This window comes from Falco punctatus (genome assembly GCF_963210335.1).
Source record: "Falco punctatus genome assembly, chromosome: 6".
Taxonomy (NCBI): domain Eukaryota; kingdom Metazoa; phylum Chordata; class Aves; order Falconiformes; family Falconidae; genus Falco; species Falco punctatus.
In genome coordinates, this window is record NC_137585.1 from 15,788,976 (window position 1) to 15,924,053 (window position 135,078).

The 135,078-nt window shown below is 41.1% G+C and overlaps 1 protein-coding gene across 1 annotated transcript; it reads left to right on the forward strand.

Moving 5' to 3' along the window:
- Positions 1–3,305: 3,305 nt before the first annotated feature.
- Positions 3,306–113,328, forward strand: EFCAB6 (EF-hand calcium binding domain 6). Its single transcript, XM_080391614.1, is given in 41 exon segments — positions 3,306–7,528; positions 18,694–18,838; positions 20,156–20,293; positions 21,316–21,875; positions 35,603–35,661; positions 37,313–37,488; positions 40,155–40,206; positions 42,973–43,038; positions 49,126–49,281; positions 49,285–49,296; positions 52,107–52,169; positions 52,171–52,180; positions 52,183–52,223; positions 55,104–55,157; positions 56,024–56,221; positions 57,724–57,837; positions 62,215–62,376; positions 68,243–68,442; positions 69,355–69,418; positions 71,294–71,389; positions 71,391–71,411; positions 72,549–72,686; positions 75,009–75,095; positions 76,106–76,115; positions 76,118–76,223; positions 77,809–78,036; positions 86,926–87,081; positions 90,708–90,734; positions 90,736–90,823; positions 90,826–90,888; positions 90,892–90,906; positions 94,262–94,284; positions 94,286–94,465; positions 103,433–103,445; positions 103,753–103,935; positions 103,939–104,005; positions 109,678–109,699; positions 110,360–110,519; positions 110,523–110,779; positions 113,126–113,162; positions 113,166–113,328. Coding segments are annotated over 41 exon segments (4,653 nt in total). The 5' UTR covers positions 3,306–7,218; the 3' UTR covers positions 113,262–113,328.
- Positions 113,329–135,078: the final 21,750 nt, after the last annotated feature.

The window sequence follows — 135,078 nt, forward strand, 5'->3', positions numbered from 1 at the left end:
GGCAAGGGGCTGCCCCTTGCCAGATACAGCTGCTTCCCACCAGCTCCAACAGACCCACTGCAGGGCAAGGCGAGCCCATCAGCTGGGGCACATCTGTGAAAGCATCTTTAAGAAAGGGTTAAAAAAAAACCAACAAAAAAGTGCACCACAGCTCTGTTAGAGAGAGAGAGAAGGGAAGAGAAGAAGTGTGAGAAACTGTCCTGCAGATACCAAAGTCGGAGAAGGAGATGTTCCAAGCAGCAGAGCGGAGTTGCCTGCAGCCCCTGGAGGAGGTCATGGTGAAGCAGGTATTTCACTGCAGCCCATGAAGAGAAACATGCCAGAGCAGATATCTACACTGCAGCCCACAGAGAACTCCGTATCAGAGCAGGTGGGCATGCGCTGAAGGAAGCTGCAGCCTGTGGAGAGCCCATGCTGGAACAGGCTCCCAGCAGGAGCTGTGGCCTGTGGAGAGGAGCTCACGCAGGTGCAGTTTGTGAAGGACCGCAGCCAGCAGTCCTTCTGACTGGCCCAGACTGGAGCAGGGGAAAAGTGCGAGGAAGAAGGAGTGGCAGAGAGGAGCTGTTACGGACTGACTGCAACCCACCATCCCCACCCCCCTGTGCTGCTCCAGGGAGGGGAATAGAAGAGCTGGGAGTGAAGGAGTGAAGTTGAACCTGGGAAGAAGGGGAGGGTGGCAGGAAGGTGTTCTAGTTTTTTTGTCTTTGTTTCTCACCATCCTATTCTATTTTTAATTGGCAACAAATTAAATTAATGTTCCCCAAATCAAGTCTATCTTGCCTGTGATGATAATTGGTGAGTGATTTTTCATGTCTTTATCTCAACCTGTGAGCTTTTCCACATTGTTACCACCCCCTGTTCTGTTGAGGAGAGGGAATAAGAGAGCAGATGTGTGGGCATCTGGCAGCCAGTCTAGGTCAACCTACCACACCATGGAAGCCTCTGGTAGCCCATTTCAGATCATGCAGGAACTTAGTCTGATGTGGCTCTGCTGCCGGTTGTTCGCTATAACCCCATCATGAGAACAACAAATTGTGTTAGAGCCATAAACTGTTCACCCTTCATCTGCATGGGGGATTTCATAGCTTTAATTGTTCCCTGACAATTGCAGAGACTGGCATTCTTTCAAGGGGAATAAAATGAAATAAAGGACAAGGTTACAGTGATCCTTTTACTTTAGGTTACATAAAATAGAATGTATTAGGCTTTAAAGAAAAAGAGCTAAGAGAAAATGAAGGTGAGACTTGCTATCTGTTTTGCCAAACACAATACAAAATCGTGAAGCTTTCAGATATATTCAGATATATATAAATAGAAAAAGAATTCTATTCTAAAGCTTTATTTATTCTTCCAAGAAAAGAAAACGATGTAGTCCCATGGTTCTGACTGAAACACTGTAAGACATCCTCATTATTCTGTTAGAAACCGCCTTCTACATTTCTATCTAAACTGGCCAGAAATATGTTTATACCATTTGCAAGAACATCCATCTTGTAACTACAGTGAAACACGCCTCAGATGCAAGAACTTGGTATATAGACACTTGGGAAACTCTTATCAATTAAATTATTGAAATGAGAAGAAATGAGGGGCAAATCCCTTAGTGGCTATAAATGCTGTAATTCTTCTGAAGATGGGAAAGCAAGCAGAGCTGTTCTGATTTATGGTAACTGAGGATCTTGCCCTCATACTAGTAGTAGTGTACTTAAAAATATAAGCAATGGATCTGATTTATGACTTTTTATGCACCAGCGTGAATTCCAAGTGAAATATAAATCAGGAGCTATTCAGTGCAGGTAAGTTATTCTTGATACAGGCACTGATATTTTGCAGGTGTAAATGCAGTGTAAGTGGAAAGAGAACCAGGCTCAGTATCTGATGAAAGTTCAAATTTGATTATATGAGTAATCTTTGACTTTCAGTGTATGGACTTGTTATGGACTATGGACTATTTCTGCAGGGTCTGTGAGAGGTAGCTAAGAAAGGCAAGCTGACTGTTAATAGACCAGATGCACATACATTTCTACCAGAAAATGTCTAGAGTCCACAAAAATACCAGTTGCACTTGGTTTTAATGAGTACTTCAGAGCTCCAACCCAATTTTCTGAAGTCAAAGAAAGCTTTGCTAATGAAGTCATCATCAGCAGGATGTGCTTCTACTTACCATACTGTTTTTGTAGCCTAGCTAACAAGCCGCATAGCTGTTGCTGCCTTAGATGTTGCAATGGTCCTTTTGCCAACAAATTGATTTAAGTATGTCTGCTGAACCTGTAAAAAGGGTATAGTAGTAGTGAAAGGTCTGTGAATTTCCCTCTGGCTTGGGCATGATACAAATAGCTGGCACAAACCCCCAGTACCTGGGATAAAGCTTGGTGGTGCCTGAGGAGGCAACAGCAGAATCGGCTTGCGTTTGTTTGTTTCAAATACACTTATTGTCTGCCTGTATTTATGATAAGGTAGATCTTGCAGCCAGAACCCATTCATTTGAGCTCTTGGCCTCTGAGAAATGGACCCTCCCTGTTTATGGTTTCTAGAGAGCCAAACTTGCATGGTTGCCACTGCAAGTGTTTCAGCCAAGTGACTGTAGTAATGGTGATGCTTAGCCATGCATCAGATGAAAAAGAAAAGGTTGTTTTCCACCTGAGTGGTGGAGAAAGAATGCTTGGAGGCTAATTTCTTTTAATGGATGACTACAGAGCTAGGACATCTGCCAGGGGTTACTGCTGTAGAAGGGCTATGCTAGTAAGTTAAGTGTGCTTGTCACTGTTTCTTGGCACTGAGGCCAACTGGCATGGCGTAGCCCATGTCCAGACTGTTAAACACTTCCCAGCCTTTGAAACAGGATGGCTGCATGCAGACTGCCCATTGGGAATGGTTCCTGACCAAGCTAACTCCTGAAATGCACCCAAGAAGCTGCTTGACTCAAGCTTGCGTCAAAACCCAGTCAGAGATTATTCTAACAATTTGAGCATACAGAGGATGAAGATGCAGTGCAGTACCCAGCAACTGCTTAATTTGCCGTGTGTTAAACAGCGAGGATGTTCTGCTCAGATCTACTTAATTTCGGTTTGATAACATGAAGATGGCTTAAGTTATCAGAAAGGTGGTGTTCTCCCCTTCCTGCCCTGCGTTCTCCCTAGTAGTCCAAAGCACTGAGCTAGGTAATGACAACTCTGAGTGTTTGAACTATGGTGGGTTTGTTTATTCATTTTGGATGGGCTTGGTTTGGGGCTTTTTTTTTGTGGGGGGAAGATGAAGAAGGGCTTTTCTATCTGTGTAAAATGCTGCACAGTGCTGCAAGTGAGTCTTGCTCTTGTCCTGCTGTTTTTCACTTGGCCCTGCAATGTCTGCTTTATTTTACTTCTCAACTCCCTTTACAGAGAATTGACTGAACCTCCTTATATAGCTTTTGTCATTTGTTCATAGCATGCTGGATTTTCAGAAGGCTACAGAACTCATAGAATTCCCTGTGCTAACATTTGCTTTCTATACTGTGGTAATTGAATGGCAGGAGCACAGTGCAATTGATTGGCACGTGTCAGAGAGAAGAGGAAATGCATTCTACTATCTGACTGCCGCGCAGTCTGGGGAGAAACCAAATTTCTAATTATGTTTGTAATAGAGGAAACAGGGCCTTTTAAAATCTTTCCTTTGAAGTGTCTGATTGGGTTAACTACCTAAGTATCCACAGAATTACCCTGTGATCCCGTGCATAAGACTGCCAATATTTGAAAGTATTTTTGTGACTAATGACTGTAAAATGGCATGGAAGAGATCGGGTGATAGTACCATCGCCTGGATCACCCTTACTTTATTAGCACTCAAAACACGTTCCACATGGGCAAAGACAAATGCCCTATCAGACCTGAATAAGGCCCAGGGTGGCATCTCCCATCGGTTCGAGTGGTAGAGCATAGTCGGCTCTCAGCATTCCTACCGGGAGCTCACATGGTGGCGTTTGCAGTCGCAGGCGCTGTTCAAGCTGTATGGTTGCACAGAGCAGATGCAGACCATTTAACATTGCCTAGCAGGTCACCAGTGAGCCACACTTATGGAACTGTTGCATATGCCATGCAACACTATCTTTGTCTGATTGTTATTTTCCCAGTTAGCTCTTCTGTTTACACTTACAGTATAGTTTGCCTCAGATTTCCTGGTGCAGAAAATTAATAATAGCTCTTCATAAAACAGACTAATTAGTGTAATGAGCTGGTGTCTGGTACATGTATTTTTCTCCTGCAAAAGCCTAAAAGTCTAAACAAACAACTAAGCAACTGTACTGTTTAATAAAATAGCAGGCTTTTTTAACTAAAAGGTTGTGTTTTAAAAGATTTTTAGAGTACTTTAATGTGCATAGCCTTCAGATAATGGCCAAAAACATTTCCAGAGATAATTCCGTGTTATTTGGTAGAGGAGTTAGTCTATCACTCTAGTCTACTCTGAACTACATATCTGAAAGTGCTGACATAAAAGATAGTATCCAGCACAACCACAGAAATTGTGAACTCCGCTCATCTGGCCACTGTTAGTGAGCAAGAGTTATCTAATTCAATATTTTTACCAGCAAATTAGATCTCATATCAAGAAATCAGTTTTTGTCTTTCTTGTTGCTGTTTGCCAGCCACGCTGCTTCTTTTTGTGTCTCATATTCTAGCATATTTTTGTAGTCCTGTTTTAAATCCAGGGGAGACCATCGCTAAAGTGACAACTGCAGAAGAAGGGTGCCTTGCACCCCTCCTCTCAAGGCATGACATTTACCCCAGGACCTCATTCTACACAAAACTGAGCATAATTGCGTGACAGCAGGCAGCGCTCAAATCAACCGCAGATTTGTACTGAACTCTAGGCGTTTGCAGTCTTGGGACTTTAAGTCAAAATCCTTCTATTGCTCAGAGGACGAGTACTGTGTAACTTGTAGGTGGCATCATCTTCTGAATTCTTTCTGTCTGTCCTGGTTTCAGCTGGGATGGAGTTAACTTTCTTCTTAGTAGTTAGTACAGTGCTGTGTTTTGGCTCTGATGTGAGAACAATGTTGATAACTGCAATGATGTTTTTAGTTGTTGCTGGGTGATGTTTATACTAAATCAAGGACTTTTCAGTTCCTTGGGCCCTGCCAGCAAGAGGGCTGGAGAGGCACTGGGAATTGGGAGGGGACGCAGCCAGGACAGGTGACCCAAATTAGCCAAAGAGGTATTCCATACCATATGACGTCATGCTGAGTATATAAACTGGGGGAAAAAGAAGGAAGGTGGGACATTTGTCATTATGGGATTTGTCTTCCCGAGTAACCGTTACGTGTGATGGAGCCCTGCATCCCTGGGGATGGCCGAACACCTGCCTGCCCATGGGAAGTGGTGAATGAATTCCTTGCTTTGCTTTGCTTGCGTGCACAACTTTTGCTTTAACTATTAAATTGTTCTTATCTCAACCCTTGAGTGTAATATTCCTTTCTGATCCTCCTTCCCATCTCTCTGGGTGAGGGAAAGTGAGCAAGCGGCTGCGTGGTGCTGGGTTTCTGGCCAGGGTTAAACCACAACACTGTCCTATTGCTTTCTTGGGGTTCAGTGGTGCCTTTCAATGTAGCGAGCTGTAGCAGGCAAGAAGCCCTTGCACTATTAAGGATTTGGGGTCTATTTCCCTTGATACTTGGAGAGAAGTCATCTGTCACAGATACACCATGTTTGCTGGATCCTGTGGACATGAACAAAATCAGTGTAGTTCTACTAATGGAGAAAGGGTGGAAGAGGGAGCCACGGCCCTTCTCACCCAACTCTTGTTCCTCCTGCTTGCATATGAGGAAACAAGGTCTTCCTTCCCTTCTCTGAAGTCCACTGGAACTTGAGAGATGGCCTTCTTGGGGCTACTGTCTCACTTATGTTCTGAAGTCACTACAAGATCACTGGTTCCAATTATAACACATTACCAGATTTGATATACATCTTATCCTTTGGGAGCTCATTTGAAATGATTTACCAGGGAAAGCTCATTTTCTGGAGCACTAAGATTTATAGTTTGTTCCAATCAAGTAAGAATTTGCTGTTAATCCCAATGTGGACATTCCTCTTGCAAGTAATTTTTAATTATTATCATGCGAGGCTTCCTCCATCATGGTTCCTGTCACTTTTTCTCTTCTCCCTGCCATGTAGGTTTAGATTTAGGGTCAGATTCATTGTAGGAGTAAGCTGTGAGCTCTATTGATTTCACCAAAGCTGTATCCAGCTGTGAATTTGAATGCTTTCTTTTGTCAGAATGGCTTGAAGTTGAAATGAAATGTGCAAGGCATCCATGATTGTATACTTTCATTGTAAGGAAGAGATGAGCATAAGAAAAAATTTGGCTCTCATAAAACTGCAGCAAAGCTGTAAATAACAAAAAGCTGTATTTTGCCATCTTGTTTTTTGTAAACAAAGCTGCTTCTGAAGGCAGTTACATTTTGTTTAAGAGCAGATCCTAGATTAAAGTTTGGAAAAAATGCCTATGAACTAGCCCCAGTGTTCAGACTTGTGTACAAAACCTCCTTTGATTCAAGTAGAAAGTAATTAAATGCTCATAACTGTTGCTGAATTTGGCTCATTATGAATCCAAAAGAAACATCAGGCCAAATCTTTTGGTCTGTGTTTAGTTCTTATTCAAGTCTAATGAGAGTCAGAGGTGTCTTAAGTAATATAAGACATCGCTGTACACTACATCGCACTGTCAGGGACTTCCACTCTCCATTGCTGGTGATATTTTTAGTGGGAAAGGGGCTGGCATGTGCAAAAATACTTACCAGCTATAGACTCCATATACAGACAGTGAACATTGACCCCACTACTTCTTGGTATCTCTAACCAAAGCTCAATAACTAAAAAAAGTCTCTAAATTTTACAGGGCAAAGAGATCCTCTCTGTAGTTTGAAGTGGGAGGTCTGCTGTGATAGAACACATCTATCCATTGTAGCTTTATTTTATTTATTGTTTTTTAACTTTTAGATCTTAAGTGTGTATTCCAACTTGCTGTTTTGGCTGTAGTAGCAGAAAGAGAAACCCTAGAATCTTTTATTTGAATACTTACCATTGTGTTTGGTTATTTATTGCTTTCAAATCAGTGGACAAGCAATAACCAATTTACTTGAATATTTTTGGGAATGAACTGATCTGTATTGAATTCTGAGAAAAAATATGTGATTTTGCCAGACTTAGGCATAGCTGTAAAATATATTAGGCATCAGATACTCCTATGAGCTCTGTCCCAGATCCCGCATTACTCTCCTGGGACATTGGGCAGATCTTGCTTCAAAAGACAGCTGAAAAAGATGAGCTGAAAAAAGCATTTCAGGTGCTTGATGTTGGTCAGACCCTGAGAGTCACAAAGGGTGGATTCAGGGGAGTGATTGAAATCTTTCATCTAATAGAAGCTGAATTTGATGCTGTGCTGGCAGAGGTATGCTACGTCATTGCTGTTCATAATCATTTAGAAGTTGTTTCTATTTATGTCAAGAGTAAAATTTCAATGGGAGCAGGTTCCAGACCAATATTATCAAAAAGATGCTAGACATGGTCAAAACCTTCTGTTCAAGTGAAAGTCGTAGAAAACTTGCAAAAGTAAAGAGCTAAATTTGACGGTTTAGATGTCTATATAAGGATTTTGTCTGTGTAGTGTGTCTCACTGTTTGAAAGAGTTGCCATTTACTAGCAGTTTTTTAGATTAAAACAAAAAGATCTGACAGCTTCAATTCATATACATGGTGGTGTTATAAATATGCATACATTAGATTGTGAACTCTGAGTTAGAGATCAGCTGGTTTTTGTCTGCCTGGGGAGTTTCTCAGCTCACTTTTGGTATTTGCTACCTTATAAACCATCGTCAGATTGGACTTAAAGGAACATAGGGTGTTTACATGACATCAAGACTGACATTTACCAAAACTAAGGGAGGATTCTGACGTGCAGCCTGCACCGGCATTATTGTACACTTAAATTTCTGTCCTGAAAGTGTAGGTGGCTAAGTTTTATATATATATATATTATTTTTTTTCTAATGTACTTGAGTCTTGTTTGCCTGTTTAATTTGGGTGAGCCTATCTGTTACATTTGCATTTTAAACTGTAACGAGTTAAGCCCATTTCAGCTACGATTGCTGTTAAATTCTTTGCTAATACTGAAGTATCATTAGGGGGACACATGAAGTAGTCTTTTGGAACAAGAGAAGGATGCATCAGAGAATGAATATACTTTCATATATATGTGTGAGAGATCATAGAGCTAGAGAGTTGAGAAATCTTTATCTTGCAGGATGGAAAGACATGTAGGTTGTAACTTTTTTGGGGAGGGATTTACCAGATATTAAATTAATGTTCTGCTTAATTCTAGACAAGTTGTTGAGAGTACACAAAACAAACCCAAAATTATAAGAGAAATCCGTTTTTGCTGTTTAAGAGAAGAATAAGTAATGCAAATGAAGTATTTAAAAAAATCTGGTATCACTCTAGGACTTATCCATGTATATCGAAATACAGATCCCAAATATTGACACAGTTACTGGGCCATATCTTGACTTCCTGTCAAAGTTCACTAAAATTGCCAGAAGTACCAACGTGCTCAGAAGGTAAGTGTTCCCTCTTATGTAGTCAAATTGCTCCTAAATTGTAGGCAGTCATGAATCACTTGTGAATTACCTAGCTCTCAAGGCAGAATCTAGCTGCTAATGTGAGCTTCTAGTGACATAGAGATACAATATGCTTTCTTCTAAAATTGCTTTTTCTGTATGTGTAATTGGCATAGTTGCCATAGGAATGTTACCTGATTGGCAAAGGGAAGGGAATGGTCTGCTAAGCCACCGCTCTGCTACTGGAAAAATACGAACTTTGAAGACTAGTCAGTCTGTTCTCTAAGTTAACAATGAAAGTTGTTGTGTATGAAAGAAATTATAACTGATTGTTGAATAGGGATTTGAAAACATGCCACTTGGCTTGACATGTCTTTAAGTGAAACACAGAAGCTAAGCCAAGGGACACAGTAATGGGAAAGTTATAATGTTTCAGGATTCAATCCTTTAGGATTAAATAAATTGCATTCATCTTGGTTTCCAGTGCAGGTTAATTTTTCAAAAGTAAAGTTGAGAAGACACCAGCTGTGTGTGAACTGGGATTGATTTGGATTCTTACCTTCAGTGAAGTAAAATGGAAAATAGAGCCATACTCTATGTAAAAATAATAATAATATCTACATACATACACACATACAACCCCCCACAGCTGCCCCCCCCCCCCCCCCAATCTGTGCTCTCACAGTAGCTTTCTTAGTGGAGCACTAAATATTTTTCACACCACACACCTTCCCCACCCCCCCACCCCCCCGCCCAATAAAATATAAAGGGTGAAATTCAGCAGGGAAATTCCTTTTCCTGCAGTTTGTCCTGTGGGTTTGTATGATCTGGCCTTCAATAAAGAGTTGCCTCAAAAAATATTCTGTAAATTCCAGACCAAGTTTGTTCCCAGCAAGTGCAAAGCTAAGAAAACTCCCAGACAAAGAGAGAATGAGGGAGTGTAATACTGAGGATACAAAAATGGGATTAGGACTTTGAAAGGAAGCAGGAGGAAGAAGAGGAGCAGCAAAAGAAAAGAAGAAAAAGGGAGGCACCTAAGCCACTTTCTCCCAGAGAGACAGGGGAGCTTAAAAAATTCTAATTAATTAGTGAAAACTAATTAAATAACAAATGAGCGATCTTTCCTGGAATAAAAGGTTAATCTTTTCTTTATTACATGCAATATAATAAAATGGTAAAGCGTTTTGTTTGCTTGGGGTTGGATTTTCTTCCAGCGTTCAAAGAGAATATATAAAACGTTACTCTTGATTTCCTTTTAAACTCACTAAAATGTGGAAAGTAAGCACCGCGCTTAGACCGTGCTGTCCTTTGGCCGGCTGGTTTGTTGGAGAACTTGTCGGAGAGCATCTGCGATTACAGGAGCAGAATCGCCGGTGGGTCGGTCGGAGCTGCCGGGCACCGGCGGTGTGACTGCACCACGGGAGGGCAGTGCAGGTGCTGTTTTCTGGCAGGTTCGGTGGGAGGCATTGTCAGAGCTACTTTCCCTCTGTAAAACTCGAGCAATTCCACTAAATTCAGAGGCTGAAACGATGGCAGAGCTTGGCTTCTAAGACTTGATCCCACAAATACAGCTATGAATAAAATTGCACAAAGCTTTTCAGAAGCAGTAAGTTAAGGCTGAAAGCAGAGAAGGATGTGCAGAGTGGAATTTGGCACCTGCAGAAACCACTAGTGAAAGTAAACTTGTCCAGCAGACTGACAATGACTGAATAGCTGAAAATGACCTGCTCTGGTGCTTGATGCAAGACAATAGGATAAAGAAACAAAAGTAAAAGCGAGGCAATGTTTTCAAATTTTAAAAATAATTTTAGAAGTTACCGGCGACAAACGCATCTCAGATTTGTGCTGGGGGAGAAGGGGACGAGGAGACATGCCTGTTGTTCTCTGGAGAGTATCTGATAGGAGCAGAGGAGGGGGGACTACTCTGCCATCCCAAGGGCCAGATCAAGTTGCTAGCATCCCTTTGTATCCCTTATGGCAACCAAAAAAAAAAAATCCTTCAAGAAAAAATATTTTACACTAGCAGTCATCATGGTTGCGGCAGAGGAGCAGCTGTTACATTTCTGTTCTGCTCAGAGATCCAGGTCTGTGATGGTTTTCTCTAAAAGCAGTGCAGGGCTGTGAAGATTAGCCACAGTGAAGGCAGGAGCAAGCCACCTTCTTGCATTTGTAGTTGTTCAGATGCTAAAACAAGACTCTCCCATTGATGTCCTTACAGTGGTCTTCAATGGTACTGTGATGCACTTGTGGTGTCTGTTCATCAATGCACTTGTGTTTTATGTAAATCTAATCTTTTTTATATTTATTTTCAGATTGAACAATGATCCATGGTTACATTTTTGTATGCATGCAAAAACAAATTAGCCACAGTTGCCAACCAATGACATGAAGTTAGCTGGAATCCCTGCTCAGGAAGAAAGTATGTTGACCAGGGTGGTAACAGAAACCACAGGCTGGGGTAGTAATTCATTTCAGGTAAGTAGAAGATGCTCTTAATGTACTGATATCACTTTAGTAACATGTTTAAAAGGATGTTGCGCTGTTGCATCATGAATATCTGGTCATACTTGTATGCTTAGGATTTTTTTGTTGTTTCGCTTTTTTTTAATTAAGCTGAAGTATTAAGCAGTATTTTGAAAGCCTCTCTAATCCACAATGTGAATCACTTATAGCATCAAAACCATAAGCACTCTTCTCTTTCAAGCAGTCTTGCAACAAATCTCTGATGTAGGACTGGCACAGTCCCACTGTGATTTTACTTCTTAGTTACTAGATGCCTTGTGGCTTGAGTAACAATACTTACTTAAGAAACTAGACTCTGCAAGGCAGTACAATTTCTGTAATGGTTTAGTCCTTTGCAAGACTGGTGTAAAACATTCTGTCACATCAGAAGGATGGTATTTTAAGCATTTTGTTCTCTTTTTATTTAGAAGTATCCAGATACCTGAGAGCTCAGTCTACTTAAATCTCTGCACGATTTTTTTTTTTTAATTAGAGGAGGAAGTGGTGGTGTGAGTCTGGGAAACCTGGATTTTTATTGTTTTATTTTTGCACAAAGTGAGCCATGAAAATTTGTTTATAAACATCATGATACTTTATTATATTTGGGCATTTGCAAGTTAACCTAATGTCATATATCATGGCTAATAGTAGTTATTATTTACAAGGACACAGAAGAGTATTCCATGCCTTCTAGAGTACTGTGTGACAGTCTGTTGGCTCTACCCTAAGACTTTTCATAGAAGAAGAAATACATTAAACATAACCTGATATAAATTCCAAGGAAAATCCAACCTCCTGCTGTGCTTGGCATGGGCTTGGCCTGTAATTTGGGAGGGGGAAATAAAATCTTTCTGATTTCACAGCTGTTATTGCACCTCAGGGCTGCAGTAGTATTTGCAACGCATTTGCTTCCCTTCCACTGAGTAGGACATCTGAATATATCCTCACTCTAGTCTGAATAAAATATTAACATATCGCAAGGCTGTTAGGACAGATTGTATCCAAGACAATCTTTTCTCGCTGTAGAAAAGCCTATCAATCATGACTCGGTATAGTTGTTATTAATGTCATAGCTTTTATTCATTTGGCTATATGCAACTAACTGAAGAGTAGCATTTATGTTTTCGTGTTAAGCATTTCCTATCACAAAAGAAATGGCTGTAATATCTTCTTATTAGAGAATTTATAAATTGAAGATATCCTCCAAAGTCCTAATTAGAGGTATATTTAATTTACAAGGTTCTTTGTTATTTTTTAACAGCATTGTGAAATAGAGCTGTTATGTATATTTTATTATATTAACAGAAAAAAAAATCATTAACTTAAGGCAAGGTTACTGCTGCATATATATCCCAGGAACAATTCAGTTAAAGAAGCATTGCAAGATACATAAGTGCATGATGTACACAGATAATTATTCAGATACGCTTAAGAGTTCATACATTCTTTTAAATATTTATCTGCAATATTGCAATGGCTATTCCCAAGCCAAACCTTATTCTGCTTCAGTTTGGATGCACATGATCAGTCAAGGATACACTTATATTCGTGACTCTGATTGGGTTTTGAATTTGTATGTGCATGTTTGGGGAAAAAAAAAAAAAAAGAAAAAGTTCCTAATGTCCTCAGTATAATATGGAATAAAATTTTTCTCCTTGTATAGGCAGAAAGCCACATTTGGACCACCAAACACACATAGCTGTATTTAGACAACATAACTACTATAAAGCCCAAGATCAATGTGGTGGGTTGACCCTGGCTGGACACCAGGTGCCTTAAAGCTGCTTTATCACTACCCTCTTCATCTGGACAGGGGAGAAAAAAATATAATGAAAGGCTCATGGGTCAAGATAAGGACAGGGAGAGATCACTCCGAAATGACCATCACGGGCAAAAGAGACTTGACTTGGGGGAATTAGCTTAATTTATTACCAATCAAATCAGAGCAGGATAATGAGAAATAAAAACTAAAGCTTAAACCACCTTCCCTCCACCCCCCCCTTCTTCCTGGGCTTAACTTCACTCTCAATTTCTCTACCTCCTCCCCCATGAGTGGCGCAGAATGGGGGTTACGGTCAGTTCATCACGTTATCTCTGCCGCCCCTTCCTCCTCAGGGGGAGGACTCCTCACACACTTCCCCTGCTCTAGTGTGGGTCCCTTCCACTGGGTGCCATCCTTCAGGAACAGGCTGCTCCAGTGTGAGTCCCCCACAGGGGTCACAACTCCTGCCAGCGAACCTGCTTCAGCGTGGGCTCCTCTTCCCACAGGTCCTGCCAGGAGCCTGCTCCAGTGCGGGCTTCCCACAGGGTCACAGCCTCCTTCGGGCATCCACCTGCTCCAGTGTGGGGTCCTCCATGGGCTGCAGGGGGTTATCTGCTCCACCATGGATCTCCACGGTCTGCAGGGGGACAGCCTGCCTCACCATGGTCTTCACCACAGTCTGCAGGCAAACCTCTACTCCAGCACCTGGAGCACCTCCTCCCTCCCCTCCTTCACTGACCTTGATGTCTGCAGGGCTGTTCCTCTCACATGTTCTCACTGCTCTCTCTGGCTGCAATTGTAGGCTTTTTACCTCCTTCATAAATACATTATCACAGAGGCACTACCGCTGTCGCTGATGGGCTCAGCCTTAGCCAGTGGCAGGTCCATCTTGGAGTTGGCTGGCACTGGCTCTGTCAGACATAGGGGAAGCTTCTAGCAGGTTCTTACAGAAGCCACCACTGTAGCTGCCCACCTGCCCTCCCAACCTGCCTCCCTGCTACCAAAACCTTGCCATGCAAACCCAATACAACTAAGGAAAGCAACAGGTGGTTCAGAGCATCATCTAGTCAGTGAAGAGACACAGGGGAACCAAGACCTGACAGGAGGCCTTGGATTTCTCATCACTGCCCTGCACTTAGAAACTCTAGCCATGCTGGCAGTTTACTTAACCAGGTGGTCCAGGGCTGAACTTGCCTCTCTTTATGAGACCAGTTATTTGTTGTATTTGTTGGAAGTGAGCCTTCCTGCCTTTGTAGTCATTCTTACTTGTTCAATAAAGTGTGGGTAATCTAGGAAGAGATTTTGAGCATTTCAAATGCCAGGGTAAAACTTTAAATTTAGTTTTGACTATAGAAGTCCTTCCATTGTTTCTAGCCAAATGTAATAATATGTTACTCCTGAAGGTCACTGTCTTGGGAAAAGCAGGTTTAAAGAAAAGATGAAAAAAACCCCACAACTGATCAAGAAAGAAAAGTAACAGCAAATTGTAGGAAAATGGCCACAATGTGTAGGATACACAGTGCTGCCTCCTAAGAAAAGAACAGCCTGGGAAGGTGGGCCAAATGCTGAAGGGAGGTGTGCCTGGGAATATAAATGGTGGCGCATGAAAGGGCTCTTTTCTGCTGACTCAGTGAGTGTTCAAGGTAGTAAGGCAGCAATGTTGTTGGGGTATTTATGCACTTCTTTATGTGCTGTGAGTAACAAGAACCAGAACTTTCATACCGTAACAGAAGCCCAGACTCTTCCATGCATCTGGCCAGCTGATGCCCTGGCTTTATGCTTCTGCCCTAGTGCAGCAGAGACCTATTCAATAGAAGGCAGCTTGTCTTCTAAGCATGCAAATCTGCCTTCTTTTTCTTTATAGACTGCAAATTCACTGATGTGGCTGCTAGGACTCCAAAAATAGGGACAGGATTTGTTTCCCAGTAATACTTGCAAAAGGACATGGTACTATAGAAAGGAGCCTCAACTTCAATGACACTGCATTCTTGAATGTTAAAAAAAAAAAAATTTGTTCAAGACAAGGTTGCAACCTGCAACAGTTTTTTTTTTAAATGACAATGAAAGGACTCTTCTGAAGTGAGTCAACCCCTCCAAATAGTAGTCTCCTTAAGAAAGGAATCCAGCAAGTATGAAAAAGAAAGAAATTCAGTTTGGTGGAGTGCAAAGATGGCTCTGTATTGCATGTGCACATCCATTTTGTATGGAGGTTTTTTACTCGTAGCTGGCTGGTGGGAGTGGGAATATTATGTTAGCTAAGTTCAGACCCCAACTGTTTCTCTTTAAAGATTACTGAAGTACTGGGATTGATTCACATTTACAATAAGGCTACTCATGTAAAGCAGAATGTAAAGAGGACTGAAAATTGATTTATTTTGTTTACTGATTGCACAAATTTCAAGGTCTCTGAAAATTGTTAATGGCTTGTAAAGGGCTATCAATATGAACAAGCATCAGGCCCATGTATCTTCCTTACTCCCCCTACTCTTATCTCCCCTCCCCCATTAATTTTTGATTTTATGTTTATGAGGATCTGAAAATAGTCTAATTCTTTTCTATCTGATTTGGGCCTATCTTTACCAGCTGGTAAATAGGAAATGTTCACTGTAGGAAGCCAATACTCTGCAGAGTGTAAACAGATGGAATCAATATAAAGTGACAAGTTAGACTGTGCTACTGAGAATACAGAGCCAAAACTAAGAGCATAACAGTCATGATACTTATTTTGTTCCAATTCATTTGGTACTGAATAGCACTTCATATATGCACAGCTGTGTCCTTCCGTTTTTTACTTTCTTTCTTCTGGTTTGATGATGACAATTTCAAAGAAAAACTTTAATTAAAGATTTTACACAGAATGGCCCAAAGTAGAATATAGGGAAAATGAGCACTGATGTGTTTATAGCAAGAGAAGAATATTTTTCAGGCATTTATTTTCTTTCTTTCTTTTTTTAACAAAACAAACAAAATCTGATGTATGTATCTCTCTGTGTGTAATATGCTAGATTGATAGATCTTTGCAGATTGCAATCTTTCATTTGGTCATGAGGTATATAACCATAGCTCTAAAAGCTTCCCCATCATCCTCTTTCTTCCCCTGGTACCTTTTACAGCAGGGTACCACGAATGGCAGGAAATCTAAGTGTACATCTCTGTATGGGTGTGCTGGCTGATGGGAAGGGGACAGTCAAGCAGAAAGACTGCTGCAGACTGCTGTCAGACTGTCTTGAGACAGACTGGAAGCCAAGTGGCTGAGGGTCTTCCTTTTCCTGCCCTGGCCAGCTTGCTGCACGTGCACCTCCTCCACTCTTGAGAAGGGTGTTTTGGAGACTGTGGATCTGATGCAGTCCCTTCAGGGATGGTTAGTGGGGTGGTAAGCTTCCAAGCTGTCCTGTGTTGCAGGGTTTGCCTTGAAAGCACATCTGAGCTCTAGTCCTTTTGCCAGAGAGAGTGCCAGGTGTTACAGCACGTGTTTTTCTTTACTAATTTATGCATTTTTGACACATTTTTCACAAAAATTGAAGAAGGCAGCATGTTTTACCACTCTGTCCTCAACTTATTCCTTGCAGCATATTTCTTAATGCTGCCATTAAAATTTTGTTATTTTGCTTTCTTGGCAAATAATAACCCCAGATTTCCCATATGTTGTTTATTAGGGTGACTGTATGGCTTTAATGAGGGGCAGCAACCACAAATTTGAACACAGATTTTGCTTCTGATCCTCATGTCAAGGGCAAGAAGCTTTTGTTTCCTGCAGAAGTAACACTGGATCTCTCCCAGTCTCCTCCATGCATATCTCACTGGATAGGCAAGCCATTGTATCACAGCTGTGCAGAACTTCTCTGCCTCCCTATCCAGCCATCCAGCTGCCATCTCTTGAAAGCACAATTCTTGTCCTGACTGTAATGGTTGGGGCCTGTTTGTTTCAGGGATTCCCTATAACCTCCTTCAGACTCATTCAGCATCAGAAAGGAGGTATATATTGTTGTAGGCAGAATTCAGGAGTTTGAGGTGGGTAATGGGAATGCGTGAAAGCCACTTTCCAGATCTCCTTTGCACCATTGCCAAATACCCTGGGCCACCAAGCAAGCTCCATAAAGACTGGGAGAGGGAAGCAATGCATGGCGCAGGTGGTACCTTAGAAGCCCAGATCCATGGGATGCACAGTTGCAGAGGAAAATGCCTCGATGTACAGTAACTGGCAATACTTGTGTGGGTAGCAAAATGAACTTCAGTGATTCGTAGCAGGAAATCATCTCACAGTGAGCTGCAGTCTGCATAAGGGAGTGTCTGGAAATTCCTCCTGTTGCGATGCCTGTAGAGGATGTGTTTTCAATGGATATCCTTTGTGCTTCTGAAGTATAAGAAAATATTTAAAATATTCGTTGTCTTCCTTCTTCCCAAGGGAACCCCAAGTGCTTTACATGCATAAATGCTGCTGAAATGCAGTCACTGCTGGGGTGGGGAGCAGCAGCCAGCTGGCATGTGTCAGTGACAACAAAGCACGTTATGCCAAAGACACAATGGCAAGGCCCTGTGGTTGCTCAAAGTTCTGTGATATCACTAATACTCCAGAGAACAAACAGGAACATTGCTTCTAGTGTCTCTGCTGAAAGATTCTGATAGCATAAACTGGTTGGTATGTAGCTTATCTAACCTGTAAGGACAAATGGTCGTATCAAGCTGGCAGAAAAATGTACCACTGGTGCCAGACACCACAGTATCCAAACATGTGCTTCACTCATTAAATAATACATTTCAGTTAAATCTGGTTATAGGGAGAAATTAATAAAGATTGCTGTTTTTCTTTCTCCATGAAAAGCTTGGAGTTGTGGTGGAAATGTTTTGGCAGTTGTGGCAAGGAAGAAAAATCCTTGCCTACTCTGGTGAATTCTAATCCTTTCTTTGAATCTGAATTTCCATTGATTTAGATCCATCACTATAGGAAAAGACTTTTTTAACAAACAAAAACTGTTTTTTCTTCTTCATGTCTTTAGCTACATAAAAAGCTTTATCTTCTTCCACCCTTTTTTGCCAGGAAGAGTTGCCAAGGACCAGTCATAGCTACTTACTTAGGGCAACCTTTGCTTACATCAGTGGATGGTTATAGCCACAAATAGGCTATTCACTCTGCATAATTGCTCCATCGTGGGAGTACCAGACCTGGAATCTCAACTCTTTTGATGAAAACAAACAAGATATGAAATCCTGGCTCCATTCAGTTTGTATGCTTACTTTAAGGTCCAAGTTGCTGAGATTTTTGACAGACTTGGAGAAGACGGTTGCAATTGCTAGAATGTTAATATATTTGTCAGTTTGTCCCAAGTATACATTTTCTTTCAGCACCTAAATTTTCTTGGTCTTTTAAAATTTTTTTAAGTGAAGAAAAAAAAGAGAATGCTTTGGTATATGTAGAACAAATAATTCACTGATATTCTGGACTTCATTGATACTTATTAAATGTATACCTGCCTTGATCTTTGATATTTGGTTTCCAGCAAATCTTAGGTTTCAGTTATTGAAGAAAGATCATCTTCTTCCTTCTGTTCAAAATATATGAATCACATCTGAAATACATTGCTTTGTCTAAAAGAGTTTTGAAGTTTACTAGTGCCATTTGAAGAGGAAATTGCCTTAGACATTGAGTAAATTCCAAATACTCATTTCTTGTGGAATGTTATTGTAACATTTTCTACTGTGCCAGGGAAGTTTGTCCTGTATTATCAAAATAGGTATAAAATGACATTTTGTATTATATGTTAGCCAAGATTTCCAGTGCTTGCATTTGTGTCAGTTGTGTCATTATTGGTTTCTTGTTCATTGAGATCATTGAATTCATTGTAACTTGCAGATTGCAAAGGAAGTGAAAAACATTGTTGGGTGCTGCAGACTTTTTGACTACAGCCACACAGGATGGATAAAGAGGCACACACTATGGCAAATTCTGGAGATCACCTGTTTTAGGATGAAGGACTTGGAATTCAAAAAGTGAGTAAAGAGACAGCCATGATTTTTCTGTGCAAGTAATAATAACAATTGGGCCTTTGTGGTCTTCTGAATGACAGTGGCTGGAGGCAGCTTGCAGCAGGCTAATTTGCCAGTTTATCTTCCGTATGCAAGTTGTGGCCTTCAGCCTTTCTCTGAATAAATGGATGCAATAGTATGCAAGGATAAATATGTTGGTAATTCATTCTAAAGGGATGAGTCCTGCATGAGAATTCATCCTATTCAGCTTGATTGTCAGGATGGGGGTTAAGATACTAAAGGGGCAATGTGAGACTCTACTTGCTTGCTGTCTCAGAGCATGATGTTGGGGATGGATGTCCTTGGCCTCAGACCCAGGACAGTGTTGAGGAGTCTACATGGAGATGCTAGTGTCCACTCCACAATGAAAGCTGAACAGAAGAGACAGTGAGAACCCCAGAGGCTCCTTCAGAGGAAGAAGAAGTGAAAGGATTTCCTTACTCCGTTTGTAAGAGGTGTTAGGATAGCCTGTTCCATTTCTTTGGCTGACATAGGATATACATAAGTCTTTCTGAAATATTGTTCAGAAGAACCAATATATTGAGAGAACAAAGTGTGTGTGCAGGACATACCTATGGGAGCCAGGACCTCCTCCTTTTCACAGCCAATTTGAAATTGTTGGCTTCTGAATAAGAAAGCAGCTCCCCACTCCTGCTGAGATCAGTGAGTGGAGAAAGCTGAGAGCTATTGCCTCTCACTGGATAAAAGACCTTGATAACCAGCTGACCACTGAAATATTGCTTTTGAAGAAGATAACAGCTCTCATCAACTCTGTTTCATGCTTTTGCTGAATTCCTGCAAGTGGTTTGGATATGGCTGGTTTTTTACCCATGGGGTAGAGGAATGCTGTTATTTGAAATAAAATGGTACCATGGTACATCTTCACATCCTGTGCAGCTTGAGGTGGTGAACACGGAGTTGTTGTATCATGGATACTATGGTCTGCTTCTTCTCCCTTTAGCATGGTTTTCATGTGAAGTGATACAGTGAAATGAAAACTCAGAGGCTGCCTCCCAAGTAGGGTGAAGCCAGAAAGCAAGGAGTGGCTTGATTCAGTGACCCAGTCACCTAGGTCTGGTTCACCAGGAACCTCAGAAGAAACGCTTAACCTTTTGGGGCTGTAGTTTGCACAGCTACATAAGGGAATAATAGTTGCTTACCTCAGAGGTACGATGTGAGCCTTGATTAATGTTTGTGTAGCATTTAGAAACTAGATTGCTCTGCTCTTTGATGGCATAGCAATGGCTAAATATTAATATTGTGACTCCATATTTGCTTCAGATATGATGGTTCCAGTGTCCCTACTAGTTTCTACTGGCAGAAGTTGCTCTCTCAGAGCATGGGTTTGGGGATGGGAAGCAGCGAGAGCTTTGACTGCATTAGGGGTTACAGGAAGAAGGATGGTCCAAGCATGATGGGGTAGGAGAGCAGATATCCAAGGAGTGTGTTCAATACTACCTTAGTATCTTTGCTGATGGGTTGCTGTGAAATTGTACTTATAAGGCAATATGATGGAAATGTTGAAAGAGATCAAGTGATGACTTGCCTGTGAATTGATGCCAATGACATGCAGGATCAGCTACAAACTGCCTTAAACTGACATGAATCCATTAGCCACAAAGGATAGTCCAAGGGTGATCAAAAGAGACTTCAGGGCCTTGGGATGGTTGGTAAGGGAATCTGGAGCACAGGTTATTTTTGCCTTTCTCCTTCCATTTGCAGGCAGTGACACTGGGAGAAACAGATACACCTTGTCTATCAATACATAGCTCCATGGCTGGTGTCACTGCCACAGTTTTGGTATTTTTGGTAACAGGATGGACTACGTGGCACCAGGCTTGTGGTTGTCAGATGGGATTCACCTTTCTCAAAGAGGGAAGGCTGTCTTTGCTTATGAGCTAGCAGGGCTCATTGATAGAGCTTTAAGCTAGACTTGAAGAGGGAGTGGGATAATATCAGGCTTGCCTGTGACAAGCTGTGGGATGGCATGCCAAGTTTAGAGAGATGGGGTGCTAGTGAAGGCCCTCAACCTGTTGGTCTGAGTCATGCTGGCTGCACTGGAGCATACTTGAGGTCTTACGGAGATGAGCCAGGGACTCCTGAGGTAACAGGAGCCAACAGAGAAACACCAGTGAAACACCTCAAAGGAATTAAAGGGTGTTCCTCTAAGAAGGTGACATGGCTGACAGCCCAGCTAAAGTGCCTCTACACCAATACACACAGCATGAGCAACAAACAGGAAGAGTTGGAAGCTGTCAAGCTGCTAGAAAGCTACAACCTAGTTGCTGTTACTGAAATTTGGTGGGACGAATCCCATGACTGGAGTGTGGCTATTGATGGCTACAGGTTGTTCAGATGGGACAAGCGAGGAAGGAGGGACAGAAGGTATTGCCTTCTATGTCACAAAATGGATAGTGCGTAAAGCTGTCTCTGAAGAACAGCCATGAGCATGTTGAAAGCTTATGGGTAAGAATTAGAGACCAAGACCACAAAGGGAAACTTGCAATTGATGTCTACTACAGGCTGCCTGATCATGGGGATCCCATTGATGAAGCCTTCTTACTCCAGCTACAGGAGTGGTCGCACTCGCAGGCTCTCATCCTGCTGGGGGACTTCAACTACCCTGATATCTGTTGGAAAAGTAGCACAGCAAGCTGTAGGCAATCCAGGAGACTCCTGCAACGCATTGAGGATAACTTCTTAAGCCAGGTAATAGACAGCCCTACCAGAGGGGATGTGATACTGGACCAGATGGTCACCAACGCAAGTGAGCTAATCAGTTATTCCAAGATTAGAGGCAGCCTGGGCTGCAGTGGTCATGTACTGGTGGAGTTGGCAGTCCTGGAGAATATGGGTCAAGCAAAGAGTAAAGTCAGGACTCAGAATTTTAGGAAAGCAAACTTCCAGTTCTTCAAGGAGTTAGTCAATAGCCCTCCCCACCCGATCCCCCTACCCCCACCCCGGAAACTGTCTTCAGGGACAAGGGAGAAGAACAAAGCTGGTAGATCTTTAAGGATGTTTTCCATAGAGCCCAAGAGCTCTCTATGCCCAGGTTAAGGAATCAGGAAAGGAAGGCAAGAGACTGGCATGGTTCAATTGAGACCTGCTGGTCAAACTAAAGGGCAAGAAATGCACAGGCAGTGAAAGCAGGCCAGGTATCCTGGGAAGAGTATAGGGATGCAGCCCAGTTGTGTAGGGATGGGGTCAGGAAGGCCAAGGTGTGGCTAGAGCTGAACTTGGCAAGCGACACAAAGCATAGTAAGAAGGGCTTCTACAGGTATGTCAGCCAGAAAAGGAAGGTCAACGAAAGTGTACCCCCCTTATGAGCAAAAATGGAAAACTGGTAACAATGGACAAGGAGAAGGCCATGGTATTCAACAGCTTTTTTGCCTCAGTCTTCACTGGCAATCTCTCTGCCCACACCTCTCAAGTGGATGGACTGCAGGATGGGGACTGGGGGAGAAAAGTCCCTCCCACTATAAAAGAAGATCAGGTTTGTGACCACCTGAGGAACCTGAATATACATAAATCTATGGGACCTGACAAGATGCATCCCAGAGTCCTGAGGGAATTGGCTGCTGTAGTTGCCAGGCCACTCTCAATGATATTTGAAAAGTCATGGCAATCAGGTGAAGTCCCTAGTGACTGGACAAAGAGAAACATCGCACCCATTTTTAAAAAAGATAGAAAGGAGGACCCTGGGAACAACTGACCTGTCAGCCTCATCGCTGTGCCTGGGAAGATCCTGGAACAGATCCTCTTAGAAACTATGCTAAGGCATATGGAGGACGAAGAAATTATTTAAGACAGCCAGCATGGCTTCACAAAAGGCAAGTCCTACCTGACCAAACTAGTGGCTGTCTATGATGGAGTGACTACATCAGTGGACAAGGTAAGAGATATGGATATCATCTATTTGGACTTCTGTAAGGCCTTTGACGTGGTCCCCCACAACATCCTTCTCTATAAATTGGAGAAATATGGTTTTGATGGGTGGACTGTTTGGTGCCTGAGGAATTGGTGGATGGTTGCATCCAGAGGTAATGGTCAATGACTCAATGTCCAGGTGGGAGACAAGACCACAAGTGGTGTCCCTCAGGGGTCTATATTGGAACCAGTACCGTTTAATATCTTTATCAATGACATAGACAGTGAGATTGAATGCACCCTCAGCAAGTTTGCAGGTGACACCAAGATGAGTGGTGTGGTTGACACACCTGAGGGACAGGGTTCCACCCAGAAGGACCTGGACAGGCTTGAGAAGTGGGGCCATGTGAACCTCATGAAGTTCAACAAGGCCAAGTGCAAGGTCCTGCACCTGGGTCAGGGCAACTCCCAGTATCAATACAGGCTGGGAGGTGAAGGGATTGAAAGCAGCTCTGCGGAGATGGACTTGCGGGTGCTGGTGGATGAAAAGCTGGACCTGAGCTGTTGCATGCCCAGAAGGCCAGCTGTATCCTGGTCTGCATCAAAAGAAGCATGTCCAGCAGGTCAAGAGGGGTGATTCAGTGCCTCTAGTCTGTGCTGGTGAGACCCCACGTGGAGTGCTGCATCCAGCTCTGGAGCCCTAAGCACAAGGAAGACATAGATCTGTTGGAGCAGGTCCAGAGGAGGGCCACAAAAATCAGAGGGGTGGAACACCTCTCCTATGAAGACAGACTGAGAGAGTTGGGGTTGTTCAGCCTGGAGAAGAGAAGGCTTCAGGGAGACCTTATTGTGGCTTTTCAATGCTGAAAGGGAGCTTATAAGAAAGATGGGGACAGACTTTTTAAAAAGGCCTGTTGCAATAGGACAAGGGGTAGCGGTTTTAAACTAGAAGAGGACAGATTTAGATTAGATAAAAGGAAGAATTTTTTTACAGTGAGGGTTGCCCAGGTTGGTAGATTGGAACAGGTTGCCCAGAGAGGTGGTAGATGACCCATCTCTGGAAGCATTCAAGGTCAGGTTGGACGGATCTCTGAGCAACCTGCTCTAGTTGAAGATGTCCCTGCTCATTGCAGGTGGGTTGAACTAGGTGACCTTTAAAGGTCCCTTCCAACCCAAACCATCCTATGATCCTACATGCTCTGTTTCCAAAGAATGTTCAGTGTATTATGATTTTGAATGACTTCTGTGGATTTTGGTGTCTATGAAATCCATCAGGAAATACCACTACAGGTACTATTTGCTGGATGGGGACCTAAAAGAAAATGAAGCAAACCAGGATGGTACTTTATTGCTTGACGATTTTTGTTTAGATTTTTTATTTGGATACTTTTTTCATTGTGAGAAACTTCCAAAATAATTTTTGTCAGTTCATATTGCCTGGCTACACTATTTCACTTTGTGTATTTTTTCTGGTTGGGATACTTTCCAGAATTAGATATCAACAAAACCAATTAAATAATTTGGTACAGGCAATTATAGAACAGAAGCAATATTCTTCTAAAGCAGGCAATCAAAAAGCCAAAATGATGCTTTATTTGACAATAAACCTTGTGTTTGGCATTGCAATCTGAAAGGTAATAAATCTATAAAAATGTTACTACATCTCTTAAATGCTGAATAATAAAAAAGAACACAAATTTTCATGTTGGGGGCTTAAAGCTCTAAAATGATAAAGTTTTATCGGAAAAAAATCTGAAGCTTAACGAATAAAAACAATGGTACCAAGTCACCTCTGTATGATACAACAGAATATCAGAAATAATACAGAGATAAAACGTGACATTTATTTTATTTTCTTACTGATGAAATATCACACAAACCACTTTTGAAGAAGCTTATTAAATTGGAGATTGTTTAAATATACCCAAATTATACCTCCATTTCTTATTATGGATGAACCTTAAAGCAACTGAAAGTTTATTCTCTTCTCAAACTACAAGTTGCAAGATAATGAATCTTAATAATGTGTTTAAGGAAGGATAGTAATGCCCTAGTCAAAGGACTAAAATGTTTGGGTTTTTTTGAAAGTGTGGGTCAAAATCACTTCTGTGCCTGGTAATTTTGCACTGATCCAATTAAACCTCAAGGACAACATAGAACAGAGAGTGTACTCTGCTTTTCTGTCTGCGCATTCATTATTATACACAACCTATATGTCTTGTAATCATCATGCCCTAAAAGAACATTGCCCAAGTGAGTTATTTAAGTCATGTTGACTGGGTTTATTTTGTCTGTGTCATAGGTGGTTGGGGAGGCATGGGCAACCCAAGAAATTTGAACCTAAATGCCCTCTGCTGTTTCAAGTGTATCCATGTCTCCCTCTAAATTCCTGACAAATTGGGCAAGCACAATACTTTTTTTTTTTTTTTTTTTTTTTGCATGTTGGGAACCTTATTGGGTCATTCAACTGTTCCAAAAATCTACATTGCTGACAGTAGCAGTAATGGCTGAGAAACTGGAAAAATCCAAAGGAAACAGTAAAAAATCTAACCAAAATGGGTCTCCCACAGAGTATTTAGGTTCTCCAAATCGCCATCCAGGAAATCCCTTGACAAAAATCAATAAACCCTGGGCTTCCAAGCTGGTTTTTTTTTAGCATGTTGAGGGCAATTAAGCAGGCAGGAGAAGTAAATGTTAACATCCTTTTCAGACTGTTTAGATGTATCTATCCACCTTTCTTCCCACTCAGCTCCCCTCCTCAGCCAAAAGATTGGAGCATCATATTCCAAACCCCTCAACCTAAAATCTTGGTTTCATTAGAAAGAAATTTTCTTCTATTTTGGAGATTCCTGGTGAGGTTTCTGTGTATCTAAAGAGCCTCTGCTTCAAAGCTGTGGTTGTTCTAGGGCATTGGACGCTCATCTAGCTGCTAGGCCACGTTTCTTTGATATGATTGTCTATCACATTTCTATGGACAGTGTATCTTTCATAGCATGGACCTGTGGCTGTAACGTTTAGAGAAAATGCATCTTACCTGATTAGGGCCTGAGCTCTTACTGTCCTTCAGGTTTCTAGTTCTGAATTACAGTATAATATAATCCACTTAAAATACTTCTTTCTGCATTGATCGAGGAGAAAAATCCCAAACCAGTACTGTTCTTTGGACCAAGTTCTGCTGCTACTGTTCTTTCTGCTGTCCCTTCACAGTGTGGTCTGAATTGATTCCTGCTGTTGGACTCTGCAGCTGTTTCTGATTCAAGCCAGAGCCTGCTGAATATTTGCCTTGGATTGATTAACAAATATTTTTCCCCATAATCCTGTTATAGTTGTTCTAGGACACAGTGTCGAGTCTCTCAATTAACTTTAATGGACTTTGGAACAGTCCTGTAATTATTAAGAGGGTTTTTTCTGTCGAGATCTTGATATAAGGCGCTGCCCATACATATCTTTTGGGCTGGGGACACTTACAATGTAGTCAGGGGAAAATACTCATTTTCAGAGATGTGTTTTGGATCCACAAACTCTGCCAGAGAGCCCTGTTTGTGCTCATAGCATTTCTTTCAGATAGGTCAGCCCAACTCCAGAGAGAAAGAGCAGTTGTATTACCTTGCCAAAAGGATATTAATTTTTTTCTGAAAAAAACCCAGGAGTCTAACAGTTCTGAAACCCAGTCTCTGCTAGGAAGTAATAAACCAATTTTTGGATGGACCTCCCATCTAAACGTTTCCTTGATTATGTGAAAAATATAACTCTTCTTAAGACCTGATGCCAGGACTTCAGCTTTTAGGCTTTCACAGTTGGGCAGCCTTGATCCATCTGGTCAGGAAAGCTATTCAGGTATTGCATCAGGGCTACATTCTCCAGTTTTGTGGGGAAACCCACCCACGAATATATATATCTACACCTATTTCGTTAACATCCCAATGATATCCAAAATCTTTTGCAGCCAGGTAATACAAACCTTCAATATTAGATAAATGACTGAAAACAGAAACAAAAACCATCTGACTTCATCCTATATGTGATAACTGGATTTAATTTAAAAATCAGAGAAAGAAAAGGGATATGGCAGTGATTTTTAAATATTGAACTTAAAAGCTTTTTCTTAAAAGTCACATGCTCAAGACAAAGCTGTCCCTAGGCACCTTTAATGTACTTATGTGGCAGTTATGCAGCAAATAAAGTTATTTTCTTTGGCAGTAGTTTCAGAGAAAATCTTCGCGTAAAGAATAATTTCTTTTCCTTGAACAATGGGATGGGTTCATAAAAAGTATAACGGGTACATTTGTTTGTTTTTCAGTTTTAACAATTAGGAGGTATTTGTATGTGTGTAAAAATAGAAAGTAGGAAAATAATGAATAGTTATAATTAGCATATTTTGATACTTAGGAAAACAGAAGCCATTTCTATGCTTATTAAATGTGCATTGTCAGCTTCAATTTTTTGAAAATAGCTTACTAAAAAAATAATTTCAGATGAAATGTTGCTTAAGGAATATATACTGAAATTAAACGTAAACTCAGACTTTAAAATGTGTAGAACAATATTTAGCTTTCTCGTGCTTAGAATCATAGGATGGTTTGGGTTGGAAGGGACCTTTAAAGGTCACCTAGTTCAACCCACCTGCAATAAGCAGGGACACCTTCAACTAGAGCAGGCTGCTCAGACACCCGTCCAACCTGGCCTTGAATGCTTCCAGAGATGGGTCATCTACCACCTCTCTGGGCAACCTGTTCCAATGACCAACCTGGGCAACCCTCACTGTAAAAAAATTCTTCCTTTTATCTAATCTAAATCTGTCCTCTTCTAGTTTAAAACTGCTACCCCTTGTCCTATTGCAACAGGCCTTATTAAAAAGTCTGTCCCCATCTTTCTTATAGGATCCACAAGATCTTATAAGCTTGTTAGTGTAACAGTCTTATCACACTAGCCCTTTAGATTTTAAGCAAAACTTGTGCAAAGGTCTCCCATTGTGGGTCTGGGTAGTCCAGCTGTATTCACGGCACTGATTCAAGGATATTATGGCTGAACAGGGCTGGATGCTTCAGCCTATCAGAGCTAAAACTACTGGTAAAGTTAATGTAGTTGGGATCCATGTGCTCTGAAAGACTGTGTGTTCGCAAGAACACGGCTTTAGAGAGGGTTTGAACCAGTGTCGCTTGAATGTAACAAACACTGTTTTCAACTGGTTTCAACTCAATCCTTCCATCTTGGGTGTGGAGAGGAAACAGTGGTCAAATATAAACAGGTGTTGAACATAAGCAGGTACTGGAATTTTTTTTTCAAGTGATAACCTATGAATTGGTTTAGGTTATATAAATAAATAATTAGGAACGTCATAGAAATAAATAGAGAAATAATTTATTGACAGGAAGGGCAAGGCAATCCAAAGGCTAACTTAAAATACCCGAGGCCTGTTGCCCTTTCCAGTAATTGAAAAAATATTAACATATCCAGAGAGCAAGCAGATGAGGAACATAAGTTAGGATTTCTGAATCACCCTGTGGTAGTACTTGTTTTACTCCTTCCCATATACAGAGAAGGATGGAAGAGATCGCTGTCATTATTTAAAGCTAGTCTTTGGGAATACATTCCTTGCTAAATAAATTTATGAAAGCAAACTAACTAATCATTGTAATGATTGGGACCAATAATTTATTTTGTAAGGCATATTAACATAGATCAATCAAGACTGACGCTACATAATTTGTGTTCTCTTCATATGCCCAGATGAGGGCAATAGAAAGTCTCCTATTGATTTTTATCATGAAATAATATGTCTGCTGCAAAGACCAACTCAATTGCCGTTCATTACACATCCAGATTGTATCTTGCCCCTTCTGTAAGGATGTGGTTAGTGGTGATCCTCGCCTATTCATGGGGATCCTGTGTAAGAAGCTGGAGGGTAAAGAACAGAGGGCAAAGTGCAATTTTGAACCTGTAATCATTTCTGTATTTCTGTTTGTTTATTAAATGGGATTGACTTCCCAGCCTTGATATATGCAGATGCATAATAAGCCATTTGGTTCAAACCAGCAGAAATTGCCTGAAAGTAACAGTAGAAAGTTCCTAGGGGAAGGAATGCAACTGTTTTCATGTGACAGAGAGCAGAGTACCCCATGGGTTGCTGAGAACTGTCACAAATGTAGGATAATGACTGAAGAGTGTTCCTTACTATAGTAAGGCCATGGTAATTTGTGTATGTATCTGGTTTTTGTTGTAGGTTGGGGGTTTTTGGCAGATCAAAAACTAAGCTGTTAACAGGGCAGAATTTCACACACTACTAAAATGTGCCAAAGTATTCTTCCTGATGCTGAGGTTTACTATTAACCTGATCTTTCTCATGGCATTTTCATAAAATAGAATTGTCAATCCCCAAATAATCCAATCACACAAATGTCTTTTAGTATTCCTTTTAGAATGTTTGTGTGAGAAGTTTGTTCAAAGTGGAACTGAATCGATCCATTTTATATGTTTCTACTGCATTTCACATATGTCAGAGTTCTGTCTGTATATTCATTCTCTATTTCCATATGTACAACTCACAGCTAACATAATCTTAATCCCTTTAAAATTTCCTTTAAAACAAATTCACAGATAATCCTCACCCTCTAGTAAGGCATAAAGAGAAGACTCTAGGGGAAATAGGATGTGGGGGAATTGCTGGGGAAAAGAAGTGAAGTCCTCCATGAATTATGCATATACCCATGGCTTGCATGCATCAGAAACAGGTGTATGGTTTATTGTGATAAGCAGGATAGCCCCATGGGTTGGGCAGGCGTATAATTCAATTGGTACAAGTGGGAAACTGAGGCGAGAGACAAGTCAATGATTTCCCAAGTTTTTAAAGTAAATTTAGTATTGTGATAGGGAATACCTGTCTTTCAGTACCCCACAAAAGTGATGGAATTATTATGATTTTAGCAGCTAATCATACCTTCACACTTTGCTGTACAACCTAAAGAGAGGAAAAGAGTCATTGTTACAGTGCAGCTCTCGTCTTGCCCTAAATGGAATTTGCCAAATATCTAACCAGGTTCTCTTCTCTTTATCACCTAAATGGTCTTATAGATGGCAAATGGAATTTCCCAGCCTCACCCCTCATGTTGATGCAATGAGTGGGTTATAAATGGTTAGTATTTGTCTTTTTTTCATAAGGTCTTGGCTTCTACTATGAGGATCTCTGAAAGTGTTAATGTCCCAGAAGTGACCGGAGAAAGTACTGAGCAGAAATAGGACTTTTATTTTCATATATTGTCAAAGTCAAAACCAGAACACAATTTCACATCACGTACTTTCATTCTCAGGATGCTGGGAAATTGTGGGGGAAAAAAACCCAAAACAAAACAAAAAACCAAAATCATGATTCAAGGGATGGTGTGGATGCTTTACAGCTTGATTTCAGCAGACAATCTGTTTAGCCTTTGAGAAAGGGAGTTTAAGAGGTAACTACATCATATGGTGTAGTATCTTCACTGGATTGACAAATTCAAATGAAAAATAAGGCAATTAATTCTTCTTTCATTAGCCCTTGAAACAAATTCATCAGGACTAACTAAATGCATTTTTGTCAGACACGCTTAAATCAAACACAAGTTTTATTGTATTTAGAGACTAATTATGAGACTAAATGCAAAGGAAGTTGAGAGAAATTTAGTTGCCTGTGATACACAAGATGTTCTAATGGTACCATTTTAGCTTTAGACTTTATGCAACAGAATTTTAATTTTCATTTTAAAAACTGTGTCTTTCTAGGTTTCATGATTAGGAAGATAAAACATGTGCATGAGTCATGGCAGTATTTTCTGATGGGGATTGGAGATAAATCCCACAGCAACTTGTGATAAACTGGTCCTGGATTCTCTAACAAACTGTTGTTCTGAAAGGTGAGAACTGCTCATTTTTTCTAAACATTCGGATGCAGTATGAGGAGGGTAAGTGTATACAGTATTAACAACTTCACTGCCAATCAGGAGAAATACCTAAAAAATAAACACTTGCAATCAAGGATTAATTTCTAAGCTGTGGAAGTTAATACCATGTAGAAGTGAGTTCTAATTGCAGAGTGGATTCCCGTTTAATCCAGAGGAAGCTGCTGCAAATTTTTTAGCCTGCTGTAAAATTCAGACAGTTTACTACAGAGTTTGAGTATGACTTATCATAAGTTATGCTGGAATGTATTTAAAAGTATCATAATATTCTTATATTATTAGAAGAGAAATGTCCTTATGTGATTATATTAAAATTCATGTTCATGTAGATGGCCAAGAAAATGGCACTGTATATAGGATTTGAATCATATTATGCAGACAACTCATATACTATAGACAATCTTGGGCAGAGGAAAGAGACCAGAGAAAAATGTAGCGGGAAGGTAGAAAAAAGCGATTCACTGCTTGTTTGTTTTTCAGAGTCTTGTACATATTGTGTTTCTAAAGATTTCATAAATTTCCTATTTCTTTAATTCACTACAAGTATGATCTAGAATAGCTGTGTTCTCTAAAAAGTGGCTCTTTTTCTCTAGGCTGTGAAACTGTTACTGTTTTAGAGATTCTAATGTGATGGATTATAAAGAATTTCTGAAGAATTTTGGCATAAGTACAGACACTGTTAAAAAAAGCACAGAACACAAAATTTCAAGTATGTGCTCAGAAAAGGAGTGGAAACTTGGGTACTTTTCCTTTTTCCGTTTATATCAATAGAAGTATTTCTGTTGGCCTTGATGGATCTGGTTTGCAATTTTGTAGAATGCTGGTAGCCTCTGATTCTCAGCAGATACAACTAGGACAGGGAGGAAAAGAAAGCCAGTTTCCTTTGGCCTGGGAAATTTACCAAGTCTGTGTGAAAACTGCCTTTAAAATCAACAGGTGACATGTTACATGGGCCAAAAAATAAAATCACTATTTCAAGCTCATAAACCCCAGATAAAGAATTTGTTACTGTAATTTGGAATCTTGTAGCACTTGGGAACCTCAGTTTTCACCCAGCATTCAATCATACTGAATTTTGCAAGTAATCTTTGTAACAAAGAACTTGCACCGTAAGGCAGTAACAAAATGGTGAACTTGGACATGTTGGGGAGGTCAAGGTGACAGTAAGACATTTTTTGTCAGCATGACAGTATTTTCAAGCATAGCAGCAACCTAACTTATTGGAGTGTTGGGAATGTCTTTGTAGGCATCAACTTAAAGAAGGATGTTTAGGAAGGATTGATGGTTAGTATTTAAGTCAGTTTGGGCAGGTCCTCTCTAAATACAAGGATCAGCATAGGAGTAGATGCAAAGTGTATCTGTTTGAAATTGCAAGAACCAAACAGTCCAAGGTGGCATGAGGGGTCATTCCTGAGTGAAAGGCGATTGCCATGGAGGACATGGGATGTGGAGACCATTAAAATGAAGGTGTTAGCTTATGTTTGCTGTCTAGGGAAGGAAGAGTCATTCATAAGAGCAGGATACAGTTGTTTTCCTCAAAGATAGAAAGAGTGTGTTCCAGTAATTCAGTTGTTGGAGGCAGTGAAGAGATTTAGCCCTGTATGTGGATGAAAAAGGTTGTGTTTGAGAGGTTAAACAGCAAAAATCTGCCAGATTTACCTGTAATGTGAGTGTGAGGACCAATGGAGAGGTGGATTTAAGATGGTGTTCAAGTTCAGATAGTGAGAAAGGCCCTTCCAGTGCATTTATAAATAATAGAAATCCGTTTGCCTATCTTGGAATTTAATTTAGTGCATTTAACAAGGTATTTTCTTCATCACATATGTACACATATGATATTTTGGCATTAGTTTTTTTCATGAGTGTGAGGCTAACTGCTAATATTTTAAAAATTTCTTTTTGTTTAAAAAAAAGCATTTAAACTTACCTTTGCTGAAGAAAGCCAGTAATGAATGACTTGTATTTTGCAGGCTAAAGAGCATTAGCTTCATCATTTCTACTACTAAAAATTTAGTGCTTCATGAAGAGGATTATTAAAAAAAAATCCATCCTGGTCTAGAAAAGTGAAGTCATCAGTCCAGAACTCTGAATTAGGTTTATCCTCTTTCTGACAAAAAATATTGCCTTGAGTGGTAGGAATTATTTCTGAACCAATTTTGAATAGGTGGCCTGGTGTTCTAAGGCCCTGGATACCACTAGTTCACATTGGTTTCAGTAGGATCAGATAAAGCTGAACTATTTTGAAATCATGAAGACAGAATATCTAGTATTTTAATAATACTTTTTCTTCTCACTATTTTACATGACCATGGTCTGATTATATAGAGTTTTGTAAGTTTGTGCAGTACTATCAAAGATTGTTTTGAAACCATTACTAGAAGTAAATATAACTACCAAATACAGAGTTTTTCCCTGTGTGGGGTACTGAAATTGTGGAGAAATAATATTAATTAAGGCTTCTCCTCCTTCCTAGTAGTGCTGTACCTAGCATTGTGCATGATTAACCCCCTTAAATAACCCATCTAGTTAATGGGGCTGGGGACACAACCTCCCCACTCATTCTGCCATAGGATGCCTCAGACATTCAGAGTTTGCTTGTAGGGTGTTCCTTCAGCCTTACCTTGCTCACAGTGTCTTGAATTCACCTCTTGCCTTCTGATCCCCAATTTCATCTCTTTCACCCTCCCACTTTGAGAAGTGTAGCCTTGTCCACATAAAGTAGTTATAAAAGATTACTGCTTAACATGGGTCTAAAAATAGATTTTACAATCATCTAGATAAATTAGGGGTAAACCTCTCTGGTTCATTTCTGAGGTGCAAAACTGAGTGATATTTGTTTAATAAATATTAGTACCCAACCAAAACGAATTTGAAATAGGGTAGTTCTAAATGGAATTGAGCACTCACACAAATGATTTTCAAAAGCTTAAGTAATAAAAAGTATAGCTTTATTTAAAAAAGAAGGAAAAATCTGTGTCCAGCAGGCCACTGAGTGGGCAGAGGGAACAGTGGAATGCATGCCCTAAGCAGAGAATAGTCACACTTTGTACAGAACAGCATTTTGTTTCCTGTGTAGCTCCACTGGAACAACCTTTGAGTTTGGTGCACATACTCTTTGTGCATAAAGTTCACGTGGCATGTGCAGGACAACCCAGGGATCAGGCCCAGCCAGCATGGGTTTATGAAAGACAGGTTCTGCTTGGCTAACCTGAGCTTCTATGACAAGATGACCTGCCTAGTGGATGAGGGAAAAGCTGTGGATGTTGTTTACCTAGACCTTAGTAAAGCCTTTGACGCCACCTCCCACAGCATTCTTCTGGAGAAACTGGCTGCTCATGGCTGGGACAGGTGTACTCTGTGCTGGGTAAAAAGCTGGCTGGGCGACTGGGCCCGAAGAGCAGTGGTGAATGGAGTTACATCCAGCTGGCAGCAGTCGCAAGTGGTGTTCCCAGGGCTCAGTATTGGGGCCAGCCTTGTTTCATGTCTATTGACGATCTGGTTGAGGGGATCAAGTGCACCTTCAGTAAGTCTGCAGGTGACACCAAGCTGGGCAGGAGTGTTCATCTGCTTGAGTGTAGGAAGGCTCTGAAGAGGGATCTGGACAGGCTGGATTGATGGGCCAGGGCCATTTGTATGAGGTTTAACAAGGAGAAATGCCTGCTTTGGCACTTGAGTCACAACAACCCCACACAATGCTACAGGCTTGGAAGAGCAGCTGGAAAGATGCCTGACAGAATAGGACCTGGGTTGATGGCTGGCTGAACATGAGCCAGCAGAAGGCAAATAGCATCCTGGCTTGTATCAGAAATAGTGTGGGCAGCAGGACTAGAGAAGTGATTGTCCCCCTGTACTGGGCACAGACGAAGCTGCACCTCAAATACTGTGTTCAGTTTTGGGCCCCTCACTACAAGAAAGACACTGAGATGCTGGAGCGTGTCCAAGGGCAACAAAGCTGGTGAAGGGTCTGGAGCACAAGTCCTATGAGGAGCAGGTGAGGAAACTGGGGCTGTTTAGTCTGGAGAGGAGGAGGCTCAGGGGGGACCTTATTGCTCTCTACAGTTCCCTGAAAGGAGGTTGTAGGCAGGTGGGGGTAGGTCTTTTCTCCCAGATAATGAGCAACAGGACAAGAAAAAATGGGCTCAAGCTGCACCAGGGGAGTTATAGATTGTATATTAGGAAAAATTTCTTCACGGAAAGGGTGGCCAAACATTGGAACAGGCTGCCCAGGGAGGTGGTGGAATCGCCATCCCTGGAGGTGTTTAAAAAAGTTGTGCTTGGCAACATGGTTTAGTGGTGGACTTGGCAATGCTGGGTTAATGGTTGGACCTGATGATCTTAAAGGTTTTTTCCAACGTAAATGATTCTGTAATTCTATGGGACACTGAGACAGGAGTATGTGAAGGAAAGGGAAAAGATAAGAGCCTTTTCAAGGTCAATAGGAATGTTTATTATCAAAGGCCTGTAAGGACACTGTCTTCCAGTTCCTGAAAATACATTTTTGGTAATGGATAATTCTGAAAACATACTGACAAAGAGAGGCAGTTAGTTTCTAGTAGCACCTTCTGATATTAAATGTAGCAAAGTTAAATGGTAAGTTTCTAAGTTATGTATATTATGTTTTAAAAGATACATGAAACAAAAAGCTACTACAACAAATTCACAGATTAGTTAGTGTCATTTTGAATTACTGATCGGCTTTGAAATACAAGGATATACAAGAAAGTTATATTTCAGGTTTGGTTTAGCCTGTTTGTACATAAAGATTTGTCCAGTTATCAAAAACGGTCTTTAAGAGTTGTAGATGGCATTGTTTCTTTGAAGCTGACAAAGATGTGGACTTTGCTGGATCAGTTTTCTTAACAGCACTAATCTGCCAGAAAGTAAAAGAGAAGGAATAAAAGCTGAAAAAACTTTTTCCCGTCTTCACCAGCTGAGCATGTTGTGGCAGAGTGCAGTCTGGATAGCACTGAGAGGGCATTTCAAGAAAAGGTAAGGGAGTGCCATTAATACTTTGAAATACTTTGACAGGTGGAAAAGCTGACCCAGGCATCACAGGAAAAAAACCCAAACTGCCAAGCTTTGAGGCCAGTTAATTATATCAACTTCTTTGATGAACAGATTCCATGCACAGGGTTTCTTGTTTGCTTTTACAGCTGGTTAGCAGAAGCAGCAGTTCTGTTTTATTTTGTGTGTTGCAGTCTTGCTTATTAGCTTCACAGCATTAGAAATGTGTGTATTAGAACTCCAGATTCCTTAGGCTAAAACAAAATGAGAGCCCATCGAAGCTTGATGGCTAAGGTATTTCATAATGTGAATTGCTAGATCACTCTGTCAGATCAAAGTAAGTGATGACTTACACTGAGTAATGACTAGTTGTCATTGTATGAAAATTGTTTTCTGACCTGCATGGAGTAAATTATTAGTGGATAGGTGCTACTGCAGAAACACTTTTTTTTGTATGTGATGGCAAGCTTAGAACAGAGAGTGGAGCTGGAATAGACGATGACAAATGAACTCTCCACATGCCCTTAAATGCGATCTTAACTGAAGAGGGCTGGGGAGCATGATGGTGGAACATAACTGTGTTCCACCTGCTTTATGGGAAGGTAAAAAGAAAAATCTCCAAAACTCACTCTTGTGCCTTCATGTCACGAAAATCCCGACTGTCTAAGAAAACAGGAGCTGATTCTGTGCATCAAGACTGCATATTCTACTACAAACTCAATTACACAGGCCTGTAACTGTGCTTTCTCAGCCTTGAAAAGACAAGAGAGGACGGACAAACAGGGCTACAGGGACATTCAACATCTTGATCCTTTTTCATCTTGTATATCTTTGATATGGAGGTCAAGGCCTGGACTGGAAGCACAGTACAGCTCACCTTACAAGTCCTCACAGTCCTTGGTGTTTATTTTGGGCTTTCTAAAATCTCTCTATACATTATCTTTACACTGTGATTTTGGCAGTTTTGAATGAACAATAATCAGCTTAGAAGCAGATGGGGTACTTGTCAAAAAATGGCAGGGGGAGAAAAGCCTCAGGGATGCTTGCAGTATTCAACAACCCAGTGTGAGCTAACATTTCAGAAAAACAAACCAGTCTTCCTATTGTTTCATAAGCCTTATCAAAATCTGCAGTAAGTCAACTTTCAGGCATTTTACAAGTCCCATAAGCAAAACCACATCCACATAGCTCCTTTGCAACAACCAATGAATTAAAAAAACCCGAAGAAATGTGATAAGTTTATACAACAGCTATATTAACTATTCCGTCTTCTAACATTTTCCAGTATTCATTGTGCTAACAACCCATTTTAATAAAGGAAACTTTAATACTAGGTTATGCCATGAATGGTTTTAAAGTTACATTAAGACAGGTGTTATGAAGCAGACTGATCCACCAAGTATTTTTAGCTCTGAATTTTGAGGAGAGTTATTATTTGAGAAACTTGTCTGACTTGTCATTTGAGAGTGTGTGATTGGGAATACTGTTTTGTAGTGAGCTTATTAATTAAACATCTGACGGTCAGAGCATGCCAGGGTAACCTATTTGATCAGTTCACAGAGAAGAACATTTGAAAAGGTCTTGTAAAAAATGTATTATTGTTCTAAAAGCTTCATGAACTTGATTTTTCTGAACAAAACACTATAAATTGTGTTCATTACAGCTGTGTTCAGCCTATCAGGACATTGAAAAAGCCTTCAGAGCAATTGATGTCAGTCAGAGTGGATTTGTGTCTTTGGATTACTTGAAGTCAGTCATAAATGGCTTTATATTTCCTTTGCTGAATGAAACTTTTCAAGAGCTAATGAATAGGTAAGAATCATACTATTTTCTTAGGGGACATTTTTTAGAGCTGCTGCCTTATAGCTTTATTATTGCTTTTTGTCACTACCATCATTAATTCATCTTACTTGTGCCTGTGTTGCAGTATGCATGGCACTGATATAGCTGGGTATAAACCCAAGTTTTTTTGCAGTAAGGCATATAGGCTTAATGGAGTAGAAGCTTTAAGTTACTGCTTTCTTACTTCTATTTGCTCACAAAATTGTATTTAATTGCCTAAATGGAGCATTACTGTCTTGCATTCAAATGACTAGTGATGTGGGATGGTGTGAATTTGCTGGAAGAGCAGCTTCATGACTGTTAGCACCATATTCGCATGGTGACAGCATGACTATACAAGCCTCTCCATTTTAAATATGCTGGTGTGGCAAGGAAAAGAAAGGAAGAAGTGAAACTAGAGTGGATGAATGAGCTAATGTTGAACACTTTCACTCTGCACTGCTCATTGTCAGTCACTGAAAAAGAAAACTGAAGGGATACTTCAGTGCTGCATAATAAAGCAATTTCATACCTGGAAATCTGAATTTAAACTAAAATAAGGCAAAAATCTTTTGAAATTAGGTTTTGACATTGTAAATATTTTTATTAAAAGTGCTGTGAAGGTTGAGAAATCATGCCAGCTACTGGATTCAAGTCAATGTACTATTTTACTTTAACCAGGCAACTTTGTATCTTATGACCAAAACTGAAATCATCTTTTGGGCAGTATAGTGTACAGAAGATAAATGGATAAAAAAAATTTTCCAGCCCAGCCTCAAGGATCTCAGCAGAGTTTAAGCTACAGGACATTTTCCAAAATACAATTTCCTGGACATGACCACTTCAGCATACGCTAACTATCTTCCTGAACTCATATTTCCTTTTTAAAGCCAAAATATCATAGGAATGGATGTTTTCTGTGGCTTTTGGTTAAATCTAGACCAAGATCTTTTATGATTAATCTTCTGTACTCAGAAACCAAAAACTGTGAGAAGAAAACTGCCAGGATATACTTTATACTTGCTGGCAACAGTGCCAAGGGCATATGGCCAGTCAAAAAGAAAGAAAGAACAACTTAACTCTTACACAGCATTTTTACTCCAAAACATTGCTTAAGCTTATAACAACAGGACAAGTCACCCAAATCATACTGTGTGAGGAGGTCAGTAACCAGACTATGCAACAGCTTAATGATTCCACAATTTATAGTTTATCCGTTTAAATTGTTGGAATAATAGAATCATCCATGTAAATAATCAGTTGAGTTATTTCTTTCTTTATATGCACCAGTTAGCTGTAAAGACCTCAGTGCAGATAGATGTTTTACAGCAGCAGGTGCTGTATGAGAATGTCATCTGCAGTAACCATATTGCTTTGTGCATTCAGCAGATAAATCTGATTTGCTTCTAGTCATTCACAGTGTGATATAACAATGATCAACTATTACTTTGTCAAAAAATTGCTATTATAGTTTTTTTTCAATTAATGTCACTTGCTAGTTTAAATCTTAAAGTAAATCTTGCTCTTAAGAGCAGTTGCATAATGGAGAGATTTCTGCATGTATTCTTCCACTGGAGCTTTCTCTAGCATTTGAAAAATATAGTGACATTTTAATGATGCTGTAAACAGAAATGTTCAAGCCTATGTATGCCATATCTCTTAGGTGATATTTCTCAGACAATGTAATTCAAAAGCTCCACCAGGTGAATGGAACAACAGCAAAAGTTCCTCATATTCATCTAATTCTAATAATGAAGTAACTTCATTGCAACTGATAATAAATTTAGTAGTAATTGATGGGCAAGCAACGTGATTTCAAGGTTTTTAAGATTCTATTTAAATAATCTGACATGAGATGTGCCAAGGAGCTGTTTATAAGAAATAATACATGACAGCATTTTATGATTGTTAGAGGTATTTAAATCTCATGGGGTCCTGATATAAAATTCAGGGCCCATTGAAGTCGATGCAGTTTTGCCTTAGACTTCAGCTAGGATTTCATCCTTGACTGGTTTAGGACCAGATTACCCACACACTTATCTCTCAGTATATGTCCCCACTGCAGCAAGATCAAATACATCAGAGGCAGACCATTGAGGTGTACTTCATTCAAAGGACATCACTCATCTGAGTCCTGAATTCCCTGAATTCCTTCTACTCTTGAAAATTCTTTCACTTAGAAGTAAAACATCATGAACTTGAGGTTATATAAAGAATTTCATAAACTGAAGGATTTAATTTCACAGTATTTCAGCATTCCCATGTAAGAAATATTTGGGTTATGTTTTGGAGCTTTGCTGTGGATTGTGTCCCTTCACAAGTGGAGGGGTATGAGTGAAGTGTTCTTGTCGATGGTTGGGAGCAAATCATACATGACTAATGTGAAGGCTTTGCCAATGGAGGGTCTAAATTCTAAGATTTTTCTGGTGGCTGCTGGGATTTCTAATTGGTGACTTTTTTTGTGATATGAGGTGAATCATTGTGCTCACTTGGTCAGGACTTGGGTGAACACAGTATCAGTTAAAAAAACCACAAGGACAGTTCAGCAGCAGAAGTAGTTTTAAACTTTTTGTGTTACCCTCATGCTTTAGGTTCTTTAATTTATGATTTGTATAAAAGTCTCAGTGCTAAGGCACTGATGGTTAAAAATTTCTCAGTGGGTATTTTCTAAAGTATCACTATGAGGTGATAATCACACAGTTTTACCAGGTATCTATGTTGTTACACTCTAATCAGTCAATTCTTTTGGAGGTATATTCCTTTGTACTTGGACATAACCATAAGCATACTTCTGAAAAGCCATGCAGAATTTATTTTTATTACTTTAATAAATTAGCTGGCCTACTATATTAGATTAAAAGATGGATTACCACTCACAAAAGATGTGCATTTTTTTCTGGCTCTACTGTGGAATGATCTTTCTATGCTTCAGTTATTCAACCTATAGCATCTAGATATTGTACTTACTGCCCTTCTAGCACAGCTTGAAATCTGAGGGCCAATATTATAACTATAAAGAGGGATTGTTTTAAAAGTAAAATACAGAAGTCCTTCCTCAGCTTTTATTCCCAATGATTCAGCTTTGTCTAGATAGGGCTTTATTCAATTTGATCCACAAAACTTAATGCTGGGGAGCTCCTCCCTGGCCCCCATGAGGGCCTGATTCATCCCTTTCCATGATGAAACCTGCAGAAGGGACATGCTGTGTTGGCCAGCCGCAGGCAGAAATGGAAGAACTCCACAATCCTTCACCCATCTGCAGAACGGGAGAAAACCACTGCACCTTGTGGACCGATCAATGTCACCACAAATCATAGCTAGTAATGCCAGACCTTCGCACACCCGTATTAGTATTTCTTCCTAAGTTCCCTTCCGCTTCCAGGATTTTGGAAATTGTCGCTGCTGAAGTCTGAGAGGCAATTGTAGAGCTTCTGAGCGAGGAGGTGGATGTGGAGAGGTCTGTTGCTCCGATTGATGCAGCTTTGGCTGGTTGCTCATTTTCAGCGCAGAATTGCTCTCTACAGTGTGATTTGAGTGATTTAGTAGACCATAGATATTTGAGTGTGAAGGGATCTCAGTTGGGGGCTCAAAATAACAGTTGTTATCTTGGCCTTAATTTTAAAGATCATCTGTTATTTCGTACTGTTTGTTTCATATTCATTTATCCAAGACAATAATCAGATATGAAATATCTATCCTTCCCACAGCTTTTTTTAATAACCCATTCCTCAATAGTATTGTTGGCAAAGCCCTTTCCTGCAGGGAATGAAATGGTGAAATGTGAATGCCAGCACTGCCTCTGTCTTCATTTACCTTGAGTCTTTGGTGCTTGGCCCTTCCCAGCCCTTCTTCTGGGCTCTGGTGCAATTGTGCTGCTGGTGCCGCAGGAGATGCTCAGCCCTTGAGCCACTGAGCTGTGGTGCTACTCTCAGCCAGGACCACTGTAAAAAATCAGGTTCCCTCCTCACCCGTGCTGTCAGGTTGTAGTCAACCAAAGTCTGAATGCTGTGGTTCTTGTAACTTTTGGTTTTTAGCTTTGTCGGCGGAGCTTAAGGAGCTGCTGGATAGTCTGAAAACGAGGGGTTTTTTTTGTAAAAGATCCAGGTGACTACATTTGGTAAATTTTCAGCCTTGTCCTGTGCATCCTGGGTTAGTAAATGCTCTAAACACCATCTACCACCATTTTAAGGAGCGATAGGAGTTTTAAAAGCTTTTCTGAGATGACTACAGTAGCGAGTCAGCACGTTTCTGATAATATGTGAGGATGTAATTGCCTGCAAAGCACCCTCTGAAGTAGGAGTGTATTTAGCCATGCTCATTGGAGCTTTCTGCTGTACCGTTGAACCTGGATAGGAGATATGCCAATGGTCTGGGGAGTCATGGGATTAGGTCCTTATTGATTTTAAAGTAATTATTCATGGAATATGATACTGGTGAATCCCTGAATTTTTAATGTAGTTTAACATTTCCAGTACTTTTGAAGTTTTCAAATATGGATACAATGAACATCATAACATTTAAAAAACCAACATACTATTCCCCTTAGTTAGTTTCTCTACTGTTATGTGTAAATAATGAGAAGGGATGCATTAAATACTATCTTATTCTAGACATCTGTAATGTGAATGTCTACGCCTGAACTGCTCCTCCCAGACTCCATTTTATAGTCACTGGAGAGAAACAACAGGCAGGATTCATCTAATCAGTTTTAGATGTCTACTTTAGGATGAGATGAATCCTGTCCTGAAAGTGCCTGTTTCTCCCCAATGACTATAAAGGGAACTTAGAGTGACTCGTTCAGGTGCAGGCATGTACATTTGGTTAGATAAATTCTCACTTGGGGTCTAGTTCTTCCACAGCTAGACATTTGGAATTGAGAAAACAAGTTGGCTCAGTTTATGTATTTAGTAACAAATAAAATCTATGCAAGCTTACTGTAATTATGAATGTTGCACACATTGATGTTATAACAATGATGTGATGTTCTAATTCAAAATTCTTCTTGGAGTGTGGAGTGTTTTTATAAGAAAACCTTTTAAAATTGTTTTGTTTTTTAAAAATCAAGTTTGGAGTGAAAGCCACAGGTAAAATTGCTTGGTAACAATTTTAGAAAAAATCTGGGATGCTGGGAGCACCTTTGAAAACATGTAGACAATTCTTAGAAGAAAAAAAACAAACATAAGCGAGTAGGAAGTTAATTTTTTATGTGAGTAACCTGTGGTATATGTAATTAACGAAAGTGTATCCACTCAATGGTCAGTCTTGTTTAAACTCAGTTAAAAAAAATCTTTTGGCAATGGTTTGTCTCATATTTTGAATCCTATCAAACCCTGATTCTTAATGAGGTGATTTATTCTTTCTGCTCTGAGAAGAAAATAGCGAGCAAGAGGCTGAGACATGAAAGTGTTGCAAAGGTTGTCTTTTTCCCTCTTGCAGAGTAAATCCAGCTAGAGATGAAGTGACACTGTTCTTTAGAAGCTGCACAGAAACATCCAAGATGCTTATCCCTCTTTAAAGCAGGCATTCCTTATGCTTGATGAAGTTAGAGCAATTATTTTTAGGTGTTGTCTTGGTTAATTACTCTTACAGCTAAACATTTGTGTCTCATATCTGCTTCAAAGTAATCTGGTGGTTGCCAGTCTTTGTTTTCTGTTACAGCAGCACACGGAGTCTGTTTTTCAAGTTTCTTTAACATAGATATGTGCAACTGGGGACTAAATAATCTGTAACAACCTCTCTGATAAACAAAAATTATTGGCCTCCTACAATTTCACTGGAAATCATATTGGCCAGTTCTTTAATCATCCCTGTGGCTGCCTTTGAACCTCTGCTAGCTTTTCTGTATATTTCATGAAATGTTATGACAGAAATGAGAATTGGTGCTTTCATAGAAGTTACACTGATACCAACAAAAAAATAATATATATAACTTCTCAGCTAAGTGTTCCCCTGCTTCTAAATCCAAGGATTGCCTTGTGCTTAACATCATACTGGCATTTTATTTATGCTTCGATTATATATTATGACCTGCAAATCTTTAAGAGTAACTGCTCCTTATAATTAAGATTCCTCTTCTATTCTGGCATATTTTCTCCATTTCTCATTGTAGGACTTCATTAAAAAGCTTATTTTTGTGCTTATTCTTCCCAGTCATATTGTATCAGTTATTTGTTCTCTTCATCATTTTACCATTCCGTTTGTCTTTGTTATCTGTGGTCATCTAATGTTTTAAAGTTTTGTGGGTTTTTTTTCCAGGTTATTTGTACATATGTGCATGTGCCTGTGTATATATATGCATATATATATATAGAGAGAGAGAGAGCTGTGTATATACGTGTGTGCATAAAAAGGATGTATAGCACAGGGTGAAAAATCAGCCCCAGCAAGACCTTGTTAGCAACAGACCTACTGGAGAATGGGTTATTACCTACAATTCTATTTGAATATTTCTGTTATCTGGCTCTGTTATCTATCACACTTGTTTGATGTCTGCCATTTGCATCCATAGTGTTCTCATTTCTTAGTCAAAATGGCATGCCACTGGTCATAAGTAAGGTATACTATTGCCTCGGGCCGCGGGCTGCCCCAGGACGGCAGTGCAGGCAGGGCCCTAATGCCTATTTTGCCTGTGCCAGAGTGCTGGACAGCCCTGTTGGCTGCTGCCTCCACGAGAAGGATCCAGATGTGTTAGTGTGCTGTTGTTGACATCCCTATGGTGACTGGTACCATTGGTTATGTCAGTGTTGGGTATTATATTCTGATTATAGAGGTTCATTATCCAGGTTCATCTCCGAACCTGGCTCTGCATTCCCTCTCCCCACTCTTCCTCCTGCTCAGGGCTGTCTCTAGGCTCAAGTGGATCACCTCCTCTCGTCTACCGGTCGAACATGAAGTGTGGTAGCTCCCAGAAAAGCTGATTTCCTTATTGGTAGGACAAAATGCCATACCTACAGGCTTTGACATTTAATGAAGAAGGAATGCTATGAAAAATGTTCAGTCTCATGATATCAACACAAGAAAAATATTCTTGGATGTCTTATTTCCTTTTCACACTGATATCTGCATCATAATATTTAGCAAATACTATTCTGCTCAGCTGCTGTATGTGATAGTTCAACAGAGCAGTGATCTCACCAGTGAGCTCATTATTAATGTCTAAACATGTGAATCTGTAACATTCCTAAATAGTTATGTAACTGTGTGAGTGAGTTTTCAGCTATTGTGAAAAATCCATGTAAAACAGGTAAGACATTTCCTCATGTCTTAGAGTTAACAAAAGTAAGTTTCTTGCTCTTTTTTTTTTTTCAGGAGATAGAAATAGATTTGAACTTGAATGTCTTCTGTTCCAGGACTTAAATACATTCATGTTCTTATCTAAAAGTTTTTAATAGGTTCATGCAGCATGCTTCTGATTCTTCATCACATCACTGCTCAGCCCACAACCAGCTGCCTGCTCCCTTTTTCTTCCAACTGATGTTTTTTTTCTGAATTGTTCTCAATGCGTTGGACTCTAAAACGCTACTGGTCCCTAGTTGTTAATCTATATCCTGAAAACAAAATCCAACCAAGTAGCAGTGCTTTCTAATGTACAAGCTAGAAATATAATGTTCCCTGAAACTATACCACAAATTTGACTTTAAAATGTTGTATCAGATTGATGTTTTATAAAAGGATGAGTGAAGCACCCTTTGATGTTCTTTTGTGTGTCCTCAGTATTTTGTGATTTACTTTTAAAACTTGGATCCTAGAAAAAAACCAGTTATACAAGTGCTTCAACACCAAAGAATTAAAAAGAAAACATCTCTAGCCTCCTAGAATGTTTTCAGTTTCTCCATATATTCTGAAACACAGAAACAAAAAGACATTACAAATAATGTGTGAAATATTCAGTATAAATTAGTTGAATTTTTTAAAAAAATAATTATATATGTATGTTATTTTTATACATTCCACTATATGGAGTGCATTGTGTGATAGTTCTTGTTCTTGATCACAGGCAGTGTCCCAGTCACCTAGAGCATTGGCATTTGTGTCATTTGAAGATGTGACATTGTATTTTTTATGACTTTCAGAGTCATATTGTTGCATCTCCTGCAAATTTAGAATCGCAGTATCAAGTTGTAATCTTTCACCTGCATTATTTATTTTCTTTTATTTTAGTCTCTTTTAAAAGGAGATAGTTCACTTCAGGGCAACGAAATCAAGGAGTATTGAAAAGTTTTCTAAATCAAATTATTAAATGCATCAGATTCATAAGAGAAACTAAACCGTTTTCTCTCCTGTTCTGAAACATGGCATCAGGTAAACTTTAGAGTGTTCCCAGCATTATTAAATGTTTAAAGGAACATAGTGGGTTTACTATTATATCTTAATACTACAGAACATGAATACCTATTTAACATTACATGTTGAAGGAGACCAATCGGTTGTGTTTGACATTTAAATTAAAGATAGCCATTAATATGTGCAGGATAAAGCTACACCTTAATCTGAGATACAGCATTTTGGAGAAGGGAAGCGTGTACATCCAAATACACTGCTTAGCAATGAATACAAATCCCCATGGTCCCTGGGCACACAGGAGAAATTACAGAGAAGGTGAATCTCATTTGATGAAGGGATAAGATCAGTGTGATAGATACAGTTAATGAGAATCAGAACTATGTAGTAATGATTATAAGCTTGTATTATATAATATAAACAGCGCGCGCTATCGTGTATTTGTAAAAGGTTTGTGTTTGCAGTTTGTCATCTGGCAGGTAGCTGTAACTCGGGTGTTACACTGACAACTTGAGCCTACTGTTGCATAGTTCACTCCAGTTTCAAAAGTACCTTCATCTGACTTTTTGTAGACTTTGGATTGCCTTTCTGTGTTTAGCTCTGGAGTATGATCTTTTGATAAGAACTGTCTGCCCTTACCAGTTCTGTGGCCCTCACAATTTACAGAACTATGCTAAAATGCCTTTCTGTCAGTTTTGATGGAATGTCATGATACGTATGTCCCATACACTGGATTGTGTGATCATCCTTTTAGTGGACAAGCTAGTTTTTTTATTACTTTGATTTGCTACATATTGCACTTCTTAAATTGTAGACTTTGTATTTCAGAATTGAATGAGCAAATAATAGACTGAAAAAATTAAAGCTCTCAGTCTGGTTGACACAAGCAAAAGGAGCACTGGGCATATCTTCGGAAGTACTATTGGCGTTTTTTATTAGATGGTTTTATATAGATGATGTATCACAATTCCTTTCTAATATGATTACATAAACCCAGTTGTTTTTAGCTCTGCAGTATTTCATCTATATACATATATATATGACCACAAAAAAGAAAGAATTCACCTAGCAATTTATAGGAAAAGAAATCAGTTTCATGCACTGCAGTAGATAATAATAACGCCTACAGCATTCAGGCCGTGATTCAGTAAGGCACTTTACGACATTATTTTAATTCATATACTGAACTGGAGCATTACTGAATGAAATTGTTAACAAAGGCAGAGGTATTGGTGTTGGTGGAAAGACAGGCTGAAGAAAGAACTGTTTAAACCCCAGCATGTGGAGGCTCTCACAATGAAAGAAATACATGTAAAAATGGTTTATATTTATAAATAACATTAATTTTTTTTGGTTGGAATAGACCAGTACGTCCCCAGTTACATTACTGATGCTGGACTGACTTAGATAATAATCTGGGCAATAACATTAAATCCTTTTGAATAAATAAAATTGAACTTGCAAGGTGGCCAAATAAGCAAATGCACTCTGATTAATAAATCCTGATGCAGTATATCTTAACTTTGCCATATTATCTAAGGTTTGAACAAAATGTAATTTATTTTTATCTTAACAGATATTTCATCTTCATGGGTAAGACCTAGTCATACTGCGCAATTGTTTCTTGTGAAGTACAAGCTATCTTTGTAGCTTCAGTACCAGATTCCCTAACTTATTTACTGGGGGAAGTAGGTATATTATCAGGTTTTGTTCCATATGATTTAATACAGTGACAGCAGTCTCTAAAGAAAATTCAAATACTAGATAGTAGTTTCACAAGACCATTATCTTTTGATTGCCAAACTTTAAAGTATTTCCCAGACCAACTGATGAAGTAAGTAATTGCTCATCCTCTATATTATTACTGCCACCCTGGATCTCTGTGGGGGACTAAAGGGAAACAGAATTTTCTTAGGGTGAATTTTATGAACAGAAAGATATTTGTTTAGTGCTTAGCCAGGAAAACTGAATCACTGAAGGAAATATTTAATCCTAATTTCTCTGTTATTGTTCCAAAGCCTTTATTCTACTCTTTCTTCTTTCCCCCCATTATCTTTCCTCAGGTTTCTTTAGAGAAAATGAAGAAACAATTTTAAAAAAAAAAAAGTTCAGGGACAAATTTAAAACTATGAAATGCAGTAGACAGTCATAGAAAAGAATTGGTACAAACCCATGTTTAAAACTCACCTACAGAAATTATGGCTATTACTTTCCATGGGAACTGAGAGAAGAACTATGCCTTAAGCATAGCAAAGTAACAGTATCCTGATTCTGTTGCGTGAGGACATTTCTATTTCCATTGCCTAGAGTCCTTAGAGTCCAAATGAGTAACCATTGGCATGACAATGTGACTGGGTGTCAGGCCCTGGATAAAGATTCTCCCTGAGAGCTGATTTACCCTCAATAACCAGATCAAGAATTCCAGTAGACCCAGCCTAACAGCATTGCTGGTTTAAAGGATACATAAAAAGATGCAAAACAAACATGAGAAAAGAAGAGGAGATCCGACAACAGTACGCCTCAGATTAACACACCGCTATCGCTGTCAGAATTTCTCGAGGCTCACCATGTACTTATAATTGCATCTTTAACTGAAATCTCTGTAATGACCCATGTGTTTGCATATACTCTGGCATTGTGGACTGCTGTGGCCATGAACAGTATCTGAAAACTACAGCCCTAGAAAAAGCTGTGCTCAAAATTAGTTGAGTTTTGGGTTTTGTGCTGAAGCTAATCATGAAGAAAATCCTGCCACAGATGAGTGAGCACTGATAAATTTAGGCTCTTGTGCTGTCTATGAATATGCTGAGAGGTATATTAGGATCTAATAACAAGTATCACTTGATGGACTCTTGTTTGAACTTAAGGCAATGGTTGAGGTGCATGGTAGCAGTGACTTAAGATTTGACTTGTCTCAACTGAGTCAAGTTCACTTAGATCCAGCAAGTATTCAGTCAGACACAACTTTGTGTAAACATTGATTCCAGACCAGGTAAGGAATGAAATGCAGCTGATAAACTGAGCAGAATGTGAGCTGGTCTGGGCAAGGCAAGTTTACATATCCGTTCACTTTGTGGCACAGTTTACCAGCAAATTAAATAATCTATTCCCAAGGTCATGGAAAGGTCACTGCAGTTTCATTCCTGTAGATTTAGTCTTCCATCCAGTGAATATTCCCGTTGTATGTTCACTGGCAGCTGGAGTGTATACAGGCTATTGAAACAGCTACAGAGCTCTCAGTTGTTGTAGGTCAGAATGATCTAGCAGTGTAGAATGGCATGATGGAATCAGCATCGCTTTAGTAAATGTTTGTTGGGTTTTATGCATGCTTTCTTTTTTTTTTCCTAGAAACAAGATGGAAAGATCACAAGAAATTACCTTCATCATGTTTTACATAACTTGGTATTTCAAATGAAACATAAAGACTTCCCAAAGCTAAATGGTATAATTGATCCAGAACAGATGGGATACCTTGACTACCACAAATCTGTAGACTTGTTTGAATAAAAAGAATCAGTAGTAAGTGTTTACTTTTAATTCTTTAATCATGACCTCTTTTATAATGGCTGTGGCAAAATGCTGGATTATGTTTTGGTAAAATGTTATGCTCTGCATACAGTTTTTATCTAAGTTAGTATGTTCACATTCATTCCAGTAATGGAATAATCATAATCAGCACTTCTAGACTTTTTTTCTGAAGCATCAGTTGGAAAGCAATCTCACGGTTACTAGAAGTTTTTGAAAACTACAGCAGAATCACTAGCTCATGCATGTGTGTACAGCAGAGGAGGAATAGTAGTCATACTTCTTGGCTTTCAGTTGTCAGATCTGTTTTGCTGATATTTTGCTGTTTCTTGTTTTATCTATTATTCTTTATAATATACATTGGTTCAAAATATATGCTATATACTACACAGGCAATGCATATATTCCTGGGTACAGCTTTGACACCTTCTGAATTTGCAGTCATCTTATGGTATTTTCCTTTAGAACCATTCACCAAAGGTATAGAGGGGTTATATGCTGAAACCCACAGTCAATAGTTCTGTGCAGTATGTCTGTTTCCTTTTACAGAAATAAGTCAGTACTTTTTTTTCTTACCAAATCATTCCAAGAAATAACCTAAATTGCAGTTTGCAAATATTCTTCCTAATATTAAGAAGCTGTTCCTAATTTTCGATATCAACTCTCTTTTATGTTGGCATTAGTACGTCAACTGACTATTTAGCTTTGTCTTAGGTAGTCTGGGTAGTGTTTTTGAGAGATATCAAAGGAGCACAGTAGTGTCAAGAGAGATACTAGATGCACAAAAAGAAGGTCCCATTGAACAGCCCTGAATGGTGTGCATTGCTTTGAAATGCTTTGATGTTAGGAGCTGAAACAGACTACTTTCCACTCTGATGGTTCCAACAATAGCAACGTTTGATGCAGCAGCTCAAGTCCCTTCCATCTGGTTTTGAGTAGAATAATGGTCAGGCTGAAATTCTGGGGCAAACTTAAGTGGCTGCAAAATTAGCATGCTGGGGGAAACGTAAATGCTGTAAACAGTGGCTACATGTGCAACTGATGTGCACACTAAGTGGGATTTACAATTTAAGCTGGTTAGACTCTAATTAGAGATGTGGATAGATAACTAGCCATTTTTGTCATTTAAAATAAGCATTCCAAATGAAGTAAATGCTAGCATGAGGGAAGACAGGTAAAGGAAATGTTTAAAGTCATAGAACATTTTCATCTTGGCATGAAATACCACTAGGGATGGCACCATAGCCACACATGACCCTGGTAGCTGTGGTTTCACACTTGGAGAGTAATTCTGCCTGGAAGAGTATGTCTGGATTCTGTGGCTGGGTTTGTACCCAGGTCTTGATGAAAAGCTGCTGCAAGGAAGCCCAAGTGTCTTTTGTTTTGTGTCCTGAGTGGTGATGCCAGCTCCATCAATGGCTCATCTGTATAAAAGGCAAATTATGGGTTGTACAAATAAAAGGAGACACCTTTTTCAAGAAATCTCTTCATTTTTATCATTCCTGTAGGAAATAATTCAGTCAGAGGAATCTTAAAAGCAGCAATGGGCAGAAACAGAACCTGGCACCAATCTAGGTCCCCAGCCAGCTAAGACAGCCCAAGGGGCATCTCAGCCTCCTTCCTTCCACCTGGAAATCTGGAGCAGGGTCTGGAGCACAATTCTTATGAGGAGCAGCTATGGGAACTCGGGTTGTTTAGTTTGGAGAAGAAGACTCAGGGGGGACCTTATTGCTCTCTACAGTTCCCTGAAAGGAGGTTGTAGGCAGGTGGGGGTAGGTCTTTTCTCCCAGATAATGAGCAACAGGACAAGAAAAAATGGGCTCGAGCTGCACCAGGGGAGGTATAGATTGTATATTAGGAAAAATTTCTTCACGGAAAGGGTGGCCAAGCATTGGAACAGGCTGCCCAGGGAGGTGGTGGAATCACCATCCCTGGAGGTGTTTAAAAAATGCATAGATGTGGTGCTTAGGGACATGGTTTAGTGGTGGACTTGGCAGTCCTGGGTTAATGGTTGGACCTGATGATCTTAAAGGTGTTTTCCAACATAAATGATTCTATGATTCTATGAAATTTTGCATAGTACAGTGTTTGGTCAGATCTACAGTTATGCTGAGACTTTTTGTTGAAATATGATCCTGTTTTTCTTCTCAGAACCTTCTGTTTTTCATGTACTCAATTTACAAGTGAAGAACACTTTTATTCTAACTGCTAGTGTAACAGACAGATTCTAAAGCAGGTTCAGTAAGCCAGATTTTGTCATTATTTTCCCTCGTGCAAGCCCATTGTCTTGAAATTATGCCCTGAGTAAGTTGAATGCCACTTGCAATTCATTCAGTCTTAGTGGATTTTGTTTTACAAGACTGAGGGGAGAAACAGCCAGCAAAAGCTCGATGTTGTTATCAGTCAGTAGACATGCCTCTTCAGTCACTTAAAGAAGCAGACCTATGAAGTGAGGTATGCACTTTCTTGCAGTCACTTTTCAGTTAGTTTTGAGAACATTTTCCAGGGTACATTTTGGGCCTGATGTTGCATCATGCTTTGAAATGCTTTTAGTGAACATAACTTTGTTTTAAATTTGATGGTCCATGAATAGCTTAATGGAACAAACAAAATAAGATAGCCTGTTCTTCTTGTTCTAGCTTGCAATACTGTAAGTGATAACATAGTTCATTTTCAGTAAGTGTTGGTCTTCCAACATTAGGTTTGTCATTTTAGTACAATTTTTCATGTGGTAATGGTATCATAGTTTAACCTCAGGGCCGCTGTTTTTTCTTTCCTGCATTATTAATTGATTTGATTGTTAGGTGGAGGACATCCTTTCAGATAAAATCGCAGAAAATTGGAAAGATTTTCATAAGACTTTGCAAGTCCTATGATCCTAATGTACTGGCAGTATTAACACAAGTCATCTAAGAAAAGTTGTACAGCTGTGTTGTCCCTCTTTGTCAGATCAATGGTTTATGAAGTAAGTTGATGATGTGTGAGTTATGAACAGATTTAATGTAATTTCTTTTCTTACCGTATCTTTCTTCCTGTCTTTTAATTTGACAGCTATAGCCAGAGGCATTAAGTATTTTGGTCTCCCTTACACATATAGAAAAGGTCGGTGGAAGAGACGCCCCATTCCTCATGTGATCAGCTTCTAAAAGCCTTATTTAATTTCATAACAATTCCATGTTGGAAACTTGTGTTTGACATTATTTCAGCATTTCAAAGGTGAGACAAGCCTCTTCAACAAAACAACAACTGATCTGCTGGAGATCCAGGACATTATTGAACATTATTTAGTATTTCCAAACACAATGTAATACACAGTTTATTAGATTAATGTTATGTCTTTCCTCAGTAGACTATTGTTTTAAAGAACAAGGAATTGAAATTTAATACTGTCAACATGAAATCTCATTTTCAATACAAGCAGGATCCCCAAAGTGGAGAGTCAAAAGAGCTTCAAGCATGGGGAGCATGGGGTCAAAATATCTGTGTCCAAAGAAGAGAGAATTGTATTGGGCATTTTATTGCAATAACATTTCAGTCAGGTTATAATCAGGTCTAATCTACTCTCTCAGGAGCTCTAGTTTTCTCTGCTTACAGCCAGTGACTTTCAGAAAGATGTGGAATTATTTCCTACCTTTGAAAACATAATAGGAAAATCAAAGAAATCAGTTCCAGTCTGACCCTTACAACCCAGTGTCCTGCTGATCATTGTGTGTGAGGAGCAAACACAACAGCATCAATAGGAAATGGCTGTTGGAAAATAATCTTTGATCCTGAAATATGAATGAGCATGAGTGTGATCAGTAAGACCAGTTCTACTGTATGCATTTTCCTTTCTATAAATGTCTTAGAGAAAACTTCGGGTGCTATGCATCGGGTTCATAAAAGTCATGTTCCCAGCACAGTGTGTTATAACCATATGCTTTCATCATCTGTCACTTTTATAGCTTTGTGTTGTGTAGTATATAATTAGTGGTCATTGATCATGAACAAGTAATTATCCTTTGAATTACCTGGGACCTAGCAGTTATACAATTTTCTAAATAATGTTTCTACCATTATTTGTGTCAATGAGAGATCTGTACTATAGGAAAAGTCAGGAATTACAGGCACTTTGAATTGGAAAGTGGTCTTTACTTGAAATTCTAAACATTCCCTGTAAGAAAATAATATAGAGTAAGGTAATGAGAGGAAAACTGTTAAGGTTTAATTCATTCATCATTGTGGTCAATGGTTGTTTTGCTTTTATTTTAAAAGGATGCAAGATAAGCCTTGTGAGATCAGTCTAGCCAAATGCGGAACACTGAGACTGTGCTCTAGCAAAGCAGGAAGAAGCAGTATAATACCTCTAGGATTTCTGTTACGGTGAACACCAAGCACATACACATGTTTGCATTATTGAACTGTGGCATTGTTGAAAAGTGCAGATATCTGTGCTTATCAAAGCAAGCTGTGCGACACCACAGATGGGATGAGTTTGGAATCTTTTATAGGAATAGCATGTAAAGTATACATCTAAAAGATAAGGTTTGGATTCCATTGTCAAAGACATTCAGGGACATATAGTCTCGCATTGGCCATGTTCAGTCCGTGAAAACTGGGTCTTATTCACACCATATTATTAATTCATCTGTAGTAAATATTCCTAAAAGCACCTGTTCTTAGCAGTGTCATTCATCAGGGTCATGCTTTAGAGAGTTGGTGACTGCACTGAGGAAGAAATGTAATTCTTATAATAAGATGAAGGGGAATTTGTACTCAACAATGCAACAGATGGCCTACTTGGTTGGAGCAGTATTTGGTTTCAGGATAAATGAGTAACAACATAGATAATTAAGTCAGAATGGCTCATCCACAGGTAGGAGATATTTTGAAAAAAATCCTTTGTTGTAATCTGCTTTTAGAGTTGTCATTCTGTGATTTACCCTGACTCCTTAAAATATGTTTTGACTTGCATCTTTTTACCAATCTGTATTTCTTTGTTTCATTAACTTGTATACTAAATCTTATTTAAGACTATCCTAGGAAAATGTTGTGGATTATGCAGAGAAACAGTGGATGGCACTGTTCATTCGCTGCTCTAAAGTGGTAAGAAATGCCAGGTTTAAAAAGGCTGTATTTTAAAATAATAAGGGAAAAAAAAAAAAAAAAAAAAAGAAAAGTAATTGACTCCTCTAAATGCATACACACTGGGCTTAAGACTACCACATCTGTGCTGGGAATGTCATAACCAGATTGGGGATTTAGCATGGGTGCTTTAAGGGATGCAGGGGTTTTGAGCAAAAGGTGATGAAGTGACTGAATTACGTTCTGAATTCCAGTGGTTCAGCTACATCAGTCTTATTTATTTGAAATGATACTTCTGCTTTGGGGGGCTTCTACTATAATTGGACTTTTGCATTGATGTGACTCATCCTGAGGCACTTGAGGACAATACTGCTATCGCTACAGCAGAATAGCTGGCATGCTTGTCCCAGATGGCTTCCTGTGAGATGACATTCAGACTGAGGAAAAGAGGGAACAATTTTTAAGGGCATTTGGAAGCCTTTTATGGATTAGACTCACAAAGCAGATGTTGCTCTGTAGTGTTGACAGCCATTTTCTCTGTGAAGGCTACACTTGTTTTAGCTGAGCAGAGCTTCACAATTACTAGAAAATGGAGACTCTTTCCCCTCTCTCTCACCCCCCTGACACTTTCTCCCCTGCAGTGTATATGGTGTGGATTAGATTTCTCAAAAGAAATGAAAGCTCTGATTTCTTTCTTTTTCTTTTTCTTTTTTTTTTTTTTTTCCCTTTTTTTTCAGAAGGAAGGCATTGAGGCACTTGACATGTTAAGTTACGAGTATCTTTTACCACAGGTATTTTTTTAGTGTCATTCTAAATAGAACAGGCACTTGGTTGCAGTAAGTGGAGTGCAGAAAATTCCATGCATCCCCAGCACACAGACAGGAGCCTTCTGCTTTCATCCAGGAATGCCCCAAAGGTTTATGAACATGAATGAAAACCTGGAAGGCTGAACAGCTCAATGAAGCAGCGACACAGTGATGACAAGAGTTCTGATTCATGAGCTCTGCTAATTTATATGGGAATGATTTCAGAGGGTAATTTAACAGGCCCAGGGAACTACCAACTCGACCTCTTCACTGGAAGTTACCCTCAGAATAACAGAAGGGGCTGAAGAGTGTGTGTTCCTGGGCTGCAAAGGTTCACATCCAGGAGTGTTAACTTAGGCTGCTAGTGATTTCATGTCATGTTGATATGCCAGGCAACACATTAAGGTAAACAAGGGCTTTCACTGATGATTTCTGACAGATTTAGTTGTGCATTGGCTGTGATCTTAGCTCTCTCTTCCACCAGTGCAGCTGAATTTGACAGGTCAATGTCGAGTAAGCTAAGTTTCTTCCAAGTGTCTACCATATCATTCAAGTGTTCATTACGCAGGGCATTGACAGAGGGTAACTGTAGGTGAGGGAGGCTTATGTCCTTAGGCTCCTTCTAAAGTCAATGGAGCTCTTCCAGGCAGTGATACAGTGCTTAACTTAGGTTCCTGCTTTCTCTGTAGGCTACAGAAAGAGCCTGGGAAGGATAGTTTCCAGCACCTAAGGATAACCTTCTGAATAATGTCCTTAACTGTACGTGGGAAGGAAATGTGTTACTTTGATCATCTTTGCCTTAAGACATTTGTATTATACATTGTTCTCAACCTCTCAAATTATTTTAAATTCTTATTTTATCTGGGTTATGCTATAAATACAAGAATAACTCTTCTGATATAATCTTTTATAAGATGCTTTTGGATAACTTTAAAGTTGCTGTTCTTTCTGGTGACATAAATGGTATCAGCTCACATATATCAAAAGAAAAACAACAAAGAGAAGAAAAAAGGCAAACAGAGCTTTCAAAAAGGTACTGTTATTACAGACAATTTTCTATTTAATGTAAAGAAAAAATATGTATAGAATGGAGTCTTTCAGATGGACTGAGGATACATACTGTTTTTCTAATACTAAGTACTGTCCTAGGCTGACTCTCATTTTGCAGATACATTCAGAACTGTACAACACTCAAAGTATTACATCAGGAGAGCAACCACACATGAATCATTCATCAAAGGCTCTAGGATTCAGGTAAAAACGGTTGAGCTCACTTTACAGGGTCCGCGAGGTTTATATCTCACTGCTTCATTCAAAAATTGGGGGTTTGCCCTCTAGATAATGTCTGAAGAGTAAGCTTGTGATCCTTTGTAGAATCAGTATAGCTCATTATTCAGGAATTGGATCTGAACATTCTCAGAGGATCAGGAACTTTGGCACATCTGACGGCTGTGACTAGCGCAGGCCATAGCTACAGCCTCCAACTGAACCAGCATCATTGATACTGGCATCCAGGTTGCAAAGATGTATGACTTGTTGCTTCTCCTCACTTTTTATTTTTGAATATATGTAAACACCTACATAATCTGGGAGGGGTGGGGTGGGACACACACAATGAACTTTCCCTTGCAATGGGATGAGCTTCTCTTAGAAATATTTTTCTTCTATTTGCATGAGAATCTACATGTACAGTCAAGCCCGAGACACATGTATTTCCTTTCACTTGAGTCCAGATAATGCTTTACTCTAATACAGCCACGATCACTGCCTATCCTTCTGCATTTTCAGGCTGGTATTACATAAAACAGAATGCCCTATGCAAAGCTCACATTTCTGTCAATACCTCTCAGGACGGGAGTATGTCCTGTCTTGCCCCAGATTCTCCTCAGACTTCTTTGCTTCCTCTTCAACGATCTGACCTTTTTGTGTTTCTTAAGTCCCCGTTTGTATCCCCTCCAGACAGGCTCCTGGGATTGCCTTGTCTGTGCATTCACACATCAGAACTGGCAGCTTATTCCTATGGCTCTAAAAACCTGTCTCTGTTGTCTCTGTTCTGTTGTCCCAGAGCCTTGACACAGGATCTCCGCACACTTTTCAAAGGAGGCTGAATGTTGCAGGGACACTAAACACAGGTATAAACAGTGGCCCCTGAGCTCTGACCCTTAATAACAATTTCAGTGCCACTCCTAATGCAACCTGCAGCAAAGGTCTCACAAAATTGTTTATGGGTCCACCAGGACCTTCACGTTTCTGTCATGAATGTAGAAAAATTGGCAGTGGATATTTGGCATTGGAATTGGCAATATGAGGAATCAAGTGCCTGCTGAAGGACCCTGCCGAAGGACAGCTTGCACTCACCAGCATTCACTTACCACTCTTTGCCAAGCTCTGCTGTAGAAAGGCAAAGCAGAGGAGGAGCATGCTACCCATCTTCTGAAGGCCCCTCAGGCACTGGGACATCCTTCTGTTTCTCCTAGTCAGGTCTGGGAATGATACAAGCTTTCTGGGATATTTTAAGAAAGACCACAATCTCCTTTACAATCTTACCAAGGTGACTGTTGGCTACGAGGCCTTTGAGCTGCTTTATACAGTGCGGTCAGTTGCTAGCTACTGGGAAGATGTCAAATATTTGGAAGTGTTACTGGGCTACCTGCCACCAGTCCATGTGAGACAAGTTCTCAGGCACATGGTCTGAGTCATTTTACTGTGTCAAGACTGCACAGAAGTGAGTCAATCACTTATGCAGCAAGCTGGGACCATGCTGCAAACATACGAAGCCTGACTTTTTGTTTACGACATTGACAAGAACTGTTGATTTAGGCATTCTGACAAGTTTAAAACAGAACCTTTATATGTTCAGCTCCTGTCTTGGAGCTATGTCAGATGAGTTGCTCCTTCTGTAAGTGTAAGCAGTGGTTTACATCTTCCCTTCAGTTCCTCTTGTCACAGTGATGTTCTGTGGTGCTCAAGTCAATTCTGGTACCAACACCTTCTAAGCCTTCTAGCCTGGAGTTCAAGGTTTCTGTCCCTCCTCCTAAAACTCCTAAAATGAAACTTGTTATAACTTCTTTCCTTGTGTAAGGGGTGCTGTGTGGCTCTGACTGGTAATGGAAAAGAAATATTACATGATGTCTCTAGGAAAGCAAGCCTGGCCTCTTTCTTACCAAAGTGGTGATTTTTGGACCAATGGTCTGCAACAGGTGGAATCTTGATAATTCCACACCCTTCCACCTGTAATTAAGATTCTCTCTACCTGTGAAAGATTCTATTCCACAATGGCCTTCATCTTAATCTTCAGGACTTTAGCAAACCCTCTGTCTGAAATTCTTTCCTAATTTACTTTTGTGAGACACTAGGAAATATCTAAGTCCTTATGGCTGGATCCTTTTATGTAATATTTTTGGGGAAAAGAGTGTTCCTGCAGGCACGTTCCAAGATTGTCCCCAGAGCAGAGTATGATCAGTACTTCAATCAAAAAATCAACCTGTTTGTTTTCTGCAAGTTGAGCTTGCCCTTCCTGTTCTTGAGGTCAAAAGATCCTTCAGAAATTCTCCAAAGTTATTTTTACTGAGGTCCGATGCCTTTTCTACTGAAAGACTGTCAAAGCAGAGAGCTGGCAAGTTAAAAAAATACAGATGACTCACCAACGTGCAATACAGTTCTGTCAATAGGACACAGTACGCTAAACTCAAGATTAATCAGTGGCCTCACTAATAAATATCTCTGTCCCTAACTTCTGCTGAGCCACCATCTGGAGCTTTATCCACACCTTCAGCAAGCGTTCTGGCACCCAGAGCTGCTGTGTTAGAGTAGACGGTTAGGTTGGGTTTGTCAGGCCTGAACGAAGAACTTTGCAACCCAACCTCAGAGATACAGAAACATGCAAGGGAGTAGGGCTTGGTGCCTCACATGGCTGGTAAATGTACTTGTAGCTTATTACTTGAACGTAGAAAAAGAACATACTTCTCACTGAGTACTTCAAGCTGCCAGCTGGGAAAGAGACAGTGCATGGCTAGCCCAGAGAGGCACATATGCTGATTGCTTGGCTAGCTGCTAACAAACAGAAAAGATAATGTCCCTGCCTTCCCAACCAGGAGAATGAAGAGTTTCTCTCCTTTTCATGACTGTCAGTTTCACAAAACTTGTAACCACTGTATCTGAAGACCCCACCACTCTCAAGTTTGTCTGAAATTGGTAGATGGACTCCAAATTTAGGGGAAAGGCTGACAGATGGGCATGAAAAGGATGATTGCATTATTCTTATTTCCCTAGGAAACCAAGGTAAAAGTGATGCTGTTAGGAGGGGAGTATAATTTAAATTATTATCTTCCCTGAAATCAGGGTAGATCTCAAGGATCCCTAGTGGCCCTTCTGTCTCTTAACAGACTTTGAACTCTTTGTGACTCTGTAATTACTGCCTGAAAGCAGGAATAGATTTCTTAGAAATATGTCAGTAACTTTCCAGTTCTTCTCCTTCCGTCTTTTTTAAGCTAGGTCATGTGTTTGCTTTTCTGCATAAATTTGGGAGGCAACTTTAGCCAGTTCTTTAAGAACCAATATGAATACACAGCAATATTCTGTAATTTGTTCCTTCCTTATTTTTTGTTAGTATTACTTGTTCAAGCAGCCTGCTTATATTGACTCTTTATTGAAGACTGATACAAAAAGAGGCTTTAAGTGCTTCACCCCCTTAATGCAATCTGTTGGTAGTTTTCTTTCTCTGTTGAATAGAAAGCCAAATTTTTTCTCAATTCCTCTTATATTACTGAAGCATTTATAGAATGAGTTCTCATTGCTCTTGATATTTTTTATATTGAATCTCAAATTGTGTTGTGGCCTTTCAGGTTTTGGTCATATATACTCATGCTTCTCTCTTATACTGTGATGGCATGTTTCACTGATGCACTGCCAGCTCTCCTTAAGTTATTTTCCCTTTAGACCCATTTTCTATGAGACTTTACTTTCTTGAGAAGGTAGAAATCTACTTTTTTCACTGTTCTCCTGCTTTCCTTCACAGGTGTCATAAACTCTGTCATTCCATCATCGTTCCTGCCTAAGCTGTATTTCACCTTTTCAAGCAGTTTCTCTGTGTTAATTAGGATAAAATTTAGAAAGACTTGCTATTCACTAGATTTTGCAGCATCAACAGGATGTCACTGACACATTCTGCAAATCTGCTGGACAACATGTTTTCTACTGTAATCATTACCCAACCAATTACAACCAGCTCTTTTACCTGGATGATTTTGCTTCTTTTTCTCTTTTCTTAGAAAAAAATCTCCAAATCTCCAAGAGCTTCAAATCCAAATCCTGTTTTCCCTGTCTGTGATATATAGTAGGCATCCTACCATTGTAGCACTCATTCTCATAGGTTTTTATCAGTAGAACTCTAAATAAGGCTTAAGAACTGTAAGATTTCAGGATCTTCCAAGAACCATAAGGACTTCCAGGTTCCCTTTTTTATACCACATTTCTTATATTCATGTACTGACAATCAGCATGCTTGATCCATTCTGTCTGCTTTTGTCTTTTCTATGACTCTGTAATGTATAGCCCTATTCCAAGTAGTTTTAGGTCCCCAGCTAAGTGGCTGTGGTTAATACCTTCCTGTGAGCTTTTATGTCAGCTCTTTTCTTCAATCTGGTCTAAGGCTTCCCTACTAGGTTATAAAGCTAGTAGATAAAGAGAGCTTTTTGCGAATAAGCCCCTGACAGGGCAGATGGTCTTTTAGATAACATCCTACAAGTAATCATTCATTTATTTCCAGGATACATCCAACCTTTGCCTCAGTCTTGAACTTCAATAAGGAGGAATGATATAAAGAACATTTGGGTTTACCTGCATCACCTGTCCTGTAATTACTTTTTCATTTTCTCAGGGTCGTTCATACAAGGCCTATGTTGATAGGCAGGATGATAGAATAATCAGTTGGATGGGACAGATAAAGTTGGTAACTACATTCAGGCAAGAGAGCAGATATCTCAGAAGACCAGGTGCCTTCAGCAGATGAGTCCATCTGAGATCCTTAGGAGGTAGTCATCAGGCACTGTAATCTTTTGATCCCTTTTGGGAGGCTTAGAGTTAATCTTCTGTGTGCTGCTCAGATCAAAGTAAAACTCTTTTCATTAGCATATTTTTAGAATAAGTTTTAAAATGTTAAGATTATCTTCAAGTTTAAGGAATACTATAAAACACATTTAATAAATCTATAAAATAAGACTGCTGAATATTTCTGCATTTTGCTTATATGGAAATACATTCTCTAAAATTTAACAAAAATAATTGTTCTAACTTTCCTTTTCATGGCTTATAGTAAATCCATAATGGATGTAAAAGGTGCAAGTGGGGCACATTACATACCCTTTAATTTAATTTATTTTCTATCTTTAAAAGTCTTAAAATATTCAATTGTTATTTATTTTAATGGCTTATTGATGAAGGTTGTGGTATTTCAGCAAGAAGACTATATAGTCCATATCTATGGACTTTCTTATAGGGCCCAAGAAAGAAAGGTATTCTGGCCATTCCTCCAAAGGGAAAAAGCATAGAAGTGGTTTAGTTGGGATACAGGAAGAAAGAAAACATCATAAGAGATATTTTTTACTTTTAAAATCAATGGAAAGACTTTCATTAACTTCTTTCATGGTAACTTAGCCATCTCATGTTAACTGAGAAGATATTAAAGGATGAAGGTGGCTCCTTAGCTGATGTAGAAATTTGGGATCTTTAGAAAATAAGCCTTCACTTTGGAGGTCTTCATTTGCAAAATAAACACTTCAGAGCAGTAGCAGTCAATTTCTGGGGTGGGTTCTTTTTCTTCTCTCTCTCTTTTCTATAAAGCAAGCTATACATAAGAAATGTTTGCACAAGATGGGCCTTGGCAACCTATCATTTTGTTTTGCATCAACGAAGCTTCTTCCATGTCTATGTCTTGTTTGTCATTGAAGCAATCTTGGTCGTTATTGCTGTATCAAACGTTTGAAACTACAAAAAATAAGCAGCTTGTCTTCATGCACAATCTTTCAATTTTAGAATCAAGTAGATTGAAGATCAATCTAATAAATATGCTCAGAACAGAACTGTTGAGGAAGTAATTAAAAGGCAGAAGGGCAGAGTGATAAAACAGACAGCAACTATTAAAGACAGCTTTTTTGCCTGCAACAAGCAATCACATGGGAAAATTAATAAAGCTGGCTTGTGGAAGGTAGGAAAGATGTTACCTATTTTTCTCTCTCCTGTACTTTTCCCAGAAAGATACTGTCTTAGCAATGTATCTGCTCACATAAGTAAAGTTAAATCCTTCAGGACTGTTTCAGTTACTGATAAGCTAAACAGGTCTTATGTAGGTTATTGTATGAGAAAGGATCTCATCTTTAAAGACATAAAATTGTCATCCTGTAGTAGCCCTACGTCTTGAAAACTTCCACTGCTCCCAGTTGTCAAAAACTACATGTATGAATTGGGACTGGCAAGACACAGCTGGGACTTGGGGGCCTAATGTCAACAAACAACACACCTATTGTATGAAGTGAGTGGGCATACCTTAAAGAATTATCAAAGCCTTAACTCAAGAGTCCTTAAGCCCTCTTTGCAACTCCACAGTGGTAGCTGGTAGGAACCTGATATAGGTAGGTGAAGAATAAGATTCTTAACAGTTACAGCATGACACTTCAGGGCGAATGACCTAAGCTAATTGTATACTGTCTTTGAGATCTCTGAGCCTCAGCTTCCTCTGAACCACTCTTGGACCGCAGTGTGGCTTCTTATCGTGCTGGGACTATGGCACCTCCTGGGGTCCCCGGCTCTCTTGCTCACTTTTGCTCTACTTTCAAAGGAGCCTGCAGTGTTTGTGTCCAGGAAATCTCCTCCAGACATCTAGTAGCATTTCAGGGTGTAGACTGGTCACCAAAAGGAGAGGAGAACCTTTCTGTAGCTCTTATTTGGCTTCAGTGGCTTTAATCATGTTGTAAATTTCCAATGCAATTATTTGATGTTGGATGGCTTTTGATATTAAGTTAGCTGATTTGGGTACAGCATCTCAGTGCTGAGAAGATCCACAATAACACACATGTATTGAAATTGTATAGTTCTTACTTGGCAAGACTTCCCACTGAATTTTGTAGGTGTCTTTTTTAAGGTAGCATTATCTGTGGTATTCCTAGTGCTCATCACAGCTTTAATGGCTTATCTGACTGCCTGTTGTGCTTTGGACAGGCTTGTGAGGTCATGGATTTGGGATTGTAGCTGTAACGCTGTTGACAGCCAGCTGTACGTTTCCTTCTTTTTACATTTCAAAGCAAAATCCTTTGCTGAAAGTTGAGACTGGGCAGGAAAAGAGACATGATGGCAGTAACATTTTCCTAGTCTACCTAGATTTAAGCAAGATGTGCTGCTGAATAGTGTTATGACAGTAATGCACTCTCTGCCTGCCCTTTGTCTGGGCGCTGATGCATGAGTTAAACCAGAACTGAACCTTTGAAAATGGCCTGCATAGTCCCTTGAGAAAGTTTGTCCCGTTCTGTCTTTACTCTGATTCAGCATCCATGTACCACGGACTGTGTATGTTGTCACCAGCTACTGTTGCAGGGACAAATACACTGACTGTGAGGGGGTGACAAGCTGTTGCCTTCCTTTCTCTCCTTCTCGGCATAGGCCCATGAGGTATGTGCTCTACACCATACGACAGGATGAAGGCTGTTACTACAGAGCCTTCCCCTGCGAACACTGTAGCTGCATTCAGCCACACATCATCTTACCCCCAGGTGGGTATCTCTCTGCAGTTATGTGCAGGAAATAAAATTGCTTTGAAATGAAGGGGAGGGAAAGAGGGAGGACAAAGCACGTAAAATATTTTCCGTTTTTCTTAATATTTTCTTGTTAATAATACACTTATTTGGAATACGTTAAGCTGCAACCCTTCCTCCCATACAAATCTGCCATCTGTGGCACATACCTTTGGGACATTGGCTTTGGTTGTTGTGATTTACACTACAATGTGATACCTAAGAGGCTTATATGTTGCCTGCAGCTAATGCAGCAACATGCGTTTTGTCACTGTTAGGCAGAACAAACTCATTCTACCTGCTGCTTTTTCTTCTGCATTGGCTGTCTGTATACAACTCACATTTAAGATATTTGTATAGCACCAGAAGCTATTGAACAGTTAGTCTTTGTGGTTTCATTGTTCTTTTATTACACTGTGGATGATGCATTTCTCAAGTTTTGGCAATGTACAAAGGATAAAAAATCATCATGTACCTGCAGCAGGTATATGCATCGCTGCACTGTGATGTTCTTGGACACTGCAAGCTCAGCAGAGACCAGCTGGGTGGAATACTGCCTGGGAACTCTGCCCCGCTGCTGCTCATTATGATCAGTCAAAAGGGGCATGCTTCACTGCAATAGTCCTGTTCTGCCCTGCCTTGTGCTGAGTGAAATAAGCCTACCCTGGAATGAACGAGGATGAGAGCTCTGTGTGAATAAGGGTGATTAAAAGGGATTCCTTGTCAGAACTGAAGTGACAGACTACTTATGTCACTGGGAACTGCCTGGGCATGTGTGTTTTCAGGTGACATGCAGACTGAAACCACATCACTTGTGGTCTTTAAAGATTTCTGCAGCTTTTGCAAAAGAAAGGGTGTTTTCCACCTCATTGTCTAGGTGGGATTCCAACTGGAAATTTTCACGTTCTTCCTGCTTTAATTTCCCTGACACTTCTACCAAGATGTTCATCAATCCTTGCCCTGGGAGCACCGTTGCTTCTCACCCAAGAGCTTGTAGAGCTTCTGTGGTAGATAAGGGCATCTCAAAATGGGTGTCTAGCACCATTGTAGGCACTGTGGGGAATCTCCCCTGGTCTCCAACTGCCACTTCAGAAGTATGTAGGACTCTGTGTATCATATCTGCCAGCTGCATATAGATGTTTTTGATACATCACATTGTCGCAAATGGCGTGGGCGGTATGACATGTCCCAGGTGCATTTGGGTGGGTATGTTGTGAGGCATTTTGGGGTGCCACTGAAGTTAAAGTGATCTACAGTGGTGTACTGCTTTTTGACTTGATCCTGATTCTGTAGCTAGGCAGGTGTGCCAATGCCACCACCCTCCTTATTGGCACATTTGAAACTGCTACTCTGATCATGGCTCCATTTAAAGCAGCCAGGCAGCTACCGTACAGCTGGACAGAGTGGCTTGTCCTCAGAGGTGGAATAGGATACTCAACCAGTAATAGCATAGTGTGGTAGTGATAAACATAAAAGCATACTTGTGTTCTGATTTGTTATTCCAGGCAAAGCCATAGAAATGGGCAGAAGCTGTCTGCCCAACTTGGAAGTGGATAAGGTCTGTTTATTTCATAGAATCATAGAATCATAGTATCATTTAGGTTGGAAAACATCTTTAAGATCATCAAGTCCAACCGTTAACCAAGGACTGCTAAGTCCACCGCTAAACCATGTTGCCAAGCACTGCATCTATGCATTTGTTAAATACCTCCAGGGATGGTGATTCCACCACCTCCCTGGGCAGCCTGTCCCAATGCTTGGCCACCCTTTCAGTGAAAAAATGTTTCCTAATATCTGATCTAAACCTCACCTGGTGTAACTTGAGGCCATTTCTTCTTGTTCTGTCACTTGTTAGCTGGGAGAAAAAACCTACACCCACTGTGCTGCAGCCTCCTTTCAGGGAACTGTAGAGAGCAATGAGGTCACCCCTGAGCCGCCTCCTCCTCTCCAGACTACACAACCCCAGTTTCCTCAGCCGCTCCTCATAGGACTTTTTCTCCAGACCCTTCACCAGCTTCACTGCCCGTCTCTGGACACGCTCCAGCATCTCAGTGTCTTGCAGTGAGGGGCCCAGAACTGAACACAGCATTTGAGGTGCAGCCTCACCAGTGCCCAGTACAGGAGGACAATCACTCCCCTTGTCCTGCTGGCCATGCTGTTCCAGATACAAGCCAGGATAGTGTCGGCCTTCTTGGTCACCTGGGCACACAGCTGGCTCACGTTCAGCCGGCTGTCAGCCAGCACCCCCAGGTCCTTTTCTGCCAGGCAGCTTCCCAGCCGCTCTTCCCCAAGCCTGTAGCATTGCATGGGGTTGCTGTGACTCAGGTGGCACAGACCAGGCACTTCTTGTTGAACCTCATACAGCTGGCCTCAGCCCATCAATCCAGCCTGTCCAGATACCTCTGCAGAGCCTTCCTACACTCAAGTTTGTATAACATTATGTTACAGTGGCATTAGGGGAGTGGGCAGAATGCACCCTTACACTCCTCTGAAGGGTAATTGATGTTGATATGCCTGAATAACTCAAAAAAGCAGAAATAAAATCACCAGTTAACCTTTGCAGGGTTATAAAAATACTGTCAGTTTGCTGTGTTTTTCTTTACAGCTTACAGCATACGACACCTTCTAACTGCTTGCCTGTGGAGTGCCAAAGGTGTGAGGCTCGTTAGTGAAGGGGGATGCTGAACTCCACCTCCTTTACCAAAGAGTAAGCTAGTACCTCTGGCTTTGCTGGCCTGGCTTTCCTGGGAACTGGGCAAGTAGGCACAGACCTTGCCTTTTCACCCTTGGACTTGTCCAATATTTAATGTAGTTCAAAATCAGGAAGAGAATAACTGAAGCTCGGTCAGGGGTCCTGGGGTAACATCCACAATTTGTCTGCGTGCCTTCACTTGTGTGAAGGATTACAGTGTCTTCTCCCTGTAAGGTTGTCACCAATCCTCTTCCTTTAAAGAAGACTTAGAAACTGTCTTTCGTGAGCCATTCAGCACAGGACAATGACCTAGTCATACAATTTAACATGACTTAATCTTGTATGCAGTTTTGTCAGAGTTTTATCACTTTTTTCTTCTAGATGAAAGTACTAATAGTTGAAACTGTAGTCACCAACATTACTATTGTGACTGATTCTCTTCAGCTTTGATTGGATTTGTGCAGCCAGATTTCCTTATCATTACTATTAAGTATTTGATCTGATGGTAAATACTTGTTCAACTGAACATAAAATGTGTTTGCTTATCCAGAAGCTTTACCTTCATAGAAAGGAATAATAATTTGCTAATTATTCTCACTTTTTTTAACAATCCTTATGCTGTTCAGCTATCTAATGATTTTTTTTCTTTTAATCTGTACAATTAAATAAAATATAATGGCAAGAGTAATTGCTGTAGGAACACTTGGAAAGTCAGGACAGAGGTGTGCAGGATAGTTATAAAGAAATAGACCCAAATCAGGAATTACAAGGCAGCTGAAGGAAATGAAAGGTTTTGGAAAAGCCAGCAGCAGCAGCAGAGGCTAAAACTACAACTTTTCAAGGAAACAGGAGGTGGGAAAAGTAGAAGAAACCCATAGACCCCTCCACAGCTGACTGCCAGGTAACATTGAGGGGCACAACAGCAGACTGCAACCACTCCAGACTGCTGTACCATTTAGATGCAGAAAGGTAGAAGGCCTAAAAAAAAAAAAAAAAAAAAAAAAAAGAGAGAGAAAAAAAAAAAAGAGATTGGGACATGGGAGGAATGGAGGAAGATCAGAAAGTTCCTTGCCAAAATGGATCCCCAAATCTGCTTTGAAGAGCAGCAATGCAGAAGGAATCGTGCCTTCCACCTCACTGCAGCTGTATGTGGTTCAGGGGTCTGAATCCTTTCTGCAGCATTTCTTGTCCTGGAGGGAGTTGTGGCAGGCTTGTGGGGAAAAGTGGTAGCAGGAAATTCTGCAAATGACAGTTTTCCTCCAGTCTTCTAAACGAGCTAATGTAATTTCTTCTGGCACTTCTTCCTTTCCAGGTGAAGTTTAATCTTAGCCTGTCACTCAGTGCTTTTGCTTAAAATGCAAGTCTCAAAAATATAGTCAAATTTTGCTCTGTGTCTCTTTCTATATAGAATTAAAGTGGTACAGAGTAAATCTATATTTAAATGGCTTACTGTAAATGTAAGGAAGAGAGATCAATTTTCAGAGTAATTTCAAGTTAAGTCACAGGATAAACCACCCAGATATTTAGTATTCAAAATGGTATATTAAGCAAGAAAACAGGCCCTTATATAACTAACTTTATTTCTCTTCTAACAGGTGTTGGAAGATCATGGCATGCCAATGGATGACAGTGAATTTAATCTGCTAACAGAAATGCTACGGTTACCAGATGGAGGGTTGAGTTATTTGGATTTTGTGGCAATACTGGAAGGTAAAGGAATTTTAACAGCAATAAAGCATGAAGCAAACCTTTCCTGGAAGATCCAGAACTTTTCTCTTTTGAGGAAATATTATTGGTGAAATTAGGAAAAGATCAGTGATAGCACACATTTTTAGCACATGCATGATCTTCCTGTCTGTAGTTCTGATCCAGCTAAGCTGCTGAGTACCGAACTCGGGGCGAGAGGGAAACTGGAACATGTGGGATGTGAACTAACTGAAGGTCCACAGATAGGTGCCATGGAGCTGTCACTAACAGATTGCAAAAAGTAACTGACTGATTGCTTTGCCTTGAGTAGATCCTTGTGCCCAGGGTTTCTAACTCTTATTCAGTGTCTTGGAATTATGTTGTATCTTAAATTACAGTGGATGATTTTATAGTAGTGATGTCCATCAATTGTTTTTGATTCTGTGTAAAAAGCCCAAAGCCAGTAACTACTCCTTTCAGAAAAGAAAGATCTGTTAGTAAGCTGTTAGTGATGAGTTCTAGTGGCAGTATATACAACTGGAGCTCTGTAGTGTAATCTAGTTACTTATAGGTTCACAGTTTTAATTTCAAGTACTGCTTTTGAATATTAAAACTGTTAAGGGACGTTGCTACTAGAGAATGCTGAAATGCGGCTATCTGTAATCTAATTGATAGTTTTATTAGAGAGAGGATGACTTACTGTTTGTGTACATATAGATATATGGTCCACCCATACAGTGAGTATAGTGAGGATGTGGTCTTCATTGATTTATTTTCTGAGGAATGAGTACCAGAGGAATATACTCATAATTTGGGAGCACATTTTTTCACCTCAGCTACTTGCCATACCCCATCAGTAATTTCACTGATTTCAAGGCAGTGTAAGTAAGGGGTTTGATTTTCGACTCTTAAAAATGAGGCTGATGAATCTGAACTGACTGTTTAGGGTAGAATCCTGAGTCCAGACTAAAGCTAGTAAGTAATTATTAATTTCTAATTTCTTTTGTACTTATGCTTTAAGTCTGGTGCCACTGAAGTCAACAGCAGTTCGGACACTAGCTTCAAGGCCTGTTTTAACTTCCATAGTATGTCTCTGTTATTTTTCTTAGAGGTGTGTGTTATTTTTTTCCCCCACACTGTTACTGTTATTTTCTGCTGTCATTATTTAGCTTTCAGAGCTAAGACAAGAGGGAGACCTGACTCGAGGCTGGCTGACATAATATTTAGGTTTTTCTTCATTCTGGCCTAGAAGTTTAGAACTTTGTGAATATATCCAGTTAATCATCTGTCCTCCAAAATATGTGCACCTTCATCCAGTAGCCTAATAAAAGATATTCACAACAGGTTAACCTTGAGGAAAATTAGTGTGCCAGCTCTTTGATATAAATCAAGAATCAACGCTGTTTTGTCTGTATTTAAAGTTTTTGCTTTTGCCAATTATAAGAATCACAGCTTTTCTTTCCATACATTACTGTATCTTATAGTTTAAAAGGAAATGTGATGTACATTTAATATAAATCAGAAGTTTCAGAAACCAGAAGGCAAAGAAAAAGCTCTCCTCACTTGCTTTTCAATGATTTGTGATTTACTGAGTTGGAGAGTGATCTATAGTTACAGAACAAGAAACCTGATTTTCTTCTTATAAGCTTTAGCAGGAAGATAACACAAGTACAAATTGTATTGACTAGACTTCAATAGAAACTGGAATTGAAAAAAGGGAAGGATAGTGAATGTCTGTAGGGGGGAGTAGGATTTAAAGGGTAAAATCAAGAGAAGTTAAAATAACGCAGTGAATACTATTTAGTGATTCTTTGGTGTAGTTGTACAGGCTCTTGTGTGTCGGTGTATGTAAATCTTTTAAAAAGAAAAGAAATGTTCCTTTAGAACAGACGATTAACTTAGCATTTTTCTTATCAATCACAAGTAGGGTATAGTGAAATGTCAGTGTGTACATTTTTCTTTGCAAGTTCTTCCTATTCTAAAATCTGACAGGAATTACTTTACTTCTCTATATGGCTCATACGATGCAGAAAAATTCTAAAATGCTCAAAAGACTACAAAAGATGCTTGGTATCTTTTTCCTCAGAAGTAAGGCAAAATAGATTCCTAGAGTATCACTGCATGATGAGCAGAAGGAATCAGATATGGAATGGTGACAAAAATAGCTTTTCTGTGGCCTAAATGTACCTTAGCCGTTCAGGACTGGAAGTACCTAGGTGCCCTTCTGGGAATCTGGCTGTCACCCTTTCCTGATCCTGCTGGGCTGTGGGATAATAAACTTGTGACGATATGAAGCTGCTGTTTGTGCAAGACTGAGTCTTGCCAGAACAGAACATCAGGCTGAAATAGTTTCAGGGGTGATGCTTTGTTAAGTCAGGAGTATTTTGATGGCAGATCTCCTGAAATAGCTCGCATTGGTTCAAACTGGAGGAGGGCTTAGCCAGGATAGAATTGCTCCGGGGGAAATAGTCTAGCACGCAGCAGCTGTGCTATACAGTCAAAGATGTAGCAAATTGCTTTCTCTGACACTGTCTGCAGCTCCTGCGTTCCCTTACTGAGACAGGTGGGCAATATGACAGCAAGTCACAGCTTTCATGGTGCTCCTTTTCTCCTCCTCCAGTCTGATACCTCCCCTCCTCAAAGCAACCAGGCATCAGAAGAGGCTAAAGCAAAAGAAAACGACCTTGCTTCAGCTGTGCTTTCTTCAGTTGAGAAGAAAGTTTTCCCACCTTGTGCTGGGAAAATTATAGCAGCTGAGGCCATTACTGTAAATAAGGTAGACACCACTAATTCTGCATACAGCTATTGGACTTGGCCATGTCTGGGCTGTAAAGAATATGATTGCAGGGTTTCTTGTTTTATGTTATATTACTGTGCTATTTATGAGATATGTTTAATATTTTTTCAATGTTTGCTATACTTTGATTTCATTATTGCAGATGCCAGACTGAATGGGCCAGGAGCTCCATTATGTGATAGCCATCTCTCACAGACTACATGGTGGTAAATATCACTACATGACTGCTGAAGAATGTCTCAATCAACTTACATCATCACAAAATGATGGAAGTCTATGGGGTGCATACATCAAGCCATGGTTTGCTTTTGGCAGTGAAGCTGGTCGTTATTTTGATACACACGTTTGTTTTAAAAGTTGGTTTGGAGGAGCTGTCAGGAAAGTGACTCTAAAAATTATGTTGGATTTCATGTCATCTTTGTTCTCAGAAACTTCCAGTTCAAATATTTTTAGTTATCAAGGCAAAACTTTTTTTTCCCCCCTAATTGTCTTCTCTGCAGCCTCTGCCAGGAAAGTAAGATCCAAGTTATTTTTTCCCAGACTTTTGTGAACACAGCTATTAAAGATTCTGTAATTAGGAAAGAATATCTCTATACTACTCATTCATTGAACAGTTCATCTATTGATGAGAGGGATCTTTCAAGAAGATGTTCTTAGTCTCTAAAGTTTGCAACACAGTGGGCTTAATCAAGAGTTGTTTTCCAACTTTTCTGTTTGCATATTATTTTCTGTAATTACCATTAGAATGTACTCCTTGAATTCCTACCACGGATATGCGCAGAGTAAGAGAGATCACAGTTTACAAAGGAGAGAAGCTGCAGTCATTACCCTTTTTACTCAGTTCATCCCATCCCATCCCTGTTCATTGAGAGAAGTGGAAAAATCAGCATTCAGGAAAAGGATCCTCTGTTCAAACCAGCTTGGACACGCCTAGCAAAGCTGATCATATTGATCAGCATTACTTTAGATTTCTGAAGAACTGCACCATTTTAAAGGTGTTTGAACAATCTTACCTATTTTAATGGGAGATGCCATTCAGCTGGTAGATCAATTGCTGTAAAGCCTCTCTCCATCACAGGTTTTCTAAGGGTAGGGTAGGGTAGAAATGAGATACTTCTCAGTATAGTACTCATGGGAAGTGGAGGTGAATTTGTAAATCTGTATGTTGGGCGCTTTTTGATGCTCCCTACTTTTTACTTATTTTTCTGTACATGCTTGAGATGAAAGCAGTAAGATTGCAGTTTACTGAGGACTATCCCAAGTGTTTAGTAAGGCAGTGCTATAAATGCTTTGTATTCTCAAACTGTGTTAAAATACTTGCCTGTTGTCAAAACAAGTCTAGAGCAAACATTTGTTATTTATGTTTAAAAATATGTAGTTGACATGTTAAATATGTTTAGTTAAATATTCCTTGTTAGGACACCTATTCTGCCTTCCATGAAACAGACAGTAACCATGATGGTATCATTAATGTGCTTGACTTTTGCCAGACATCTTTTTACTTCATCTTTGAGGTGAGGAAATCCTGCACCTACTTGGTTTGTGGGGAACGAACTTGACCTCCATGTTAAATTACCAAGAATCCCATCAACTCTTCCACACCTAAGAAACCAAGGAGTTTGGCTCATGCCATCTCACAAATAAGAAAGAAAAAGTTGTGTAGTACCTACAGTAATCTGATGTGTTTACAGAAATGAATATGCTGTGTGAAAATTTGTATTGGATATAATTGAAAAAAAAAGACATTATTAAAAATGTCTTTATCAAGCTGAAGCTGTGTAGCTTTACCAAGTTCTCAGTGATTTATGACTCTGTTAAATTAGATATTGAATCCAGTACTGGGTTAAAATGCCCGAACTACCCCAGGGGACTGCTTAAATTTGTAAGGTCAAGCATATATACTGGTGCCTGAGATGCAGCCTTAGAGCTGAGCTAGCCTCCAAACAGGACAACTTTGCTGCATCTTCCAGGCATGCAGAGCTGGGGATGTGGTTTGGGAATCAGATGTCATTTTGAATTCAGGAGCAGCCAGGGTAGTTCGCTGCCTGGCACAGTGTCTGTCAGTTCTGAGGCTGGTATTATCAGTGTATGTTACGGTAGACCAGAGGCTCATGCCCCAGACCTTTAATGATAAAGCATTTCAGCACTAAAAAATTCATTCTAAAACCTCAGTGTGAAACTCTGTTTAACTATGCAAACAGAGAAAAAAATCATAAAAATAACGACAAGATACAGCAGGACTGAAAATGCTCCCGATCAGCAGCTCATCTCCGCTGTGGCAGTGAAGATGTGATATATACACATAGGCTTATTTCACAGTTTTTATTTGTCTTTTGCAGCATTACTCCTGGCTCTGATGTTAGTAATATTTATCTGCTTGGTTTGTTTTTCTTTTTTCCTGAATTGGACAACTGAATGAATCAAGGACATCAGTTCAAAACAAGAAAGGAGACTGGTGATGATTGAGTCTTGCAAACATTTGGAGTCTGAGACCAATTACCGTCATGCTCTTGTTTCCGTTTCAGTTTGGACTTTGCTAGAAATTGAAACATTTTGAATTTAGCTCCAGAATTTCCTTATTTCAAATACTATTATTGTTTCACAAGTCCAGTAAAGAAAATAGTGATTGAAAGCCTTAAGAGCACTTGCATTTTCCCAGTTATGTTTTTAGACTGTTTTTGTGGGTTGATTATTTAGGCTTATGGAATCTTCTCTCTAGCAGTGGGAGTGGAGAAAACCCAGAAGGTTCCCAGGCACCTGAAATAGATTAAAGCAGCATTCATGTTTCTAAATCTGAACAGAGCTCTCAGCAAAGGCTGTCAAGGCCCAGAGCCCCAGGAGACCAGGGATGGCTGAGTTTGCAGTGTTGCAGTTCTCCAGGACCTAAGTTCTGCTCTGTGCCCACCTGGGTGGTACAGGAACTCGGTGGGTAGATCACATGTAGTTACTGCACCTCACCTGGTCTGCAGACCCAATATACCTCTGCCTCTTGTTTGAGAATCTTTGTCCAAGAAGCGTATTCCTGGAGCTCAGCTGAACCGGGCTCTGAAGCCGTATGTCTGTAACATTTCCTTACAAAGCAATAGCCAGAGCAGGAATGAGTGCTGGGATGCAGCATGAAGCGGGCAGCTGTGTGTTAAGAGAAATGACCAGCCTCTCCTTAGTTTTCTAACTGGAAGCACTTAGAAAAGCTAAAGAGAATTGGGCACCAAAAGAAGGGCTGTGCTTCTCAGGTGAAGGAAAGCGCACTATTTCAAGGAATGGTGAGACGTAAGGTCCCCTCAATTCTCAGGTAGGTGTATCCTTGCTTAGCACACAGATCCTAATCTGATGCACCCATATTCCTCCCCATGCTTGGATTCAATTAGAAGTACCAGGCCCCCAAAAGTTAGGCACCTGTAATGGTGGCTGAATTTTCAAATATGGGTCTTACTCCCCAGCCGTGTCGTGGAAATTCACAAAGATAGTTTTGATCTACATTATTGATGTAAATCAAGGATAATCTTCCTGGAGTCACTCCAGGATATAATTGTTTCTGAGATAATTAACATTTCCTTCTATGTGTATAAATGATCTGTGCTGGCTCTTGAGTTTGAGGGAGAATTGAACAACATTGATTTGAAAATAAATAGGGAATTACAAAATTTAAAACATCTTCGCTAACCTGCAGCTAGGGAAATAAGGCAGTATTTAAAGAATTAAGTTTACACAGATGTGAAGTAACAGTCTTTAATGGGTATCTTAGAAACTAGAAAACAAAACCACCACTACCATGAAGAACAATAAAAAAGAGGGAAACTTGTGGAGATTAAAGATCCCACTAACATAAAACATAGTTAGTTGTTTGTTTTTTTTTCCTTTTCTGAGGAAAAAACCAGATGATAATGGATGCAGAGCTAGCTTGTGATCACGCTCATTACTACCTTGTTATCAAAGCAAGAACCAGATGGCATGACCTAGCAAGGGTAAGAGGAATGTTTTCTTTAAATAAATAAGTAGCACTAATAGATTTCAGAACATTATGCAATGTTGATCTTCAGATTCTATAAATATTCAGAGACCCCTGCAAAATAGCTCATTAATGATAAAAACTTACTATCTGATTAAAAAAAAATCAGTTTGAATAATATTCAATTTTTGTAACATTGATTATGTAGTAGATGTTATTATAGTTATTTTTAACACTTTCTTCATATTTTGCTATTGTTGGTTTTATTTAATGTTTCTGTTGTAAGAGTAGTAATGAGCTTCACCTGAGACCTGTTTGACTACACACTGCCCACACACGCACCTGCTCCTATGATGACACCCAGTGTTGCCCAGCACAGAGATGCATTGACCACGATGTTTACACCATCCAAAAAGACTCTCACAAAACTGTCCTATAAAGATTATTTCCACCTTTGGGACAACAGAGTAGCATAAGAAAAATGAATATAATTTTTTCATTAAATGTTTGTGTAGATTAGACAATGGTGGTACTGGTAGTCTCAGTTGGAAACATGAATGGTGAAAAACCTGACAAACCCAACCAAGCAACCAAACCCCAAAGCAAAATCTAATTCATATTATGTATATAACAAGACGAGGACAAAATCTGGAGGTGTGCCATTTTCCAGTGCCTTCATCTTCCACTGGCATGCTTCGGCAGTGGGCACACCGCAGCTGCATGGACATTTCTCATGCTCATATCCCCTGTGCTTGCCATCAGTAAGAAACTTTCCACACAGAGTACATTACCCAAGCACCTGTGATGTCAATCCCGATTCAAGCTTTTGGGAGTTGCACACCCGTAGTGGAAAGTAAGAAACAGTAAAAATCAAATGAAAAAACATTAAAAGATGAAATTCAGACATGCATGATTTTCTCTCTCTCTCTCTCTCTCAATTCCCGTTATTCATTACTCATACAGAGAGATCAAACATTTTGTCAAACTTGTTGGTTCTTGTTAGTGATGATTTCTTTTACATTCCAGAATTTTCAGGAATCAACAGTGAAGGAAATGGCATTATACAGCCAAGGGACTTGAAGCAAGTCTTGTTCGGATTTGGCATTCTGATCACCCCAGAAGATTTTAAGCAGCTTTGGGCAAGGTAAGACAACTCTAAATGATTAGCTCTTGCAATAATGCATCTTTTATGGGATTACAGAGTCGATGGTAGTGCAGTGAATGACAATAGATTACACTGCACAAGAAATTTTCATTTTGTTATGATTGTGACCTTAGATCATGACACTGTGTTACAGGACACTACATCTTATCATACTAAGTTTGAGAATACAATTAGATCCATCAGTTTCCAATGATTTCAAAGATAGGGCTTTCATTCTCTTCAGTATTACTGATCCCTTTAACATGTATTTTCTTCTTGGACGACACTTAAGGTCACTGGTTAAATTAACTTCTTTCTCATAAATTGTCTTTATACACACAAACACCTACCTCAGTTTGTGGTAGGTGAAAGTCAATTCCAGGTGTCTCAGGTCAGGTGGGAGCTGCAGACAAAGCTTCATCGAGGTCTGTGGACAGTCCGCATCACATACCTGTCTGAAGGCAGGGCTACCAGCCTCTCCTTTTCCAAGCACTAAATTTGCTTACAATACTTTCAACCTAAATAAAAGTGATTCAGCCAAAAGAAAAATGCTACATTCCAAATACGTAACAAAAGAAAGTAAGGCAATTTCATGCTGTGTAAAGATGGCAAGTAATATCATGAAATGTTTTCATAGACAAGTAATTTGTTGTGAAGTGGGGGAAAATACTTGTCTGCCTTCAACAAAGTGGAGCTGTGCTATAAACTATGTTTGAAATGGCATAGATGTCAGCTGTATGTGACATTATATAAAAAGCTACCTTCATTACAGGTCTATTTAAAAAAATAATCACTCTCTCTAACTTATAGAACCCGAGTGTGTTGCATTTTGGTTTCAAACTGCATTAACTATATAGATTTTTCTTAGCACTGATTCATCTCTGAATTATTTTCTACTCCATTAGATTTTACTTTCCATTCTTATTCCTTATGGATGCCATGGCACATTGAAGAGTATCCTTTTCATGCAGTTATCTGCTGCACAACTTCACTCCCATCAGCCACTCCTTTTATAGAATAGCTAAAATCTCTTACGTGCCTGATATGTCTGTAACTTGAATAAAGGAATTAGAGTGAAGCTGAGGCTAAATTAGGCATTACCATGCATCGGAGCACTAGCAGGGGGAGAAACTCCAGGGAAAAAAAGCCTATGGAAGGGTTTATACCTAAGAAAATGTGAGAAGTGTTTACAAAGTTAAAGCTATGTTTCTGAAGGATGATTACAATTCTGAGCATCTCAGACTTATATGACCAGTTTGAGACACTTGAGACTGGATTTTTAGGAGCCCAGTTCTCTGCATCTCAAGCCAGACACTGAAAGGCAGCAGTACTGAGAGCTGGAGGATACTCCTGACAGTTTGGTCCTCAGGGTAGTATTTTCAGAACTGACTCTGTGATTACAACACGTAAGCCCTATCTTTCGAGTCTCATATAAAGTCACTCATTCTCAGTGTGGTATAGCACCTCTGTAAGGAAGGGAAGTCAGCGAGCAGTGAGATTTAAGCTGTTAAGTCACTTAACGACATCAGTAATGGCTTTCTATGAGGAACACATGAATTTTTAAAAAGAGCATTTATTTTTCAAGGTATGATACAGATACAAAAGGATATCTTACTCACCACGAATTTTTACAGAAACTGGGGATAGAGTTTGCACCTGCTGACACAGGGCTCAGCAGAGACATCACGGAAGACAGCTATGCACATTTACAAGCACATTATAATAATCAACAAAAGAAGCATTCAAAGCTGGAAAAGCAGCAGAAACAGCAAACTAAAGCTCTGCATGTAAGAGAAATTAAAAAGCAGATCAAGAAAGTTATTTATGAGCTTAGCATATAACATTCTGTGTTTGCCTTTAGTTTAAGATGACACTGTATACAATACTAATGTAATTTTACAAAAAAGACTCTGAAAAGGAGTCTTAAGGTACTGGACCAAGCTTATCTATAGTGTTATACCCTTGATTTGCTGCAGATAAGCCTAGCTCATTGTGCACTGTGAGAGTCTTTTTATAGATATTCTGCATAGCTTGTATTACTTATTTTACAGACTTTATGGCAGCATCTGTACTGACGAATCAGAATTTCAAGAGACATTCCCAGTCATCTATGCTGCTAGACTGCTAAAACAGTCCTCATCGTGTTTTGTCCTGTGTCAGCTAATGTTTTCCCTGATCACTCCCAGCACCATTTCGGAGTAAGAATGCTTCAAGGACCATTCCTAATAGGCAGTCTGCAGGGCAGCTGCTCCCTTTTGGTGGCTAAGATGGTTCACTCTCAGAGATGTGCCAGTTGGCCTCTGTGCCCAGAGCACTCCCTGGCCCGTTTATTGGTATCATCCCAGCTTGCGGTTCTAGTGCTAACACCACTATCAGCCCAGACTGAGGGAGAAAAACAAGTGCAGTTTCGACACCCTGCAGGTCTCTTCTCAGACTGCTTCAGGCAATGTAGGTATAGACCTACCTGATCACACTCAACAGGGGCTTTTCTTGCAACTGGACTGGATGGGCATGTAGGACACTGTGGTCCCATATCCTACCCTGTCCCCTGGATGAGGGCGGAGCAGCAATCACGGCTGGTTTCACATCCCTCTAGCAGCTAGTTAAATTGCTAAAATATGGCTTTAGAGATGCAACAAAAAACAGCCTTAACAAGGATGGACCCTGGCTCTATATGACAGAAAGAAGCATCTTGTCTCTAGGCAAGAGGAGCCTCTGCCTCAAACAAAATTAACACTCACAGAGTTAATAGGTCATTGCTCCTGAGAAGAGCATTTGACAAACAAATGACAAAATGATATCCTAATCAGGGTGGAGTCTAATGATCCATGTTTGCCCTAGTGAGTCAGCAGTGATTAGCCTGCTGCTGTTACAGGATTCCTGCACCTGGCAGCAGGAGAATCCTCTGCCCCAGTACAGTGCTGTTAAAACTTTATATTTCCAGGCTGCAGATAGACACCACCTGGATGCTTATCATGTTTTCTGCTTGTGCTTTCACTCTTTCCCTGAACTGTTTTTTATTTATTTATTTAGGAGTAGAAACCCTCAGGAGCAAAAAACATGTTAAAATATATCCCCAAGAGCTCAGATTTGCTTTCTTTTGTGCTTGGAAGGTGTCTGGAAGTTGTAGGAACTAATAAATTATTATTGATAAGAATGATAATTCCCCATGACATTGCTGGTAGAGGTGATACACTCAAAAACAAAGACAAGCAGCTTTGTCTTGCAGATAAAGAGGCAGCCTGGGAAATCATTAGGAAAAAAAAACCCAAAACAAACCACCAGAAAACACAGAGAGAAGCCTGTGAGCTAAGGCTTTTGGCTTTTTAGTCTGCTTTTTTAATTCTGTTTTCCAGTATCCCAAATAGGCTGAAGGAATTAAGGGCAAAACTCTCCTCTCTTTTCAGCATCACAACTCTCCCACCTGCATTGCAGCTCTCTGGCATAAACTGCACTTATGACACCCACAGGTATCAACGAGTGTTCCACCTATAAAAAATTGCATGATATACAGTGGAGATGGTGAGGCAGCTGCTGGGTTGTAGGCATTGCTTATTACTGTATTTGTAACTGTCTGATTTGAAACTTAGGCCCTGACTGTCTCATACTGGGCTCTTACGCTCCATTTGTTGTACCAGCCAGTTGTCTCCAGCCTTACACTTGAATGAAGGGCTCTTTTGGTCAGGAGCCTTCGATTTCTTTCCTGTTAGTGCAATGGCAAATGCAGGGCAGCTCTGCCTCCAATGCTATAAGAAGCAGCTTTGCAAGTAAAGAAGATGCTGTGCTGCAAGCAGAAATTACACTGTGTGGCTCAAAGATGCAAATACTCATCCTGAAGCAGCTGGAGAGTAATTAAATCAATGGGGAAGACATGCTGGGTAAAAATAGTCATGATGTGACATGCTGGCAGGTCCACATCATTTAGAATTACTTACTTTTGCGAACCTACCATAACAACAACCATGTATAGAACTATTATATGGCAACTATGCACACAAATACATACATATGAGTGCATAGCACTTGCTTAACCGTAATTTGGAAGAAAACAGAAATCGGCAAACTGGGTCAAATCTAACTGGATTTGATTACTTACTAGCAATTGGAGCCAGATGTTCCTGGCTGAGGTGGAGCAGCCTTCTAGTAGGTGGACATGGAATATTTTGCACCCTACACATGGGCTGTAACATCCTGGGCAATGGTGGAGTTTGGTTTAAACCTGCAGATGAGACTTCGATATCCCTTTCAAAAACTATGTTCTAATTATTTGTTAGATTCTGCTTTTCTTGATTTTTATATATATATAGGACATAGAGTTCTGTTCTTAATCTTTTGAAATTTCTGGCATCTGCAGCTTTGTCTGGGAACGAGTTCACAGCTTAATCGCTTGTGGTCTACAAAATTTCATCTTGTTATCGATTATTGCCACCTTTCAGTTCCTCTGAATGTTCTTTTTGTCTCCCACACTTCCTTACCCACCTCCTGTCTGGTTTTCTCTCTCAGAAAGCTGGAAGTGCAAGGGGAGTTGAATCCAGGCCTCTGAACTCCTCAGATTTCACATAAGGCCCTGGAAAGCCATAAATGACTCTTAAGCCAGAGTCATCATTTGACGGATTAAATCCATCTGTGTGGTGGCTGTGGAGGCAGCGATCCAGCTGAGTGTCACCCTTCCGCTCCAGGACCACGGAAGACAAATGAGATGCAGGAAGCACAGGTGGGCACCATGCCTTCCTAGCGTAAAGGTCAGCGTAAGGAGATCTGCTCTTGGTCAGGAAAACAGATGCAGTGGCTGCAAAACCCAATGATGGCAATCCATGTGGGTCTCGACCCCCACTTCATTCTCAAGGAGTCAGAAAACTGATTCCTTTCACCTGTCAGATTTGGACCGGGAGGAGGTATTTGCCTGAGGTGTGAATTTGCTGGTTATAGGACACACTTCAGCAACACTGGGAGCAGCACCCACTTCCCCTTCTGCGATCTTGCTTAAGCCCCCTCATTTCTATTTGCACAGTGGCTGCATCCAGCCTGTGTCCTTTCTTCTGGCTTTCTGCAAGGGCTGTGAACCTCACCCTAACAGCTTTGGAGCAGTTTCAGTGCCCTGTGATTACACACTGTGAAGCAGACAAAAGCTCTGGACATCTTACAATTCAAAACATACTGCTGTGCACTTTTTTTTTTTTTCTTTTGCTTTTGTTGTAACACACAGGAACAAATCGCCCAAATTAGAAACAGACATTGAACAGTGGCTCTCCAGCTCTTCAAGAAAATTACAAAACATTTGCAAGAAAATATTATTTTTTGGCATTGTAGCTTGATCTATGGTTTTAATCCTCATTTTCTCCACACACATGTTTACTGCTGTAAGTGGAATAATTACTGCTTGGAAATCTTTTATCAGTCCAAAAATGTTGAATGCCTCAATTTTCCAAAAATATGAATCTCAAAAACTGTTTTGATTTTACTTCAGCCTTTACTTTCATTAGGAAGATTTAAGTGGAAGATGATAGTGGTGATGAAGAGTGGCACTGAAAGTAACATATGGTTGAAAAGGACTCCAGAATTTTTCTGCAGTGAGTGTACAACACAAACCATGTCACAGCTTCAAAGCACAGGCTCGCAAGATGGAAGGAGCATTGCTAAATATATTGTCCTCCAGGGCTGGAAGGTATGTATCAACCTCTCACTGAGATCACAAACTGCCCTTAGGGTGGTCAGTGGGTTTTGACTTTTAGGTTGCTGTATCCTGCTTCCTAGATATGACTCGCTTGGTCTTTTGCTGGCCCTCAGCATCCATCCTCCTCCACCGTTGCCCCTTTGCAGTCGCTATAAAGCCATGTTTTTTAAGCTGTAGTACATTACAGGAGCTCAAAAAAAGCAAACCCTCTGTCAGGAGATTTTAGATTTGTGTCTCTACTGGAAAGTCTGTAGGCTTCTGAATGTAATAAAAGTTAAAACTCGGAGATGTAATTAGCAGATGTTGGATCTCCAGGGTCGCATATCTAAAAGGAGGCTGAATGAGTCTATGCTGGTTAGTCAGTAATTAGATACATGGAGATTCAAGACAGTAAGCCGGCTTGAGTGCAGTGCATGTGCACTCTGACTGATGTGCACCCTCTGCAGCACACTTCTGTGCTCTTTCCAGTACAAGTGTTGCTTTACGTGTAAACCAAGTACCACATGGTAGCAGGAGCACAGTGTGAGAAAGAGGAAGGAATTAACTAAAAAAAAGAGATTTGAAAGTGAGAGAAAAGGTGATAGCTCTTTAGGGGCTTTTAGAGACTCTAAACAATACTGGCAATATTGCAGTTTCCTTGAAAAGATTCACATCATGCTTTGAAACCTATATACGGCAGCTAGATTAATCACAAGGAAGCTCACAACTCTTTTCTGGAATATTACAGGAGCAGGAGCTATCAAAGTTTTTAATGGCATGAAACAAAGCCAGGGTGAGAGGGCAATCCATGCAGCTACAGAAAGTAAGCTGAAGGAATATTACACTCCCAAGGAAATTTGAACTTTTGAAAGACACAGTTTTCATATGAGAATGCAGAAGGAGGAATCTTTTGAAGAATTTTTAGCTGATCTTAAAATAACAGATCAGTTAAGCAGCTATGATGTTTTCAGAGATTTCATTTTAAGGGATCAGATAGTGATTGGCATCAAAAATCCAGAGATACAGAAAAGATCCCAGGAAGGCAGGATCAGGGGGTGGGAGGGGTGCGAAGGAAAGAGAAAAATCTGAATCAAGCTAAAATAGTCATGAGGGATATTATGGGAATATCAGAAGGGGACCAGGATGTGCTGTTTGTCAGGAAATGAAACTAGGATAGTTTTGAGAGTTTCTTTTCAGACCTATCTGCAAGAAGTAGCCAAAGTTAAATACAGAAATCTCACAGGTTCACATTATGTCCAGGAGTTTAGAAATTCTGTAGCAGCTATAAGAAATACAGTTATTTGGTGAGAGCTTGCAACTGGAAAAGCGGAAGCAAAAGACAGTACCCTCCATATCCCCAGATCTGTGATGTGATGGTGCACAAACCAACAATACAACAAAATACCACGTAGAGATTCTGTGCAAAAGCTGCACAAAGGGGGCTGCAGACTAAGAATAAACACCTCTCGATTTTCAGAGTAAAGTGTGCTGCTAGGAATACTGTGGTTGTGAAAGAAGATCATATAGGACCTAGACTATGCAGGAGTAATGGTGGGAAGTTTAAAAATGGAAGAGCCAGTCAGCAACAGCAAAATCAAAAGACAAGTCAGTGAAATTGTTCTTACATCCAATTGGGCTAAATATTTGTTTCAGGACAGACACTGTCTTATAAAGGATATTTTCAGGTAAAAGGACTGCTTACGTTTTTACAGATATTAATAGATTTTTACAAAAATTACAAATTCATATTCTTCTGCTGGATCCAAGAAAACTTCCTTGCATGACAGGAATTTAACACTATGCATTTTTAGACCACTGAACAGGAGATTCTGCTTTTAAAGACTTCCTTTAGTCTTAAAGTCTATTCTTGAGTTTTCACAGGAAAGTATAGGAAAAGCCATTCACTTGAAGCAACTGTGGCTGCTTAAATAGATCCTGAAGATATCAAGTAGAGAGAAAACCAGTAGGGAATCTGAAAAAAGTATCCAAGAGGGCCTGAGAAGTAGGATTAGACAGAAATGCAAATGTAAGGGTAGAGAAATAACATAAAAGATTAACTGTCAAAAAAATAAAAAAGAGTCATTACAAATATGCTATCTACAAAGATAACAAAGGTGTCCAGAGGCCTGTTATCCTGTCAATGTTACATGAGAGTTCATATCACATGGGCAATCCGTGCAAGTAGCTGTTGAGTTACTACACAAAATGGACATACTGGGCAGTAAATCTGGGAAAAGAATCCCCAAATTAAAGGCATTAGTAAAGACAACTTCTGGCCTTACGTATATTGGCACTAGAAGACAGACAAAGTCTTCAAACAATGGCTTACAAGCAGTATTATTAAAAAAATAATCAATGGAAATGTGTGGCCTGTGTTTCTAGGGCACTTGTCAACACCGTGATTCAAGGCATAGACCAAGAGAGCAGAGCTCTGATTGTAAGAAATGTCACATATTTGTTTTTCGATCTGTTATGGTCACAGCTGAGACAAACCACTTTGTAGGCACAAGAAAGACCAGTTTCCAGAATATAAATATAGTGTGACTTTTAGTGTTTTGGTTTGGTTTTCTTTAGGTAAAATCATTCAATTTGACAATAAAGTTGAAGTTACAGAAATAATTACTGATCAAAGATGTACTTACTAGAGCATTCAAGGAGCCTCCTCTTGAAAACAACACGAAGAATGACATAACACCTGGAAATACAATTTTTTTAAAAAATATCCCATTTCAGAAGCAGGTGGGCTAGGTTTGGTGAGGCTGTGCAGAGCATGCATGACACAATGCAGAAAGTCATGAAGGTCACCACCTGTTGAGTAGCAAGGGCATTGCACACCAAGCCCATAGGAGCAATCAGATCAGAGTTTTCTGTGTTTAGCAGCACACGCTTCAGAGGTAACAGCTTAGTGGGTCAGTGTGTTACGACCCGATGGGCCTCACAGAGTATAGGACACAAGGCAGCTGAAAAATGTGAAAGAAAAGACTGTATGTTGATATATGTGAACCTGTTGTGAGTGTCAGTCAGGCATTAGCCTGGAATTGCATTTGGATTGATTTTAACATCAGAACATGTTACGGCATACATTAATGCTCTAATTGTTCGGGTACAGAGTCCCAGAAATTTCATCTAGCAATGGTGCCCTGTTCAGCAGCTCAGACCTGAAATGATTTGTAAGAAATGAAGGATATCCAGATGTCGTGAATACAATGGTGACATGAGTTAAAGCTGTTAAAAGACGGTTTGAGCAAACTGTGAAGCTGACAAGTGATCCATACTTTCACTGAACCTGAGAGAAATATTGAAAAATGGTTTCTTGCCAGCTGAAACTTACTTAAGCAGAGAGTCTCGGTACTCCCAACTTAGTCCATATAACACTGGAAGGTACAACGGGTCTGAAGCATATGATAAATTGCTAACAACCCACCTAAGTCATATCATAACTTAGATTTTTTTAGGGTAGGTGATGTGTTTTGCATACACAATGGTGTTTTCGGGACTCAGAGCACTGTGGGGAAATTACTCTGTGTTCATATGAAGTGCAGAGTCCAAAAGGACAGATTCTTAGGAGAAACAATTGGACAGGAAAACGTATGTTTTTTGTAAAGGGTATCCTGAATTTACAGCTTCCTGAAAACAAATGGAAAACCAAGGATGCTGCAATGCTGTGACAGGACAGACAGCACCAGTAACTGGAGCTGAGACCAGATGCCTCTGAGGAGATCCATGTAGATCTCTGAAAAGACTTACTGAGTATTGCTAAAAAACTTGTGAAATTTAGCAGGTGCCATGTTAGCCTTATAACAGCTGATTGCAGGGTGTTCATATGAAAGAGAAAACGTAGGCTTGGGTGCTGGCTGAGTGACGGTGGCTTAATAAGGAGCAGAGTGAGCTGGTCTGAGCTGTTAGATCCACAGGCAGGCTTGGTGAGAGGCTGGGGCAATGAATCATGCCTGACGGTGTAGGGTACACTGCTGAACTGTGCTGACACTGTAATAAGCCTTTTATACTACAAATCCCGACTCTCTGAAGAACCCAGCCTCCATGCTCTGTACCCTAGGGCTGTCAGAGGGAGCAACCCCAAAGAAAATGGAGTGCAGCTGTATATATTAGTCCAGATCTAAACTTTTTTTGCCATAAGGGTAGGATCTTGTAAGTGCTGAATATACGTAGATAATTTACATACACTTGGTAATCTACATCAAGCTATAATTCATGACTGTTTTAACTTACGTTAGTCTTAAGCCAGTTTTCTAGTTGAAGACATGTGGTAATGAGAGATGTTTGTGCCTGCCTCGTCCTCTTGAGCCAAAACGTGGAGAGGCTTTCGTTGAATCAAGAGGCAGAAAGGCATATTGCAGGGGGTTCCAAAGTTTGATCAGGACTTCCCTCGTGTCAGTGAAATATAAGTGACAAAATAAAGTGGGAGGGAAAGACAAGATTTTGAGGCCTGAATTCAGTTAGGTGTTAGAAATGATAAATATCTCAGGGACATTTTAAGGTGCTGATCCAAAGCCCAGATGAATTGGCAGAAGCCCTGAACTTCTGCCCGTGGGCATGGATCGGGCACAGTGCTACTCCAGGTTTTGGTCAGTCTAACCCTTTTTGTTGAAATAGTTGTTCTTATGTCAAAGTTTCAGGAGGCTCAATCTGCAGGAGGTGTGCTACCTTTACCATTTTAATGGCTGTATTAAACATTTTGTAACTCTTATCAGGACAGCTTTTAGAAGAGAGAACAATGTTTTGGCTCTGTGGTTGTGAACAGACAGAGTGGCCAGCTAATCGCCCAAGCAGCATTTCTTTACAAGAGGCTTGAGCCATGCAATTCCATGTGCAGGTTAAATGGGGGTGGAGGGGTGTGTGGGGGAGGGTGCTGGGTTTGAAGTTAATTTGTGAACAATTTGGCAGTCTTTCAATAAATCGTATGAACTTACCACACACAAATAAGTTCAAAATCTTTCTCTGCCCCTCCACCCCTATTTTCTATATTTGTTTCTATCCTTTTTATCTGATTTAACAAAGGAGCTAAAATCAACACCTGCTCTCTTTCAGGGATAAATTTAGGGATTACTTCCAAGTTTTCAATAAGGCCTTTCATAAAGTGGATAAAAATAGAGATGGCTGTGTAACAGTATGTGACCTGCACAGGATACTACAAGAATTCAACTATTACCTTGATCACAATCAGTTCAGCAGTCTTCTAATCAGGTTTGTATGATTATCTCCTAAGGACCTCTTTGGTCACACCCAGCAAAGCCTATAAGCTTCCACTTAGTGTTAAGTAAGCATATAAGAAGCTCTGTTAGTTTTAACAGAGGTATCCACATGCTTAAAATCGCATATGTGTGAAAAATCTTTTTGGTAATGTATTGATTCTGCAGGTGTCCTGGTTTCAGCTGGGATAGAGTTAATTTTCTTCCTAGTAGCTGGTACAGTGCTGTGGTTTTGAATCTACTATGAATATAATGTTGATAACACACCGATGTTTTAGTTGTTGCTAAGTAGTGCTTGCTCCAAGTCAAGGACTTTTCAGTTTCCCATGCTCTGCCAGTGAGGAGGTGCACAAGGAGTTGGGAGGGAGCATGGCCAGGAGCTGACCTGACCTAGCCAAAGGGATATTCCACACCACAGGGTGTCATGCTTGGTATATAAACTGGGTAGGGGGAGCTGGCAGGGGGGTGGATCACTGCTCGGGGACTAGCTGGGCATCGGTCAGCAGGTGGTGAGCAATTGTATTGTGCATCCCTTGCCTTTCCTGGGTTTTATTTCTCTCTCTCTTTTTCTACCTTTTCATTACTATTATTATTTTATTTTGGTTATTAAGTTGTTTTTGTCTCAGCCTATGGGTTTTACCTTTTTTCCTGATTTTCCTCCCTATCCCACTGGTGCGGAGTGGGGAGTGAGTGACAGGCTGCATGGTACTTAGTTGCTGGCTGGGGTTAAACTATGACAGCAGGTAATGAGTGAAATGGCCTCTTACATAAAAAAAAGTGTGCTGTGATTATGTGTATTTGTTTGCTGGTTTGTTTTGTTTATTTAATTTCAATTTAATAGAGGAAGTGTGTGAAACAGTTCCTGTTGAAAATAGAAACAGAATTAAACCAGGTTACAAAATAGCAATAATTTTCAAATGATCCAGTGCTTCTGCCATGAAAAACTATGCTTTTAATTCTCTGAGTTAATATGTGTAAGAAGAAAAATCTCTTTTGTAGAGACTGAAGAACACAAAGGACCTACTCTAACATGAGGTACTGCAGTTCTCTGCACCAAACAGTCCCCCAAGGATCATATGCCTGGCAGCACTGGGTTTTGTTCTCCAAAGCCTGCCAGACCAGACTCGTTTTTGAAATAAAATTAACAAAGTCTTTTCACAGTTCACCTTTAATTGGGTGATCAACTTTTTATGAATTGAAACCTTAATAGGAATCTGCTGCTTGTTTCTTTCTCAAAGACCTCTTGATGATAAACACCTCCATTCATTGTAATTTTGTGCAGATTATTCCTTTCTTGATCCAAAATAGTCTTTTCTAAATAATACAGAGTAGATTAGCATATGTATTTAGTTTTATTACTAAAATTTTAATGCCCACTTGGCAATTTATTTCTCTGCTGAAATGGTGTTGATTATTTCCTTTTCCACACACTGTCTCCAATATTGGAGCCAGCTTGACACGGGTAGTATGTGGGAGTGCTGTGCAGCTGCAAGATGCAAAATCAGGGCTCTTGAATATTTTTTTTCTTACTAGCAGATATGGGGTCTATAGTTAATTTCTTTTCCAGCCTGTTTTATAAAGCTTCCTCTTTGTTTTACTGGCTCTCCCCATTAATTAGACATTCTTGTAACTGGATATGCTGGTGATTGGTAGCTGAGGCATTGGTCCCCAGTGATTCACGGTGGAAACAGATGATAAAAGTGCGTTACAATAATTCAGTTTTAAACAAGAAAATCAGCGTTGTGTAGTGGGGCCATCTCCTCTGTCAAGTCTTGCCTCTCTAGGATTTGCCTTGACCATAACTCTAACAAAAACGCTGAATGCCAGATAAAAAAAAGTCCAGTCTTTGCCCTGCAGCATAGGAATTGTCTAGTTAATACATGTGTGTAAAGAAACCACAGTTCTGACACTTGGCTATAAAATTATTAAAGGCTCATAAAAATTTCTGTATAGATGGTAACTCTAAGATCAGTCTGGAATAATTCCATGGGAGCCAAAGGATCTGTATCAAAAACACCTAATGTATTATTGTAGTCTGGAGACTCTCTGTCTTTCAATGGTAGGAAATTCCACAAACTGACTGCACTGGCTTTCTACTGGGTAAGCGAGAGCAGAGCAAGCCCTTGCTGTTGTATCCGTTGTGGTGATGAACTCACACAATGAACGGGCTCATTAGACAGGTTTGAAGTCCTTGTTTAAAATAGACAAGGTGTCTTTTCCTTAAGTGGTCACAGATCACAGGACATTGGAGGAAAGTAGTTTTTCATGTAATGATAGGTGCTTTTCATCTTGCCTTAATTTTTCATGCTAAATGACTTTGATATTCACATATTTTCTGTATATTTGAAGCTTGCCTTAATTCCAGTCTTTTTGTGGTAAAGCATCTTTGAATAAAGATTAATTTAATTTGGTAATGAACTAAATTTTTACCAAAAAAAATTATCTCAAATCCTATGCAAGAGCTTACCTTTCCCCATGCTGATATTTCGCTGCTGTTACCTGGAGCTACCTGTAGCCAGCTCTGTAACCCACTGCATTTCCGATGTGACACAACATGAAATTCCCTGGTGTCTGAGATCCAGCAGATGTTTCAGATGACAGACAGAAGTCCAGCACGTTGTGAGTGCAGCCTGCCGAGCCGTGGGCTGGGCTCCCAGGTACAGCCTGACCACGAGCGATCAGGAGAGGAGCCCTCATGGATATACCATGCCAAGAGTCAACGGTAGCAGCTGCTGGGCCAAAGGTACCAGCCCTCCGCACAGCGCAGCGGGTGCACCGAAGGAGGGAGGGCCAGTGCCTGAGACGCTGGGGCTGAGTCCTGCCAAGAATGTGTAAAATAGTTCTCTAGTGGCCTGACAAGCTGTGCAAAGTGAAGTGCAGGTTGAGATGGAAGGTGAGCCCTCCTGTCACTAACATAAGGAGAAGCACCGTATGGAGCCTGGTTTGGTTTCCTCCCACGTGGTAGAGAAATTGTGAGTGATTATAGACCTGTGCTGGTGCGTCCATGAAACATATCATGGAGCCGTACCAGATGTCCCAGCTTACCAGGCCGTATGTGATTCTTCTTCTTTCTCTCAGAATTGTAATGATCACAACATATCGGGAGGCTAAAGCAGTGCTTCAGTAGCTGTGAGTCAAAGGTATTTTTGTAAACCAGTCAAACTACCAGCACTTAGCACAATGAACTCTTCAACGGAGTCTATTAGACTGTTTACACAGTGACACGAAAAGGAGATTCAAAGACAAGGTTGGGAGCCTACATGTCCTCCAGCCACATTGGGGATATAGAATGTGATCAAAATATAGTGCTGTTTTTAAAAAGCACAAAGTTAATGCTGATGCAGTGGAAGGTTAGGCACTTGGGCCCAGGCCAAAGCATGTCTCCTCTTGAGCACCTGGAGATTGGCCTGGATCTGCATCTGAGAGTTGCATCTGGTTGCATTTAAGTGACAGGTTTGGTGGCTTAGACCTGAGAAATAGCTTGGGCTGGAACTAACAGGATTTATACACTGGCCAGTACAAATAATACATCATAGTAATTAATCAGTACAGACAACAGTGAGATAATTATTTAAAATCATTGATATCTCAGTCTGTGGGTTTGGGTTTTTTTTCCCTTAGCTTAGAAATCAGCATTCATGACAGCAAGCTCTTATTTTGATTTCCTGAGAGCAACTGATGATGGCAGAGCATCTAAATACCAACAGAGACAAAAGCAGGCTGCACCACCTGCAAGCTTGACTTTGCGGTACTCTGCTTAGAACAGACCCTAGTTAAGATAAAAGAAATAGCTGCATCATCTTAGGATTTTTTGTACAAGGAAATTTTCGTGTGGTCACTGCATCTTATTTAATGTCTCTTATTTAATTTTTCTGCCTGGCTGGGGACTAACCCAAAGTCTTCAAAACTTTTCTGCTATTAATTGGCTGCTACCAACAACCTTGGCCTATGTAGAAATAGCATCTTCTGACAACTGCAGATGGCTTGATTGATTGTATTCTGGTATTCCCACAAAACAAGCATATCAAATCAAGCCTAGAGGCTTTGTGAAGGTAAGGATTGGAAAGGAAAAAGTAAACAGCGAATTATCAGGATCTTCCTTTCTTCCTCAAACCCCTTTTCTTCCTCCAGTTGTCTCAATTGTGTTCCAAGCATGTAAATATCACATCTTTCAAATAGCTGAGTTTCCTAAGCTGAGACTTATAATAAGTAGATATAATGTGCTACTGCAGGCAGGCATTATGGTTTTATCAGATGAAAGGATCATGTAGCAACTGAGGATGAAGACATATGATCAGATGTGCTCACATCATAGTGGCTGCAGAAGTTAGCACCTGTCAGCTGGGGCTTTGCAATTATCTGCATTTATGCGCTTGGCCACTTCTGATTCTGACACAGATAGATAAGGTGCATTAGCAGTCAAGCAGCAAGTTTCCTGGTTTTCCACCTGTAAAATGAGAACAATAAAAATAACCACTACTCTCTAGAATTTTGAAAGCCCTGAATGGAAAACCGCTGTATATTAAGTAGTCTTAGACTGTTGTGTCGGAGTCTGCTGAAATGCAGCAGCCTCTAGAGTAAATAATTCTTGATGTCACAGTGAGATTGTTTTCAAGCATGGGAAAGAATAATCAAAAAGACCTTGAAGGAAACATTGCTGTCGCAAAGAACTGTAAAGCCATTTCATCTGCATCTGCAGTTTCAGGTCCAGTTTAAGCTCATGGCTTCAGAGGCAGGCTTATGCCGGCAAAGATGGTCTCGCTACCCCTGTATCCCCAGCAGCGTGGTCCTCCTGCCTACCTTATGTCAAAACCAGCACTGGTCTTCCTGGCCAGTGACCTAGGTCAGGGAACCTCAGCCTGAAAAAAGCTGGATCACGTGTGCGTGGCCTTGGGAGAGCTGTTGACTGCACGAGGGAGAGGAAAGGAAGAGTAGCTGGGAAGGCAATGGGGGCAGAAATTCCCTGTAATCCACTGCTGAGTGTCTGAAATCTCAATCTGTGGACTCTGTCCTGCAGTTAAAAACAACATGGGCTTCCAACAAAGACATCACTAGTGATGTCACTACTACAAGCACCCCAAAAAAAGTAGCACCATGGGAGATGCTGTTCCTTGACAGAAATCCTTTCACACTATTTGGAGAATCCTGTGATGTTTGTGAACTTATTGGGGCCACATTGCCAATTTCGGACAGGTAGACTAACTATTGAACAGGATACTGAAATATCTATATAATCAGTTTACATTTTTAATAGTAAGCGGGGGGGGAAAATCTTTCCTGTGCTCTGAATTATTGAAATAAGAAATAGAAAAATTAAATAGTACAGGTTAGTGTTGTTAAATATTAATAGAAGACAATATCTGTCCTCTCATCCCTGGGTGTATTGGGAATTGAGAAGGTCACAATTTTGTCTGGTGAGGGTAGGATTTGAAAATGACTTCTAACATGAATGAATTGTCCATTTAGTCTTTTAGGATTTGGTGGTTAATATAGCTTCAGGGACCAAGGGATTTTCTCTATGGAGAGACAGACTTTGTCCACCACACTATGGAAAAGCAGAACTTTTTCCTCATTTCCCTTATGTGTGAAAATAAGGAAGTTCTCAACTTCCTTCTGAGCCATTTTTTGAATAATAGTTGCTGCCACCTACGTGATAGGGGACTCTAACAATGTAAGCTTATAACAAAATATTTTTTTAGGAGGCAGATCTGAAAGCACAGTTCCTAGAGTCCAGCTAGTTGGGAATAAAAAACCAAAACCCACAACCCATCAGATCCCATCAACAGCATTTCTACAACTGCATACAGACTTTGAAGTTTCATAACAAATAGTTTGAGTTCAGGTGCATCTTCTCTGTCAGTATAATCATTTCCCATGCATTTTCACCACAGTCAGTACGATGCATGCTATATATTCAACGCTTTGTTTTTCCCATAGAACTTTCATTATATAAGCAAAGATCAAACTTTCATATTAAGAAGCTACAGAACCCTTTTTAGTGTTCAAAGGATTCCTTTCCAATGTCATTTGGATATGGTAGCATTTGTTTTGACAGTAGACATAGTTCCTGTACATTAAATACACATTTTAAAGCCCATTATTTAGGACAGTTCTAATGGTAAAACAAAAATTGCTGTATTACACCAATATACTGTAGTGTTAGCAGACTAATAGGGCTTTAAACTGACGTTTTGAAAGGTGTATATTCATTTACATTTATGGAATCCATGATTTATACGTTCACCATCATAAATAAAGAGGAGAATAAAACAAGAGGGCACAGTAAGTTAGTAGCAGCCGGGCAGAATGAGAGTGGATATGGCACACAGCTTTTCTGGACCTTGGTATCTCTGCCACTTGAACTACTCTCTTGCACGCCGGCTGCTGCAACTGTGCTAAACCTAGTCTGTTTTCCCTGGGAAACCTTTGAAAAACTCCCACAAAGAAAAGGCTGGGCTTTTTGTGCAAGGGAGGACAAGAAGAGAGCAAGTAAGCCTTCATGATGAGCAGAAGCTAATGAGGATGGAGCTTTGAGCAACCTGATCTAGTGAAAGGTGTCCCTGCCTATGGCAGGGGGGTTAGAACGAGGTGACCTTTAAGGTCCCTTCCAACCCAAACTATTCTGTGATTCTACAGGATGAAGGACTATTGAGTCCTTTACAGAGTAGAAAACAAACTTGACCTTCCAGGGGCAATCATCTGGGGGGGGGGGGGGGGGGGGCGAACACGGACCAAAAGGGAAATTAAATATGCTTAGGTGAATTTAATTACAAATATTTTAATTTACATTATTTAAGGCAGCTCTCAAATATTTTTGTTTCCTCTCTTGTCTTAACCACTACCTTTTCTGAAAAGTTTGGATACTTGATATAATGCCTTTTTGCTTTTACAGCAGGTGGCTGTTTATTTGCATATTTATATTTACATGTGGCACAGAAATACAGGCTATTTTTGGCTTATTTCAACAATTGCATATAATTTTTAAAAGAAAGGGAAGCTTCAGACTAAGTAAGGTTCTGAGAAACGTGTTTTGTTTCACCATGTATAAAATACCTGCAAGTAAAAGGCATATAGGTCTCAGGTATTTCCATTTAACTGCTAAATGGTTGCTAAAAAAAACCTTCTCTTTTGGAATGTCTGTGTTTGCTTAAATAACTTGAATTCTTGCTTCTCAGACATTTTCTCTATTTGATAGGCAGCACTGGAGTAATTAAAGACCTGGAATTTTGGCAAGTACTTGACCATTTCTGGTTTAAATTATCAGACAGGCCGTTCAGGTACCTTCTCAAGAACCTTAACCTTTGTAAGGATTTCACAGTAGACTGTAAAGTTTTCCTGAAAAGTATAAACCACCTCACAGAGATAAGAAGAGCTACCATGTTATAATATATTTCTTTAAAAGATACGATCTGATGTGTTAGAAGTGACTGGCTGACTAACTAAGCATGCAGAATTCACATGTTTGTTTCTGTTGAACTCCATGAAGCCCTTATCCCCTTAAAAGCTCTAAGAAGTTAAGTCTTACGCTCACATAGATCTAGGTCTGTTCATGCAGCAAGCTGAAAGCATAACATGGATGCAGCCAACTAAGTGATGTAGGACATGGGATATCCAAATATGCCTAAGGATCCCTGACCTATCTAGATGGACTGGCAGGGGCTGGGCAGAAAAATGAGTGGAGTGGGAAGCCCACTAAGTTCTTGGTACCAAACAGTAATAGCAGTGTAGATGTAGCAGGAAGGTCAAATGCAAAGATTAGTTCAAGTACAGAGAAAATCTTGATTGTAGTCATGGACAGAGTCTTATGATGCTCTGAGTATGCATGTTGCAACAACTCAAATTAAACTAGAGTTGCTGCTTCTCTGTGGCAGATTTTTGTGTCCACAGTGCCTCATATAGAGTTGTTCATTTGGTGCAGACTGAAAGAACAGATCTTTCAGTTCATAATCACATCCTTTTATCAGTGCAGTAATCCTTACCATGTTCGTAAATAACAGGAACATTATCAAAAGGTGTAAATAAAAGAAGTCTCTGTCCTATTTTAATTTCATGATCCTTCACTTTCCTCTGGCTTCTCCCCTCTCAGTCTGCCTTACCCAGTGGGAACTGAGTATAAGAGGATCTGAGGGTGCAAGAGTCCAAATGACGTTACCTTACAGCTCATTTCTGAACTTGGCTAAGGATGTGAAAGCTGGCTACTAGCTGGATAAAAAGCAGTTCTAAAAAAAAAAAAAAAAGTAAAAAGTATTAACGTCCATCTTATGTTCTAAGAAGTAACTATGTTTCATTTTCAAAAGTATATGCTCGAAGCACAAATAAAATGAGAAAAATAGTAATCATCATCCAATGGAAAACCATATAAAAAGCCTTCCACTTTATTGCCATGGCGATAATAGAATGTTGTGCTAAACAAATCCGTATAGAGCTATACAGTGATTAAATCTTGTGTTGTAAAGTAGAAGCTGGAAAACCAGTGAGCTCTGTGTCAGCCTCTTCGTGTCCTGAGTCAAAGTCTGTCAGGTTTCAAATAATTGCAGGGCTTCAGTAATTAGTGAGAGGAGGAGGAGGAGGGACCACAGGTTTCAAATGAAGGAGGACCCATAAAGAGCTCCAAATGTTTGTGATGTGTTACAGGCTTTTGTAACTGGTTAGAGACTTCATCGATGCCTGTCAGTTACCAATAAGCATAGCTTTACCAAAGTGTGTATTATAAGTATACCTTTATTCAAAATTTTATAAGGTTGCTTAAATGTATTTTATTCTCTGTAAATTTAGCATTAATATTTATAGCAGTGCAACTGTTACTTTGTCCTTAGTGGCAGGACTACATTATAGTTATTTAAAAAATAGTTGGGGAATTTTAAATATTTATACTTTCAGTTTATTAAAATTAAAATGCAGTCTTAAGAGATATAATAGATTACACAATCTCCAATGTAAAACAGTGGAATACTTTGTATAGATTAGAAAATGCCGCATTTCTCTCTCTTCTGCTTTTATGCTGATATAAATTCACTAAGTTTCAGCTGAGTCATACCAGCACAAAGCATGAAATATAACATATCTGTATACTTATTTTAAGAATATATTTGTGTGCTGTCATATTGACTGGCCAGCAAGCTTTCATGTGAACTTTAGAATAGGTAGATGCTTTTGTTAGAGAAGGGTTTGCTGTGGTGTCTTCTCATCCTCTGAGTAGGTGCTAAACCTCCTTAACAACTTGTCAAGCTGTACAATTCCCGGGATCAAACTCTGCAAGCCTGTATGTTTTAACACAAAGTCTCTTTATCAGTTAGTGCTCCAAGACCCCGAATACTTTCTGCCTCAATTTAGGAAAAAAAAAAAAAAAAGGTACCTACACATCTTTCAGGAGGTACTCAGTCCATGACAGGACTGGAGCCTGTATTGCTTTTTTCAATATTGAGCATTCACTTTGAACAGTTTTCTGTGCTGTATTAGGGGTAGAAGGGATAAATCCATCATTACAATCCCAAATTAATCCACAAGGGAATGTTTTTTTAAAAGACAAAACAAATATGACCCAGGTTCACAGTGCTGGTTCAGCTTCCAGATGCTCTCAAATCTCATGTTTTCATTTTGGGTTCAACCCAAAATTTCCCATGCCTTTGCAATTTCATCCCACCCTGGGTTTGCACATGTTGCTGGGCTCCTGTGCAGGTTCTGAGAGAAGGCTGGTTGTTAAATTATTCACTTCATCCAAACACGCTACAATTTTGGCCTGTAAAGTATGTATCTAAATTAATGAGTTATGCAACTCATTCAGGCATGTCAGGAAAACTGATCATTATGCTATACAATTTGATCACAGAAGTATATTAAAAAGTAACAAGTAAAGTATGCAGCTTGATCGTTAAAGTACGGAAAATTTACTGAACTAGTAAAGTATGAGCCTGGGATGACTTTTGTCTCAAATGGCACCTCATAAATAAAACCCACAACCACAAAGGCAAACATTCACAACCCCAAAAGTCATACAGGTTTAAGTTGTATTTTTTCCTAGAAAACAGCGGAATGAGGGGAGATGAAAAAAATCTTATGGAAATTATTTCTAAATGTTTTATGTGGCATGTGGATCTTTTGATGGTTTTGACATATGTTGATGAGCTTTACATTTTGATTAACTCTCTAGAATACATAGTATAACATCTGTACGTGAGTAGGATGCCCACTGAAATACAGCTCTGTAGGACTATACTATACAAAAATAGAATTAAAGAAATGCGAAGTATTTTAAGCAATATGATTGCAGCTTAGTATCCAGCTAAGAAAGAACCATGGTTATGGCACTTAGCTTGGGGGTTGCTAACCAACTGCAGAAGAGCTGAGGAAGGAAACAGAGAGGACATTGCCTAGATGGGATCCTGGTAACCACCAGCGGACTCTCTGAGGATATTTGTAAAAGTCCAGATGCTAGGAATATGCATCGTGAACTTTTCTCGTCTGGCCTGCCAGCCTTGTGATTAATAAGGCCTGAGTGGATCTCTTCTGCATTTAAAAAAGTGGCTAATGCAGTCTGGCCTAATGAAAAAAGCAGTTGGGAATCAGACTGCCCCAAAAGAAAAGGTACCCTCCTGTCCTTCCCCACTGTGAGCTATTTCAGATGTGGGGGAGGGGAAAGTAAAGGATGTGTTAGAAGGGACAGTTCAGGGGGTGCTGGTCAGGTCTAGAACAGCAAGATGTTCATAAAGGATCAGCACAGCTGCCTATAGAGGGGAATATATGGGAAAAGGAGGGATTATGATCAGGGCTGAACGATTTGTTGTTTAGCCTTCCTGGATCTGAGACCACTGAGTGATTTGCTGCAAGCTTAGTAAACCTTTGTGTGTCCAGCTCAGCAGTGAGGAGGAAGTGGACAGGTCAGGTTGAGGAGATGGCAGAGAGAAGTGACAGATAACTGCTTGTACCCGTTCAAGGGTGGGAACTGAACTAACTAGGGGTTTGCCAACATGTCTGTCTTTCAGCTGACAAAGGGAATTACTGGAATGAGTAGAAACATGTTCAGAAAAGCTTTTTTAAAAAACAAATGTGATTCCATCTAAAATGATGAAATTTGGAAATCAGATTGAATTCCAGGACTTCTTTGCAGAAAAAAATGCACAATATTTCATCAAATCAGGCATTTGATTTAGCTTTGTCCTGAACTTTCTGCTTCCACACTAAATTCTCCATTTTTGTTTGTGTTTAGCTTCCTGTTCTGAGTTTCTCTGCAGTCTGTCTCATGCCTTCTTCACCAGCTGAGTGCATTTTGTTTGCAGCCAGTTCCATCTGATCAACCTGCCTGCAAAAATGCAGGCTTGTTTGTTCATCCTTGATGCGCTTTGTGCCAGAGAGAGCATCCTGCTTCTCCTTGGACCAGTACCCATGAGAGGATTCCCCACAGCGTAGCCAGTTCACACCTCTTCTTGAAGCCTGGCACTGTGAGAACTGTACCTCCAGGCCCAAGGACTGAGGTCCAGGATTAGTTTTTTTCTATTAACTAGTGAAAACATGGGTACATCATCACTGTCTCCACCTTTGCTGGGCATGTTGCTGGTGAGAGTCTACAGAGCCACTCAGTCTCACATCACATTGCTCTCAGCAGTGGCTGCTACAACCCCTCCCTGTAAAATACATACAGAACAGCTTCCTTATGATCTTGGAAACTATTCTTTCATCAACAGAGGGGACAACACTGACACAGATTACCAGCTCCACAAATGGAGAGTGGCTGTGCTGTGTGTCCCTGAACACTGATTAGCCTGCAAGTGCTGAAACGTTCAGAGTGCAGTTCTACAGTGTATCTGTTGTAACCATGTTTTTTGAGCTCCAAAACCCCCTATGCAACAGGGAAGTGATGTCCTCAGTCTTTACACAACCTTGCTACCTAAACTTGGCAGTGTATACTAACCCAGCCCTTGTGCACTGTGTTCAGGTGTGGGGAAATGAAGTTCATTTTGCTGCCATGATCCACCTGTGAAATTGCAGCAGGAATATTTAAGGACCTGCTCTAGAGAGGTGGTGCTTTTCTCTGTCTTGAGGGTGCGAGATTTACAAGCTTATTCACTTCTTGCTGTCCTCATCTGTTGAACCTCTGGGCCCTCTTGTTCTGGGCCACTGATCTGATCAGACAACTGACTGTCATCAGTCACGACCCATTGCACCAGCAGCAGAGGTAAGCAGGCCTGCTGATCATGTCCCTACCCTAATCAGCAGCACCACAAACTTTGTCTGTCCTCATGCAGAACAGCTGTGTTCCCTGGAAATACCTGTCCTGGGGTACCTGCATGTTTGCATCTACTTTCCATTATTACATCTGCTTCAGGCTGAGAAATGTTAAAGCTTTCCTTACACCATGACCTAACTCCATGTTTCTCTTTATCCGTAGCAAAACTGGTTTGAAAATTCCCCTTCCTTGCCCCTGCTCTCCTGTGCAGTGCCCTCCCCAATACTACAACGTGCTGTCCCTCCTCGTGCTGGGATATCCATTTTGGGATCTTTCCCCATTGGCAAGCCTGCCAAAGCTATACCTCCCTTTCCTTCTCTGTTCTGAGCAATGAAGAAAAGGGCCTAATAGAATTTTTAAATGGAAAATTGTTCCTTGGGGTGGAAGCTTTTCACTCTATATTTACTAAGAGCAGAGGAAGAGGAGAAAGTAGGGATAATGGAAAGTAGGGAACATAGTATTAGACCATCAGGCGTAGCGCTGATGGGGGGACACTGCTGGGGAGACAGGGGCAGGGAAGCCTCACTGTGCCTCCTGCTTCTTTACCCAGTTCTACCTAGGCTTCATATTTCATAGGTATTTAATACCATCGTTATTTTAATTACATTTAGAGAAATTTAGCTTTTTTCTAGACAAGTTAGAAACTGCCATGTGCCACCTTTGACTCATTGTGTCAAGTAATTTTGTCAAACCACTGCGTACCATTACATATTCTAAACACTACCAAGAGTACTTTTTCCTGCAAATGTGACCTCAAAACTTGAATCTGTCTGTGGCAAACAGTTGGTCAAAAGGAAAATGGTACATTACATAATGACCCTCAATGGAATTTTCGTATTTTATTTAGAATTGGGTTTATTACTGCAAGCTCCTGTTGCACACCAGCTATCAAATCCTCAGCAGGCGTAAATCAGCACTCAGGTTAATGGAGCTAGACTGATCACTGCCAGATGAGGCTACAACTCTGCTTGTAATCTGGGGATAAAATACACGCTTCTCTATAGTGCTGAGACTCCGAGAGCTAGAACAGGCTGGCTGGTGAATTACTGGTTATCTGAACATAAGAAGAAAATGCGTTTCCACCCCAATCCACACTCAGGCAACTAATACTGCTGCTTCCACACGTCTTTAGGGAAGAGCATTTATGGAAAACAACTTGAAGATACGTGTTGGTAGGATAAAGGAGGGCCCATGGGCTAAGCACAGAAACCTCTAAAACTGTGTAAACTGTCAAAAGGATGATTGCTTCTGGCAAAGGTCATTCTCACGTACAAAGAGGAAAAAGCATCCTTTTTCAGGGGAAGATACAAGGGCCTTCTTGGGTAAGCTGTTTCCCAAGACCTTTGCTTTCTGAGCCTCCGCAGAAAGGGAGGGAGGTCAGATTTGTGACAGGGCAGGGAACAGAAGCAGGGAAATTGTGATTTATGTTGCTGTACCGATTTACTTTCTAATTAAGAATTCCTCTTAATAGAAAAATCTTCCAGAAACAGGAAGGAGCTGCAGGAATGGAGCTTCACTGAGCAGGTGTGGGTGGCGAAGCCTTCTTTTATTACTAATCAGCATAGTTATGCCATTTATAGAAAAGGACACGATGCTGTGCAAGGAACTTTCTAAAGAAGAAAAATACAGCCCTGCTTTGAACAGCAAGTGAGATATATAGGGTGGCCCATAAGAAAAGTAATGCCCCCCTCTCTCGGTGAAAGTGGATTTACACAGTTCTCCCAAGGCTCTCTCAAATTCCGCTAGGAAGGGCGAGAAAGCCTCTGAAGAGCTGAGCAGGAGCATTGGGTAAGCTGGACTTCACAGCCTACAGTGGCAGCTGGCATTTGGCTGGGGCGTAGGGCAGGTACTGCTCAGAGGCCACGTGGCAGTCTGAGAAGCTGCAGAGGTCTGTTGTCCCCTGACTTCTGAAATGATGTATATCACTTCAATCAATCAATCAAGTGAAGCTTGATGGGATGAGTGGAGCACGTGGCAGCGAATATCAGGACATCACTAAAAGAGAAGTAACCCCTCTGCCATCCAATGGAAACTCTTCTATAAATGATCTGCAAGCATTGCTAGGGCAAAAATCTCATAGATGCAGTGCTTAAGGACATGGTTTAATGGTGGACTTGGCAGCCTTGGGTTAATGGTTGGACTTGATCTTAAAGGTCTTCTCCAACCTAGATGGTTCTATGACTTTATGATAGCTCTGAGGCAGCTTCATTCCTGTTGCTCACTTTCACTAGTGGTTAAAGTCAGACACACCGAAGCTAAGAAACTGTGTATAAGGTTAGTTTGAAATGCAGAAATGGCACTTAAATGTCCAGGTGCCCAGTCCAGAGTCTGAGATTTTAGGTTTCAGCTGCATTATTTCAGCTAAAGGTGGTTATTTTAGCTGTGGATGATAGAGTCATAGATATACGCTGAATGTACTAACTGCATGTGGCAGACAAGTGTAATGCAATAACTGAACATAAAAGGCTTTCTAGTTTTCAGTCTGTGGTTTGCAAGAAGAACAACTGAGTTGTTTTTTTATTGGCTTTCTAACCATTTTAAGATCAAAGTGCATTAGGTCTTAGGAAATAAAAAGCTCTTGAAATTAAATAAATTGAGAAAGCTTGCACTTACAAAATAGGTTTCTCTTAAAAGTTGCAGGGCAGTAACACTTTCCCTAAGTCTTTAATTATTAGAAAAATTAAAAGCAGCAGTAAGGTGCTTTTGAGATCCAGTAATGTCAGGCAGGCAGAAGGTGCACCCTGTGCTGGTCTGTGCCCAGCAATCTTCATTTCCTGACTATGGCACAGACTGGCTTCTGCATCTGCATGCATGATTCCACTTCTTCTATTTTATCTCTTAAGAATAATACAGCCGTAATGCCTGTCCTGCACGCATGTTTTATGTAAAGCATAGTTAATACTGAAAAGCGTTACTTGCATCTGAAGATAGTAGAGTCTTTTCTGATTAGGAGGCATGTTTCTTGCAGTTCTGTAAGAAACATATTTTCTTTTCCATCCAGTTATAATGATCATTTGAGATGTGACAAGGAAACAGGAGCGCAGGACCAAAAGCCATCTGTTTCTTTTTTGGTATTTCATATTGCGTGGAGCAAGAAGGTGGCAAAGCTTATATGCTTAAACATGGGGGTATAAAATATGATAGTAACATTTAACATGTTGTAAAGAAATGTCTTTGAACCAAAACCAGACTTCTTTTTGTTTTGTTTCTACCAGGACTTCTTGCCACAGCTATAGTAAAACTAGCTGCCACTTGTGTTTGTGAAAACTTTGCATTCAAGATATTTAACATATTTAGTTTAGACAGTTCAGTGGGCGGAAAGTCAGTTTCCATTCCTGAAGATAAGTACTTTCTTCTTCAAAATTCTGATACAGCTTTTTATTGTTATTCCACATTGTGCCGTTCCTGAGACTAGTTTTATAAGTAAAACTTGGTTTCATTTTAAAAACTGAAATTTACTGCCAGTTCTGGAGGTAGCATGTAAATGTTGAATAGATTTCATTGATATTTAACTTTATGAAACGTGGCCTTTTGAATGCACAGTTAGACTTTGCATTCTCGGGTATGTCCATACCAAAGCCCTGCAGTGCTTCACTTGCAGTTTATTCCAACCAACTGTATTTTGTCCTTTTTATTTCTGCTTGCCATATGACCTTCTACTGTATTTACCCAAAGTGTGGGTTTCCACCCTGCAGAATGCATAATGGGAGTTTAGTTAGTAACAAGCTCCAGTGGTAGATTTTGAAAGCCATACATCGGTGTTAGATTTGAAAGCAACACACTGAAAAAGGGGGTTGTGCACATCCTGTGCTAGCGTTAACACTCTTGTACCTAACGCCTTCTCTGCTTTCCTGTGACACATTCTGTACCTTTGCAGCCTTCAGCTGCATTGTTTAGCTGCAGTGTTCCCAATGTGGATGACCAAATTAAAAAGTACTGCTGTAAATGTACCTGGAACTTAGAAAGGAAAGGGACATAATTGCCCTCTCTTTCATCTCAGGACTGAAATGCCTTTTCAATCAAAGAGATTTCCACTGCTTGCTAAAGACTATTCAGATGAGAAGAATACGTTTGGGATATTTGGGCTAGTTAGCGCTCACTTCCCTTTTTTCTGTGTTAACAGAATAGCCTTCTTTGTAAGATCACCCAATTTTTTAGACCTTTATACAAGTTTAGGTCAGTCTTGGAACCCTGTGCTTTTGTTGGCCTGTCACCAGTTGGATCACATTTATAGTCTATTTTTTCCCTTAACTACTTGCATAGCCCCTTTTCTCTTTTGTGGCACAAGCCAGAATTCCTAGAAGCGGCTTTTACTGCCTGCAGGATCTTGAAGGCCGCCTTCTCCACGGACGTTTCCCTCTCCGACTGGCTGAATGCCACACCACGATTCATAATTTATTCAGTGGATCCATTACTGATTCTCTGTGTATGTTTTTTGTCTAGACTGACGAAGGGCAAAAAGTCATTCCACCTAAATCTGCTTGGGAGCTGTCAGAGAGACACGTCTTCTCACAGATACAAGAAGTAGTGACTGCTGGCTTTAACACAATTGCACGAGAGTTTAAAGATATTTACTTTTCAAAAGATAATACAGTATCAAAAGAAGATTTCTGGGATATATGTAACTGACATTTTCAGTGGCTGACTGAAGAAAAGAAAGCTGTATTATTTTGTCTTAATATAAGTGTACGACTGGGTATATTGGCTATGGCTAGAGACATGTGTTTGCATACTGCTGTGTATAGACAAGTGGTTTAAAAATTTGGATGAACTGAAAATGTTTTAAGACTATCATTCCATGAACATTTGTTGCTACATTTGTGGGAGATTTTTTTTTCCTTATCTCTGAGTATGGTTATGAACTATAATAATCGCAGGCTTTCTAAAGCAAAGTCAGAGATGCTATTGCTAATAGCGAAGGTGTGAATTTAAAGCACAGTAGTTCTCTTTCGCTAGCTCTTTATCTGTATATTTGCTATTTTAAAAGTTTCTTTTATCAATTTTAAATTAATCCAATTCCAGTTGGGGCGGGGGGGAGCGGGGGGGAGAGCCTTCTCAGCATAGAATAAAAAGTATTTCCATGGGGACCTAATGCAAATTCCTTTTTCTCAGTAGCTATTTTGTCCTGCCCTCCTTGGACAAAGAAAGGGGCAAGCATTTGACATTTCCCGACCACCTCTCAGCTACTTTTCTGCGTTAAAGATTCCATCAGATTAGCATTAGCAGAGTTTATGTAACCTTGAATTTAGCTTGAGTGACTGAAGTCACGGCATGAATCTGGCAGTACAAACCATCTGATTAGCCCAGTGGTAACCTCAGGGGTACCTGAGAGGTCAGTCTTTTGTAAGATTCTGCTTCTGCTGAACTTAAAATGAGAAGAGCCATTTTTTTTATCTTTTCTAATGCTGGTTCAATGTGATTTTTCTTAGTCCAAAGACCAGGCGAATACTAAAACAGAGGGAACCTTGACTGAAAGATTTCAGATTTTACTTAATAGCACTCTAACCTTCATGCTCAGGATCACATCAATGCCATAAGACAAGACACAAAGCCTCCAAACTTGTACGTGTGTCTGCACTACAGAAAAGAGTTTCAGTGTTGTCCTCATTGCAGATATACCCTCTGAGTTCTTGGCCCAGCATTTTTGATAATAAATTGCAGACAGGAGCAGGGCCTGCTTGTAATTACAGCAAAGAGATGTCACAGCCTGCCATGTTATCAGGCGCTGCTACACAAGTGTAAGGTTGCAGATGAAACTACTGAAAACAAATATTTTCCACTTTCCCCTTGGAAACATCAGAAAAAACCAAAATGGCCTGTGTGCTCTATTCCTGATAGCCACGCTTCTGGTGAGGTACCAAGTGCAAGTGCTGGATCTGAAGCTGGAGCTTCGATATCAGGTGAAAGAAAAAGTGAAAATGTGGTGATAGCCTTCCCTCATCCCTGTGAACCACTGAGCAGAAGCGCTGAGGTGAGCTCGTGGCTGAGCCCTGGCCGAGGCAGGAGAACGCACATCTTCCTGAGCTAAGAAAATTCTCCTGTTTTTTTCATTTTTGGAAGCAGCAAGGCAGGCAGCTGAAAAGTCCTCCAAACTAGATCCTGTCTACTTTACACTCAAGAAGCAGCAAAGGGACAGAGGAGCTATTTTATTCTTAAAAGAACCTCAGACAAGTGAAGAAAAAAATCTTGATAGAAACTGTCATCAGTAATAGCAACGAGAAGCAGGCCTGAGGAGCCTCATTTATATAAGCAGCAGCCTCTATGTGAGTGAGACTCCAGCCCTGTATTTCCAGAGATATTCTGATTTTGACAGGCCTCTCAAAGATATGCCTACGTGTATCTATATGAAGATGCCCCAGGAGAGCCTTCCAATCTGGGTACAGGGTTTGCCACTGCTAATCCAAACCCCTGCTGTTCTGGCTGTTGTCGCTGCTCAGAGTTGTTACAGAAGTGTTACTAATAGTCATAGTCTGGACAACTTCGCAGAAAACATCTTCTTTTATCCTCTTCTGGAGATGGCCACTTACTGTTTGCTATTAGCAAGGCTCAGCTGGAGTCTGTGTCAAGTAGTGGATGGAGAATTTCTTCCTGAAGTTTGGCTGCTTGGTCTTCAGAATTTCTGGTGCTGTGACCTTTTCATAAAAGGCTAAGGATGGTAAACATGCTGCAAGCAAGGTGTTGATTAATATCTTGTCAACTGACATCCTCCTTTTTGTCACAGCCACTTTTCTCTTCTCTGCTTGAACTCCCTTGACTTGCTTGAACTCTCTACAGTCCCTCAAATGACTAACTTTGTTGGGTGTTGAAATAGCTTCTAACTATAGCTAACCCAGCTCATCAGGGTATTGTTCTATTTAATTGAAGTTTGTAATACACTTTGAGATCCTCGTATGAAGTGTGAAGTATAATCACAAGCGCAAAATAGAATTGTTTATAATTCATAATGTGGTAGCAGCCAGGCCAATGGGGGAAAGTTGAAAGCAAATTCAAAATGTATCCTTTGCCCTTTGAAGTTTGACTGCAACTTGGCACATGCATCAAAGAGGTGACTAGTTTCCTTTAGGGTTTAAGTCTCTGCTGAAAAAGATCAAATCAAAAGCAATCTGAGGTTCCCAATTAGATTTATATTAAAAATCAATAATGAAGACCCTAAAAAGGCATACTGATGACTCTTGAAACACTCACAAAACGAGTGCAGCTCATTTAAGGGCAGACTGGTAATCCTTGCTTTGATTAGTAGCTTATATCATAAGTAGTCCCACTAATTCAGTGCAGCTACTTACTGAATAAAGTGCTGTTCAGCGGAAAATCAGCCCAGCCTCAGATTTACGATTCCATACATAGCCCAGAGGGTGGGCTACCTGCCCTGTGTCAGGCCAAGCAGCCACATGGACCTCCACAGGCAGCAGAAGCAAATGTATCAGCAGCTGCCCCCAGGTGTTCTGTAGGTTGGCTGTACTGTAGAGGTATGGTTCTTGGCCATACGTCGTAACTATATGTGATTCTAAAGGCTGTAAAGATTTCCTGCTGTGTTCTTTCGTGCTGATTCATTTTTGCCCTCAGGGTGAAATAATTTGTTGATGCAAATACAATAACTGAGGAACCTTAATGGCCTCCTGAGATGGTGGTATAACTTAGGTGCACCTGATAGCATGAGAAATTCGCCTCAGTGGTACTTAGCCAGGATACAGGTGCACCATGTATTTGATTTACATCTCATGTTAAAGCGTTATTCTTCTATACTGCAGCTCAATCACTGTGTCTAATCACAGGGTTTAGTAGTTTAAACAGCACACTAAGGGCCCAATTCAATTAAAAAATGTCCTGCAGAAATACTTTTTTCATTGTTTTCACAGCCTTGTGCAGGCTTCTGCAGAGAAGCTGTGATATTTTTTTTAATAAGATGGGCCCTAGGATTCCTTCTATTCCAAGGCATCCTCTCCCTTTCTTTTTTATATGTTTTGTCATATCCTTACTACATAAGAGGATTCTCTTGTTGTAAAAGTAGCATTTACGGAAGTAATCTTTTGCTTCTGCATTAGTTTGAAAATCTTTGGAACACAGTGGATGTCAGCACTGGTGGAGGGCTGAAGTGTCAGGATTTTTTGAAGTTCAGCTCAGAGTTTGTAACAATGCCATCAAGCACTCCCAGTGCAACTTAGTTCTGCAACTTCTACCAAGCCAGCTACCTGTGCCATGCAGGACCCACACATGTCTTCTCAGCCTGGACATCCCAAGACATTGTCTTCTCTAGCAGGGCGAAAAGCAGGTAAGTATGGTTGTTTTATGAATTTTCTGGATTTTCATTTCTGTGCATAGGCTGAAAATAATACCTGTGGAACTCAGGGGCAGTATTCCTATTGATTGCCCATGAAATCAAGCACAACCACCTGTCAATAAAACAAATGAGCTAATTTACAAAACTGTGTTACGATGACAAAAGTTGGCCCAGATACAAACTCCACTAAAGTCAAAGGTTATATGTCAATTTACACCAATTGCACTCCCTGCCGTTACCATACACACATCCATCAGAGCTGTATGGCAAATAAAATTTCTGTGTTTAAGCACAATCAGGTTTCTGAGAACAAAGAAAACAGTGCAAATTAGAAAGGCCCAACAGCTGCAAAACAGCATAAAAAAATATAATGGCTTATGGTGATCTGACATGGCCATGGTCATCCGACAAAGCTAGGCAGGACTGGCAGTTGCAGTTCCCCAGTAGGTATTTGCTGGCTTGTCCTGAAATATTCTAGTGGATGCCAAATTAGAGCTGTTAATGCCTGATAGTCTAACTGATAGACTTGCCATAAAAGCCAGTGATGTGAGAAAGGTAAGATGAATGGATAAAGAATGCAGTAGTTTTGCTTCATTTTTGCATCCATACCTACACTTCACGTTGTTAATGCACTTTGGTCCTTTCCGCTGCTCTGCTGGCCTCTTACTGTAGTGTTAGAGTTCACAGAAAAGTAGGAAAATCATTACAGGAGGAAAAATTAAGTATCTTCCTTGTGGAGCTGCACCTACCTATTCCACATTCTTTAGCTACAACCAAACCTACAACAGAAACATAAAATATTTAGAATTATTCAGTGCCTGGAACATGCTTGGATTTTCTGACTACTTCTACATGGAGATGTTTAGCTACTGAAGAAGAAATAACAGATTGAGCAAATTAAAGTTGCAAACAACTTGTCAGGGCTGGTAAATCTAAATTTTGTCCCATTGCTAGCTCAATTATTGCATTAACTATAGGTTCTTTCCTGAAAAGCCCAGACAATTAGCTACATGCATCCTTCATGCTTTGGTCCAATTCCCCCAAAAAAAGCAATGGAAAATTCCTTGTTACTCTACATGAATGCTAGATTGGGTAGTATAAGACAATAGGGAGGGAATTTAAGTCTCCCTAAACTCATGGCTGTTTGAAAGACCCCAGCCAGCCTGAACACAGGTCAGGATGAATGTTCCTGCAGCGTTCATTACATGGAAACGTGTGTGAGGCCTCAGCAGGTCTGCACCAGTGAGACTTTCAAGGGAGCACTGGGAAGTCTCAGTAAATATGAGATTGTACATTGGATCTAGAAGCATAAGTACCACTCGTGCATGTATTGTACAGTGGTAGACTAAGACTTTACTTGCAACTCAGAGTACTGCTGAGGCAGCAATCAAAAAGACACTGAGCACCAGGATCTTCTCACGTAACTCCTGTGGCTCTGCACAGGACCACTGTGGAACTGAGTCCTCCCAGTAACAAATCAAAGCAATGTTATTCTGTAATTCAGTGACTTTGCACTGGTTTGTGTTTGATCTAAGATGGTACTACATAGGGTTTTTTTGAACACTATCTGTTGTTAGTAAGAAACAGTTTGGAGAAACTATAAATGATTTACAGATTAAGCCAAATTAAGAAAAAATGGTCAAGGTTCAATAAATGAATAATGTTTTGACACTAAGAGTGTTCTCACATTTTTACCTACAGTTTTGCAGAACAAATTCAAATCAGATGGAGAAGTGACTCAAATGGTACATTAATCCCAAGTCTGGAAGACCAAAACCTGGATTTGTCATCTGGTGGTTTGTCTATACAACCAGTAAAACCCCAGAGGAAAAAAAAAACCAATGTTATCTCATGCTTTTAGACATCAGCATCCAGTCGTCTTCAGACAACTTGTTCTGTACCTGTCCTTAACTGTGGAACAATAGAAAATAAGGTAAGAACATCCAACATTCCTGGAGAGGCATGCTGAAAGTGTACAAAGAAAAGGATGCCAGCAAGCTAGGAGAAATCCCAGTGTCAGACTCCCTAGGTTTGTTACCATCTGAAAAGTGCTCTATTCATTCTCAACTGTTTTCTTTCTGGTGTCCCAGCCATAGGAATATCTGGCCTCTGGTAAGTGACAAATACTACATGATTGCTCCAGGTACCACCCTGCTATTGCAGACCAGAATATTCTTGGGTGCAATAAATTCACATTCCTATTCAGAATCAGCTGCTCCTTGAAAAGGGAGTGCATGGCTTTGCTTGTGGGTACTTGTGGCACGTGTACAAGTTTCTCATCACCTTCCCAATTCACTACCCTTTCTGTGCCTGGGGATATTTCACTAGATAGATGCACCAGCCTTTTCCCTGTGAGCTTGTGTGTGCTTCTGGTGCACTGGTTTCAATGGCTGAACACCTAGTGATTTGAAGTGACCCTGGATTTTTACTGTTAGAAGAGCTGGGCTACACATCCCTTCTGTTGCGTTCTCTTCTAGAGAGTGGATTTTATGTGCCTTTGTTAGGACATTTGCCTGTGTGATAAGACAGGGAGCACCTCTATAGCCAAATGTAAAGTCCTGGCTATAAGAACACGTTAGCTTATCAGATCATTTATCTTCATTAATTACAAGGAGTACTTCTTTAAAATCAAAATGACATGTTACCAGTTTCCTGAAACCCTGTAAAATGTGAACTATCATGCCATAATTGTAAGCATATACATGTATTTGCATATAGAAAGATCTGCATAACACACTTAGGCAGCAGTCACTGCAGCTGGTGACCTGGCAGCACATCCCTGGTAAAACTTGTGAACACAGGTTGGCTCTTTTTAAGAATGACAAAACAAATATTATTTCTTTGCATTTCAGATATAGCAGAGAAGTTCAATTTGGATTTAAGTGAAGGGGAAATTAACCAAATAACAACAAAATATGATTTCAAAAATACCTGAAGATTTGTATACTATGACTTTCTTCAGAGTTGTACCTTGTTGTTAAAACCACAGGAAAGATCACTTGTACAGGGGGTGTTTACAGAGAAACCACAGAAGGTGGTAGGTACAAAGCTTATAAAAATCAAAATTACAATTATTTTTATATTTTTTCCAGCTTCTGCTGTATTGACACGATATTTCATGGCCTGTTTCTATAGTCACTTTAAGCAGGGACTCCCTTTTCTCTTATTTAATCCCATGATACTAATTGCCTAGTATTCATTTGGTATATCCTCCAGCTGGAGGATTTAACTCCTTGGGATCATGCTCTGTGTATCCAGGTTATATGGCAAAATGGCCAAATCTGCTAAAATTTAGATAGTAATTCCAAAGAGAAAGCACAGGAGCGATGTTTTAAGAGCAGTTGTTGAACTAGATATAAGTCAAACTCAAAATAAAAAGTGCATGGAATATGGGATGGCCCCGACTTGTCAGCAAGCTGTGTCTCTGCCCCACACCCAGCACGGTAAGAAAAGCCCAGAGGGAGCTCTCATTTGCACTGCTGTTAAAGGTCACTAAAAACATCTAGTAGCTAGGACTGGTCAGCACGGATTGCGCCCTTGCAGCATTCCCTGCTGCACGTACCAGCTCCCCAGGCTGTGATGAAGAGTCAAAAGAGTCCCAGCAAAACAGCTACACACAAGCTGTTTCCCTCTGCCCACAGTACCGCTCTAGGGCAGAAAAGATCAGAAGAGACACAGAAATCTGGCTGTTGTGGCCCAGAAATGAAGGCGTCGATAATAGCATCCCAATCAAGTTATGTAGTAGGAACAGTGCCAAATTCCAAATCTGCTCATTCAGCGAGCCTGCTACATTTTTAGGCTGTTTCTGACTGTGCCTAATTAGTTTAGATATGGTTAGTAGCAGCATTTTATAGAGAAATTACATTACCGAACTGTTTTCAGATGTGGAACGAACAGATTGCCACCAAGGTATGAAGAGAGTATCATTAGGAATTATCAAGTATTCACTACCAGTAGGGAGAGTAAGGTAAAACCATTAAGCTTTGCATCAAAGAACTTCATTATCTTACATAACGTTTCCTTTATACACAAACTTGATGCTATAAAATTCCATCCCAGTATTCTGGAGAGCGTAAAGCAGTAATTTTTAAGTCCCTATGTAGTTGTCTCAAATAACTTTTATTTATTCTATTCAGAAAAAATTAATGAGTCTCAGTCCATGTTCTGAGCACCTTTATATAAGGCAATATTCAAAGTGAAATTTCCTCATAGATTGCTCAGTCCATTCCACCTAATAAGTGTACAGGAACACATCAAAAGGAATCATAAAATACCCAAATAAACTGCTTTGCTTTTGGTGGCAGGCACAATTCCACAAAAGCCTGACAGAATCAACGGCCTAGGGCTTCGTGGAAGCATCCAGGCTCTGAGCCATGGAAGCCACCCCAGCTGGAGTCACTGTGAAGTGCCCTTTCCCACCCCTCAGCCCACAAGGGTACTCAGGACTTCGGGTTGGAAACTGAATTATTCACGTACCCACTCACTCCTTAGCAACATATACATATGGAGGGATACCCCAAGAGTACAGGAAGATGGTACTCTTACAGGCCTCTTACAACAGGTGTAGGTGCAGCACAGCCTCTGCGTCCACATAGCAGGTGTATAAAGTCAAGGGTGCAAATCCTGCACAAGGAGATGCTTGTGGACAGTGACACGTGCAGCTGGCACCCAACTACAATAATAAATACCAGGAGAGTGTAGGGGAAAGCTGAGCTGGAGATGTATTTTTTTAAAAACAAAACAAGGTAGTAGAACAGATCCAGAGCCTGCAGGTGAATTGGGACTTGCTGACTTTGGGAAAAGTCCCTTACTGATCACTCCAGTGCTAAAGCTTTGTACAAGTGGAATTAATTTTGCCTTCATGAATAGCTCTGCAGTTCACGTGTTCAGAGTACACCAATGTATCAAGTTTAGCCAGGCTAAAAGAACAGGCTACAATATGTCCCAAGGAAAATCAGCCCCTGGTCCAGTTGTGGAACCACAGAAAGGCTCAAAAACGGGTTACAAGGTATTTTCTGCATTGGGAAAGGACTACAGTAGGGGTTTGGTTTTTCTTAAATACCATACTGCTCCCACAGTTGGCTTATGCATTCAGTCACTTTTAAGCAAAAATTTCACTCTGAAAAATGAACACTGCAGAGAATTAAAAATGACTGAAAAAGGAAGTTGAAACAAGGCAAGCATACATAATACATGTGAAAACACTGAGAACTGAGCAGAAGTAACACTGACTTCAGAATCAGTTTCAAATAATAAAAAGTCAGAGCTTTGACAGTGATTAAGTAAATATACCATCTGCACTTCCCAAGAATATCAAAATGTTATAGGTTAAAATAATCTTGTGTAAACAGTCTCTTGCAATCGTTTGTGAACAAGTGCTCGGTAGCCAGTTGCAGATCAAGGCACTATTACAGTCCAGCATCTTTTCATTCTGCATGACAGTTCTGCCCAGTTGTGTTCATGATGCTGCTAGTAATCACAAGCCTTTCTCATCCAGCTTTGTTAGCCGAGTCCTGGACTATAAACCATGTCATTCTTTAGTGCAGTGCTGAGAATTCAGCCCCAGATTCTGCACTGAAGGAGACCAACAAAGCAAACTTTTAAATCCTATGATGGATGCCATAGCGGGCTGTTAAATATTGCAGATTTTAGGCAAGTTGTATTCAATAAATAGTCAGGAAATTAGAATTGTCTAATCTAAGCTTTCTGACTGAAAAAATTCTAAAAAACGGTACTGAACTAGACTGGTTCCTCTCTGTGACTTACTTGAGCTCTGGCTGTTACTTACAGTAATCTTTTTCCACATGTGATTACACTTCCTTGAGATGTGACCTCTTGATGGGGTCCTGAATAGATAAACCAGAAAAAACTTAGTCCCTATACAAAGTTTAAATGCGTACCTTTCACAAACACGTGGGAAGGGAATAGAAGCATACCTTCTGGTAGGTCTTCATGCAGGCATTGCTGGAGGTACAGGAATCTGCGACCCTCCAGCTGGTGTGGTCCCTTCTAAACGTGGAACGGGCCCAGGTAACCCCCATTTGGGAACCTCTGTTTCTGGTTTCTCTCTTTGCTTTTCTGTGTGCAGCATAATTCTGTACTAGAAAAGGGATTCGTATCCTCTGCCAAATATTTAGGTATCTTGTATCCCCTCAAACAGGAAATACACACCTGGATATTCTGGATATCAGTGATTCTTCCTCTAGAACCATGGGGAGTTTGATTTTTGCTTAGCTTTACTGGTTTCAAAATCTTGGACACCATTTTAACTGGGAATAATAATCACTGTCTGTTCTAGAGTAATTCTGAATATTGATTATTCAATTGCAAGAAAAAAACCCCACTGAGTGGGGCCCTGAACCCATTTATTGCTGTGTGCATTAGGACACCCCTTGGTATTGCTGCTACTTCAAAAGACTGATCAGCCAGCCGGTGGGATGCTCAATGGCCGTAAGCAAACGCTTGTCTGCAATAAGCAGCGATAAGGTGTGCTTCTGGCCCTGCCCTTCCCCTGGAGGTGCAGCAAGTCAGCTTGTTGCCTGCTAGATATAAACCTGTTCAATTATACCAGTCACAGAAATGCTTTTTTAAATCTTTACTTATTTAGGACTGGTGGGAATGTGACGTGTTCTGGCACTGCCACATAGCTGAAACCCGAGGCCCCCGCCTGCTCCTCTACGAAGGCTGAGGAGCGAGATGTATCAACGCGGCCGTATCATCTTCATGCCTGAGGCTGCCTATCACGGCAGCTTTCTGACTGCTTGGGCACTGCCTCAGCAGACCAGGCTCAGGGGAGGAGGAGTGTAGATCAGGCTCCTTTGCATTTGATTTTAATTTGTCTTGTTCCTCTAGGACATGCGATGATTACCATTTATAGTTAAAGCAAGGCAACAACTTTCAAATCAAGCTTCCTAATGTGCTAGAATCTAAGCAAAAAACCCCCAACAAACCCACAGCCAAAAAACTAACTCTTTGTGGATCTAGAAGCAATCCTTGATTCCGAAATCCTACTACAAAGGTGTTAATCTACTGTTTGACAAGATATCAAGTGATTTGTGGAGGTACAGATCCCTTTATCTCCTAGGTAACTTAATTTACTGAAACGAGGAAATTAGCTCTCTGCTAACTCCAGTAACACTGCTATTTATGGCTGTACTATCTGCAAGGGGTCATTAGCGATTTCTGATTCTGAGCTGTTCAGAGGGAAAGGGGCAGACTAACATGAGTTTGCCAGAAAACTAATGACAACTGGCATAGCACACAAGGACACACCGTGCTGCTGGGCACTTTCAGGGTTTAAATTCCCAAGTGCATCTAAAACCAGAAGTAATCCTCAGTAATTAATGCATTATTTTCTTTCACATCAGGGCATTGAGAACTTTTAAAATTGAAGTGCTGAAAAATGCACCAGGTGAGATATTTGAAAGATGAGGGTATATAACCTGGCTTTTAGCATCAGGTGAACCAGATGCATCCTGTTCAAGTTGGGTTCTTGCTGAAGCATAATGAAGGCATGCTTACAGGCTGAGTATTTGTCCCATGGAAATGAAAAGCACCGAGTGCATCACAGGCATTATTATATACATAAGAGCTTGCATAGTTTGAGTGACTGGATTATTCCTTCTGTTCCTCCGGATGCAAAGGCTGCAGGACACCCAAGAAGGATAGAAAGGAAGATATTCCACCTCTTCATCTCATCTCGAGATAGCAGTGAAAGCCTTTTAAACATGTACTTTTTGTAAATTAGCTTCTATGCACATGGGTGCTGCTCATTTCCCAAAGCTCCCTCAGGCAAGTGCTGGCTGGGCTAGTGGACAAAACCCCTGCATGTGCAGGTTTTCAGATATGCATCCCAGGGAGTCAGTATTGGCATAGGAAGAGTAAGAGATAATAAAGGAAGTTTTGACTTTTTTTTCTAATATTCTGAGAAGCCAGAGACAGAGTGGAGCTGAATCATCAATCATTTTGTAAAGAAATTTTAACAAGATAAACTAATGTTTTTACTTCTTGCTCACCCAAAGCACTGAAATAGATTTTAAAGTTGTCTCTGTCTCTTGTAGGTTCTTCAAGAGTACAGCATCAACAAAACTGAAGAGTTATCCAACATTTTGGAATACTATGATAAAACTTTGTCTTCAAAAATATCCTGTAATGATTTTCTGCAGGCATCTGCACAGTGGGATTTGTTCAAATGCAGGAAACTGTAGATGAAGACAGTGACTTATTTATAATTTCAAATTTCAAACTAATAAATTAATTGAGTATGGCTTTTTTATATCTATTCATTAGAAAATTCAAAATACTTTAGAATTCTGACAGTGGTCCTGTGTTGTGGATTAAATCTACATAGTGAGGGAATTAATTTTGCATAATCCATTTATCAAAAAAGAAAAAGACAATAATTAACATTGTCAAGATAATGCTTCCTAAGACGACTCCAAAAGCTATTTTAAGGAAATTCTTTTTTTAATTTTATGCACTTTATTAATGACATACTCTTAACTTCAGTAAAAGGTTTACAAGACACTATTGAATTTACTTCTAATACGTTAGCCTTCATTATTCAAAAAAATCTTCCTATTTCTTGGTGCATCTTTTTCCTCCACTTGCAGCACCATATGTGTATTGTCAGAGGCATGTTAACACAGACCAGCCATTGAAATCTGAGCAGATGCCAACTGTGTGTGAACACCACACCTTTCTTTGTTAAAGCCGTTCTTCTACATCCTTCAGCACAGTTTAGGAAAGAAGCTACTTTACCAATAAGCATTGGCTTCTTAACTGCAGAGAAATATTTCCAGTGTTAGCCATGAGGTCTATTTTTAATGGTACTATATATATATTTATATTTTTAAAAATGTATATATTTAAAAAACAGTAAATTGCTATTAAAACCTCTGTTTAAATTTCCCAGCTTTAGAAAAATTCTGTTTGGATATCTTCTGAGGTACTTAGACCTCAGCAAGGAAATGAAAAGATAATTGTTTGACTGTTGAACTCTTGTGATAATTAAAGGATAATGTGATCAACAGAGCCTGCTTCCTGGGATTATATCAACAATTAAACACTTATCTGCTCTGAAGAACTGTTAGATAAATATTTCACTCTCTGGTTCCTGGACTAGTTTTCATCAGTACACCAAAAAGCCCTGTCCTCATCACCTAATGTGATATCTTTCTTTCTCTCAAGCAACATATAAAGTCAACAAAAATTAATAATAATAATAGGCAAGTTATGGGTGTACAAATTCATAAAAAAGAGAGCAAGTTATGAGGGTACAAACACACATGTATATAAGGGAAGTCTTTAGAATGGGAAAGGGTAGAGGAACATAATCTTGTTTTTTTTATCTATTGAATGTGTGAGCCATTGCAACAAATCTGAAAGATAGCCAGTGCAGAACACTTTAATGCATATTTTTTTCTGAGAAAATGTTTCTTTGCATTTTGAGCTTTCCAGGAGATATTTTGAAGACTTTGAGTAAAAAGCATTGGAGAGATTTCAGGTTGGATTCTGTATTGTTTCTGTTTTAGCTTTTAAGGTTTGTGTAAGTTGTACTCTACTATAAGGTAAATACATTTGGAATTGGGTATATTTGAAATAGTAGCAGGAAAAAATGCTTGCTAGACTTTTTCCCAAAAAACTGACGGCTATCTGCATGACCCTGAAATTGCTGCTTAGATATTTGATTAACAGAGGAGACAAACTGCCATTACTGAAGAATGTTCTCCCATACAAAAATCAATACAAAAATTCCTAGTCCAATAATATGAAACAGTGGGTTTAAGAACATGTGTACACGTATCAGCAAGTGACTAAAAAAGGGTGGTCCTTATGCAGTTGCCTGAAGACAGGCGTGAGCTATTCCCTGCCAGCCACCCTGGCAGGTCCGGTGCTGGCACCGGCCAGCCCCACAGCAGTGTCTCCAGTGCTGGAAGGCATCTCAAGCTGCAATAGATAACTGTGCTTCAGCAACTGAGCTGAGCCCGAGTGGGGTTCAGTTTAGCCCCACTTAAGATCCAATTAGCCTATTTTTGTTTAATTTCACCCCTGTTACTGGTATGAAGGCTCAAACCGTTCTATTCCTTAATAGCAACTTCTTTCCTCCTTCCCAGTGAGGTGCAACATGCCTGATTTAATTTCTGTTACTATTTCATACAGTTTATGTACTGAATTATTCATTCATATTAATTAAAGAATTAATTGCTATTTGCAGTATCTGAGATTACAACACAAATATTACATTAATTATTTTTTAAATAGTGGATTTCACTGTACTGATCTGAGGAGGAAAAAAATAAACTACTTCAGTGATTATTCAGGTGGTTGTTTTTCAAAATCTCCTATATCTCCTGTTTGATAATAGAGTCCAATTTTATATCAAATATAGTAAGATTTCCATCCCTGCACTGGTTTCTGGCATAGAGCACAGCTATCGTGGATGCAGGGATCAGGGATGCAGGTGTTGTGTCCCTTGCTTGGCCATTTTCAAGATGCCCACCATCTTCAGGAGAGGTGATGTGGCAAGGGGAGAGATGTATCTAGATTTCCTGACACATTCTGCCAGAGGATTTTTCATTATTTCGACTGGCAGGAGTATCACATCCAAGAACTCCAAAGGGATTAAAGAACAATCTTTTCGCTGTGCAAACAAATCAAATCATGCTGGGTTCTTTTAGTGAGTTCTTAAAGGCAGGGATGGCACTCACCAACCATTTATCCAACCTCAAAAAAAAACCAAAAAACAAAAACAGCCAACCCTAAACTGAATTTCAACTGTCAACGCTTTGAAATAACCAAGGTAATTTTTCATACTAAAATTGCAAACTGCTGGATGGATAGACTTTGTAATAGAATAGGGCTTTGTTTTTTTGCAGCCATTCCCCTTAACCAGGGTCTGCCACTCAGCCAGGAGGGGCTGGCAGAGACCCCCCATGTTTCCACTCTAAGGTGGATAATGCCAGCAGGATTGAGCATTATCCCAGGGCAATGGTCTCCCGTGGCTGTACGTAAACGCTGCAGCAAAGCTGAGGCAGTTATGAGAATAAGAACGTCAACGCAAAGCTCGAAATTTCATTTCCAAGTGGAGGCCAGCGATCCCGTGTCTGTTCCGGCAGGATCACGGCTCGCCCTGGCAGCCCGGGGGTGGCAGGGCAGGCGCTGGGGTCCCCCCACCTCGGCAAGAGGCGAAGAGCCCAGCACCTCGGGGGGATTTTGGCAGCATGGGTCCCCGCTAGTGCTCCCTGCAAGGCAGCATCTGCCGCCACCAAAACACCACAGCAGGTGACAGCCCCCTCACTGCCCCTTCTGGCCACCAAGCCGCAGGGAGCCATCACTGGCTGTTCCCTCCAGACGTGCTTCTTCTGGACTCAGGAGCAAAAAGCCCCCAAGCATGGTGTCTCACCCGCTCCCCGAGGGCCCCGCAGCGGCATCGGGAAGGGAGGCCTGGCCCGCCATGCGGAGGGGCTGGGGCACGACCTCCCAGCTGTGGCCTGGCCCTCGGGCACCCGCAGGGTGTGAAGGGAGGCCAAGCACACCCTGCCATCAGGGGACACCGCTGCTTCCAGCAACCTCTCCAGCAAAGCCTGGAGAGCAGCAGCCGAGGATCCCTGGGGGATAACTGCTGCAGGCAACAACCTGCTCCCTGCAAGAGCAGCGCCAAGTGCCTCCACGCACCCTCAGCGTTTCCCAGATGCTCTGTCCCCAAAACTGGCAGTCCCTGTGACTGGTATGTGCCTCTCCTGAGCTGGAGACAAAAGGTCTGCTAAGGCTAAAGAAAAACAGGTCCTTCAGCAGCATTTTAACATTGTTGTACATCGTATTTCCTTCACTCCAGAGGAGAAATAGCTAACGGAAGGCTGAAGCCACTAACAAACCTGCTGCTGCACAGGAGCCTCACACCACTGCCCAGCCACCCACCACCAGACCCCTCTTGTTTCCCCACTTGCACAGCCAAGTTCTGCTCACTGCCACGTCCCACAGCAAAGCAGCCACTTGCCCACAGCAGCACCTCTAACCAGGGCTGGAGAGTGGGTATCTCCAGCTTGCCTCTGCCAAAGTACATGCTTTGGTCAGAAAAACTCTTTTACAGAAAGAAAAGGCCACAAAGAAATGCTCAGTGGTGCAGGCCACTCAGCATTGACCACTGGCATGGGGAGAGGCCCCTCAGAGCTGCAGCCTGCCCAGAGAGACCAGGTTACCACCAGCAGCACCTACCTGTATGACTCCACACCACAAGAAGGCTCGCACCAGCCAAGCGCCACAGAACATCCAGGCAATCAAAATACAATATAAATAACCCCCAGTACACAGAAAGTGAGTTTCATGTAAAATCAGACCATAGAAGAAGAAACACTGCCTGTCCCTGGATTTTCTTCCTCACCCATCTTTCTTTTCAGGTTTTTCTTGCTCTGAAGCCCCTATAAATATGGACGCTCACCAGTAACATGTGCTGCTCATTAGCACATCCTCAAGCCCACCTGAGCTACTTGGCCCCTTCAAATCGCCTGCCCTGAGGCCAGCCTGCTGCTATTGCCAAGAAACAGGGGCTTGCTGGGGGAGGGGGAAGCTCCAGGGGAGCCCTTTTAGAGCAGGGCACAAAAGCTGTTTGCTAGAAGCATGAGGAAGCAGGACAAGGGAAATGAAAGATGGGAATCAGTCAGAGCAAGGGAAGGAAGAAGAGGTTTGTAGACTGTACCAGCTATTTCTATCCTAGGGCTTGGCATGGAGCCTGTGAGAGCAGAAATAGAGTTTCTGTACTCAAAGGATGAAGAAGTAGGGAAGAGCAGAGAGAGGGCTGAGGCTAGGCAAAAGGGCAGAAGAGAAAGGAAAGAAGGAAGCAATTCATATGGGCCATCTTTTGCATCGGCAACTGGCATGAAGCCTGCAAGGCTAGAAATAGATCGCACTTAAGAAAAAAAAATTGAACTTCTTCAGAATTCAGTCATTTGTTTGATTAAGGCATTACTGTGTGAAGTGCTTATGTCTCTGTGCAATTACTGTTTTTATCTGGATGATATGCAGCAGGTCGTGAGCAGTAAGGGATGTTCCAAACACAGGAAAATGAAAATCAGATTTTAAAAAAATCCATTTTCTAAAAAATAATTTTCTTCTGGTTTTGAATTTTTCTATGCAAAAGGCTGTCATGCATTATTATGCTGTGAAAAGAGTCATAAAAAGAATTTTGTATTATATCAATACTTAAAATATGCAAATATGATGTCTTCACAACGCCCCAAAATTATGCTTGGCATGAATTCTTAGCAACAATACAAATATCATCATCTTCAAATAAGCAGGTATAACATGCTGCTCAAATAGCTGTAAAAACAACCTCATCACTGCTCTGAGAGCATCATGATTTCATCTTTGATGTGGGTAGATTTTAAGTAGGAAAGGGAAGAAAGTTGTCTTAAACATCAGGGTATATTGGGATGAGCCTTAGTGGAGCAACCGCATATTTAACATGGAAAGGAGACCTGCTGGCACGCACTTAGAGCTGCTGCTGTTACAAAAACCCAGTTCTGGTACTGTGCGGGCAGAACCATGGGGGCTGAGTGCTGTGGCACAGCCTCTTCCTACCCTCCCAAATCCCCACTGAAACAAGGTTATCCCCAGGCTGCCATCAAATGTGTTTGAGCCTTCTGTCAGCTGGTGTCTGTCTGTATCAATACATGTAAATTGGCTGTGATTTAAAAAAAAAAAAAAAGGTGGGGGATAGTAAAAATAGTCTAACACAAATGTTTATGGTGGGGTGGGTACCCTTTTGCATCTTTCTGTGTAAGTATTGGTACACGCCTTGATTCTGATCTCATTAAATCAACAATGTGCCACTAGTCCTCTGGCTTCAGGTGATTTATCCGTTTATCCCAGCACTGGAGATCAGGATCAGACCTCAACACTTTATCTTCTTTCTTTCTGTTGTTTTTTTTTTTTTTTTTCTCTGCAATCAGGTTTTCAAAAAAGTACCAGCTATTTCTGCTCACTCCAGAGTAGGAGTGGCGGGAGGGTTTTGCCCGAGGAACAATGCATCCTTCTTCATACACTGTACAGAATTCCCATCTTGTGCATTAGAATAGATGTTGAAACAGTTCTAATTAACATTTTTAATTTGCATTTTAATTGCCTGCCAGGGTGTGAAATGACATGTCTGGGTAAAGGAGCATTTTTCTTAGTTCCAGTGGTTTGCACAGTCCCAGCGAGGTGATGGGGGCAGAAGTACCCTGGCCACTGGTCATTTTGCAGAAGGCAAGGTCTGATCCAAAGCCCAGGAATTTAAGTTGCAAGTGTTCACACAGGTGTGTATTTGTTGTTTATTTCTAATGAATGGGATTCACGTACTTCATTTTTGTCTGAAGATATACATCATACCTTGATTTTTGAATTGCCAGTTGCAAAGAATCAGCACAATCGTTTGAAAGTTGTTTTATTGAAACACTATATACCCACATATGAATGCATATATATGTATTTTTAAGATGATGTCACTTAAGATATGAATTCACCTCTGTGCAGGTTCTAGCTTGTGTACCCTGCAATTACGTAAAGGTCACAGTAAAATCATTCTGAACCTTTTCTTTTTTCAGAAGCAAATTTTCCATCCCTTTTTCCATTTCCACAGGTCCTCCTGGTGTTGATTCCGACTTCTCAAAATCATGCTAGAGTAGGAGATGCCCAAACTGGGGCATTTTCGAATCTCAGCCGTGGGGATGCCAAATGCAAAGGACGTCTAACTCCCTTCTGCTGGCTTTACCCACTCAACGGCTGCACTAGCTTTCCTGGCTGCAGCACCAGCAATTTCTGCCAGCCAGACCCATATCCAAGTGCTTTTTTTTAGAGCTTTTCTCCCCAAGGCAAATTCAGTACGGCCCGTATTCTTGAGTTTAGGGATATGACTTCATATATGGCCATATGAAATGTAGACCGATCTGCTGCACCTCATTTTCTAAAAAAAAATCTAGATCGGAATGTACCTACAAACCATCCTATTCAGTATTTCTTGCAGTCCGACACTTGGTTCATCTACAAAAAAGTGTCAGTAACACCTTTTATTTTGGGGAGAGACAGGTTTCCGGGTCAAGACCTAGCAGCTAAATCATGTCAGGACAAGAACTGCTTCTTGGAGGAGCCTACAAAGCATATAGCCTCTTAAAGATGATTCCTCATTTAATTACATCAGTTAGGTGGTTTTTAATTCATTTAACGTGTGCCACGTTGAAATTATATCATTATATCAGTTTCCTACTCAAAATACTAGTCAATGGTGCCAAGTCATGTGCCTTACAGAAGTCTATTACCTTAACACTATTTCATTTGTCATCCAAACTTGTAATCTCATAAAAAGATATCAAATTAGTTTGAGAAGATCCATTTTACTCAAACCCACCTTGATTAACATTTAATTTTATTAGCCCCTTTTAATTCTTTATTACTTAAGTCTTGCACAATCAATCCCATCACTGCTTTATTCCGGGTATCAAAGTCAGGCTAACGCTCTCTCACTTTGGCCATCTTCTTTCCATTTTTAAAATATTGGCACAATTTCAGCTTTCTCTGGACTACTGACACTTCTCTCATGTCCTAATGTGTCTGAAAATTCATTATTAGCAGTTTTAAAAGCTCCTTAGCCAACTTTTCAAATACAAACTTCTGATTCAAAAAATTTGGTAATTGCTGTTTAACCTGCTGTGCAAGGACTATCACCAGGCCATTTTGTCTGCACATAGCAAAGACATTTATTTAAAATTTCCACCTTTTTAATAATAGTGTTGATGAATCTCCCGTCCTCATTTGCTTTTGTATTCTTAACACTACCATTTCAAGTCATTGATACTCCATGTGTACATTTGCTTTCCTCATCACTTTTTAACACAAATATCTCCATCAGTTTGGTAAACATTCCCTACCCCCCCAGTCTGCTTTTATTTACTCTCAAAAACAGGAGGGGGCGGGTGGGTGAGGTTAGTTTTGGTCTTTCTTTGGCAAACTTGATTAAACAGTTTGTAAATACCATCTATATTTTCCTGCTTAAATGTTTTTTCTCCTAACTCATGTGTTAGTATTTGGCTTTGTGAAATTACCCTTTTGAAAGACGAAGTGTTTAACTGACTTATTCTGTCTCCTTATTTTACGTTCACACAGTGGATGTGACCAAAGTCATGGCTACCGATACCTCAAGCTGCTTCAGCATTCTCCTTCTGCAAACCAGTTCTCCTCGTCCATCAAGATGAGATACGATGTAGATGTTCTTGCTGGAAGTAGCCTTTTTGTCAGAAAGTTGTCATCTAGGGGCTTTAGAAATTCTGGCAGATGGAAATCTCCAGTTTATACCATTCAGAATGAACCGCCTTACAGTGACAAGTGTGGGTATGTTGCAAACGTTGGTAAGTATTCAAGTAATAGTCATCCTCTCTGGGACTGTGGTGGTTTGACCCTGGCTGGATGCCAGGTGCCCACCAAATCTGCTCCATCACTCCCCTCCTCAGCTGGGCAGGGGAGAGAAAATACAACGAAAGGCTGGTGGGTTGAGACAAGGACAGGGACGTCACTCAGCAATTACCGTCACAGGCAGAACAGACCTGACTTGGGGAAATCAGTTTATTATCATTCAAATCAGAGTACAATTATGAGAAATAAACCCAAAACTTAAAACCACCTTCCCGCCACCCCTCCCTTCTTCCCAGCCTCAACTTCACTCCCAATTTGTCTAACTTCTCCCCCCCGAGCGGTGCAGGGGGACGGGGAATGGGAGTTACGGTCAGTTCATCACATGTTCTCTCTCCTGCTCCTTCCTCCTCACACCCTTCCCCTGCTCCAGCGTGGGCTCCCTCCCACAGGAGACAGTCCTCCATGAACTTCTCCAATGTGAGTCCTTCCCACGGGCTGCAGTCCTTCATGAACTGCTCCAGCGTGGGTCCCTTCCATGGGGTGCTGTCCTTCAGGAACAGGCTGCTCCAGCCTGGGTCCCCAGCAGGGTCACAAGTCCTGCAGCGAACCTGCTTCAGCTTGGACTCCTCTCTCCACAGGTCTGCAAGGACCCTGCTCCAGCTCGGGCTTCCCACAGGGTCACAGCCTCCTTTGGGCATCCACCTGCTCTGGCATGAGTTGCAGGTGGACATCTGCTCCACCATGGATCTCCATGGGCTGCAGGGGCACAGCCTGCCTCACCATGGTCTTCACCATGGGCTGCCAGGGAATCTCTGCTCCAGCACCTGGAGCCCCTCCCGCCTCCTTCTGCACTGACCCGGGGGCTGCAGGGCTGCTCCTCAGGCATGTTCTCACTTCTCTCTTCTGCTGCCATTTGTTGTGCAGGTTTTTTTCCTCTTTCTTAAATATGTTACCAGAGAGGCACCGCCACCACGGCTGATGGGCTCGGCCTTGGCCAGCGGTGGGTCCACCTCAGAGCGGCTGGCATTGGCTCCATCAGACAGAGGGAAGCTTCCGGCAGCTTCTCACAGAAGCCTCCCCTGCAGGCCCCCCACTACCAAAACCTGTCCATGCAAACCCAATACACGGTATGACTTATAAAGTTCAATTGAATTTAATAGTGTTGAGTGCGTATCATCTGGAGGGACACCACAAGCTTTACTTCTTGGGTCCAGTGGATGAATAAATATTGCAGTTGACTGACTTCATGGTTGCCAGCATCACCATTTTATACTGTGAGCCAGTTTTATTTCCCTTTTGCTGAGCTGATCTTTTCTAAAGAGATTATAAACAACTTAACATTCCTGTCATGTGTCATCCTATTAGGTTTCATTAATATCAGCTAGTTCAAATGCATGTTTCTAAACAAGCAATTTCTATTCCTTACATTTATTACCTGGGCTTTTAATCTTGATACATAATCAATTTATGAATTTCTGCACAGCATAGTCTTTGTCTCTGTTATACTTTGGCAATACAAAGATTTTGTGGAGTCTTAGGGTTTGGTACTCCCTTCTTTTCACACACTTCTGTTAATCAAAGCCCCTCCTTGCAGCTCCACACAGCCTGGTCTTCTACAGAAGAGGAGCTCTTCCAAACTGTGCAGTTCTTCTGGTGTCTTAAAACCCCAAATTCTTTAACTTATACATCGTAGTTAAACAGCATTTTTCACTGCCAGGCCCATGCATCTTCTGACTTCCTTCTTTTACTTCCGAGGATACCTCGGACATCCCTCTGTCTCAGCTCGTGGCATGTTTACTAAGCTGCATCACGATTCAGTGCAGCAAAGTCTTCTGATTTCATGAAGTGTTGTCCTTTGTGCTGTGACTCTGTGTCATTTCATCACTCTGGTGCCAGCCTGTCCCTTGGAGAATAGTTCTTCCTCCTCTCCTCCATACAACAGGAATCGATCTGCCTCCCTGGTTTTGCCTTTCTGTGCTTCTCCCGAGCACCCAGTGAGGGGATAGTCTGCATTTCACTGTCCCAGTAGAAAACATTTCTCAGACTTGCCTTATGGAAACGGTAAAGGCTGTGCACTGTATTCACTTATCAAAGGCAATCATCAGTCGAACAACTTCTAAAGCAAAATCCCTCCCCACAGAATGAAGCTTTTTGCTTGCTATAGCTCCAGTTCCTGCATTTGAAGTCTCATCTTCTAGCTAAACATGAACCAAAGCACCACGGTTTGCAAATAGCTGCCTAGCGCAGCACGCTGAGCGTCTGACTCTCACAGGAATGAAACTCCAGTGACCCAGGGGCACAAACCTGAGCCCTGCTGAGGAGCCGTCCCGCTTTGAAGATGTATTCCCTTGGAAAGCTGAAATGTCCCTTGGAAAACAGCCACAAAAATAAAGTGCAAGTAAGTTGTAAATTCAGATGTAATGAACACAATCTTCCGTTAAAACATGGTAGGTGTGTTTCCCCTGGATAGGAGCTGCTCTGACATGGCCAGGAAAAGCGAAGGTCCAGCGCAGCGGGTACGTCGCTTGACTACTCCGGCTCAGCTAGAAAAGGCCACAGTGCAGACACAAACATGGCTACTCCCGAAAAATTGCATGAACCTTAGGGTGTGGTCACACGAGGATGCTCTTGGCTCAAACTTATTTAGATGCTTGTTTTGCTGAGGTCAGTGCTCATACTTCTGCTGACTTCAATAGAACCAAGACATTTTCCAGCACACAATTCCTCAGAGTAGGTTTTCTTTCTGCTTTCCCAAAACAACCAAAGTAGATCAAGCTCTGGCACTGAAGACATCAGAGCAGAAGAAAGAAAAACATCCAGCTCCAGGGGTTTGCTGTGGTTCCCCACGTACACTGTGTTTTGGAGTGGCTGGGACAGCCAGACAGACATGCCGGCTGTCTGGAGGCCACATGCCAGCTCTGAGCCAGCCACCGTGCAGGACGTCACCATGCAGGATGTTACTGCGCAGCCACATGGGCAGGGGGCACTGGGGACGGGGAGCAGTGCAGGTGGCTTCCCTTGGGAACGCAGGGCAGAAGCTATTTTGCACCATGAGGGTGGTCAAACACCAACACAGATGCCCAGAGCAGAGAAGAGCTCTCCATCTTTGGAAATGCTCAAAACTCAGCTGGGGGAGCCCTGAGCAGCTGCCTGGCTGGATGTGCTTAGAGCCAGGGGTTGGGCTGGTACCACCAGAGGTTCTCCAGCCTGAGAACTCAGAAACAAGACCTGGGTCTTCTTGCTCCTCACAAAGCTGGTTTCCAGACTCAGGGAACCTTGGGCTTCTGAACAGAGTCTTGCACAGATTCAGCTCAGCTTTGCACTCCCACTGGTATCAGCATCTTCTTCTTGTGGCAATAGCTTGGCAGTCCTCTGTAGCCATGTTGTGCTGGTTTTGGCTGGGAGAGAGTTTATTTTCCTCATAGTAGTTAGTATGGAGCCATGTTTTGGATTTGTGCTGGAAAGTGCTAATAGTGCAGAGGTGTTTTAGTTGCTGCTGAGCAGTGCTTACATGGAGCCAAGGCCTTCTCTTTATTATCCCACCCCACCAGTCAGCAGGCTGGGTGTGCACAAGGGGTTGGGAGGGGACACGGCCGGGACAGCTGACCCCAGCTGACTGAAGGGACATTCCATATCATATGACACCATGCTCAGCATATAAACCTGGGGGAAGAAGGAAGCAGGGAAGTTCAGAGTGATGGCATTTGTCTTCCCAAGTCACTGTTAATCGTGACGGAGCCCGGCTTTCCTGGGGATGGCTGAACACCTGCCTGCCGGTGGGAAGTGGTGAATGAATTCCTTGCTTTGCTTTGGTGCATGCACAGCTTTTGCTTTACCTGCTAAACTGTCTTTATCTCAGCCCTTGAGTTTTCTCACTTTTACTCTTCCGATTCTCTTTCCCATCCCACCAGGGAGCTCAGAGTGAGTGAGCGGCTGCGTGGTACCTGATTGCCAGCTGGGGTTAAACCACGACACAGGTACACAGGAAAGGAAAAAACACTGTGAAGTCACTGAGAAGTCAAGAGAAGTAACTGCCTTTTACATCTACAAGAAAGTTTTGAAGAATAAAACCATTCTTTTTTTTATTTATTAAAAAATAAAACCCCTGCATATCACCTTCCTATTTCAACTCCACATGTGGGCTGTGAGTTCCTGATGATTTTTAGACCAACACCGCAACTGCTGAACACAACCGCTGTTAGTAACGCCAGTGCAGAGACTACTGAGACAATGCTGTACTTTAAAGGACACTCTTCTATTTCACTCAGAAACAGAAATGAAGCCAATAGGGAGTACAAAACATCACCATCACTTCTGAAAGCCCCATTCAAGTAATTTGCTTTCATACATTTTGTTGCTTTCCATCTCCCAGCTTTGAGTTCCTTTTGTTGTTTCTAATAGATAATACCAGCTTCAAAGTTTGGAGGAACCGTTCCTCCTCCGCCGCTGTTGTCCTTTTTTCTTTTATTCCTTTAGCAAATGTTGATTTTCTTTATCTTTTTTGCAAGTTAAAAGGAGATGCTTTAACAAAGCAAAGCACGCCCAGGATCCAAGAGAGGCGGGCACCTCATGCTGCAGCATCGTGAGCTCACCGAGGGGTGACAGGACCCTTTCCTGCCCAGCAAAGTCAGCTGCACCCTCTGCCCCTCTGGTCTGCCCAGCCCTGGGGCTCTGCAGCGGAGATCTGTGCACAGAACGTTCCTATACCTTTAAGGGATAAAATATGCTTGGTAGCAGGTGAGTTAAAAGCAGTTAAGAAATCCTCTACTTGTAACTTAGAAGTGAGCACGGTATTTCCAAATCTGCCACAGAGTGAGTGAGCACTTGCTGGTTACAGCTGCCACGCAACCGGCTCAGGCCGTGTTGGCTCCAGGGCAACACACTGATGTAAAGCTAAAGGCAGCTGATGAAGTGTCTTCATCATAGGTTGCTGAGTGCCTTGTCTGTATTTTCATGATTGATTACTTGCCTAACTTTCTTAGGTGTTGGGAGGAACAATGAATCAATCCAAGCGTTTTCAGAGCCGGGACTGCTAATTGCATGAGCTCTGTTTACCACTCGAGAGCTCCAGTTTTGACAAGTCTCTTGACCACGTGTTAATACATATGATTAATTATTGTTACGGGCATCCACAGAAATGAACCAGATAGGTAACACTTCAGAGCTATTATTTCTTTCTGAACAAGCAATAAACATAATTATGCAAACACTGTGTTACAAGCATAACAGGCAGGGCTAGAAGGTCTTTGGAAGGTGTGTAGGTAAACCATCACTCCCCAGCAATGGGTACCTGGAACGCACAGGCTGGAAATGATGGGGTGGCAGGTTTGAAGCAGTTACTTCTCTTGACTCCTTGGTGGCTTCACAGTGGCTCTTCCTTTCTTGTGTATGTGGCTACAGAGGACTGCAAATAAGGGCAGAGGTGCTGTATCACCTGGCATGTGAATGTGGGGTGGAAATCCCAGTCAGAGTGCTGTGGGAAGGCCACAAGGTTATAGAGGTGCCAAACATTTACACCTTTTCACAAACAGATGGGACAAACTCCAGTGCTGGGAGGGTGGGGGACCCTGCTGGGCACTTGTCTCTGGAGGTTTGCCTGGCTCTGCCAGGCTTCACCTTGGACACCCTGGTGAAAAGCTGCCTTTGCTCTGGCTGGTGGTGGCATTTGTTGCCCCCGGCACAGGGCTTTGCCCTCCCAACAGAGAGAACCTACCCAATATGCAGGTACCTGCTCACCTGGAGAGGCTTGGGGTGATGCTGGGAGATGTCCCCAGGCTCAGCTCAAGCAGAAGGACCTGCCCCCTTGTCCTACACTGCTGTTGGCTTGTTGCAGGTCCTTGGAGCTGGTGCTGCTGGGGAAGGCAGCAGGGTGTCTGTGGGATCAAAAGCAAGACCAGGCTGGGTTAAGACTCACACGTCATCCCTGGGGAGACCATAAAGGTATCCAGAGAGGGGGTGCCCGTGGCAAGAAGCTGCTTGCGGAGCACCACCACGAGTGGCATGAAGTGGTGGGGACCAACAGGACCAACCGTGGGAAGCAGAGGAGTCAGTGTCAAAGGAAAGGTAATCGGCAGCCAGCACACGTCCATGTGAAGCAGCTCTGTTCATTTTGAAATATCAGATAACAGATGCAATCAGAATGGCTGCGCCATGCGACAGCCTTATAAAACAATAGAAGAAGTATAAATACAGGCTTAATTGCTCACTCCGCTTAAATTGCTTTATCCTGCGTAACTTCATTATTTCTAGAAAATTTGGTCCAGGCCATTATGGTGGGAAGTAAAGTTTGCAGGAGGCTATGAAATTTCCCACTGCAGCAGCAGCAGACTGCCAGGGTGGGTTGTTACACCATGCAGATGAGAATATTTCTGCCTGTGCAAAGCCCTCCATCAGCACGCCCGAGGTGCGGCACAGCGCTGTGCACCTGCAGAACCGACCATTGCTTCTTTGCACCCCTTGTCTCTCAGCGGAGAGGCAGCATCACCGATCTGAAACAAAAACCCGAAAGGACAGGGGCAAGCCTCTCTCCAAAATGCACAGCACACAACACCCGGGCTGCCTGGCTCTGTACAGAGCGAGACACCTACCCCACGCCATCAGCTTTGGCCCCACGCACCCACAGGCAGGGTCCCTGCCGAGGCACATGCTGCAGCATCCTCAGCTGTTCCCTCACGAACAACAGGGCACTTGTTGGGGGAGGGCACCCCAGGACCCTCTGTGACCCCTTCCCCACTCCAGTGGCCTCTGTGGAAAGGTTTGTACCACCAAAGTCAACATTCCGTAATATTCCTGAGTTGCACTCGTCAGGGAGCCGGGCCAGCCCTAATCGCAGTGGGGGAAGGGGCGATTGAGGCTGGGCTGGTGGCAGGGTGCTTCAATGTCACCTTTGACTCCCCCAAGCCTTTGCCAGGTATTGGGTACCTCACTGGTGGGGCAGAGCGTTTTCCTTACCCTAATTTTGAAGTTTAACACTACCATAAGCCATTGCAGTATGTTTGTAGCATCCAGCATTTTCCCATCTGGCCCTCTCCAAGCTGCTCATCCCATCCAGAAAGCAGAAAGCATTGCAAGAAAAATGTAACGAGAGCAAGCGAAATGGCAAACCCATCTGGGTCGTAGTTCCCTGTGGCTGTCCCCCTCCCCGCCAGGCTCCCTGCAAGCCGGCAGCACAACCTCACCGTGCAATGGTGCTCCCCGGGCAAAACCAGGGAAGAAGCAGCCGCGCCACCAGGTTTGCTCTGAAGGAGTGACGAGCCTCTTCTCCGGTGGCAAGAAGCAACTTGTCCACTAATGGGGCCCAGCTTGCACCGAGCGGGAGCGAATGGCACCAGCGTGAGGGCATGTTGTGTGCTGGCCCGGCGGCAGGTAGAGAGGTTAATTACTCTGCTGGGTTCTGGCCCTTCGTGCTCTAGAGGGGGAACACACTTCACTGGGCAGTGGAGAAAACAAAGCCGACCGGTTTGCGGAAAAGAAAAGCCTGTTCCTTTAATCTATTTGAAAGCTTTTGGTACATCAAAGTCCTGGCAAGGAGAGGTGTCTCAGATATAATTAGTGTGGACACTTGCAAAGGTTTTGATAAAGACTTTTGTGAAAGAGCTACTTATGGGAGGTAAAGAAGGATCACGTGTTGGGCACTAGCCAGGAAACAAAAACCCCAAAGCAGGGTGAGGACTGGGTGAACACCACACGGCTCCACACCCCACCCAGCAGCACCCCCAGCCCCGGGGCTGCTCATCAGACACTGCAGGTGAGATGCCCCAAACTGCAAAGCCTGACCAGGGGTGACAAGAACTGCAAAGGGCACCAGCAGAGCCAGGGGAATGGGCCAAACCAGGGGAAAAGGATCCCCCCATGGACACAGCCTGGGAAGGGCTCCCCGGGAGGAAGGGGCTGATGGCTGTGAAAACTGGGCAAGTCCAGATCAGCTGCCACTTCCCAAAGAGAAAACCCGGCTAGGGCCATGGGCAGCTCACCACAGTCCTCCACTGGGGGTTGCAAATATATAATATTACCCCCAAAATCCTGAACAAATAAAGAACAGGCATGGATAAAGATCAGGAGAGAAAGTAGCAGGGAGCTGTGTCCAAATGCTCAGATAGGAAGGAAGAGGAGGAGGTCCTCTTCTGGCATCACTGCCTCTCACCAGCTCCCGAAGGACACATCAAAAAGAGAGGAGGGGAGTGCTTCTGAGATGGGAAAGTAAGAGGGTTAGAAGTAGTCTAGCTAGAACTGAAATTATTTTAATTTCTAGATAAAGTGAGTAAAAAGCAACATAATGGCAGTATACAAAATAATGGATGGCACAAAGAAGGTACATATAAGTACTCCTGTTTACACTTTTCACATAAAAAGAGAACAAAGGGACAGTCAATAAACCTGAACGACAGCACACGTACAAGGATAAACAAAATACTGTTGTTTTAATGCACTGCGCATAATCACCCAGGGAGCTCACTGTTCCAAAATATCACTAAAATCGCAGATGCAGAGAGACTTGCAAGAAAGGGACAAGAACGTACCTGAAAGAAAAGAACATTTGCAGTTACATTCGCTGTATGTGAGCTCATCAGCAGTGAGCGGTAGTATGGGTTCTTAAGAGAAATTCTCATACAAACAAGAATAAATGGGAGGGGGCAAAGATCCCCGTGGACAGATTATTCCAAAATTTGCCTTCCAAGGAATGTCTTGTTCCTCCCTCCTCTGAAGCATTTACATTGGCTATTGGCAATCAGTGATTAGAGAAGACAAACTACTTCTCATCCCCCCTGGTTCTCCCCCCTGCAGCGAGGCCAGAGCACCTTCCCACCCGCTCTGCCCCGTGCATGGCCCAGAGACGTGGGGTTTCACCTTCCCTCCCCGCAGCCACCTCGCTGGCGGAGCACCCGGCAGGGCCAGCCCGGCACGCTGCTGCCACCAGCCTTGCTCCCTGCAGCCACCTCCTTGAAGACCATCATAGTTTTGGAGTCTCTGGCGTCAGGGGCTACCAAATAGCATCATCTGAAAGCCTAAATCTGGTTCCCCAGGCTGGGGTGCAGCTGCACTGGGTGGGGGCAGATAGCTCTCACGCGGGTGCTGAGTCCCAGCTTGCTTGTTTCCTGTAGCCAAGGAACGTTTCACATCCCCAGTCATATGTGACTGAGGGAGGTAAAAATAATCTTGTCTTTTTTTTTTTTTTTTTTTTTTTGTTGACATGCAGTGATATCTCCCCTATTCATCATCGAAATGAACCAAAATTAATCTCGGTAACAATTCTGCCTGGTGATGGGAACGCATGCGTTAGTGATACACATCAGCACACCTTCGGGGGCAATGCTACCTGGACAAACACCAGTGAAGGTCAGCAATGGGGAGGTGGGGTGGGAAACGACTAGAGCGCGCACGCCTGAATTTAAATCGAGCCAATTGCAAAACTGCCTTTGTGGAAACCCTCCTTGTCATGGCCTCCCTAAGCTGAGGTTGATCAGATTTGAGGCAAGAAGCTCAGGCCTTGACAGTGCCCACAAAGTTAAAATACAAATGAGTCACCTTGACTTAATCTCCCTGTGAGGTTCGTGTCCTTATGCCCAACTCGGAGCACGAGCCACCCTTCCCACAACTGCCACCCTCTCCCGGAGGATGGCATCCCAGTTCCCGACTGCTTCACAGCGCTGCTGCAGCACTCTCACATCAGCTCTTCCCTGCCTGGCCGGCGCCTCCGGCATGGCCCCCCACCAAAATCCATCAGTTGCAGGTAGCAGCTGCTGTTCTCCCCCCTCTCCACAACCCCAGTTCCCAATCGCTACCTTCTGCAGGAGATGTGGTGGCTGAAGCCAGCAGACGGAGCAGGGCACCTTCTGCCCATCGCCCCCACCCCTCTGCCAGCTGACACACAACCTTCCCAGTAACAACGTCAGTGTCCCCCAGGCTGGCTCCTACACCTGGAGAAGACAGGCAGCCTTTCCCACATGGAGCTGAGTGCATGAGGTGGATATAAAGAGGCTTTATTTTTTGTTGTGTGGGTTTTTTTAAGACTTTATTCGTCTAACATGCTTGACCAAAAATTACAACAACACTCAAGTTATGCCAAAATGATTAAATAATCTTTAAGCTTCCATACCTCAAGTACTTTAAATGATATTTTGAAGTAACAGCTGCTTTTGTATCCTTTCCACATAAAAATACACAGTATTTTGCAGATACCTTAGGAAAAATTATTTTTAAGAGAATAGTTTATGGTCGACATAGAAATTTTGCTGAGGCTAATAAAAGGACCTCTTCCCCCCACTTTAACATTTTAGTCTCTTAAGTGCCGTGAGCAAATGTAAACATTTCAGACTTTAACATACAGCCAATTTCCTGCCACATTTGTTGCAAAACGCTTGAATTGTGACTAGCTAAGACACTTTTATTCTAACTACACGCTATTGCTCATCTTCCCAGTGATGGCAGGAGTTCATATTCAACTATGAATTTCAATCCTTGCTGATTTAGGAGCTGATCCTGCAATTTCTGCCCCAATATTTTTGACAGAAGTGGCCCCCCTCTGAATTCATGGCAGACTGCTCATGCACTCGCAAACTATTCACCCAAAAACCAGTTGCAGGCGTCACTGATTGTTTTGGGTTTCGTTTCAGGAAAATGCAGCACACTAGTTCAGACCCCACGCCACCCAACAGCTTACAAGAAATGACAGACCTGTGACTTGTCGTATTTCCTGGTAATTTGGTGGTTTCTGGAGGGTCTGCAACACAAGTTACTTACTGGGCTCAACTGTCACCGCTCCCAGCAGCAGCTGGCAGAGCTGCTGCCCACGGGAAGCCAGTGCAATGCAAGGTTTCTGCCCACTTTGCTTAGAGTTGAGGCTGACATAGCCTGGTTTTCTGAATTGTGTATGCATACAACGTACATGCAGCTGCTACGTGAAGCTCACATTTACATCCATGTATCGGGCAAAAAGTAACATACACAATTATCCAATCATGTGTGCAGACGGGGGCTACGCACAGACCTGTAAACAGCCCCACATTGGTAGTGCGCTAATCTGCCCAGCGTGTGGGAACAAGATTTATGTCCAGACGCTGTCAGCCCCAAATTCAGGATGTCCACATTCAGAATACAGCATAAAT